The following is a 144,179-nucleotide window of genomic DNA, read 5'->3' as shown; positions in this document are numbered from 1 at the left end:
TATTTAACTATTTACTATCCTCAGTTAACACTTTTTTTTTAGCCTCTCTCCTTATTCTTTCAAGCAGAACGAGATGATATAAATATTGTCCCAGTCTTACAATAAAGTATTTAAGTTTGCTTTCTTCTTTCTTCCTTTTGGAACATATCTAATCCTCCTGCAGTTCACAAAGTCTGATGAAATGCTAATTGAAATCAACAAAAGACACTTATTTTACCACTTTAGGGAAACAAGATTTTGGCTTGTGCTCAGGTTTTGAATAAATCTTTACAGGAAACTAAACTGTCTTTAAACACATTGCAAAAGTTGTCTGCATTTGCAGGTATGTTCACTCAGCCTATTGAAAATGTTTATTAATTACACAATAGATTTGAACATTTCTGAAGGTTAGTGTTTCACCAAAAGTTATATTCAAAATAGACCCTATCTTCTCGAGTTTCACTTTAACATTACCCAACCAAAGAATGACTCAGCCAGATCAGATGGTTTCTAATCAGTTCTGCAACAAAGCAAAACAGTGGAGGAGTTCTGAAAAGCTCCATACCCTAAAGTGTGCTCGTATTCAGAATTACTCAGATAGCTAGCACACTTGCTAAAATGAAAATCTGGTTGTAAATAACGTAACCCAGGGATAAATCACTGCTACTCTTCTATGAAGGATGAACAGAGTACAGTTAGATCCAGATGGATGAATTTATGACAAACAACAAACTCGACCATCTGAGGGGTGGAGGCATTTCATTTGCTCTTGCAGCTTATTATTTAATTGGCTGAGATTTCATGTGCCAAACCTTATCAAGGTGAAAAGTAGAAAAAGAATTATGATAGGAATTAATCTTAATAAAATGTGTGGATTGTGTCACCCTTTGTAAACGGGCATTGGTCTTGAAGCCACTTCCGTCTGAGCTGATAAACAAATCTCCTAGAAACAAATCTACAAGAAGAAAAACTAGTTCCCTATATCAGCATTCACTAAGGACACTATAAAAGAGAAAGCACTCTCTGCTGCTTAGCCTAATAACTATTAGGCGAGTAATAGAAAATTTGGCTTAATTGTATGTGCAAAGGATGTGACACACTGGAAGCTGATAAATCTTCTCCTGGCTAACGCCAGGATTAAACGCCAGTTTAATCACCAACAGTATTTTGTGTGCTTACATGTAGCTTATTTCCACACTTCACTTGCACTGTACTTTCTTTACAAATATTTTGCTGCTGAGAGTTTTGAGAACAAATCCTTAAGAACAAATCCTTTGTCAAAACAAACAAGCAAAAAGAAAACTTTTTTTTCTCCTGGAAAGACTTGTTTTTAATCCTCTGTTTTTACATTAAAATCGTATTCATATGAATATTGGGAAGCTCCGTGATGAGTTATAGAATTCTCCACGGGGAAGAAGCAATTATATAAGAAAAGTCAAGAGAATGCCTCAGCAAAGAGTGATCGGTCTTTTTATTTCACTATGTAGTTTAGATGCAATTACACTTCACAGAATAGGAATCTTTAAAAGGCAACAAGCCAATGCTAGGAAGTCTCACAGCAAGAATATGCAGTACATTTGTGCTCAGAATGAGATACAGTAATAATTTCTTATTATCATTATTCATATTATATCAAGAATGTGGATTTTAGTGAATATACATTTTAATGGCCACATATTTTATTGCATTTTACCTATTAAAGAAGAATTAATAGATGCTAACATATCTATGGCTATTCACTAGTTTTGAAAGAAGCTAATCCAATCACAAAGTTATCTCTGTATTTGCTTCCTGTAAACATAGGAATGATTGAGTTCTACGGGCTGTAAAGGGCTGTAAAAAGGCAATATTATAAACTTGCAAACTTGAATAAAACATTTATTTCTAATCACTTGCTAAATCAATGTAATGGGATTTTGGAATTTCTCAAAATTCAAGTTGTAAAGGCCATATTCAGTAACCCAAGAAAAAAAGTCAGTATATGTTTGAATAAATCCACTCTAGTAAATAAAAGTGCCCATAAAAGCCAGAAATCATGATCAACTTTAAGTTTCCTGCTAGCAAAAGAATAAGCTTACTTTTGAATTAGTAATAATTAATTAAATCTTGCACTCTGTCCAGTTTTAGACTTGTCATCAATGTACCTTAAAGAGAGCTTCATGAATCATAGAACATAAGATATAATTAAACAACAGGTAAGTTTTATAGATTGTCTTCATTGGTAGTTTGATATAATGCTTATTACAAAATACATTCCTGCTGAAAACAAAAATATACAGTGGTTAGACTCACCTTAGATAACCTCCTTAAGCTTTCAGCAAGTTATTATTATGTGTATGTAAACAACTTAACAACCAGTAGGACTCTCAAGGGCTTTGCTTGTATCCTATGTGCAGGACTGTGACAATCTCATTTATTGATGGGGGAGTGGCAGAAAGAAATTAGGTGGCTGCAACGCCAGATTAGCAAAATTCTTAATTACACAATTAGTCTTTCCCATTTAAGTAGTTCTACTGAATGACATTGACATGGTTGCACACTCTGAGCAAGCAACTGCTCAAAGAGCTTGCTGAAACAGGGTCTTGAGGCTGAAACTCTGATTTTTAAGAAGGATTAAAATTGCATGCTGTTTCTGTACTAGTGCACATAAATACATTGTTTTCTTTAGATTTTTTATATGCTCCCATATTAAACAAAAATGTGTACAAGCTTCTATGATCCTTTTCTGATAGGGTTTTTATGTACACACAGCCATAAATTTTCATGCTGCAAGTAAAAAAATGCAACAACCAAGTTCTGATTATTCTTTGGACCTGGGCAAAGACACGCATATCAATGTGGCACTTGTAAATAGGGAACCTGAACTACATGGAGATTTGTATGGAAGCAGCAGCCCAGAAGATGAAGTCTTCAGTCCCTGCAAAATTCAGGAAATACCAGTTTGCATGGATGTCACCATGCCCCCAGATGACTCCATCCACAGAAGAAGTTACACTGAATCTTCGCTTTTGCTGAAGCTTCCCAAAGAGGAGCATACTGGGAACTACCTTGCACCTTTCCAATTTGACCGGCATGCTCTGGGCAGAATTTCCACCTCTCCCACTTTAAGGCGCCTAAGGATGGCATCTGCATCACAAGCACTGTCACTTCAGGACAGAGCTCTCAGGAGCTCTGACACAGCTCATCTGGGGAATCAAAAGGAATACACCAGCTCGCTCCGCCATATTTGTAAAAGTCTACCACAATGCACTAAATCTTCCTCATTGTCATCGCCTTCATGTGTCCATGGAAAATTACTCTCTCCCGAAGGAAAGACCAAAACCACCATAGCAGATTGGGAGTCTGCTGGCCCTAAATCAAGGCTGTCAAGCCAAAAAGACCCTCTCAGCAACGAGAGTCCAGAGGCAGTGATCCAATACTCATGGAAAGCCAGCTCTGATGCTCTGCCTGAGAGACTTCTACATTCCAGCCCTAGGAAGGGGGAAGGCTTCCAGGTAAGGAGGTCAGGATGATGTGGCCTCTTTTTCAGCCTTGCATGTTCATGCATGGTCCGCTGCACAAAAAATATCCCCAGTTCTTAAACTGAACAGCAACCTGACCTGTGCTCCATTCCCATAATAGACAAATTTCTGCTCTTTTCAGGAAGGCAAATTTGTCCTTCCAGTTCAACACGAAGCCATGGCTCAGCCATGCCTCTTGGTGTGGTCACCAAGCTTAGTCCTATGCTTGGCCATGCTTTTCCCACTTTTCTGCAGTGGCAAATCTCTACCTAGTCATCCTACAAAACTTCTGTCCAATGACACAGCAAAAGCAACTGCATAATCCATCTTTGCTGCTCACAAAAATGTCCATAGACCTGCTCTCTTGGCTTTGCGTTACTTTCCCAAGAAGTTAGATTCAGACATATAGCTTGACTCTAACCTCATGCGGAGCACTTAGCACATTTGTTGGAAAATGGGTGGTCTCAAATAGGTTTTTAGCACTTTACCAACTGGTTAATTTTGTGTCCAGAAGTTATTTTTTCCCAATCAAATATAGAAAACATTCTGAATAACAAATGAGTCTATTCCTTTTTCCACAGCAGAAAAATAACTAGCCAATGCCTAAATCTATGTATGATATTATATTCCTTTTAACAAATCAGCACTTCTTTCACGTCAGATGATTGTTTGTTTTCTGAACAAATAATGAATGTATCTTTCTTACTTTCAGAAGAGCAGCCTGCCTATAAAAAGGTATGTAAATATTTGCTTTATCTTATTCTAACTGATCTTCTTTACATGAATTTGCTCTGGTCTAAGACAAAGTGAACAATGAGACATGTATGCTTTACTCATCTTTACTTTATAGATTTGCATTGAGAGGTACCCATCAACAGCTTGCTAAAATGAACTTCTTAATGAGATTTTCCTTCAAAAGTATGTTTAGCTATATTTCACACAATATTTCAGTAGGACCTTCTGAGAGCTCTGCAAAGGGAAATAATTGCCAGAAGGTCTTGCTGTTGGGATTAACAGTGTCAAATTTCAGCAACTGAAGAATGTGAAACATCTCATAATCTTGAGTGACATTCTTCAAAACTTTCTGGGAGGAAAAAAGCTAGAAGAACAGCTCGATATTGTTCTCATGCATGAGAAAAGCAGACCCAGGATTGCTGCTGGATGAAGGGATTGTTAAACCCATAAACTAAGAAGAATATATGATTTTTACAAGATGTTAGCGCATGCCCTTTCCACTGTAGTAAAGTGATCTATACCACAGAAATGTGCACTGAGTTGTATTAAGCTCTTACAAGCATTTTTCAGAAAGTAAAATTCCGATTAAAAGTGAGTTTGATTCAGCCATATTTGTTTCCTTAAGATTTTCAAATATTTACAGAAACAAAGCAAAATGAAATTTGTTTGCTCCCCAAACAACAAGGAAGTAGCAACTAGTACCTCCCATAATAGCAACATCTCTCACTGGTAATGCAATGTTCATTTTATTGCCTAAGTCCACTTCAAGACTTGAGGTGGGGCACACAGGTGACTCAGGCATGTTAAAACACTAGAACTGGTGAGCAAGTCTTAGGGAATGTAAGACAGAGGTAGCTTCACACCCAACAGTAATACAATGCTTGTATGACCATGTCATATAATATTTCACTGCCTAAGGCAGTAGATCTCATTAGCTGAGCTGCATCCCTGGCTCTTCCCAACATTCACTTTTTTGTTAGATAAAAGATTTATTATAAGCAGCAGGTTGCCAACAGGTCTGTATTTCAAGCAGGCTTGGGCCTTTGGCAGGTGGGAGTAGCACGATGCAGTACACGAGTCAACATGCAATGCAATTCCTTACACAAGTCTTAACAGACGTGTGTCTAACATGATGTGCTCACTGCACAAAAGCTCTCCCAGATTTTCTGAATTGCTACGGTTTCCAACTCACCCTTTAGCCTTTTCAACTTACAGTTGAAAGAGGGAGGAAGCAAGGGAGAGCTCTGTGTTTCACTGTGAAAACAGTCCACACCTAGTGCAGGAGTAGCCTGCTCTGGTCCAACTGAAAACGGAAATACATAAGCAGAAGTCATTGATAGGGTGAATACTTGTGCAATCTCTAGCTTAGTTCAGGTGAGAAAGTGAAGAAGCCTGAATACAAATGTTTAATGCCCTCCTGTTGAGTTATTTAACGCACACGCCTTCTCTTGGTGTAACTCGTCTGGCAGCTTTAGAGGGAACCCAGTATATGCCAGCTAGGACATTGGCTTTGGACTTCTAGTCAGATGCATTTTAAAAACAAGAAACATGCAAGGAACACCACAAACTTTGTTCCTTGATCACTACCAGGACTGAGAAAAGGGGGTTGGGAAGACATTACAATTTCCATTTCTTGTCCTGATCAATATTAAAATGTTCAGAAACATTAAGACAAAAATCGTTGGTTTCTGTTTTAAACTTTTTTGTCAAGTTGAATAGCTTAATTTGGTCCAAGATCTGCGCAAGGAATGTATCCAGCTCCTCATTTATCTAAGTCATTAATCTAACTCCTTAACAGCTAATGCCTTATTATCATGGCCAGAGAAAACTGCTGAAATGTCAGATTACTCTTTCCAATTAGAAGTACATGGGCACAGCTGGCAACCTTCCTCCAGCACTGCCTCATATATCATCCAAAAGGCCTTACAGGATGAAGACACACTTCAATTTTAAGTCCTTCAATTTTAAAAAGAAACTCTTCTTCCTTCTCTCAGGCTGCACTTTCAAAAGCCTTTCCTTAAGCAAGAATTGTTGTTTTAAACAGGCCTCCTCTACACAATCCTCAATCTGCTACGCCAGGGCATCTCTACTAGTGTGACAATGTGCTGAGTTGATGCTGATTAAAAATAATGAACCAAATGATGAACAAAAATCTTCTTCCCATTCTAATATCTCACATACCAGCAAAATTCTATGCTCACTCTTGGAAGCAGGGATCAATGTCATCAGCCAGCAGCCATTTCGGCTTAATACTGTGACTATCCGATCATGTCAAGCCTTGTGACGTCTCCAGTTGTTTTTGCTCTTATATACAAAAAAAAGATTTTAAAAAGACATACCTATTACTTAATTAAGGTGATTGATATAGATATCTCTTCCCTGTAACATCTAAATGTGCAGTAAGAATAAGATTATGAATTTACCAGGAAACAGATCTTTCAAGGGCAACCAGCTGAAAGTTTCCCTGCCTAGAAACTGCTGCATTCCCAGGATTTATTTCTCCAGACCCTGAATTGTTTCAACATCTTTAGTAACTTTCAATAACTTTGTAGTACAAACCTAAGACATAAATTGTTTGGCAAAACAAGCAGATTCAAGGGAGGAATCATTGCACAGATGTTATCTCTTCCTGTGATCAAGCTGATTCCTAAAGTACAAAACACTCCTTTCACTCAGGTACTTCAGCATCCTGCTCCTTGTAAGAAAAGCAAACAAACTAAAGAAAAGGTAATGCAAGGATCTGTAGACATGAAAAAATGGGATAATTTTGTTGCATATAGACTCAAACACTAACAAATTTTATTGCACAGAACTCCAATAGTATTGTTTCTCCAGTAATAAACAGTAAAAACATCTAATCGATGCATGTCTACAAGCATCAGACCAGATGATCATAGATACCTGCATCTGTGCTTTCACCTACTAAGCATGAGTCCATAGTTCAGGCACATGAGCCATAATGAACATAGTCATTGTAAACTGCAAGGGTTTATTGTAGATATGCATCTAAGTGACCTTAGCATGCTCCCATATATCCTAGCCTTGCATACCTATGTGAAGAACTCATTTTGACATAAGTGTCTCCAAAGTTCAAGGCCTTTCTGGTTTAGAGAAATAACAGAATTTAACTCATTTACAATGAAACTGCACTCTCCATTATTTATTTTGGAGTGATTATCCTCCAGCTTCAAAACATATTTCAAAATTGAGGTAGGCTAGATACACAAATGATTGGTAATGCATTGAAAAAAGATATTGTGAATTGAAGCCGAAAGAAATCTCCTGAATTTCATAGCTTAGCAGTTACAACTTTTAGAATTGTCTGTATATTATACTGCAGCATTAAATTTGTATAACACTCCAACTATCCAAGACATTGCATAGAGGAATCACAGGTGGTTTCAGAACCATCTAAACAGTTATTAACAACACTTAACATTTGCGATGGGTAGCACGAAGAAACTGTTTGTCAGAAATCAGTCTCTGTTGCACTACAGTGCACTCTGTTGCACTTGCAGACAACCAAGAAACAGAGCTCATCCCAAGAAGCCTGCAGTCCATGTATTCATTTTAGCTTCAGGAGAAATCTCAGAGCTTTGTATAAATCTCTAAAGTTAAATAACTTATGTTCCCCATTCAGTGGGACTTTCAGAAAAGGAATGGCTGTTAGTTAAATTGCACATTGCACACTGTGACCTTATTTTTTACATATATATATATATATATATACATACACATATATGAATATGTATTTTTATATATATAAAGCCCCAGACTGCCTGTGTTTGGTGTTAAAGTCACAAACCTGTCCCTCTTAACAGCCTGCAGATCTCTCTGTGGTTAGGAACAAATTTCCCTTACATCAGATGGATTGGGTTACCTAAAGTAAGCATCATGGTCAGATCATATCAGAAAGCATGGTCTCCATTTCCCACTCCATATTTCAAAACCTAGCTCTCAGCCTTATCAGAATCCATCTGCCAGTCAACGAGCTGCCAGGTGACCAACCATTTGCACACTAAGGGAAAAAAATAACATTCAAAGTTTCACATCAAGCATTGGCAAGTGACTAAATAACCACAGCAAGGTTTCTGCCTAGAAAGAAAGCAATAAGAATTATACTTCACTGACCAAGAGTAACACACACAATAGATGGAAATCAAAATATCTATGCATATGTATTCATATATATGTACATGGATACGTGCATACCTGGTGCCTTCACTCACAACTTACTCTCTCCCACTAACAACAGGTACTTAATTACTGACACTTTAAAATTTGATACCTTCATTATGTGTCAGTAATGCCTGTTACCTTGCAATAGCAGGTTAACACCATTAATTAGGTATTGGTGTGAATTATTAGCATGACCCACAAAGGTTTTGACATGCACCACTAATTTCTGTATTTGAGTGCAAGCAGCCTGATGCATCTGCACTTCCAACACACCTGTGGATACTGAATGCCGGGATCACTTAACTTGATGGATCGACATTCTGGATAATGCACACCATTCACATCCGTAATAGTTAGAAAGAAGCATTTGTCTCCAAGGGGGCTGCTAAGCAATACTATGTTGAAAATACAAAATTACTTGGATTATCAGGCACTGCTCCTGAAAGTAGATAGAAAGAAAATTTCTAGAAAGGAAAGAAAAAGAATAAAAACTAGTCAAAAGGTAATTATAAAGAAAGTGCTTGAAATGTTTTCCTAACACACCGTCTTTTCTTGAAATCAGATTTCTTGAAATCATGTATCAGCTATGATCATGGTATTTAATTGCTCCTCTAGACAGCAATGCCAAATACGGATTTAGAAACTTTCACTCATTTTTTGACTAATCTTAGAAGCAGTCAGGAATTTCCTGCATTTAGATTCTCTGAGTTCCTACCTCCTGAGACAAGACAGACCTGTAAGCTCCTCTATCTCATAAGCAGTAGAAGATAGTTAGGTATGCGCTGTTGATCATGGAGGTTTTCTACCCACTGAAGTTGCTGACTGTGTTTAATACATTATTTGGTAGCCCTGTGATTAGTATTTTTTTCAAGCTAGCTTCCTCACATGTCGGTGAGGAATACTTCAGAAGGCTCCTCTGCCACAAGGAGGGGAAAATGGTTAAACGTGCTGGGATTGCATCACACAGATCAGCCCATCGCCGGCGCAGCTCTGTCGTGGTGAGCCTGCCCGGACTCGAGGTGTTCCCCGGAGACCTCCTCATCTCGGACGGTGCCATGGACTACCTTCCCCCCGCGGCCCTGCTGCCAAACGCAGGTCAGACACAGGCTGGGCTCTGCCCATCGAGCCACCACCAAGGCCCATGTGCCTGGCGGTTGGGGAGGGAAGATCAGTACAGTGGCAACATGGGGGGACCAGAGACCACCTTCATTCTCCACAGGGCTGGAGCAACAAGCCAAGATCTCCACCCAGGAATTGCAGGAATAGTGTGCCCCGTGCCAGCCTTCTAACTAATGCTCTGATCACGAAGTTCATAGACCCCAGCCCATGGCTACAGGTTGCCCACCAAACCTCCCAAGGTTCAAATAGAGGCCTGCAAGCAGTTTCCACGAATACGTATAGTGGAGCATAGCGTAGTGTGCAGTGGGATTGCCACTGACCAGATAATGCTGGAGACGGGAGATACAAGTTTTCCTCCCCCTGCACCTTGCAAAAAGTATATATATATATCAAGGGCACAACAAGCCATTTCAGCAAAGCAAACAAGCTAGCCCTTCCCAAAAGGATGGCCAATGCCCGAAAATCCCAGAGAGGAAAATGTGTACTGTGACACCCAGTCTCACACAGATCTGATGGTACGTACCATAAATTGAAGGGAAAAAAAACAGCATTTTTTTCCAAATTTCTTACTGAGAGAACGTATCCCCTTCTGCCCCATGAATTCCTGCACCCAGATTCCCAGCTATCCCCACACATCACTAAGGATGTTGAATTACACCCTGGACTGTGGTGCCAGACACTATTACAGATGTGAGATTTAGGTTATCCACGATTGCTCTTGCCTTACATTTGTGATCCCATGGATGTTACCTTTCACAAGAGACAACACTGAAAAAGTACTGTAAGTGCCCATATAGATCCAAGACATCACTAAGGAATACATATGGCCTAATTCTTCCTCCAAAATGCTGAATATCTTTAAAAACTGTGACCTGAGGTATGGCGCTTTTTCCCATGCTAAGAACTGGCAGTCATATGAGGATCATCTGCAGCAAGTGGGAGAGTTTGGTATCAGCCAAGATCCCCATCACAGACAGACATCACATTTGCTGGGAAAATCCCAGTCCAATAGCCTTAATGATTTTTAAGTCTGGGGCACAAACAGCCTAAATAGATCTGTGGAACTTGAGCTAAATAGTGGATAGTGTGTCAAGCTTCACCTCAGGAGAAAATAAAAGGAAAAATAATAATAATAATAAAATATATTTTCTGCTATCTGTTTCTTTACTGATAACACATTTGTTTTACCCATTAGAGTCCAAAAAGCCAAGGTGGCCATTTGTCAAAAGAGGAATTGTGAGTATTACACCATATGGGTTTTTTTTTTCTTTTTTCCCCTTGCCCTGACTTTGCAAACTAAATGAGTAAGCGAAGTTTCCTCACTTTCCTACCCTGGGGTAATAACAGGAGAACCCGACCTGGCGGCCTCCACACCACCTGGTACCGAGCGCCCACTCGGTTTTTAATTTGAGACGAAAGTTGGATGGATTGGACAGGGCCAGCCCTCATGTCGTGCACATGACTAGCATTAGGGACCACTGCATTGGCCACTCAGTCATGTCCTTGCTTTGATCATTCCAGCAAAAAATTTAGCTTATGAACATGCATTTGCTGGTGCGTTGGTTAAACATACATGCATGTGCATACACACACATTATTACGATATTGTTTCCATTTCCAGCCATTTCACAGAACTGCAAATTCAGCTTAAGCAGAGAGTATCAAATATACATATTTGAATATATATGTATATATTCAGAACTGACTTGAGTCCATTGCCTACTATTCAGTCAGAATGAATTCATGAAGTGCAACTATATGGATCCAAAAAGCAGACAAAACACAGTCAAAAACCTTATAAGGTTAGCACTAAAGTTGGGTTTGCAAACATTCATTAAACTTTGCTCATGGCATTACTGGTCTGGAAAACAAAACAAAAACAAATGGTTTTCTTTCAGGATTCCTCACATGCGCAAAGACTGCCTGCTCTTCAAACTTTATCCAAGCTCATTTTACAGAGACTATTCCACAGCAGACCACGGCAACTTTCTGAATATTTGAATATTTTGCTCAAATCAAAAAAAAAAAAAAAAAAAAAAGAGAAAGAAAGAAAAGAAAAGAAAAGAACAGAAAAGAAAAGAAAAGAAAAATTCCAAGATCTGCATACATAAGATGACATGGGTAGGAAGATATAGATTATAAATTTTGTAGTCCCAGAGTTCTGACATAAAACACATTACTTGTTTTGTAGTCTCAGAGTAGTCCACTGTCTGTTGCTATGTCAGTGACTAGCCCTGATGTGTTGTAAAAATAAGACCTTCCTTATATGCCCATACCTAAGCCACCTACTCACCTCATCCATAGCCACAAATAAGCTAGACATCCCCGTATCATCACTATCAGTATCAATTTGTCATCAATCAAATGCAATGACCTCCAAGTATAAGGACATCAGGGTGTCAGTGGTTCAGCCCATGAGTAATGCACTGAAGAAAACTTCTTACTTGTCTTTAAAATGATTCATAAGTTAAGGGGTTTTTTTTTATTTTATCTTGTCTTTTTTGTCAACAGGGCAAGGACAAGCAGAAGCAAGCATCTGATCTGGAAAACTGCCTTTCAACTGTTAAGATCATCGAATGCAGCACATACGATTTTTGCCTTTTTAAGGTATCAAAATGCTCAGTACCAAAGAAGCTGTCTCTTAAGCCCTTAAATATGGGGATAAAGCTTTGTGTGCTTTTTAATTACCATTTTTCAAAACATTAATCTGAATATGAAATCTATCTGCAAAATTAATGCATAAGCCTAGGGTACAAAATTTGGTGTTTGTAATGGAGGGTGGCACAAATGTGGTTGCAGACTTAGCCAGAGGCCTTGCAGTTCCAGAGGCTTTGCCAGGCTTATGGATCTCAGCTTGTCTTACATGCAAGCATCCCTGTTTGATCTTTACCAGATGCCCTGGGACCTATTAGACGATTTCTCTAGGATTAGAGCCCCCAGGTTACTCTAATAGCTAGAAAGGACAAGATCCATCATTCAGGTGCCACTTCTATTCTCCAAGCCATCTGTAAGCTGCAGCCTGATCCCACAGGCAACTAATTGCTCATTTTTCTAGCAAGGGAGGTGCACAAAGATAACGCCCTGCTGTGCAAGTGCTCAGAGACTCAGCTCAGGTACAACTCCTACAACAACAACAACAACAAAACTTTTCAACTAAGAGAGAAGGACAAGTATTTGAATATATGTGACCCCAGCAGCAAGTTCAGAGAAAAGCCAACTCATTAATGCACCCTTCAGGCATCTTGCTCAGAGACTAAGCACTCGTCTAGTGGATTAATAATAATAATAATAATAATAATAATAATAAGCCTTTAATTCACATTCTACCCATCTTGGATTAGGGATGAAGACCTGCATAATTTATATCCTGTGGCCAGCCCTAAACAACAGTCTGTTAAGCACCCAGGAACCGTTTTCTTCTCAAATAGGCAGATCAGCACCTAAACTAGATCTGCTGGACATTGCAGTCCCTGTCCACTGCAGGATGGAACAAAGCATAGCCAGGTACCTTTGAAGACCTGGTCTTTTGAAACCTTAATTTGACCTTTGGAAACCAGGAACCTATTACCCATCCTTGCTCTCCAGCAGCAACAGCATGACAGATTAAACTCTGGGCTTTTTGGTTTTTTTCATACAACATCCTACAAGCATAGACTATTATTCTGTGCCACTGACAAATGCAGTAATTTCATATAATGAGTATTTAGAAGTAAAAAGGCTGGCATTTTGCCTTTTTAAAGGAATCATGAAGCTTTCCAGAAGAAGAATCACTAATACTGTTAGGCAGGCTCTTGACGGGGCAAATAGATTGTAAAGTTTTTTGCACCAGCTACTTCAAATTTTGTGTATTAGGCAGTTATTCTTCTTTTCTTCCATAGAGTAAATCATGGCATGAGTTCATAAAGGCTCAAGAGACTAAGCAGAAAGATGCCGATAGACGATTAGAAGTGAAGAAAGAGGAAGCCGTGTGGGAATTGTTCACAAGTGAATGCACTTACTTCCTGGATCATTTGCTGGTTCTCAAGATGGTAACTTCAGATTTCCTTTCTCAAAAAAACATGAAGGCATTATTTGTCTGTCTGTCAGCAAAGCAGACAGAGCTGGCTGCAATCTTTCATTTACCATCTACATGGGAATGACTTGCTGCTTCTCCCACCTGATCATCCTATTTACACAAATCTCTTTGCATGTTTTTTTTTTTTAAATCTCTTGTTGTCATCTCTTCCTCTGGTATCATTTTCAGTGCTTTGCAAACATGTATGATTGCAGAATCTTCCAATAATATCAGCTGATATTCCACTACCAGTTCACTGACTCTCAACTTAAGCCATTCTCCAGCTGGGTATTTCTCTATACTGGATATTTCTCTACTTCTAGCCTATAACTTACTGTTGGCCTAATTTCTTACTGATAAGATGATAGAGACATGGTTAGATTATCCTCACTAGAGCATTGAAAATGCCAGAGCTGAGCAGATCTATAACTTTAATATTACAAGAAAACAAACAAGCAAGTAAGCAAACAACTTTCCTCACCCCAAAATGTCTGTATCTATGTAAATTTTAAGTGTTTTGATAGATAGATGAGATTATTACACAGTTGCCCCACTTATGGTGCACACATCAGAAGTTAGTGTACTTGTTTAAAAAGATGCAAGAGTCCCTATTATTTTTCCCCTATCCTGCATAAAGCAGCTTCCTTCTTACACAGAGGAAAAGTAGATAAAATTATTGAAATGCTTTCAGTGTTGCTGAAAGCAACAGAAAGTAGTTATACGGAACAGAAAGTACTGCAAAGTGAAGGGAAAGGAAGAGTTGGGATTCATTCCTTCTTGGTAGGGCAAAACCTGAAGGGACAAGAGAAGGAAGAGCAAGAAGCTCCAGTTCGGATGGAAATATCCATCCTTCTGGACTCTTTACTCAGTGATCTGAATCAAGAAAAGACAGGTGAAGCCCTAGGACACAGGAGGATAACAAAAGACATGTAGGTCCCCTTGGCAAGTTCGACATGGGAACCTACCTCAGCCAGCCCTGTATGACCCATGAGCAATGTGCTATCCTGTCAGCTTCACAAATCATCCTGCTGAAGAAAAACTCCAGTGAGCTCAGGCATTCACGTTTACACATACCTGCTACTCTAAGTGCTTCACATTATAGAAATATTCCACTCATTTTAACGAATCTCCATAACAAACTTTAAGACCTCTGCAAATCCCTTTTAAGCTCTCAGGTCCACTGTTCTTGGTAGCTGAGGAATTTTGCAAAGCTCAGCACACACTCGCACCAGCTCTCCAGTCTTAGCACCCGAATGATGGGACTTTTTTTTCAAGTAATGCCTTTCCACCAAAAAAAAAAAAAAAGAAAGAAAGAAAGAAAAAAGAATCTAGTCTGTAATCTACATTTTTCAAGCCTTTTTCAGATTTCAGTCAAATTTAGCACATCCCCGAGACCACAGTCAGGGTTTACGTAGCCCGTATCATAAGTATTCAATAAAAATACACGCAGTGGATACTCAGTATGGTTTAATGGGCCAAGCCAAAGAAAGACTTACATAAGCCCTCTACTGCCATTAATGATTTGCAGCTCCAACAAGTTTTCTCTCTGCCACACTAAGTCCAAACAATACATATATATCAGTAGATGAATGAGTTAGTGAGGAAAGCATTTACAAAAGACTTAGAAACTCATAGCTCCTGCAACTATGTTGCTAGATCTGGGGACCTCACTGGCCCCTGTTTAGGGGAGACAGTGTGGCCTCCGTGGTGGTGGCACGGAGATCCCAGGATCTTCACTCATATCTTCCCAATATTTAGCCTTCAGGCAATCCAGGGAATCTTTATCAAAGAATCATCGTCTTCATGCCACAAATGAAGTGACCATTGCAGGAGAATTGTGAGGGAAACAGGCACTTCTTAGGAAAATTACTGGATATATTTAATCAGAAGCAATTATAATAACATGGATTTGTTTTATTTTAAAGATATTTATGAACACACTAAAATGCCTTCAGAGTAATGAATTTCTCTTGGATGTGGATTTGTGGAGACTTTTCGCAAACTTAGAGGAGTTAAACAAGGTGAGAAAAAAAATACAAGTCTTATTGAGATCAAAAAGCCAACAGCACAACACAAGGAGACAAAAAACAAGAAACTGTCAGCTAAGTTTCTACTCAAATTCTCAAACAAGTGGCACCAAGACTGTTACATGTTACACTAGTGGGAAAAAAGGAAATTAGCACCCTCTCCAGCCAGGAGGAGGTGTGGAGGACTGTCTCAGATACAGACCTAAGGCTGTGTATTCATATGCTACTTCTCCTCCAGCTTCTATGAGGAGAGAGAAGATGAGGTTTGGCTGTGACATGCTGTGGCTCTTTGTTGCTTGGGGTCAATTACTGGGAAAGCATTTTCAGCTACAAAAAGTTAAAACAGCCCATACATCCAAAATAGGGTTTATATAGCTTTAGAAGGAAAGCAGAAGATTTTCTTATCTCTTGGAGTATTCAGTAAAAAAAAAAAAAAAAAAGTAATTTGCAGTACCAGTGTTTTACAGGATTACAAAGGTGAACACAACAAACACTTCCTCCAAAATAGAGAAGCAAATTGTTTACTTCGGGTACTTTCCCTCTTTATCTCAGGGCTATCAGGTATGTTTGAACTCTCCTCCAAATCCTCATAAACATGCCTTCAGTAGCTGAAGCCTGTCTAAAGCCTGTTTTGACCTTACTCAGACACAGTTCTTACAAAAAAGAATTTTCCTATTTTACTACGTCACGTTATCTGGAATCTCTTAGTATGAACATTTTTCTTTTAGTTTGACAAGGGTGCATGTTCTGCCTTTTACAGCATGCTTTGATGCTTTTGTTTGGGCTAAAAAGTGGGATAGTTAAAAACTGTTAAGGCAAGGGCGTACGATAGACTGGACTACCATATGGTCCGTGTGGGCACCCTTGGAATCAGCTGCAAACATTTCTATATTCACTTCTTAAGGGGAATAGATGGCTTATAAAGGCAGTTTTGCCATCTTACAACACTTAAGGGAAATTTCCCTTCCCTCACATAGCATGAATCAAAGTCACTCTATGAAAGATGGCCTCTTTTCCAATGTCTGTGAAGACTTCTGTGATTGTCACAGCTCTGTCACATACAATCAGCATTTCTCAGTATATACCACTCATTCACAGAATCACAGAACAGTTAAGGTTGGAAGGGACCTCTAGAAGTCATCTAGTCCAACCCTCCTGCTCCAGCAGAGACACCCAGAGCACGTGGCACAGGGTGGCATCCAGACAAGTTTTGAAGATCTCCAGAGAAGGAGACTCCACAACCTCTCTGGGCAGCCTGTTCCAGTGCTCTGTCACCCTCACCGGAAAGAAGTTCTTCCTCACATGGAGGTGGAACTTCCTCATTATAATTTTCTGTGATTTGTATTAAATACAGCTGCTAGCCTAAAATAAGTTTAAATTGAATAACTGTAATCTTGTTTCAAAGCTTCTGTCTTTTTTCATTTCCGTCACGTAACTGGTATTTTCATAGATTTACTTTAGCCTCTGGCTAACTAAAGCACTTTGGCTCTAATTTTGAAACTAATTCTGGCGAGAGAGAGAAAGTTGGAGAGAGAAACACTGGAGCCCCATTAGGTCTGTAGACTTTGGAGAGACCAGGGGTGGGAAATCATGTTGTTTTAAACTTAGCTTTAGAAAAATAGTCATGCTAGCTTCTTTTTCTTCCCCTTTACCCAGATGAGTCTCAGTTTTGTAAGCAATTTTTTTGAAATTGTGAAGGAGCATGTCAACAACTCAGAATCGTCTATGGATTTCATCTTCATACTCAAAAAGGTAAAACAATCAAAACTATTTCTGTTTAACCTCCGGTGGCTATTCCACGAGATCATTTATGATAACATGTAGGTGCCTTGCAGCAATTGAGTCACTCAAGGCCCTGCCATCTGTCGCAGGCTGTTTGGTCTCAGCCTCTGACATGGGGAGGAGGTATGTGCATAGGAGTATCCTTTGTCAGGAGGGATATTTTTATTTCTATTCCTTGAAATGTTTGAAGCGGTCATGGAAAGGTGCTTTTATGTAGACCAGAATGTGTCTTTTCCTTCCTGGGGAATCTTAGCTTAGACCTCAGAGAAATTTAGTCACCTACATGACTGAACTTCTCACTTCACAGTAGAGGGTTCCCTCACGCCAGACCCCACCCATATGGCTGATGTCCCCTGCCTCCTTCCACTCTACCAGGCAGATGCTCCTTCATGGCCGTGTTTTGTCCCTCCACCCTGTCTTATTCATACCAGACTTCCGTACCAGCTTTCCTGCTTTTTCATTGTTTCCTTTATAATAAGAAAATGATAGCAGTGTAGCAGGACTCTCCCATGTGCATAGTAACTCCTTCATAGCTTTCCAATGGCTGAAGGGTTGGTAGCATTAATGTAGATGGGAAGTCAGCAGGTTTATCACTGGGATAGCTACACCTGAAATTCCCCTAGCAGTAGACACCATTCAGAAATTTCTAGGAGAAAAAAAAAATGGAAAATGGGGTTAGGATTCTTAAATGGGAAAGGGGGCTAGATCTTGCCTTCTCACTCAGATTAGCTTTGACTCCAGGCTTTCATTTAACTAATGCTTGCATGAGACAGAGAAAATCCCAGACAAAACAGAGTATTATCTTTGTTTTCAATTAACAGCTCTTAGAGCTTTATGACTGACCTGGAAGTGAAATGAAAGTACATGAGGCTGTGTAAAGCTGTTCTATAGATCAGTGTTTTTTATCTTCAAATTTTACATCAATTCCACATCCTTTATTTCTAATGTAAACAAAAAATATCCTGTGGATCATAGGAGCACTTTTCTTTTTTCTGGTTTTACTACTTTTTATTTTGTCCCATTCTTCTTCTCCTTCCCCTGCTCCCCCTGTTTCCTAGATGTGATAAAAACTCATGTAAAATGCGTATTACAGAAACACAAGTATTTCTTCCGGCTTTGTCATGATATTTTTTCTTCCTTGTTAAGCTTCCAAACTCTCTTTTTTTTCTAGTATTTCCAGGGTGACCTTTGTCAGACACATCAGATTTATTGCCTTAATTACTCCTCTGCTGTCTTCTACTTGGAGAATCTGAGACAGAGAGAAGATTTTGGAATCTACCTGAAAGTAAAGTGTTGGTTTTGCTCATGTTGTTGCTGCTGTCTTCAGTCTTTCTGTCTTCTGGCAAGTTTTTAAAAGCAGACTTGGAAAGCTCAGTGGTAGCAAAACTGTACAGACAGTATTTTACACAGATTTTTGAACTACAGAGGATAGCATAAATGGTGGTTTTTGCTCTCTTGCACATGTGGAAGTCCACACTTGCAATTTAAAACAGGAAAAAATTGAAACCTAGGTGGGAACAACTGACCACATTTTTGCATATGCCAACATCAAGCATTCAAAACTCACATTTATTCTAGTAACATGGGTATTTTACCTCAGAAATTGTTATACATTGATAGCCTCTCCTTGCTCACATAGGCACATAATCAAAACTATAAGAGCATATTATGACTTCCTTCTCTGCTGGGATTCTTTCTGCCAAAGCAAGATGGTGTGTGATCAAGTCAAAAGAAGATGAAATATAAGGTCATATAGATGCTTTCACATGACCTGGGGACCTCTGCTGAGAGAATAGGTTGAGTTTTCATTGAGCCCTACAGAGAACTCTTGGCTACTTCCATCACTCTCAGATATTCAGCAGCCTGGGAAGCATTAGAGAGGAAGCAGTAGTTATCAGATATGTCTTCTTAAAGTTAAAAAAAAAAAAAAAGCCAAATTCTGCCTTTGCCTAAACTTCACCTGTCTGAAAGCAGTAACTCTGGCCAATGTAGCTGTTTGTTAGGCTCACAGGGAGAAGGCTCTGCTCTCCTTATCTTGAGCAAACCCAAGTGTCATGCATATGCTTAAGACTGTTCTTCAACATTACAGACTTAGAAAGAGAAACCTGAGGAAATGGGCTTTTCTTATGGGCAGTCCAAGTAAGGACATCTCTTTGTAACAGACGTTGCAGCCTTTACAGCCTGGGATTTTTCACAGTGTTCCTCTCTGTCAGGCACGTCTAGGAAAAAGGCTACCAGTGAAAAAGCTGAAACTTTAGGTGGTTCCCAAACATGACAATGTTTTATTGGTGAAATTAAAATGATGGATAAATAAAAGCAATACTTGATCCTCTAGTATGGCCACAGCATCTGAAACAGGAAGCAGCAATGCAGGACGTGTATCTGAAGGAGCAATGCAGTTCCTCCAGCTGCACACAGCACTCTCACTCTCACCACCTAAATTCATCCTTGCTTAGTCCCTGTGTCATTGCAGTCAGCTGATGATGCAGAAAGTCATTTACTAGTTCCTGCCAAGGAGCAAACTGAGGACTAAAACAGGCTTTCTTTGTTTTCAGCAGTGGTGCGAGCAGAACAAGTTGTGCAAAAGACTCCATCTGCCTGAGCTGCTGGTTGCTCCTCTACATCGACTGACTCGCTATCCCCTCCTCCTTAACAACATCTGGAAGAAGTGCACCGATGAAAGAGAAAAAGGCTTTATCTGGTCGGTTAAAGAAGAAGTGGAAAAATCCATCTGTAAGTACCTAAGGTTAGAAGTCAAGTACAGAATTAACAACAAGCAAGTTATGGGGCTTTTTTGTCCATGTATTTTTAGTGTAAATGGGTCTGTTCCCCTGCAGAGATGCAGTAAGGATGTGCTGGTCTTTTTGCAGTCCTTTTGAGTCCTTCCTCGTTTTGTGGGAATTGACTAGTTTTGACAGCCCTGTGCTGTCAAAACCTCTCTGAGCATGGTCACAGTACTCCCAAATCAATCAAACCCCTGTGTTTACAAGAATCATCTGCGGCGACATGCAAACAATTAAGAGCAGATCATAAACTGGAACAAATAAAGAAAAATCTCAAACAAAAAAGACTTTGAGCTGGCTTTATATCTAGGGAGATTTATTGGACCTAACCTTTAATAGGATAAAATTCCCCTCACAAGGGGCATATTATGCCAGTGACCTTTCACTAAATGACAGGGTCCTGCCACATAGAAAAGCAAAGAGCTACCTCAGCTACAGAAAATTCTTTATAGCTATTTTAGAAAAAGAAGGGGCTAATGAAGACACATATTTTTTTTTCCTGGATTTTATTTTAAGTAAATAATTTATTAATTCAGTCATTTTCAGGCAGTTATAGCTGCAGCTGCAAATGTCCTATGGTCACATAGCTCATCAGAAGACGAGGGAAGACTCAAGGAGCGTCCTGCGATCACAGCCATAGCCTCTCCCAGAGGCCTGTCCTTCATCACAAAGCACAGCAATGTCTCTCAGCAGGAGAGCCCTAAACTCAGGGCCTCCCTCCCAGTTTCTGAAGCCTAGATTCAGTCCTTTTCTGGGTGTGACTCTACCCAACGGTCTCCTTAGTGTATGTTCTCAATCCTATATGCCAAGCATAGTATGATAAGATGCTCTACTGTTAAAAAATGTTCACTTTGTATGAAATAACTAAATATGCACTATGCTGTAAAGGACACATTCTACAGCTAGCGTGACTACCCAAGGGACGGATGTCTGCTCCAGGTGTTGCTCCAGTACTCACTGAATATTGGATAATGAGACAGTCATTGGAGCGAGGAGTTGGGCTTTGGTCTTCCTCTTTGCCAACGGGGGTCCCATCCAACAAACAAGCAATGACTGCTCATGGATGGAGTAGCTTCTCAGCGAGGACTGAACGCCACCACCCTTCTCTCCATCCTAGAGGATAAAGGGTGGAACATCTCCTGGAAGACGAGATGGGGCTCTTGGTTCCTAGCTAAATACTGCAATGACAGTATTTGCTAATTTCTTAAAAAACAGGCTCAGGTTCTTCCTCTTCTTGTTAAGTTATGTGAGGATGCTGATCTAACTAATCGCCATGTGAGGAAGACATACCCAAAACTTTGCTCAAATACTTCTCAGCTTCTTTGTAGGAAAATGAGACTTTATGTGGCTAGTCTGTGGATTCTGACTTCTGCTGAGAAGCAGGCAGTTTTGGGCATGGCCCAAGAAGACCTTGTGATAAGAAGGTTCTTCCAAAGTTTGCATACCTCTGGGGTTAGGTAACTGAACACTTAGACTTTGGAGATAGTGGGCGTAGGCGAACAAGTTTTCTTTATTCACAATGACCAGACAATAAATCAGAGACATAAGAAATAGTAACAATTCCAGTATATTCTTCCTGGCATAAATATGCATGTGTGTTAAAAAAAATGCAAAATCACTCTACATAAAAATTTAGAAATTGAACTGCAGGTCAGTTAAGAGTTTTGCCCATAAATGTCTTGATTCAGCAAAGACTTTTCCAATTTTCACATTCAAAGAAGCCCCAACCCTAGCTAAATATATCAATATGTTCTTGCACCACTTTCCCTTAAAAGACGCTCGTTAATTTCAATAGCCTTTTAATCAAACTGTAAACAATACAAGTTATTCTTCTCTCACTATCACAGAATAGTTTAGAAAGTCAGGATTTTTAAGACCTCTTATAAACAACATTTTAAGTGAATTTTGCATGATCCCTCCCTACTCCCCAGTCAAATAAATAGATACAGCCTGTGCATTCAGCAGTGAATTTGTGCCTGTTTGAACGCCTGGCTTGAAGTCCTGTCTCAGCTGAGCTTAAGAATAGTTTAATCATCACCTTCAGTGAGGCCAGTATCTCATCTAGGGTTTCATGTGTGAGGCCAAGAGCCCTTTGGCTTCGTCTGGAGATGATTAGTATTCAGCATCTTCTAGAAATAGGTCTATTTTCTGCTAGCCATGGCAGTAACTGGTATTTTAAATGTTTCAGGGGATCTGGAAGGTAAAGTCAAATGGCTGGACAACTTTCAGAAGTTCAGGCAACTGCATGAAGTCATAATTTGGCCTCAAGTCTGGGATCGCGACAAGAGATTCTTTGTCCCAGAGGTAAGCAGTTTTTCAAAACAATGTTTTTCCTCTAGGAAAGTTTGGTTTACTATCTATCCTTCTAACATGGTCTAATATTGGTCTGTTGTTTATATTCTAGCTACTGTAGATAGCTCTGCTCTAATAGGAGGAGCTTCAGTCCAACTACTGCAAGCTCTGCACGTGACCCATCAGGTTGTGTTCCCCATCCCTCAGGAACGGTCCTTTGGATGGCAGCATGGGTTGCTCTTTGCCAGTGTCCAAGAGAACACTTTCATAGGATCCAGGAAGACTCTCCAGTGTTTGCTTTAGGGTGCAAAATAAGATGAGTTGGGTAGAAATACTACTACATTTAGAAATACTACTACATTTTTATAAGCAGGATGCAAAAAGAAATGTTTTTTCTTCTTCCGTTCTTCAAGCTGAGCCAAATAAAAAAATCCCTATTTACGTCTGAATACTGTTAAAACAATATACAGCAGCCCTGGGAATGTGTGCAGCTTCTGGCTGAGATAAACCCTTACCCACATAGGCAGACACTAAGCAGCACTATGGTAACATCATCCAGTGGGTCTTGCCTCAGGGCTTACGTCTATCACATGCAGTGATGCTAAAATCATTAAATGCATTGCAGAGAAGAGCCCAGCCTGACATTTCAAAAACTTAAGCACTTTTAAGCAATAGCATTGCCATGCCTGGCTGATAGCTGTGTGAAGTATTTAGCTGGAGATAGCAACACCCACATCCTCAGTTTGTTTAACTGTTGATTGCTTCCCAATTCATGATCAAAAATGCAAGATTTTCTGTTTTCTCTCTCTTTCTGTCTCTTTTGGGTCAAGTGCTTAAAGCAAAGTCTGAGAGAAAACATCAGTGAAAACATTCTGTCTTCAACGAACAGACTTCTTCACGAAGGGAGATTAACACTAGCAGGTAATGGCCCTAAATGCATCTGTACTAGCAACTAGCCTAAAAGAATTATGTTCTGGCATGGTGGTCCAGAAGGAACCTCTGTCCCAGGATTTGGGCAGGTGCAGGAAAGAGGAAGCAATCATAAGGCTTGTCAAAGTGAGACTGAGGAAAAGCCAAACTGCCAAAAGAATGAGTAATCTGTACAATCACTAATTGTCACGTCTGGATGTTCAAGATGATACTCTTCATTGGCTGAAGAAATCAACTTGACTGGCCAATACCTCTTTTCTTTTGAAGGCAATGTTTTGTTGTCATAGTCAAGCCTGTGGCAAAAGGACAGAGGAAGTTCAGATGACTTTAGGCAAAGTATCTTATGTGCACCTTGACTGATGTTAACACACCTCCCATATCTGTCATTGTGTCCTTTGCATGCATGTACTTTTTTAACTACTGAAAAGTCCAAACTTTGTGGGTTATTTTTTTTTTTTCGTACTTCACATTTGAACAGCTTTGCTAAGGGAGTTATTTTGATATATAGCTTGGAAAAAGAAGGTGGTGTCACACGGAGTGTCTTCCCTATTATTAATAGGGCTCTCACATAGCAGAGGACTTGCTTGTGCCATTAACCTGCGGGATCGCTGTGCTATGTTGACTTCTCCAGCGCTGCCAGCAGCAGCCTCTCACCCTGGCACAGGTTTCCACCTCCAGACACTCAGGCACCACTCTAACAAGACACGGGTTTCTTGCTGCAAACCTGCTGAAGAATCACTGCGCAAGCAGAGGAGGAAGATTTTGTTCTTTCCCGAGCAGGAAGCAGAGTCTGGGCAATTTGGTCACTTGTTGTGCTTGAAGATGATGCACATTTGAGAGGATGTTGAAAGCCAAGGTGGCTGAAGGGTTGCATGGTGCCTTGGCACAAAGGGACACAGTCTCTACCTTAAAATTCCCTGACCATTTGGTGGAAGGGCAGAGATGAAGAGAGTAAATGTCCAACACATGACTTCTCTGTCTCTCACCATTACCATCATTGTTGTAAAGGGAGCTGCAAAGGGATAAGGTCTGTTTTACCTTTTTTTTTTTTTTTTTCCTCCCTCTCCCTACATGGGGCAAGATTAGGAGAGGCAAAATTATAGTAGCAGAGGAGAAGTCAATGCAAGGGACATGGAGATCAGAAGAAAATATTGCTGCTGATGTTCAGGGCAAGGTGGGAAAAGGAGGAAGAAAACCTATCAAGCATGGTCCTTCCTCTCCTGCTAACACTTCCCTCTGCAGACATTGCCCTCTTAGCGCAACCCTGAAGCAGTGAGGTAAGGGTGCCCAGCGGCCAACTACATTTCTTTCTGGGACATTAAATTTTTACATGTAATAAGAAATTGGAGAAGGAGGCATGAGCATAACTCACCAGGACAGCCAGCTGCCTGCGGTCTCCAGCATAATAGCGTCTGGCATTTGGCCATCTGTCTGGATGAGGTGTCTTCCAATACACACACACACACACACACAGAATAAATCATAATTCAAATAGGATGCTGCACACCAGAAAGAAGCACATCCTAAAGCCACAGCTCTGATCTGATCAGGCTCACACAAGTTTGATATTAAGGTGCACTCTGCTTCTATGAAGGAAACTGAAATCAGTGAGACTACCCTTACGTGTGATTTTTTTGGTAATCCTAGAACTGAGATGATACAGGAAATGCTAGCAATAGCTTCCATCTGAAGAAATGAAGATGCTTTGTCAGAATTTTCAGGGATCAAATGTCTCCTCCTTCTGCCATCAGCTACTAATCAAAAATAGCACAATTTAAAAATTATGTAGATTGGTAGTGGGAGTCAGAGACAGAGAAGAGTCAGAAAGCTCTGAATTAGCACTTTGCAAGGTCTATATATAAAAAAGAAAATTTCTGAAAGAAAAACTTAAAATTCAAGAATTAAAGGCAGTTGAAGACCATAAGATTTCCGTGAATGTGGAATTCATCATGAAAAATCTTTGAGAATGACACTTTATCACCCTTAAAACAAAAATGTTAAATCCATCAAGGAAATGGAGACAACTTATAATTTCCACATTTTTAAAGTGCTTTGGATGTTTGCTGAACCTGACAATAACTTATTCACAAGAGAGCAAAATTAATTAGTAAAGGCTGTAGAACTACAAAAATCATGTGTATGATAAGACCATAATGTTTGAAGAGAGGCTGAGAAAACTGGGTTTGTTCATTTTTAAGAAGAGAAGACTCAGGGGGGATCTTGCTGCTGCCTTCAACTGCCTAATGGCTGCTATAGGGACGACGGAGCCAAAGTCAGCTTGGATGTACACAGTGAAAGGAAGAGAGGTGGAGATGCAAGTCGCAACATGGGCTATTTCAACTGGGTATTTGGAAGACCTTGATCAAATATTGGGAAAGGGGCCCAGAGTGGTTGCAGAGCGTCCATCATTGAACACTTTAAAACTTGACAAGGACCAGGCCCTGAGTAACCAGCTTTACCTTGGTCTGGTTTGCACAGTCGGTTGGACCTCCAGAGGCTGCTTCCAACCAATGCCATTTTGTGATTTTATGAACACTTGCAGTAGTTACTGACGGTGCCTTGTCAGCAATCTTAATGAGACATTTTTAAACCACAGCCTTTCAGAATCAAACACCCAAGACATTATTTTAGCTCCCTGCAAACTGTCTGGAAGCAACAGCTTTAAGTGCTCCCTGTTTGTTAGGTAGTTTAGGCATGCATTTGAGAGCACTTTTCATGACTGCAGTACAATGGGTATGGAATAGTCAGAGGACAGATTATAATGGATAAAGACAGCAGAAAAAAAGAAGTGATTCTGGAAGTGAAATAAAGTAGCCTGCTGGGACCAGATAGGGAAATATAAAAGAAAGGGTCATGGAAAGGGAGAGTAGAAGCCGTAATAGGGACCAAGGTTGAATGACCAAACTCTGCAAAGTCGGTTCAAGAGAGAGCTTCCTGGGGACTCTGAAGTCTAGATTTCTTGCAGTTAATTACTTAAAAATTATTCTTCCTTCTTATAAATAGTTCCTGTTATTTCTATGATAGCAATACCTGGACTTTTAACAACGTTATAAGCCTAACCTTAAAGGCTTTCGGGTTAAAATTTTAAAATCAGATTTTAAAGATCACAGAAATCTACCATACTTGTTATCCCTTTGTGATCTCCAAGCTAGGAATAAAAGACAAACCTACTATTTTGTGTAGCTCTTGAAAGTTCTTTGTAATGCTGTCAGTTGCCTTTTGATCGAGGTGAATTCTCTCTGCAGATTTTAGAAGGTGTTCTGTTAATCTCATTAGGTTTGGAGCGTGCTGGCCATTGTATTCACAGGTACTCCAAGGGATCCAGGTCATTTTTAGTGACAAGAAACTAGTTATTTGTAATAAGGCAGCTGCTACAAGCTACAAATATTAATAGCCACAATCATGCACAGGCAAATGCTTTTTATGTACTGTATCGAGAGTGCAGACTAGGGAATGAGTGTTGTCTTGGAACTCACACTTCTTTGTTAAAATGATTTTGCGAGGTGAAGTGATTTATTGATGTGCCTCAACACAGATGTGTTCCCTAAAATAATCATTCCATTAAATTGATAATTTTTTTTTCTCCTTAGAAAGTACAAGACTCCTTGATGTCTACCTCTTCCTATTTGACGATTTCCTATTAATTACCAAAATTAAACGTAACAAAAAGGTAACAATGAATAGAGGTATTTGTGGTTACAGATGATAATTGTGTTCTGCAGCTTGGCAAGTATTTTGAATGTACCTTGAAAGACTGATCTTTAAAAGAGAAAAATAAAAGAAGACTAATAAACGTGAAAGGTAGCACTTGCTATAAAAATAGCGAACAGACACACTGATTCAAAATCCTGTTTCTAGATTCTGAATGTTGCAGGAGCACCATGATAAGCAGTTTACTTCACTAGACCTTAGCATTTTCTGATGCTGTTTGGTTGTGCTGTATTCCTACAGCTCAGGAGAGTTTTGAGAACGCAAGTAGTTTCCTAATGCTCCCTTCATCACTCAGACCAGTGATCTGAGAAATTTTTATTCCAAAAATGTCAGAATTGTTGAAAAGAAGTGGAAAATGGAGGGAAAAAAAAAAAAAAAAAAACAGATGGAAGCCTGGCTTTATTCTCATCTCTGACACAGTCCTATTTTATGTTGCCTCTTCATGCCTTGAATTCTTAAGAAAATACATTTGAATCTATTGATGAAAGAGGCTATGAAGAGAGGTCTATGTGAGATCAAACTCAATATCTAGCCACCAAAAAAAAAGCACCGGACAGCTAGGAATTCCTCAAGCTCCAGTGTCAAAGGATATCTAGCTAATTAAGCTTATGAAGTTGCTGGAAAAGAAGGCAAAGAAGACCTAGCAGACCTGCTCTAATTTTCAAGAAGTTACTGCCTGATTTCAAAAGAGATTTTTTTTTTAAGGCAGCTGTTTTGCTTTTATATGAGATATTGAGAGGCTCCAGACCAGCAACACCCTTCCCTAGCCCTTGCTAAGAGGGAGGGAGGACCCAGGGCCCCCAGAGGAGGTTTTCAGAGGGCTGATCCCTGCGCGTCCTCCTCTGCGAGGGCTGCTACCCATCCAGAGCCCCAGGAGCTCAACATCCTGGACACTCTGCAGGGGAGATGGGGCAAATGTTCCTCCCAAGAGGGGAGAATATCTCTTCCTGCTACTTTTGGAAAAAATAAAATAAAAATGAGAAGGAGGAAAAAAGACCTCTGAGTGTCTTGGGTTCATTCTTTTCCTGCCTGTGTTTCCATTATGCTTTTTTAACAAGTGGTGGGATTTCAGCAGATCAGAGGAGCCTTTCAAAAAAGTTCTGCAGTTGCTCAGACATAGAAACTGTCCTAGTACCTTTGATAGGAAAAAGCAAGTAGTTTAGGACTATTTAGCGCCCAGGTTTTGGGATCAGAAGGCGGAGAGCCAGCTAATCAACTTCATTTCGTCCTAGAAACATGGGGCCTCGGACATGAGCTCCATCCCTGCCTGTCCTTCCCTCACTCCGGAGCTGCAGTTGCTCATGAGGGAGGGTGGGTTTTGCACAGTCCTCGAACAGCCCATCCCACTGGACCGGCTGTTCCTGAGAAACGTCGATCCCCTCCACGTAACAGGTACGTGCCATGTCTATTTGGATGCTTTTATAAACAGCAAGTTGATGCATTGCATATTTACCTGCTGCTGCTTCTCTCTGCTTGCTCACCTCCTTGCTGGCCCTTGAGCACATGGAAAACCATCACAAGTCATTTTTTCCTTGCTCATTGGGCTCCAGGACCTGCATCCTCATCCTAAGGGTGGGGAAGGAAAGTTCAAGGACATGGAATACTTGGTAGAAAAGCAATAGATGTGGAAAATAACCCTAAAGCCCATAAAATCCATTATAACCTTGAAATGCAGTCACCCGGGCTAATTGGCATTCAGCACCAACGCTGGCAGGAAATCATGGTAGGGCAAATGACTAAAGATGAGGTAAGGGCTGCAGCACAAGAAGAATAACCTCCTTTTTAAGCAGACTCCAGACACTGCCTGTCTGCCTAGCGTGCCTCCTCGCCAGCCCTGTGTAAATCAAGCAAACGAGCAGGCTGCTTTCCAGGGCAGCGCCGCTTTCTCTCCAGCGTCCAGAGCCGATGCGACGCCGGCAGCTCCGGGTGCTGCGAGAACCGGGCACGGGGGCTGCGGGTGTCGCTCCCGCCCCGCCGGGCACGGACGCTGTGGCAGGGATGAGCAGGAGGATGAGCCTGCTGAATTCTTCCCACCTGGCGTTTGCTGCGTTCGAAGGCTGTGGCCAAAGCACGCTCCAAAGGATGTTGACAAAGATGACTGTAGATTGCACTGACCTTCAGTTCAGATTTCCAGCTTTCTGCCTAAAACAGCGAGCAAAACTGCCCATGTCACTGGAAAATGTTGCTCTGAAGAAAATATTAAAAGATTAAATATCCTCGAAAAAATCTGTGAGCTTGGGGAAGGCTGCCGACATGGCCTCAAGGAGAGGCCATGGTGGTGGTAGAAAACTAGCTAGCGGGTAGAAAGCTGCTCATACAGGGTAGCACACAGTTTGCAGTGATCAATCATGTTAATCCACAGTGAAACCCTGATTTTTGATCTTACAAGTAGGTTGCATCCATCAATTTGCTGAAGGTTAATCCTGCTTTGGAAGGAAATCTTGCTCAATACAGCGTCTAGGAAAAAAAAAGTATATATATATATATATATATATATATATATATTTGTATATACGGCAGCAATGTAGAAGGACCCTTTTGGCAGCAGGCCAGGTTGAGAATTATACCATATAATTGTAGGCTAAAGTCTGTCACATATCAGTAGAAGGCTAAGAGTATCATGGTATGCCCATAATGCCAGGAAGCCTGCCCTCAAGGCAGCACTATCTGCAAATACCAGGTATTCGTACAAGAGATATAACTTTATACCCAAGTGTATTCGCAGGAATCCATCTCTGAAGAGAGTGAGCAGCAATACGTCTTCCAATTTGGAAGCTGCTTTACTTTAAACATTCTGCTTTGGATTTAATCTCTGCAATTTCTTATTATCAGTCCACTAAAAAACCTCCGCAGTAAAGTGGAATGAGGCAGACCCACTGATATGCCACTGTATCGAAGTCTGGTAATCTTTACTATTGCAGTTTTACTTCAAAAAAAAAAAACAACACTGCTGAGAGCTGGTTGCTGAGCATTGCCCAGAAAAAAATCCTTTTTAGGAATATTAGACTAGCTATATTTCCCACTGACAAGACATACACACGAGTTCTGAAATACAGCCCCGCTGCTGCTACAAATTTCCTCTGCAGACTGTTTGGCCACATGAATTTACATGGCCCACACTTCACTTTCCTTTTTTGTAAAATTGGGATCATATGGCACTTTATCTCATGGAAATATTTTTGAGATCTGACTGTAACGAAACATTGCAACAAAACATTGTACAGCAGCAAGAGAGTCTGTACGAGAACATGCCATAAGGGAAACCACAGGAACCAGAGAAGGGGTTGTCCCAAAGACCTTGTAGCTATAGCAGCCTTGAAAAGAGGCTGGCTTGCCTGGGCTGGACAGGGGAAGAGCAGGTCCAGGGCCACCCTGTATTTACAGCAACTGGTGCTCCTGCTTTAAAATAATCAATGTTGTGTGAATCTGGGGATTATACCAGAAGGATGTCCTCTTGGCCTGAGAGGCTGGTGAACTTCCCAATAGCATAGTTATTTAAAAATTAAAAATAAAAAAAAAGAATACAAACAGAATTAATATTTTGAAATGAAATAGGGCTTTGCACACACACACACACACCAAAAAAAAAAAAAAAAAGACCCTCCACGAGGGTGCATTGCTCAGTTTAAAATCAGAAAGTATGATTAAATATATCACTTTTACAATCAATGTGGTGGAAAACTGGAGTGACAGTTACATGAAGTAATTTATATTATTTCTCTGAATTTTTCCATAGTCTTCAGCCTGCGAAACGCTTTCCTAATACAGCATGAAAACAGGTATAGGCAGTGCATAGCAGTTTTCTTGCTACAAGCACAAACTGAGACTGCCAAGGTAAGTACCCCTTTCTTTTTGCTTTTTAGTGACCCAAAGATGTTTTTTTTTCCAAAGAAAGCCTTCAGCCTGGGCAATATTGTACTAGTGATGTAGCCAGGTAGTTACACTTGACCCAAACAACACGAAACAAAGCCCCCCACCTCAGTTTGCTGGCTCACATTTTCTATTTTTTATAGAAATTTTCCCGTTGAAATTGTGTCAATTTTATACCAAGGCTGATAGCAGGTCCTGCTCTCACTTCAGAAGATTTTCACTCCTGATTGCTAAAAAATTCCCAGTTTTGGAATGTTGTACAGCATAAGAGGAACAAGGCCAGTCAGCCCTGCAGAGAAGTGAAAGCCTCCCCCGGACACAGTCATGCCTGGCCCAGAAGACTTCACTAGGCTCCTCGAAACACAAAAAGCATCTCCCACTTTAAATTTTATTCTTAGGAATAAAGCACAGTAGATGGATTTTTTTCAGGGCGAAGCAATGAGTGTTTCTCGTTTGTGTTTCCAAGTCACTGGTTCGTACTTGAAGCAGGTAACTGCTCGGGGAGTAGTCTCCTCCTCTCCTGTTACTGAATCATTACCTGGCCCTTCCAAAGCTGTCTTCACCCTAAGGCGCTTCCAACTTTCCAACGTCTCACCATTTCAGCCTGCTGGGCAGCAAAACCCTCTCATTAAGGCTGTTTTCCCATGAATGTGGTAACATTACTGCATTCTCTTGTCATCAGGCTCTCTCCGATCCCCTCAGAAAGGCTGACTTGTCCTGCTCCCAAACCCAATGCTGTCAGTATAATGCTAGAAACTGAAATTCAGTGCTTGTTTCCACAGACCATCCAATTTAAACAACTAACAGGAGGAGTAAATTACACCTTGTGTGACAGCGCGTCACAGATATGTCAGGGAGAAACACAGCTCGTGGTGTTGACAGCACTTGAGCTGCCCTAATCAGCACAACAGGGAGCCTAAACTGCAAGAATAGATATTATTAAATTAATGTTTGTTGCACAGAATTAGGGTGAAGCCTGTAGCAAACATCAAAGTTTCAAGAAATCTCCACTTGCAAACTCTGGCACAAGACAGAAACTTTCACACAAGTGGCATTAGGAAATGGGAGAACTGAGGTTCTGGGATCATTCATGTTTTCTTTGAGAATTATGAGCATGAGCCTAAAGAAACATAGAGTAGGATTCAAGGCTATGATGTTTATGTATCTGAATTAGCAGATGTTTTCAGTTTCTCTAGGATTACAAAAGATTTCCTTCTTGTTACAGAAAATGTGGATGTCACAGATAGAAACTGCAATCTCCAATAGCACTAAACAACATGAAACCAAGAAAAGAACCATTTTCTGCTTCCCAGATGAATCCTCTGGAATTTAATGTCAGCACAATACTGACAGATCCAGTGGGAGACTACTGTGAAGATAACACAGTTACTCCTTCTGACATTCCTTAAGTTTCTGAAAGCTATGGACTTCTGACTTGACTAGACAGGTGGTGAATTTTAATCAAAGGATCTAAGAATAAATCGGAGAGGGGCAAATGAGGTGCACAACAAATGAATCCCTCTTGAATGCTCTTTTGCGTCAGCCAGAAGAAGGCTCTAGCCACCCAGGTAAGTTTTAAGACAGCTCATTGTTTCCTAGAAAGCAGGACAGGGAAAAACTATGTTAGCCAGGAAAACACATTCACTAGAAAGACCTAGAAGAGTTTTTCAGAGCTTCTTCAGACTGTATTAATAAATTTCACAAAATCCAAGCTGTAGGAATCTCTCTGACCATAGCTTGCCATAGTTATCCCCATTTATCTACTGAACTGTAACATTATAAGATGATATGCACATTAACAAGGTGCCTGCTAAGGTAGATTTGTAAAGGCAAATATTGTGTTGGTTCTTATTAACTTCCAAAATGAGAAGATAATTTGAGTGTCTCCAGTTCCTTTGAAAATTTTCTGTTCCTGTAGACACGCTAAAAAATATATATGTGTGTATGTGTATACACAGAAAATAAAGTCCAAAGGTGTCTGGCTTTCACTAAGCTGAATATAAGAGATTTTTTTACCTGAAGTTTTTTCATCACTTAATCATCAACAAATTTGTCAGATTATAGATTGTGTATTCTCAGTCCATCATTAGGCTTTGGAGTTCAATTTGTTCTTTCTTGTCTTTTCAACTTTACTTCAACAAGTTAAGCATCATCTTTTGCACTAAACCATTCAATATTCCCCTGCTACCCCACGTTTGCAGTCCACATCACAAGAGCATGCCCTTTCTAAACACTTTTTTTGAGACATACTAAGAGATACTAATAGAGCATCCCTTCCCCTAGAGAAACTCTTCCCCTTCAGAGACCCCTGCTCTGCAACTCCCTGCTGCAACATTCATGCAAGTTACTACTAAGAGAACGGGAGACATGTGGCCACTCTAACTGACTCTCTCCTCCTCCATCCCTAACATTAAAGAAAATGTAGTCTCTACTTCTTTGATGTTGGAAATTATCTCACACTGAACTAAACAGAGAAGCCACACAGCCGAGGACTGCCCCGAAGAAGCTGGGTATCCACTCCCACCATGGGAAGTCAGCAAGCCTCCTTAGCACTCGCCTTTGCTGAAGAAGCAAACGAGTCACAAGTCCAGGTGTGGCACCTAAACCAGCTCCTCAGCAGTAACCCGCTGGGATGTGGTGGTGCCTCCTACCCCCTCGAGCTGGCTCACCTTAGCATGTGGGCCAAGGATGCCCCATGAGTCAGTAACCTCTTTGTCATGGGGCTGATTGCGCACAGCTAAGTCACCAGGTTGCACCCTTAAAGAGACTTTCCTCCTAATGTTCTTCCATCAGTCTTAAGAACAAAAACAAGCATTTCTGAGTCTGTCAGTTATACAAACTGTCAGACTACCTCAAATGTCATATGTCTGAAGACAAATTTTAATTGAACCTGGATACCCAGCAGCCATAAGCAGTTACCTGGAATGGAAAAAGCATCCCAAATTAAACTTGTGAAAACGAAATTTGAACAGCAGCTTCTACCACTGTGCCTCGTAACAGGGAAAGCTTTTGTCGCAGCCCCCACCTGACCAAGAAATTGGAAAGTTTAGCCTGTTCTCAAGTGTGTGGCTTTGCAGCAGTTCATCAATGCATTCACCATCTTAAAATAATAATGCTGCTTGCAGCGGGGCAAGAGAGTTTTGAATGACAGAACTGGTCTATTAGAAAGGTCTAACTTTTTTATTGTCATTCATCATTCCTTTAACAGATTAGAAAACAAAAATTACATTTCAATAACATTTCGTTGTTCTTTATACAGAGCTGGTAGATGCATGGTGTCATTTTCTTGTCCAAACCCACAGCCACCTTCCAAACTGCAGAGTTTTGGATTTACAGTGCACACTGGACTAAACTCTTTCACAACGTAAGGCACAACTACATGATCACGAGCAGTAAACACAAACATTGAAAATGGGACATAAAGAAGCAAACTTCATTTAAAAAAAACCACACACACTCATGCAGAAATCTATCTACCCCTACGAAGATGGTTTGATCCAGTTTAAAAGTAGTGCAGTATTCTGTAGGTAAAACCGCATCATAAGGCTATTATAATACATTACCTCTAAATATTGGGTAAGACCTTAAAACTTTTTCCATTCATATATTTATACAATTATACAGAAAATAAGTCATATGCGCAATATTCACATCTGCAATAAGAAACTGATCATTAAAATTCAGAAAGGAGGCAAAAAAAGAGAACGCAACTTGTGGCACGCATCCATCACAGCCTACCATTCATCAAGTTCACATCTTGAGTACTGAAGAAATTTTTTAAAAAAAGACAGACAAAATTATTGGTTCATTTGGTGAATGAGACTTTCTATAGCCAAATGACAAAGTTGTATCCAGAATTCTTGTTACCCATGTTATTACCCAGCAAACCATGATTATGAAAGCTTGTGGTTATGATTTATTTATTGTTCAGCAGATAGTTTCAATCCTGCAAACTGTAGAGGTTAAACAATATGGAGTTTACGATAACTTGAAACCATTGCATACTTGCAAACACATACACAGAGACTTTTTTTTTTTTTCCTTTTTGGTGATAAACTTTTGCAATTTGGCATTCACTACACTCTTACATAACATGACAGTGAGCAGACCATTTAAACTAACCTAATGGTTGAATTTCACACTAAGAGGTAGTTTAAATAAAATTGTATGTAACGGCATCAAATGGTGGGCTTGTATTTTTTTTTCTTTTTTCTTTTCTTACAAAAGTGACAAATCCTATACAAGCAGCATTTTGAAAACACATTACTACAAAAAGTTCTGGTATCTGCTATCATGCCAGTGAGACATTCTCTTAAACATCCCTTTCGCGGCAGGAGCTGGGATTTAGCGTGACAGAGCAGAGCCCTCTGCAGCAAACCCAACAGCAGGAGCCTGGACCCGCCGGTCTTAGTGACGTTGTACCAAAAGGGTTAGCAGGGTTTGGTAACCTTCAAACGCGTCTTCCCTAACCGAGTGAGCAGCTCCTCCTCACGGGTGCAGTGAGTGCACAGCGCGTGGTGCGCTGCACACGGGGGCAGAGCTAACCACGCTACACGAGGAGCTATCCGCTACTGTCATCTGAAGTGGCATCTATTTTTTTCTCTCTCCAGACACACACACACACACACATACCTTTATTCAGTGTTCCTTAAAATGAAAGCAATAACCCAAAAGAAGAGTTTCTGAAGAGGGATTTTACTACCTAATTATTGCTGTTTTTGAAATCATTTATTGTTTCTGGAGAAACACAGCGGATGGACATTGATTTTAAATTTATCCTAGAAGAAATGTTGAGGTCAAGACTTCGAAAATTTAAAACTGGACAGCAGGCAAGGGCTTTGAAAATACATTCTGTTCACATACTCTATTTCAAATCTTCAAATGAAGCTCCACAAAGACAACGTGTGCGTGACTACATGAATTCTGTTGTTACATATGCTCTCAGGTGACAATTTCATCCAAAGGAATTACGTGGGGACTGGTGTCATTCAGTGAAAAAGATAAACTTTCTGAGTAATGATTACAACTAACACACACCATTCCACTAGCTGTGGATCATATGCAGTTATGTTAGACAGCAAAAAGTGCACAGTGCAAGTGACAGTGTTGTTTCCTTGTCTTCCAGGGATATATGAGAGTGGGAGGAGTATTTTAGCAATCAGCTTCAAAATACTCAAACCACAGTATCGTTCCAGAGGTTTTTCTTCATCTTCTTGACGTAGTTTATGTTCTGTTTGAACTTCAGCTCCAGCAGTTTTCTGTCAGCAACCAAGTGCTGGTCATAAATTTTTAAGTTTTGCATAAAGCATTTGTTAACACTTAGTTTTTAACCGACATCTAAATCTAGAAAAGTGCCTGAGTTTTCCAGTTCCCCTCTTCTACAGGAAGGCCACTTCTCTTACTTAAATCTAGTACATGAGACTTGATCCTTCTTGCGAATGTAATACAAACATGGCAAGGCTACTTCACTCTTCCGCTCACAAACCTCTACCTACTTCACTCAGAAAGGTTTTCCAGTAAGGATCCATAAATAATCCTAGTCACCCCCAAAAGCAACAAAAATTGTTATTCATTGTTCTTGTGGACCCAGCGCTCTGCAATCCATGACAACTCGGTTACTCCTTGCCTCCAAAACCAGGAAAAAAATCACACCGTGCTCTCCAGTCAGACTTTGCAGAGTCTGAGTTCCAGAGAGTGCAGCCAGCTGAGAAATGAGCTCCCTCCAAACCCACAGCCTCTTGCCTCTGCTGGAAGCTGCAGAACGACATTTCTTTTGGCTCTTCATGGGCAGCAGTTTTTCCTATTGCGACACATGAATTTCATCCTCTTTCTTCAGCCCTTGCAGCAAGGGGATGATTTTGGGAAGGGAAGGTGTATGAGGGCAGAAGCAGGGAAGCATATCCAGCTGCGATCAGAAGCCCACCACTCAGCCCTGCAATGCTCTGTGCCTCCGTAAGAATTGCAGTATAGAAGGAGAACAGAAGGATTTAGCATTTTGAAAGTGACAAGAAAGGACATCACACCTCTGACTGGGGAAAGATCCAGCATCTCCAAGAAGACTCCCTCAACAAGAACATCCTCACACTGCTCAGACGGCCTCCGCAGTTCGCCTTGGTCCACACAGCAGGCAGTTTCTTGCATTCAGTTTCTTCAGCCATTCCAATGGTCCCTTCTGTGGGACACCGAATCCAAAGTTGGAAAAACAAATCCCACACTTCATTGTCCCATTCCTGATGGGACAGTAAATTATAAAGCAGCACAAGAAGCCTACATACTCACTGGTTTGAGCTGTGGTTTTTACCATTTTTCTCCATCTCTTTCTCTACAATCACTGTTTCCTCGGTGAATCACCACAATCTGGTTCTTGCTGCTGAGACTGTTAAAACACATCCTCAAACTTTCTCTCATCTCTTCTGCCATTTTATTAGTTTTTTCCTCTGTTTCTGGTTTTTCAATCTGCAGATCAGTATTTAAAACTATTTTGCCTGGAATCTTTTAAATCAGTGCAGTAAAATCAACCAGACCTTTTACTAGTTTTCTCTCTTATTTATTTTTTAAAGCAATGCAACAAGCAACCGCATATCCACTGACAACCTATCTATGCCAACAGCCCATCAAAACATTCAGAAGCTGCAGGGAAAATTGTAACAGAGCTTTTCTCCTTCCAGTTTCCCTTCTTATGCATCTCATGGGTCATTTTACTGAGCTTTTGCACAACTTCTAACCTGGCAGAAAGACTGAGAGCATGATTTGGCCTATTATGCCACTAACTCGTTAATGAATACAGAGCAGCATGGAGAATCATAAGCACAAAGGAAAGAGCAAAAAAATAGCAATGGAGCCATAAATTTACTCCAGTGAAAAGCTGCAGAACTCTGAAACTATTGCAGATTCAAACTTCAAGGATGAAAGCTTCTACCCAGCACTCTGTTCCTCATTTTAAAAACCCAACAACCCTTCTTTCTATAAACATGCTTTTTAAAACATTTTCATTCCCTCAAAAAACTGATCATATAAACCAGCCAGCAAAATAAAAAGAACAACCTTCAGAAATCACCTTGTCACTGAAGGTGGAAGCTCCAGACTGAAGGTTGTTCTGCTGCCAAACAACCCTGCTGCTTCGGCCACCAGCCGAGGGGACCTTGCCTGCCACCACACAGGCTTCATAAGCATCTCAAAAGGCAGAACTGAGAACAACTCTGCTTGAGCTTCTACCATTTCCTCTTTAGGACAGAGCTCTCTCCTCGAGTGCAAATGCACCAGATCAGAGGTACATTGCTTTAATACAGGCAGTCTCTGAGCCATTTCCCTTAGTCTCCTTGAGAGGCTTCCAGCTTCCTCTGCTTCATGCACTTTACCTCTCACACAATCATGCAGGTGGTTTTCTCCTCCCTCTTAAAGTCTCTTTTGCTCCACGTGATCATCCTTCGCCCACCAGGCAGCACTAGCATCTCTGCTGCACAACAGGACGTAGCAGTACCCGCAGCAGGAGTGTGGCATCTGCACCTTGCTCAGCGTCCCAAAGTCAGGGGGGAAGACGAGGGAAGGCTTGAAACCCATCTCTCCAGAGGAAAGGATTACACCGACCAAGAGAAATAATGAGTCCAAGGGCTCTGTTAATCCGGATTTCTTGAAGCAATTATTTCTGTAGAGGAGGCAATTTTCAAGTATATACCTGCGCCAGAAATGCTGGTAAATACTTTAGATAAACCTTGCTTGTGTTACAAGCCTTTCCACGGCCAGAAGAACCAGCTATGCACTTTGCACATCAGCAGCCTTTTCAAATGTACAAAAATGTACAACAAACTTCTCTGTAAGGAGGAAAAAATGGGTGAAAATTATATAAGGAAACTAGGAAGGGATATGAAGCAGAGATCACTAAATCTGGGGAAGAGGAGTTAAGCCATCTTTTCGCTTAAGAATTAGGCAGGCCTAGATATTTTTTATAACAGAGACTCTCTATTCACAGAGTGCTACCAATAGATAAAAGCAAACTAACGTGCCTAAAGAAGGCTAAGCTGCCATCACTGTAACAGAATTTGTTTTCTTAACTTGCGCAAGAAATAGAGGATTTCAGGCTGCAGTTCTTCTCTTGGAACACTCAGCACAATATTCTAAGATAGAAAAGGTCCTGGACAAGTGGATGATTTAACTGGATTTTCAAGACAAAAGATTCCTTAATATTTGAAAGAGTAACCTCATCTCAAAAGAAATATCCCTAATGGTTTTGTGGTACCAGATACCTATTTTGGAAGGGGAAAAAGTTAGAGACAGATAGGCAATGAAAAATGGGTGCATATAAATCAGGAAAAAAAAAGAGGTTTGGGTGAACTCTGTCAAAAAAGTCTGTTGCAAGAACAGAGAAAAAAATATGAACAAATGTCTAAAAACATATATTTACAGAGAGAGAGACCAGAGACCCCTCTTAATTGGAGCTGTTTGGCTTATAACTAAGCCAGCAGCAGGAGATTCACACTACTCCTCTGAGCAGACTAAATCACAGAACTAACATACCAGTTATAACCTGCTAAGAAAAGTTCAGCAACACAAGTTCAGATGCAGCAGCAGAAAAATCAGGTTTGTTAGGGGTAGTATGAATTCAACTTCTTCCAGCAAAAGATGGAGGAAGGGATGGAAGTAGAGATCAGAACAACTGCACCAGTCTCAGAATGTTTTAGCATGCTGGCTACCTAGCATGGAATTTCTACGTGTCTCAGAAAAATAAGGTCTTCCTTTGGCTTCCAGAGTATGGGCAATGGTTCAGATGGGGTACAGGATACTATAAATAAAGTTTCTTTGCTTTTTAAGATGTGTATATGAGGGTTTTTGGACTATTAAATTCCATTAATCAAATATGCAGAAGTGAAATCAATTAACATGGGAGAGCTTCATATAATATTCCTATAACGGCAGCTAAACTCTCAGCATTTGTTCACACCAATTCTCTCAAACACACAAAGAAACGATGCAGCACAGTATGTGCACAGATATTCCAACATCCAGGTGCTGTACTTGGGTAAGGACATAGGTGCTGGTACTGCAACGAGTTCTGCGCTCGCAGACCAAACTCTGAGTTGGAGGCGAGTCCTGCTGTTCACCCTCATTGTGGAGCTGAACTTTACAGAAATCCCAAGAACAAGAGAAAAAAAAGAAAACAAAAATCACAAGGGATTGTAAGGAACATCAGCTATGCAATCAGATGCAACAATTAGTTATGCCATTACAGCAACACTTGATACACAAAATCCTCACAGATTTTTGCATCTTCCTTTTTCTTTGAAGGAAAAAAGAATAAACTGCAATATCACATAAACGCTGTTTCTCTTGAACAAAAGAAAAGATAAAAAAATACATTGTTACTCCTCTGTTTAAACTTTATTTACAAATAACTGGGTATTTCTTTCTAGACATAGAAGCTCTTTCCAGGATAAATGGCAATAAGCTATGGATGATCTGAGCCCATGTCTCACAAAAAATACAATAGTTTTACTTGGTATCAATAAACATTTCAAAATATACTAAATTTTGCCAAGTGTTACAATCATTGTCCGAACTGAATAGTAGTCTGAGTGCGGAACGAAGTGCATCGACAGAAATTCTAAACTTTACTGTAACTTATCCTTGTTGCTCAAGGTAAGCCAGTTATCCTTGCAAGTCATTAAAGCAAGTATCACAGACCCGGACAGGCTTCTTGGAAGAGGGAGTTAAGGCATTCTTTGCTGAGCACTCAGCACAAAAGATATTTCCACATTTTCTACAGTGATGCTGTGAAAGAGAAAAAAAAATATACATGCTGAACATCAACTACACTGTAATGGGAACAGACCATTAATAGAGAACATTATCACATCAAGTCAACTCTCTTTCAAAAGTTAGTTCAAATTTTTAAATGTAAGTAAGAGTAACATAACCCTTTGGGCTTTTCCACGCACAGAAGGGCACAGAAAAAAACCCTTTCCTAAGGGCAAAGAAGTAAAATATTCAGGAGCACCTCACAGATTCAGGAGACTCTGTGCCACTTTCAGGAATGAGCTGGGTCGCTTGCGAACATCACTAGCTTAGGCACTTCTTAAAGCTGTCCTCTTGAACTTATTTTGGTCCCCTAAAACATAATCTTCCTATGGTTTATCAGCTGCTTCAAACTGGAAAGTACTCTTGAACCAGAGGAACCAACTGTTTTTGTTCAAAGGTTCCCGATGGACAGCGCTACAAAAGATGCAGGACAGGCTGAGCCACCTAAGCCTGAGCCAGGGAGCACTGCAAAAATGAACCTCATGAACACCCCTCATCTGCTTCACTGCCAGAGCAGTTGTTGGAGGGACGCAAACCTTCACTGACCACAGAGGTTTTTGCAAAGAATATGTGACTCCACACTAAAACCTAGCCAGCTGGTCTGTTCCCTGTCTAACTTGCATTTAGTAAGATTTAGTCACAGAGAACCAGACTACACTGATGCCTCATATACTCACATGCATCTGGTTTCAACAGATTTACATTTCTTTATAGCTGTATATTCACTCCAGACATAAACCTTATTTTTAATATTTAAAGCACTATAAAAAATTAGTGCTTTGAGATGCACTGAGTATCACAGCATTTTTAAATAACTTTTTAAAATTTGTATCTGAAGTAAAAGAGATTGAAAGCAACAGAAAAAAATCCCATAGAGACATAGTAAAATACACCTACCCTTCTCACTGTCACTGAAAAGCCTTTCCCACAGGCCATACAGTTCTGTACCTCATTGTCTTCTGCCCATTTCCTATTCAGAGCTTGGGTTTGCTTGATCTAAATACATATACACAGAAAAAAAAGGCAAAAATTTAAAACGCATGTTTAATTCATTAGCTTTCTTCTATTGCTTTGGACAAGCTACTCAAAACTGTATAAAAGGAGAAATTCACCCACATTACTGAGAGGTGCATTTGTTCAAGAAGAAAATCTTTCCAACTTTGAATCATGTTGCAGACAGCAACATGAACATAAGATCTCAATCACTCTTGAAAGATAACCCACCACTGATACAACACAAACTTGAAATTCTCATGAGTTCCGCACACACAGCATCAATAACTTACTGGCTTCAAATCAAACTCTACCTGTAACGATTGGTTTTCTCGGCCTAGCTCCTGCATTGCAGCCGTAGTGTTGTCCAGCTTCTTCTTCATTTCTACAAGTTTGGTTTGAAGCTTTTCAATTTCTCCCTCACTTTTTATACACCTGAGGATAGACAGTAAATATTTCAGAGCATATAAAGCAATCCACATTGCCTCCTTCAGGAAGGCTGTCGTAACAGAGAAAGAAATTCACTCTCAGAAAACTCACTAAAAATACCCTTGTTAGGAAAAGTTCCTGAATATCTCAGGAAAATACTCTGATGTAACAGTCAATTTGAGATTATCTGGAATTAGTCCCAAGTTTCTGAGAATTATTAATATCTGGTGTTACTTGCAAAACCAATCCATCAACAGCAGGCCCTGGTAAGCACCATTGCACAACAGGACAGAAAGCTGGTGAGGGAGAGGAGCAAGGAAGAAACCTTTTTACAAGGCCAGCCCCCACTCGCTGAAATTTGGTTAACTGGAAAAAGGCTAATTTCAAAAGGTATTCTTCTGTTATACTGTAAAAAGAAAAACAGCTAATAGATAAGTACAACATGACACACCAACATATTGCTGAAGAACAAGGATCTCAGATGAACTAATCTCAGCCTTACACAAAGTCTAGTGCTCAAAACCAATCAGAAGGCTTGACGGTAGAGAAAAAATATTCCATTCTACCTTCAAACATCTCAGGATACAAAAAAAAAAAAAATCAAGGATGTTTGCCTACCAGGTGTTTTTTTCCTACCCTCTCTCTGGTAACACTCACTACATTGCATTCGCGATGCTTAAAGAAAAGGAGTTCTACTTAAATGAATGTTCATAAATATAGTCCCGAGACAATTTAAAAATGACAGAAAGTAAGACTTTAGCTTTGCAAGAGGAAAAAGATACTTGACGTGAACCTTAAAAAGTCTGTCTAACCCAGTACATGTTCAACCTCCCAGCGCAGAGCAGTGGGCACACTTAGAAGTCCATAACTTCTTTACTATTAAAGTCACTAAACAGTTCCAGACTTCTGGAACAGACTAGTGCTTGTATTCCGATTCATTCAAGGCAGGGGAGTCTCTGAGCGACAGATAAGGGGAGTTTACTCAGGTAATGGCAGTCCCCTTCACCCCATTAGACCTAGTAAGGTGCACACAGTAGATGAGACGAGAAGCCACGGCCTACCCGCCTCAAAGCTCAGAGGTGTACCATGCATTTAGGAGGCTCCCAGGGATGGGCAAAACTCCCCGAGCACACAGGTACAGCTGTGGCTTTGGTGCTAAGTAAGGCCCTGCCTGACTTTGTGAGGACCTGACCAAGCCCACAAAGTGCAGATTGTTGAAACCGCAGTTTACTGGGCTCTGGCAGAGACACTTGAAGAAAGCTGCACCCTGGAAACCACAGCCCAGTTCTACGAACAGAAATGCATCTAAACAGAGCACGCACGCATAACCCTAAGTGAACTGAAAGACCGTTTCCAAGTGAGGCTAACCAGTTCCCAGCTACCCTTCCACGTCACCGTGGCCCCAGCCTACCTCTCCAGCAGCGCTCTTCTCTCATCCTGATTATTCTGGACCGTCGCTTCCAGGACAGCTATGTCCCCACGTAAATCATCCGTCTGCTTCTCCAGCTCGCTCACTCTCCGCTGACTGCTCTGCCACTCTTTCTTCATGGTAGCCAAGTTTTCATTCAGAGCTGTGACCTGCATGCTCAGCTTGGTCTCTTTTTCCTCATGTTTCCGGTTTTCTTCTTCTTTATCTTTTATCTCCGTGTTCTGAGAAAACAAGGAAATACTGAAAAACAACAACCTTCCGACTGTCAGAGGCCTTAGCTGTGCTGGGCAAAAACATTCTCTCTTCTTTATCGTCAATTCTGGCAGTTATTTAACTGGTATGTCTGCAAATTTCTTTAGACATTTTACAGCTAGTGACGATCCAGGAATACTTTAATAATGGAATATTTTTTTCTTAAAAATGAAAGATTCTTTCCCAATATACCACACTATAAACATCCATTTTAACTTACTAACCCTGCTATACATGACCATCATCCTCCTGAATTCCCCCTGTGCTATTTTATGTCTTACAAAAGATTTTTGAATGTATTTGATCTTCTCATCTAAAAATGAAAGCGATGTGAAACTAAAGTCAGCTCTTTGCTCCCTCTCTTCCCCTGAAAGAATACAGAGGCATATTTTTCAAAGGAACAGTCCTAAAAACTCTAAAATACTAACCAGTTTAGCTTCAATTTCAGCACATTCTTTCTTCAATTCTTCTTCTCTCTTTTTCAGATGATCTTTGATAGCTTGTTGGGCTTTTTTTTCCTGTTCTAGTGCTGAATTTATGTTATCTACTTTGCCCTGCAGTTCTAATTTCTGTTGAATCAATAATTGCTTTGCATCCTTGAGATTTGTCACCTCCTGTTAGGATACAGAGTTCAAAGTTAGAGTGGAATGTTAAGGGTTAGTAATTTACACCTATTGTTCATAAGCCTGTGTTATGAACAATAACTAATTTTTAAATAAACTTAATGTACTTTCCACTAAAGTAATGGAAGCTCTGTTAAATTGTTTTCTACATATCTTTCAAGCAGTCACACCATTTTCACTGTTTTTAAACATATTTCATACTCTCTCCACATGCAAAAATCAGATTAAAAGCATCATAGTGACAATATAAAAAACAAATACTGATTGAAAATCTCAACATGTTTATTTCTATTAGTCCTAAATGCATAAATATCTACTCTATGTTTTAAGCAAAGGATGATACTTTTGTTTTTAAATATTTGTTTTATTTATTTCTCTGCAATAAAAATAAGAAGCCCTAAATGGAATTATTCCAGCTAAGGAAAATGATTCTTACAAAATTTAAAATTTGATTGCCAAGCACGCAGGTACCAATCAACCAGTAAGAGCTGCCAGATTTTCCACAAATCAGAACTGCCAGCAGAAATGTAAAACAAGTCAAAAGCAGAGACTCTGTTAGGAGATTGGAAATAAAGAGTATAGGCCTGTAGAGATGATCTGTATTTTAGCCCAACTGCTTGTATAGACATCAAGAGATGAATATTAAGCTGCCATGAATGTGCACACACTTAATATACATCTTTGTAAATTGTTTCTTTTTTTTTTTTTTTTTTTTTTAGGAGAGAAATGTCAGGAAGTGATGAAAATTATAATTAGCTTTCCCTAAATCCAAGAAAAGAAAGACTGGGCAAAAATTGCTTGACAGAAAAAAAGTACTGACTTCTCTCTCCGAAAATAAGAGATCATTTTTTAAATACTGGAAAACAAAAGAACATCAGAAACTCATAAAATATTGTGTTACTTCCTTTTCTTTATTAGCACATAAGCTTAGAAGACAGGGACTGTACCTTCACTTATACTTGTGCAGCAACTTACACACTGCACTTAACAGATGCAAATATAATTACTAATACTATAGTATGGAAGAGACAACAACAGTCTTTTAGGACTGTTGTTTTCCACAGAGAGTAAAAAGGGAAATATGTAGAATGTAAAAAAGAAATTGTTCTACAGAAGACTAAAAATGACTTAATTAAAACCACCAAATTTCTCCTCTTCAGAGAGCTCATTTGATCATTATGGTTTTGGAAGAGTTCTGGGGTTTTGTTTTGTTTTTAATGAAATTCCTAGTATAACATTTTTTTCCCCAAGAGTGATTTTTTGTACACTTTAGAAACCATAGCTCATCAAGGGAATTTCAGTTCCAGCACACACAGTTGAGAAGTACCACATGTGCCTACAGTATCTAAGAAACTTCAGACTTCATAAGTGTCATAACTTCATGACACTTTTAGACATCTTTTCTGCACTGCAGAATGGCAATCAAGGGTATTCACAGTGAATCTACAATAAAACAGAGGGAAAAAACAGGACATACAGTGCACCCCTGAAGTTAAAACAAGTTATGTGGTCCACTTGCCCAAGAAAACTGGGCACCAGTGCTCCAGGATTATCACTAATCAAGTCAGCATTGCTCAGGAACCACAATGAAATCTGTGCTTTGGTTCCCTTACCTGTAATATTGATATTTACAGCAACCATCTTTGCAAAGCAAATCCAGATTACATCTACTGAGTAGGTACATATTTCTTATCAGACAACCAACCACCTGAAGATTCAGTTTGTCTCAATATACCTTCTCAAATTCTTGCTTGCAGGTTCTAAGCTCTTCACTCAGCTTGGTACTTTCTTTTTCAAGTCTACTCCTTATTTCCTGGAGCTCTGTTGTTTTACATTTTTCATTAGCCAAGTCTTTCTCTTTCAAAATCTTGAAGGGAAATCAGAAAACATATGAGGAAAAAAAAAAAAAAAAGCCATGCAGCACCAAAAATCCATGATTAAAAGTTCCAAGCAAGCAGACAACTGCCTTATATCACAATTCACAATTAATAGTGCAGACAACTGACAACACATTTACACATTAAAGTTTAAAACTCATAAAGCTTTTTCCCTATTTCTAGTGTTTCAGAACAAATTAACAAACTAATAGACAAATTAACAAATCAGACAAACTAATAGACTAATTACCAAAATAACAGACTAATTTAAACCTAATTCACTTCAACTATCTCTTAAAGTCTTTTGCAACAGAAACACTGCCTTTCCCTCAGGTATTCACAACATTAGTGCTGTATGTCAAAATCACTTGTTAAAGATGTACCAGGGGTTAACTACAAGAGGTGCAGGTGTGGGTGAAGATTTCAAAAGACACGTTTACCTTGTCATTCTGAAGATCCTGTAACATTTTGGTCTTCTCACCCAGCTGCTGCTCCTTCTTTGATAAATCCTGTTCTAGCATAGACTTCACTTTCTTAAGTTCCTGGATCTGCTGGTTACTGCTAGCAATTCGATTTCTGTTTGAAACTAATTCTTCCTGAGCCAGAGCAAGTTTTTCTTCTGTAGACTAATCATAAAGACAACTCTGCAAATAATCTGTCAGCAGAAGAGCTTCAAGCACTCTATAGCCATTTAAATATTTTCTATGTATCCACAGAGAAAAACATTATCTAATATGTAAAACAGCCTCAAGTTTTGTCAGTCAAATCAGAGAAATGTCTAGTTTAAAAAGACCTCCCCAGTAACAACACCAAGATCAATAGTTTAATGTACATTATCCAGTTTTGCCTCCCTTCACAGACAAAATATATAGATATACACAAGAGCAGAGCAAGGAGAGAAAGCAAGCAAGCTGTCTAAGGAAAAGAGAATAGATAAGTATAATATATATCTAATATATAAATATACACTTATATATATATATATATAAAATATATATAACATATATAAAAGTATATTTTATTTTCTGGGCAAATCAACTGTGTTATAGTTCCAGAGAATGAAGCAGTGAAGCTAGAGCATGAAGATTTCAGAAGTCACTCAGTGACATTTTATTTATCAGTTACTTAATGGAGGAAGAACTAGGACAATCATGGAATTTTTGAAAATCCTAAAGTAAATTATACAACCTAAGAAATGTACTATGCGGACAAAAGGTTTCACAATCTCATCTCATTTTAAATACACTGTTTAAACTTTCATTCAAAATCCTCTATATACTATTTTAATTGACATCTAATGTCACCATTACTTAGAATATGGAAGTACCTCTGCACAACAGACAGGAAACCCCAGGTAATAACATGAAGCTTGCACCCACAACTCTTTTCTATTTACTTAGAGTCAAACTTTGTGATTCTCTTTAATTTATATAGTTCTGGAAGTTCGTTTGTTTATTTTTAAGCCTACAGCAAGCGCTATTCTACTTAGAAGCATCTTCTTTCAAAAGCATGAAAGAGAGGGGAAAATGCCAACCTCACCCTCCAGCCCTCCACAATCTTGAATTTTTATGGCAATATTTCATGCTAGAATACAGAATTCAAGTCTTATTAGTGAGAAAATAGTAGTGCACTAAAGATATCCTGATGGTGCATTGTTAAAGTTTTTTTTTTTTTTTTTTTTTTAAAGACAAACTAATGCCTTCTCTGAAAACTGTCACTCCTCTCATTTTCTGAGTGTAATTCTGAAATTCTTAAAAGCAACATAGAAGGTGCTTTGCTGTTCCAAGCTTGAAACAGCATGAAATAGGGTGGATTTTCCAGAAAACAAAATGAAGAAACCCTCTCCAACACGCTATGGGCAGCGCAGTACCGTTATTTTCTTAGCAATGAGAAGGACTGAGAAGAGCAACATCACCATAAGCTATCTTCACGGGAAGCCCCAGCTTTGCAGTTTTAGAAAGGTGGCTGATGAAGAAACAGCCTTCATTCAAATAAGATTCATGCAGAAACAATGTAGTTACATCAAGTTTATTAGCACAGGATGATAAAAACTTATCTGTGAAGTGGACAGTGGGACTCAAGCTAAAAACTTTAGCTACAGGATATTCCATCACCCTCCCCAAAGTGTCTTCACTGAACTTTATGGCTAATGTGCCTATGCTCAGACTTAATGCAACACATTCATAGAAGGACAGTCAAATACATATCATATTATGCACAAATATAATAAACATTCAATAGTTTACAATATATGGAATTTGAAATTTTTGTGATATGGTTAATAATGCTGCTTCCTACCTTAATTGGGAAACAATTCAATACAATTTAAAGTGGCAAATCCACCTTTTATTTCTTTCTGCTTAGCCCAAAGGTGAATGAGCAAAACTCCTGTAGCTAAACATTCAAGTTATTCTTGTTGCTAGCTGTCTCCAGAGTGATTTGTCTAGACTACTAAGAATTCTTACCCTGACATAAAATCACCTGTCTTAACATCTGATGCCATTTATTTGGCTTAATTATTAATAGAGTTTTACTATTGTTCCCAGAACATGATAGGTGTTTGCCCACTGAGATACACCTAGTCATCACATTGGTCTTTAAGATGACAGACAAGCAGGATGTAAGGAAAATAAAACAAAAATGGCCTATCTACAGTTGCTTTTGTATATGAGAACAGATATTAGTTTGACTGGTACAGCACTAAAAAAAATAACTCCAATCAGATTAAATACAGCTTGGACTGCTGCAGCATAAACAACAGGCACCAACAGTAGGACTAACTAGGTGCTAATATGTGGATTTATTCCACCCATCTGGGATGCATAAATGAGTATTTTAGCCTGCTTGCCCCACCAAGTCCACAAGGAGAGACATGAAAGTACTCAGAGACAGTACCCTGACTGCCCTCCCTTCAAGGACTAGACTGCGGGGAATCTAAGCTCCTGGGTAAAGAGGCCTGAGGTTTGGAAGCACGACCATCCTCCCAGAAGGTCCACTGAGGATGCGAAGCCAATGTCAGAGCAGGGAAATATTACACAGAATCACAGAACCACAAAACGGTTGAGGTTGGAAGGGAGCTCTAGAGAGATCCCTTCCAAGCAGACTCCACAACCTCTCTGGGCAGCCTGTTCCAGGGCTCTGGAACCCTCACAGTAAAGAAGTTCTTCCTCATATGCGGAACAAACTTTCAATTTGTACCCATTCTTTAGAGAACACAGAGCAAGCTAGACTGACTATAAAGACAACAAATGCAAAGGAGAGCAGCATGCCCATGAAGTACATATGCACTCACTCAAAATCAAGGGAAAAAGTAACAGTTCTGTATTTTTGTCAACACTTTTATACAAAAGGGGACTTCTCACAAATCAACTAATCCCAAGACTCCACATTTTACAAGCACTAAAATCCTTCCTAACTACTGCTCCAAGGCCAGCTCTTGCGGAAGGCTGTATCTCCACCGTAGCATTAGTGACATTTTAATCACACGTCCATCTCGTCTCCCATGGCCTGAGCAGGTCAGACCGCCAACCTGCCTAGCAGAGATCTTCCAACCACGGGCCAGCAGATGGTGCTGTCAGTACAGCCCGACTCGCGCTACCCGGTCCCAAAACGGTACCTACCACCCCATTCACACCACCCGTACGCTCACAGATGTTGATAATCTCTCCCCATGCCTGAAAACTGACCTAATACCACGGTGCTACACTGTGTGAGAATATGTTTATGTTTTCCCTTGTAGTTTGTATTCTTAAAGAAAACCTAGCATTGATAACATCTCACATTATTGTCTAGCCAGGCCTGTCCTGGGCAGCACTCGGCTTGACACCACACAGCCTCCATGTGGCTTTGTAGGGACCTCACACTTATACTGAATATCCTGACAACAGAAGACAACCAAGATCATGTACAGGTTTCAGAAACTTCTGCTACTGCCTACTAACACCATTAAGGCCAACCTGAATTTCCTTACGTGCCCACCCACCAGGTTTCGTTCCAAACTTGATCCAGAATTTGTAGCTTTGGCTCAAATCTACCTGTACTTGCTAAGTCCCCAAAGATTTCACTTATATGAAATTTATATCAAAAAGTCCAATTACTGAGCAAATCTAATGCTTTTACAGGTTATTCTATTACCAAGTGTTGATCTAAGTGCACTAAGGGAAATAAACTCACAAAAGAGGTTAGTATGTTTTAGTAGCAAACTGTAAGAAAGTATTTTTAAATCCCCTTTGCTTATTAAGCATGCCAAGGGTCTGCCTGTCTGCTGCACAGGGATTCAGCTGCAAATAAAGTTTTTGTTACCTGCCACATTTTGCTGCAAGCTCTCTGAGCCTATAAAGGAGGAGTTTTATTAATAAAGCTCCCATCCTATGACTATATGTAAAGGAGCTATTCCTCTTTGGTGTAAAATAACCCCAAATCTGGAGTTTGGCCAGGACTCCACAGTTCAGAAGGATCTATCTGAAAGGGCTGCAAAACCTGTAATGATTTCAAGGGGGAGACTGAAATGCCTACACTAGGACAGGTGAAAGTGAGCTATTAAATGTAAGCAGTCACCAAAGGCTCCCTTTGGAGTTAACAAAAGGAAAAGAAGCCAACATCTCAAACAGATTAGATGACCCGTCCTCTGGAAGTATCTGTTTCTCTCCACAAACTTCAGAAGAGTCTAAAGAAATGGGGTCAGATAGGCATGGACAAAGCTGCAGTAGGATTCACCTAAGTGAAAAGAGTCAAAACTGCCCATCTTGCGAGGCTTGCCTCTCTGCAGAGCTGTATGTCCTGGGAGTAAGTGGAGCATCGGGTCAGGCAGGTAATTGAAAGAGGACAAAAAGCCTTTAATTGACTGACTCCACTCCCAGCAATACCTAGACTTTTGAAGGCACTGCATCCTAACACCAAATCAGATAAGTTCTGCTTATAAATGGCAAAAACTCCAAAGACTGCATTCAGACAGTCTGTATTCCAGCCATGTTCCTAAACCAACTGTTTCTATTAGCCTGGCATCTCTGATGTTCTAGAAAGTCAGAAAGAAGAAGAGACAGAGATGGGAAGAAACTGACGGTCAAAATTCTAGTTAAATCATCTAGAAGAAAGTGATTACTCACAGGCTGGCAGACACCTTGCCCTAATTAACTATGCTATTTCAATGGGTTGAGAGCTAAGGAACATAGCAAGAAAAGGTAACAATAAAAATTGCACTTTTAAAAGAATATGAAAATAAATCAGCTTTCATTTTGCTCCCACAGTTGGATCACCGATAAATAAGTGGAAGGGTAGCTTAGGTACACTGATAAATACAATTGTCATTTCAATTCATTTCAGTGTGTCCTTTGTCCTAGGGGAAGGGATGGGACAACACAAAATTCTATATATAGCAGAAGAGCTTCTTCTTCATACAGTGCTTGCACTGTTTCTTTGTCTTCAAAATGGATATAAACAGATCCATTAAGTTACATATGACATTAAAATGATTAAGTACCTTAAGGTCTTGTCTGGTTGCCAGCAGCTCAGACTCTTTCCCATAAAGGTCCAGCTGAAGTTTTTCCATGTTTTCCTGATGTTTTTCATGGGTCTTCTGTAAGTCTGCTAGTTTTCCTTTCTCTGCTTTAAGCTCCTGTGCTGACAATATTGTCTGCTGCTGCAGTTTATTCTCCAGTTCTGCCTGATGGCAGAGGAAGCATCAGTTAAAATTACAGAGAGTAAAGTAAGCAGAGTCATTTCAGTAAACTGCATTTCTACTAAAAAATGAAATGAGAAGTGAGTTTTGCCACATATTGAAATAGCAAGTAGGTAATCTGATCTTTTACAAATTTTATTATAATAGTTGGTAACTTATTTAACAGCAAATAATTTAATTCATGTCAAAAGATTAACTGAAACACATCAAAAATCTAAATAATGTTTCAAGCCTCGCATTTTCTATAAACTGAGTACAGTTACATTATTATTGTTGCTGTTGTTTTTCAACCTTTAGCATCATCTTAAAACCTTTATTCCACATCCTGACATTATTATTTCCCCTCAAAAGCAACAGTAAACAGCTATTTATGCTACAGATATTGACAGAAAAGCAGAAGCTTTAATGAGAGAAAATCACAGTAATTTTCTTAAAGAAGGAAAGCCTGATTTACCTTTTCTAAAAGGGCAGTTTTTAAATCAGCTTGCAGTGTTTCACTGTGCCTTTTCTTCTGTTCAAAGGACTCCTTCAGTTCTCTCAGCTTTCCCTGGAGATGCTGCTCATTTTTTTCTTTCTCTTTTAGAAGACCCTGAACTTCCAGTACTTGCGCCCGTGCTGAATCAAGTTCTATTGACAACTGCTTAGAAATCTATATTCAAAAGTATTAAATAACTGCATATAATTTTAACTTAAGTCATATTTGTATACTCTTGTAGTACATGAAACTACATATTGAACTGCATGGACTTACAGAGTGCAAAAAGCAAGCAGACAAATTCACAGGGAAAAAAATACAACAACAACAAAAAAAACACAAAACAAGTGAGTGAGGAGTGAAGTGCCCCAGCTCTGGCCATTAGATTTAGCTTTTTATTAGCTCCTACAGCACATTTCCACATGAAGATCATCCCTTATCCCCCATCTCCTGTCCTTACTGCAACTATCTATCATCTATCAAACAATGTGTACTGCACGTATCTTTTCCTGCTTCCTTTGGTGAAAAGGTGACGGTTTAGGTAAAGAAAATCATAAAGTGGATTTGGCCCTCAGGTTACCAGCTGGACCACATGATTTTGCTGACTGAAAGTTCGATCTTTAGGACAGAAGTTCATTTTGCCCACAATTGTAAGAAGAGAAGTTTGCAAAAACAACAAGGTCGTCTGCAGCTCTCTGGTCAATCACACAGAGATCACACTGATTAGATGGCAGAGCGATGCCTGAGCCTGAAACAGGTCTAAGGATATGAGGAAATGCCTACTATGTCCAACATCTAAGGAAATATCAACTTCTATTTCTCAAAGACCAAAGTATAAAACAAAATGATGACATGATAATGCAAAAATAACTATTTTACTAATGACAAAAGAACTGAGAAGTAGAATAGTATGCAGAGCACAGAAAGGCAGATATAAAATCTGGATTTTTAAATACCATATTAAAAAAGGTGAGAATCTTTAGTATTGACACATTTCAGTCGCCCAAGTGGGTTATAATTTGAGAACAGAACTACTTTCACCCTCATCAATCCCAGCATGTAAGACTAAAAATGAAATCTTTTAAAAAATATTTATCATTATTGGTTTCTAGATTTAGCCATGAAGACAGACAGCTTACCCCTTCCTTTTTTTCCAGTGAGTTTTTCAGTTCATTCCTTTCTTTAGCTACAGACTCCGTTTGTACCTGGAGCTGATGTTTTACTTCTTGGCAGGATTTTTCCTGAAGAACAAATGATATAAGCAAATATTTCTGCGAGCTTCTAAGACCAGGTATTTTCACAGGAGCTATAAAGCCTTGAAAAAGACCACATTTATTTTTTAGCAAAATTGAGTTTCTGCCATATTTTCAACCAAAAAAATTCCCAAAAGTTTAGCAGTGGGAAGTAGAAAGCCTCACTAACGAAGCCCCAGTTCTGAAAGGCATCGAGGCATAGCTGGTACCCTCTACTTAACCAATGTAACCAGGTACTAAAGTGTTCCTCTGATTAGGAACAATGTCCCCATTTGAAGCTGCTTGTGGCAGCCCTTCTTCTCAGGGGAAGCAATCTGCTCAGTCTTCTCCTCCGCATCCCAAATTTCTTGAAATTCTAAAACTCACGAGCAAATACATTTGCAGGACTTGAATGCAAGTCCAACAGCATTTTCAGCCCAAATCCCACACACTTCAGTCAATGGTGAGCCTCTAACAGACTACAGAATTAGAAGCAGAATCTGGACTCTTATCTTCAAGTCTAAATTGGGGAGAATATCCTTCAAGTTTTTAGGAGAAGCATAAATATTTGAACAGCACTAACTAACTAAAGCAAACAAAAAGTCTTATCTTAAAAGGGTGAAGGAGTAAAGGAAAAATAATATTTTTAACCAGGAACACTTTTTTTTTCTTTTAGAGCAGAATAAAAGAGCTATGCATGAGTTCTGGGAAACAGTCAGACAGGATGAGAATGAGAATTATACCCTGACATTGTCTGACAAAGAGGTATAAGAAAATGTTTATAGGAGATTTATAAAATGGAACTCACATTACTTCCATAGCAGAAGAGGAAGGAAAAAAAAAGGGGGTTATTTTATTTTATTTAAACGTCGTATGAGTTTGTTCTTCTTACTGTAACAGATGGCTCTAGTCAAGCATTCATTGCTATACTGCCACTGTGAGACCTCTCTGAAACTCAAGCAATTCTGTTTAAAATACTTTAAGCCAGTCATCTCCCCAAAGGAGAAATACTGTTATGCTAACTGCAGTAAGCAGTCTTCCATTATGTCTAGACAAGTGCACAAGAACATTGTACATAAATGATTCTAGCAAGGAAACTACTAAGGTCACAGAAAAACACCGCTTCCTTCAACATGGTGGCACTTCAATATGTTTTATGACTATATTTTGTTTTGCTTTACAAGGGTGATGTATTTTTAAAAGGGGACATTTCCCGTCAAACTGTTTCACTTCTCATCACTCTCTGGTTTTCTTTACCATACTAAAGGTATTCAGCGGAGAAAAGGAGATGCCATTGTCAGGTATAAACTGTTTGCTACTAAAAACATCCAGACAAAAATTGCAGTTAGAATGCCTGTATGAACAACAAAAGAAACACACAGATTGTTTTTCCTTAAGGCAACTAATTTCCATGCAAGTGTCATCATATGTACTGTGCTAGGAGTTTCCAGACAGAAAGTCAATCATCTTACCAGAGAGTAAATATCCTAAACATTTTGTTTAATGAAAAAGAAATAACTAACCATTTCTGACACAGCTGTTTTTCCCTTCTGTATTTCTTTTTCTAATTCTTCCTTTCTTTTTCTAAAGGATTCGGAACTTTTTGAAAGCTTTTCTTTGGTAACCGTAAGGTCCTTTAATAGAGTTTCCTTCTCTAATTTCATTTGTTGGAGCTCTGATGTTGCTGCTTGCATTTTACAATCCAATTCCTTGAGCTGTTTACTCGTATCTTGATTTGATTTCTCAAGATCTTGTTTGAGGCTGGTCTTCTCCTCCTCCTGCTTGGAAATTTGCTTTTTTGCTTGTTCAAGGGCCTCACATTTCTTCTGTAACTCCATTTTAGTATTAGACACACTAGAAATACAAAGTAAAACAGAGGAAAACAAAGTATATATATATTTTCTTCATAGGTTCTTTTCTTTGATTAAATACCTTTATTATTTAACATATTAACTGCACAAAAGAACATCTTAAGATTTTATCTCTCCAATGAACACGTACAATTTTGGGAAGCATTGATCTTTCTCAAATATTATGAACAGAAACTACCCCTTTGCTAAAAACTGAAGAGGAGTGGATTAAATCCCAGGAGTAAGTGATGCGTGTGAGAGGATGGGACAAATGTACCTATGTGACAAATCAAGTGCAAGAAAACAGATAGAATATAACTCAGTTCCCCTAAGATATGAAGGCATGACTTCTATCTATAGTTTTAAGACATAGTAAGGGTGAAGAACATTTCAGTTCTACTCCAAACATTCTAGTTTAGTTTTAAGAATGACTTTTTCTGAAAAATACTATCAGACAGGAAATGCATACACTTCTCGTTCCGCTTCAAGTTGTTTACTGAGCTCTGCTGTTCGGAGGCCTAGTTCTGTAGCCTGCTGTCGCTGCTGCTGTAACTCCTGGAGAGCTTGTTCTTTGCTTGCTTTAGCATCAAAAATGTCAGCTTCAAGTTTCTGAGAAAGGAAAATAAAAATCCAGAGCTATAACAACACAAACAACATTACAAAATCAATAAAAACAAAAGCCGCCCAGTCTATGAGGAGAAGCATTTATTTATAAGGCTGTGGAGGAAATCTTTGCTGTGGAAAGACGTAACAGTTTTGAAACATGTAGATCTATTTCAGTAAGTTTGCTATTTGCTCTTCGTTATTTAGTTTCTGCAGTTCTAGAAGTGAACTATTTTGGGATGGGATAAGCCCAAAGAATGGTGATGGCACTAAGTTTTTTACACAGAATAGCATTTCTGTTGACAGCACCTCTGACTGGTTTTCCAGTTCAGCTCCCAGTGACCCCACAAAAGTCTTGGGCAGGAAAACAGTGCAATGCTCCTAAGCACTCATGTTTTCTAACTTACTTACAAAACTCTCACAGAAAGCTGAAAATAATAAAAACGGGAATGAGGAGTGAACAGGAAATAACACTGGGAAATAAGAAAGAGATGAAAGCACAAAATAAATGCTAATAAGGCAAATATACAACTGCTTTATCTTTAATGGTGTTGGATTGGTTGGTGTTGGACCATTTTTGAATTGTCCTTCATATGGGAAAAAAAATTCATGTGGTTTTACGCACTGTGAATTCTGAAGACTAAGAATTCTGAACAAATATTAAACAAACATTACAGACCTAATTTTGAAAGACTGAAGCATTAATACAAACTTATATCCTTAACTGAGAATATTAGCAAATATCAGCACTTCAGAACATTAATAGATTCTGAAAAACTGCCATTATTATGTACACTGTCATAGAAAAACTAATTCCAGAAACAGAATGAAACAGAATGTCCAGCTGGACAAAGATTTTTTTCTCTTGCATATAAAAATGCTAAAAAAAATCTATAGAAAAGTCTATTGAAAGGTTTTAGAAATGAATTGACCTAATTGATGTAAACATATATTCTCTGCCACTAGCTGTAAAGTATGTAAGTTCAAACCACAGAGGCTCTGATTTCAGGGAATATTAATGTTTCCTCTTGTAATACTCATCAGGTAGCAAAGAGGTTGGTAGAAGTGCGCATAGAGGAAAACCATCTTATAGGGGCAATTTCCTAAGTCTATGCCCTTAGTATAACATGCTAGCATGGAAGAAGAGAAGAGGATTAAAGGGAAAGATTAGTGGAAAATTAAAAAAAAAAAAAAACTTGCCAAAGTGATATGGATATAATCCTTCCCCCTGTAGCTTGAGCACAGCCTTTATCAAATACCACCAAATGGTGGAGAGCATGAGCTTCAGATTCTGTTCTATACGAACCTTAAGCTGTCCCTCTAGCTCTTCAGTTTTCTGTTCTAAATTAAGATGTTGCTCTTTGTACTCTTTGATATTGGCTTCCAGCTGAGCACAGTATTCCTGCTTGTCATTCAGCTTAGCTGTAACCTGATCCAACTGAGCGCTGACCTTAGTTAACTCCTGGGATAGAACACAAATGAGATGGTTGTTAGTTTTTAAATAATCTCCAAAAATGACTAATAGCCTCAGAATAATATAGACTTTAAATGAACTAATGTGTTCAAATTGAAAGGAAAATAATGCTGCTTTTTTTAGCCTCCAAGGAAGGAAAGTGAGAGTGGAAAACAAGCACACCCACAAATAGAAGCTGACAGAACTTCCTTGAAAGCCTCAATGCTCCTCTCAAATTTCACACACTATGGGCTATATCTTAACAAATTCCTCTCAAGTTATAAATGGAAGATAAACCGGCTATAATGAACACATTAAATTCTGCAGTTAATACAGCAATAACTAGAAAATAACTCTATAAAACTTTAGGGAAAAAACTCCTGTCTTCATGAAATCAAGCACTACTAAACAGGAAAACCAATACCATGGGAACAGTCAAATCTCCACATACCAAAGACGATTTCAAAACATTTGGTTCATCACAAAATGATGCAACTTCCAAAAGAGAAATGAATACATTTAGCTAGCAACCACAAAGGTAACAGTTACAGTCTGCTGTACTCCAAGCAAGCTGGTTTAACTAATTACTAAACCATAAAATAGTTGCAAAAAAAGAAAAAAGAAAAAAGTAGTATTTTGCTATTTATAGCAGTTACCTTCCAACCTGAAAATGGTGCTAAGTTCAGACCCACGGGATATTTCCACTAAGATGACAGTGGTGCTGATTCTAACAAGGCAAATATTCAGCTCAGCCCCCAGTGGAATGTTTCACTGGGGTTAAAGCACACACAGACAGCTTTAACAAGACTCTGCTGGTTCTGTGTCAGTTTGCACACACAAAACTTTCAGAATGAAAGCATCTTATTTTGAATTTATCTAAGTCTGCAATTTAAATTAAGAGTTTTCCCTTAATACACAGTGCATTCTATAAACTTCCATTCATAACATACAGTTTAGGATAAATCATATCCTGCTATAACAGATTTGATTCTGAACCCTAATTCTGCAACAGGAAGTGGATTCAAAAACAAATTCTTTACACTGCAGAATGTATCTGATCCAGATTGCAGAAAAAAACACAGAGACAAATCATGTAGTCAAAATATGCTAAATGAACATTTTCAAATGCAAATTTTGGCATTTTTTTTAGTTTGTGAACAGACTAATCTTACGACTTTTAAGGGCTTTTGCTTGTTTTTTTGGTTTTTTTTTCAGGTAGTCTAGAAGCATTAAGCTTGCAATACCTGTTGCTTATCCTGCAGTGCGTGTTGGGCAGTGTCCAGATGATTCTGAAGATCTGCTCTCTGAGCAGCTTTTGATGCCTCTGCTGAAAGCAGCAATTCAGTCTTTGCTTTCACCTGAAAGAAAAATTACTTAGAAACTTAGAAGCTAAGAAACTTACCTAAAATATCTATTTTGCTGCAGTTGATTTTAATTCATTTGTATACTAATCAGTAAGTTTAATAGTAATTACCAGCAGTTCTCACATGCTAGATTATAAAAAAGAAGAAACAAATTGCTCAGGAAATAGGAAAAAAAATACCAAGATATGAAAGAGCACAGCTAGTTTTTATATTGAGCTATAAAACCTGGTCCCACTCATCTTCTAGTCCAGGAAAATATTTTCATTTACAAACACGGAAAAATGAGATAAACTCATTGCATTCACCAACAGGCACACCTAGACAATATCAAACATATACACTGGAGGCCCTCCAAAATTATCAAAAGCAGAAGATTAATAAAAAACAAAAATGTGCTTCCACATGTGTGCCATCTTTCTCCATTTCTATCCTGCAAGCCTCCTCCTCTCCCAAAAACCCAACCAGCAAAATTTAGAAGGCCATTATGAATAGTGTTGGTGAATACAGGCAATATTCAAAAGACATTTTGTCTGATATTGCAGTCTCTTATTTTTTTAATATTATTTTGCATATATTTGGTGTTTTTTGTGACCAGACAGTACAAAGTTCAGCTACCTGTATATCAAGTTGTGATACTTTCTCTTTGCTTTCATTTAGCTGGCTATTTAGTTCAGTGATGTTTGATTCCAGTGAGAGTACACGATCTTGAGCAGCTCTTAGGTGTGCCTTTTGCTCCTGCACTTGCTCATGCAAATTCTCCTGGGCTTGTTTGTGACTTTCTGACTGATTCTTCAACTTCTCTGTCAGCTGAGTTACCTGCAGATAAATATTAAAAAAAAGGTGATAATTAAAAGAGAAGATAGGAACTTGATATCCAGACAAGTCATATATCTTTCCAATTTTAGAGTGTCTTATCATAGCTTTGGAATCCTAACACTGCTCAACTCTTACATTTTTCTTTCTGACAATATCACAGTAAACCTTTGCTTTGCCCAACACCAAAGCTTAAATATGTTACCAGTTCACAATGAAAGCAAAAGGGATTGAACAATTTGGCTCTGCTGTAACAAAACCAAGGTATTAAAGAGGCATCAGATGTAGGCTGAACTGAAATTTGGTGTATCATATGAACATATCACAGGAAATATCTAGGATTTTTTTTTCTTTTCGCTGATAGCAAGTAAGTCATCAAAACACAAATCCTGTGAAATTTACAGCAAGATACTTTAGTAGTATCAAAGAAACAGAAAAGTACAGAAAAGATTAATGCCATATCTAATTAGACACAAGTTAAGGAAATAAGATGCAACAATGACAATAAGAGAAAGAAAGCTGGTCTCAGTTCTTACCTGTATTTGTAATGCATGATTTTTCTCCTGTAGCTGGTTAAGAACTGCAGTTTCTCCTTCACCAGCTTGAATTTTTGCATATAAGTCCTCTCTTTCCTTTTCTAGTAAGGAGATGTTTTCCTTGCTCTTTTGAAGCAAGGCCTCCAGATTTTGTATTTTTTGGTCCTTATCTCCGATTTGTCGTAGTACTTGCTCCAAATCATTCTAGAAAATCGCATAATAGCTTCCTTAATTATATGGACCTTAGAAGTTATTCCTAATGCATAAAATGTTGGATAAATTTATTAAACACAGTATATTCTGTTCTAGATTTATTTATCAATTTATTGAAACTACTATATCATGCAAGTCACTTCTACCAAGCAATGCACCAAAAATCGTGAGTTGAGAAGCACACATTTACACAAGAATACATAATCGCTAAGTTACCTGGGCTTCTCGTAGCTTTGCTGTAGTGTTTTGCTGATGTGTCTGCTGTTCCTGGTGCTGCTGTTTCGCTTTATCTAGCTGATGCTGTAATTCAGTAGAATTTGCCACTTTTTCCTTTAGCTTCAGAAGAAAAAAAAAATTAAAACCAAGCAATGAACAAGCACCATCTAACTTTCTATAGCATTCAATGTTTATCCTAGTGCTAAAAGATTCTAAACTAAGCATGAGTATTTGAAAGTTGGTATAAAAATGAGTGTGTGATGCCAGTTAAAGAATCAAAATCTATGCAAAGCATTCTTATACTATTAATAAGTAAGATTCTATATCACAAGTGAGATACTATAAAAGCAGTATCAGACATATGTATTTTTAGTTCTCAAAATCTAACAGGGAAGGAATTTTAGTATTTTGTTTCCAAGAGTTGTTAAGTTGTAATGTAACAGATAATATAGACATCCTTAAAATTATTATCATTAGAAGTTCTAGTAGCAACTTTGGATTAGCAATGTCTCCCCTTTTATTGCTTTTTGTGCAAGTAATATTGGTCAAAGCTTTGCAAATTAACTACAGAAAAGGTTTAAAACATACCACTCAGATATGTGGCCAATCCACTTAGAGGTAGCAATAAACCAGCAACATATACAAGACGCTCATTAAAATAAATAAAAACTTGACAATTAACAATTAGTAAAACAAGTGTTTGCTACCCTTCCATCCTACAATTTATTAACTATGAATGACCAACTGGCTGTCCTACATTCACTTTTTTTTCCCTGCACATGAGGCTTTATCTCACAAGAGTATCTACACACTAAATTTCACACACACTGGTTTAGGTGTACCTAAGCCTTTTTTTATTACAAGATACTTAGACAAAGTTCTTCAGTGCAAGGAATTTCAGTAGTACACCAAGAACTTACATGCATCAGATGAGCAAAGACTAAGTTCAAACAATTTTGCCAGATTTTAACAGCATTAGTCACATGAAATTCCTGTGGAGACGGAGAAGCTATAAACCTCAATATTACAATGAATGTATATAGAGGCTTCTATCAGAACCACTGAAAAGTAGAGTCTGCACAGACAGCCTACCTGCTCTTCAGCACGAGAAAGTTTTAATTGCAAATCAGCCACTTGCTGTTCTTTGTCCATTAGTTTTTCACTAGATAGCTGTCTCTGTTCCTTCAGCCGACCGTGTGCTTCCCCTAGCTGGCGCTCTGTTTCTAGAAGTTTATTGTGCAACTGCAAAAAGAAAATCATCTGGTTTATCAGTCATTCTTTAGCCAACAGCACTTTACCCAGCTGCCTTTTTCCACAAACACCTAATACTGAAGGACCTCAGGATGAAGTTTTTGACTTTCTGTTAAAATTGGCTGAAGTTAAGAAAGAATGCAAAAGTTGCAAGAGACAGGGAGAGGGAAACAAACATATCTCTGCCTTATTTGCTTAGGAAACCAGGCTGAATTATTCCTTTACATATCCACAACTCTCTGTATTCTGAATGAGTTGTTCTGCATGTGGCTGAGAAATTTTAACTGTGCAGTGGTAGAAAAAGGAGGGCAGAGAGTGGGAAGAAACGATACCATTAAGCAACATTGGCTGCTTTTCCCTTGCAGTAACCACTAAATTATTAGTATTTCTTCACTAAAAACATGAACAAGAGCTGAGAAAAAAATTGTAATGAAGAAAGGGTGCAACAGGAGATAACTACCAAATTCACGGTCTGTCTGAAATTGGGAGAGAATATTTGGGAAGATAGAAACAGCATTTTCAAAAGTCACTTTTATTACAGATACAGTAAGAAATATTTTGTAATGGGTCCATAAGTTATCAGCCATTCTAAGCAGGTTAAGTTATGGATACTATTATATGTTTCAGATTGTTATTGGCCATAATTATATGTAAAGTATAAACCTACAGCCTTCACAAAAAAAAACACAGCCCAGAGCCATTAATTAATAAGCTCAAACAGATTATTTATAAAAATTTATTAAGGTATCTGTCAAGTCTGACCATTTTATTTCCTGTGAAACACTCTTAAGTAAAATACTTATGTTTTACCATATCCTACTTTAGTCTCACAAAAAATTACATTTGCAAAAGCAAAGCACATACGGTGTGATCGCTGGCATTCATGGGGGTCTAAAGTTAAGTGTTTGTGAAGGACATTAAGATGGACATTAAGTCAACAAACCAGTAACATCTACTACAGACCACCAATATTAGAGTTTCTAGATATCCAGAAAAGTATAAATTTAGATGTTAAAAGTTGCAATCAAGCAGGTGTGAAGTTTCTCACTAGCAGTAACATTAGTTATTGGGAGCTGCTGTTTCCCCATGACTGAAGGCGGGGGTGTGCGTGTATGAGCGTGCGCATGTCACCCTCCTCCCTAGACTGTCGTGGAACCAACGTTAGTCACTGCAACTTCCTTCTAGAGCTCCACCAGCACTTCCTTGAGTCACCCTAAATTCCTATTTATACAAACTTAACCAGTCCACAAGAGGCACATCTATCCCGCCAAAAACTCTTCAGTCCTTTCAGAAGAGCCTTCATCTCACCTCTTTCTGGTCCTCAAGTGTGGAAGCAAAATACAAGTTTGCATCTATTAAAGCTACTGGATTGACTTTCTTATCATTGCTTAAGACAGTAAGCTTGCAAGCTTACTTGTAAGCTTTCTCTGCATCTACCTTCATAAAAAATGACAATTCATTATGTCAGCATGAGCTACAGAAATATATCCAGAGATAACATCGTTAGCGTACCAAATGACCAAGCATGAGAAATTTTGTCTTTTTAAGACAACAATACCTGAACACTTGGTTGGACAGAGAAACAGAAAGTGAATTTTTTGCCTGGTTTCACTTTTTAAAATTTTACTTCATAAGTGAAGGGTTTTATATTTTTATCCACTACTTTTTTTACAATACAACTCTAAAACGCAACCTGAGAACCAGCTTTGTGTAGGTTTTCTTGCTTAGACTTAATTCCTTCAAAAATTTTTGCATTTCCTTGCCTAAGAGCTCATGCAGCAATGAGTGACTCATACTCCTTCCTCTTCATCTTCCCACCCCAAAAATCCTTCCTGAAAACGCCCTCCAAATCTGAAGCCAGATTTCAGCTGAGCTTCTTGGCTGTGCTTCAGAAACCTGTATACTTGTTGCTTAGGCAGATTGAGGCAGTTTTATCAAATGAGGATTCCTAAGTGGATAACTAAAATACCTTTTTAAATTTTTCCTTTAGGAGACTGATGAGAGAGTGCAAGACATTATGGAGATGTAACACATACACACATAAAGTTCTGCCAAGCCTCAATTCTTCCAGTGCATAACTCATAATACAATTTATTTCAGGCTTTGACAAGGGGTTCAAAATTGAGACACGCTCACTTCCAAATAATAAACTTAGAGCAAAGGATTAGTAAAGTATGTCATTCTAACAGAAATCTTTTTTTTTCTATTTTAGGACTACAGACAATGCTCAAACACTTCTTCTGTCTCACATATTAGTCCCCAAGATGTCATAAAGAACAGAGTTCAAGAAGTCTTAAAGTTAATTTGATCAATGTTAAATGAAAATCCCACTTCTGTAACTCATTGTACTTAACAGGAGAACAACATGTAAACTGCTGGGGGACAGTATGCTCTCCATGTGCTAATAGCAATAAGTTGCATAAACAGAGTATGTTTCGGGAGAGAGAGGGAAGCAACATCAAGATGTCATGTCAATCCTTCTTTTCATACTCATAATTCCCTATTCACTACTCAGTTTTAAAGAAAGTGAAGCCTATTTAAATCTTAGGCAAAATGAAAGGGTTTCCACTTCTTTTAAATTTCCCATGGAGTAATAAGATAGTAATAAAATTACTGCTAGGAACGAGACTACTTCTCATACTCTGCTTGAACTTGCTTTTTCATATCCTCAATTCTTTAGGGCATCAGCTACCCTACTGAACCAGAAGAATGACCCTTGCCCACTTCTTGTTGGTGAAGGCCCTCCAAAAACTTTAAGCAGCTGAGGATGCATTGCCTGTTACCATACTTGTCACAGAAACTCAGCATTCTGGGTTAAAATGTCATCTGGCAACACCTGACTTATTTCACCTTACATCAGCAAGAGAAGGGGAGAGGAAAACTGCAAAGTGAGTGAAGAGTTAATTTAACAGGGCAGTTATGCATGAGAAGGAAGGTGGACAAGAAACAAGTCTCAGATCAGACAGAAAAAGGGGAGCGATACTACAGATAGAGATAGAGAGATAGATAGATTGATAGATAGATAGATGCAGATATAAAAGGGTATTAGCATTCCCAGATATGAAAATGTTGAAAGTTTGAAAGCGTTTGGAATTCTAGATCTTACTGAGTGTGATTGTGCAAAGTGGCTATGACTATTCCCATTTGCCCCTGATAAGTATTTGGGCCTACTAAAAGGATTCAGGTATAACAGTATACAGATCCCAATGAGCTTCCACACTCTTTTATCACAGCCTCTTCTCTCTAGCTTCTTTGGGGTTTTTTTTTTGTTTGTTTTTGGGGTTCTGTTTTTTTTTTTTTTTTTTTTTTTTTTTTACTTCAGTAACAAGATAATGTGATTATATTTCATTTTCTGTGGAGTTGGGAAGATTGCCTTACTTAATTTGTTTAAATACATTTATTTATTTAGATACCAATTACCTATTTGTATACTTCCCTTCAATAAGGAAGTGCTTGCACAAGGAAAAGCATAGAGAAAGAAAAAAAAGAAAGCTGGTGTAGAAGTGTGGAACCTTACCTGACTGAGCTCACTTTGGAGCTGCAGGCCATGCTGCTCTTTTTCCTCCCTCTGCTGCTGGAGCTGTTTGCTTTCTGCCTTGAGATGCTGGTACTTGGTCTCCACTTCTGACAATTCTTCTTTAAGTTTCTGGGTTGCTTCCGCCTTCTCCCCCAGCTCTGTCTGCAATCTCTGCATGGAGGCTTCAGACGCAGAGAGCCTGGCCTGGAGCTGCTGGCAGTCCAGGTCCTTCTGGTGAAAGCTTGCCTGCACGTTCTTTTTGCTCACAGACACTTCATTGTGCTTTTCTTCTAGCTGGGTGTAATCCAGCTCTTTCTTCAGCAGCTTCTCCGTCAGACTCTACAAGGGGAGTTACACAGTAATTTAACTGCAGGTCTGCTTATATCTGTTCAATGTATTATTCAAATTTCTTCTCTAGTGACGATGCAAAATAGTGAAGGACTCTCATGAGTAGTCTCTCCATAACTGCATTAAAAGAATTGTTTTTATTTCATGTTACAGATGCTAATTCTGGAGCCCAGATAATACAGCTTCAGCTGAAAATACTGTATTTCACAGTCTCAAAAGCCACTTGTTCTTAGTCAGAAAATTACATTCACTCTGTTCCCATATCTTGAAGACAATTTAATTTCCCTCAAAATTCAGATTCTAGGTTATTGCATGTGTGTTGGGGGAAAGGGGCAAATACTAATTTGAGTTTTAATACACAGAAAATGTTTTAGAGTATCACTGTGCTCCATAAAATTCCCTACACAACAACATGTGGTTTAATTCCCATCTAATTCCACGCAGCCATCCAGCAAGCTCATCTTCAAAAGTATCCTAATTTTGCCCTAGTTTGCCATATTTGCAGCCTGATCTGCTATCCAAATTATGGCAGAGAATTATGGAAGAGAATCTACAAAAATGAATATCTTAGGTGATATTGATAAATCACAGAATTAAAAACTTATGATTTAGCCTTCAATTTACAATAAAGTGCTTTTATACTTCACAGAGAAATTTCAGCTGTCACAGAATGCTGTTATCAAATTTCATTAACAAATCAAAATTATACTGATGTAGAAATAAAATATCTTAACGGAAAAAATATTGTTTAAGAACATGTATATTTTCCCCAAGGTTAGCTGAAGCATTAACCTGAATTTCAGAGACCTCCAAGCAGGATGAAGATGCTACAAGGACCATTTCAATTTTCCAGTGTGAGTTCTTCAAACACAGAAATATAGCTGCCAGGAGCACTCATCATTGTCCAACATAGGTCATTCTCTCTAGCTTTTTGAAATCAGGTCCCATTTCTTGCTTGATATCTTATTAATATCCATTTCAGGAGAGCACATCTTCTAAATTATCACATTTATCCTGCAGTGTCAGGGGCTACTCTATTCTCCAGTAACCCTTTCATTTCTATATACAGACATAGATATACAGATATATATAACACTTTCATATATGGCAGATTGAAAGATATGGATACTCAGTATCAAAACATATGTATCAAAACATCAGAGTTCTACAGGTTTGGAACAGGATTCCTACGGAAGACAGTCTGAGCTGCTACTCTAGCTGTGCTGGGTGACCTTAAAAGCATATTTCCTCATGGTATCCAGGGATGAAATCTATTTTGCTAGAAGAAAATTAATTCTCTAATCATTATCTTAAGCATCCATTAAAACATATACTTTCCAAAGCATACAAGTTGGACAAAAATTCCATCTCAAGAGTGAATTTTGGCGATTGATTTCTGACCCTAAAATAGTATATTTTAAAATGTTCCTTGAAAAACAAGGCACGTTTTAGCTGTTATAAGCATATAAAAATTTTTCATGTGTGTACATAAAATGCAGGAATAAATCACATAAAGAACAGACTGATGTCACATGTCACCCTAATCACCCTGAGGCTGAGGAGCAAGGCCACCACTGCTTTTACCTCACAATCTTACAGAAAGTTGTAATTTCAATTTCATTATAGAGAAGTGGATACGGAACTGCTATGAGCTTCTTTAAGAATAGCCAGTGGAGGAAACAAAATCTAAGGCTAGTTTAAATTTTGAATTAATGTAGGGGAAAAAATAAAAATAAAAGAGGGAAGAAAAAAAAAAGGCACAGTTAACATTGTCTTGAAACAGACTGGGACTCTGGGAGGCATTCAAGAATGTTACATAAAACAAAAAAGAAGCAAAGCCTCTTCGTCACCCCATTACGAGTTATTCAGAGGACAGCCAAAAGCAGCAGCTAGACATGCTGGGATTTGCTGATCTTGTTCTGCAGCTACTTTTCTTTTCCATGAGCAATGATAATGTGTAAAGCAGCCAGGTCTTGTTAACGGACTGCAGGCCAGAGCCACTGTCCCTAAAGGTGACGGTCCCCCACAACAGCCACAAATGGCTTGACTACTTTCCCAAGAGGAGAGCTGCGTTTGCCCAGCGGTGGTACTTGCACCATGTAGGACACGAGCAGAACCAGGGCCACAGAGCTGCCAGAGCTAAGGTCACTCGGGTTACATCGAAAACAGGGGATCCAGGAGCATCTCCTATCCGGAGTCATGTCCCAGCTGCATCCCAAACTTACACAGGGATATACCAGCATACATCAGCCATCTCTCTTCCCCAAGCCTTGACTTCCAAAGAAAAGAAACTGAGACAAGCAGACAAAAGGAAATGTTATTATGCTCCAGCACACACTGAAGTTTTCAAACATACACCTTGTTTTCAAAACAGGACAAGACACAGGCAGGAAACACAACCCTGATCCCTTTTCTTATGCTGTTCCATGGAATCATACAAGAACAACGTGATATGGTGGTCTAGTAGAGATTAAAAGAATTGTGGTGACTATTCTGAAATTCAGCAAGTTATATCAGTAGAAGGTTGGATCGAAACCTTTTCCCTGTAGATAAGATATCACACTTTTCCTAAAAGAAAACAAGCAAAAACCACATGTGCAGTGATTGGAATTACAGCCAGCCTCATGCCGAGGACACGCTTGTTTTCCCTGTGTTGGCCTCTTCTGGGCAACGAGCCATTCCTGGACTCTAAATTAACGCTTGGCTCTGCACAGCGAGCCAATCACTGTAAGGGCATTGCTTTTTAAAAGAAGAAAAGACAATTCTGCTCTAAGATAGCTATCTTACCTACTTGTCATCTGCTCTTTTAGTATATTTTTCTGAAAATATAAGAAACAGCTTGCTTGCTTGAGGTCGTACGTGATCTTTAAAAAATCTCAGTGTCAATGCACAGAAATACCTTTTTGCATTGCAATGGAGTTATAAATGGATGCACACAGCAAAATGCAGTGTATTCTGTCCTGCATTGGTGTCTCCTCCAAAGGTGGAGCTATTCCTGTTATTTGGGAAGCTAGTCCTGCCTTTTCCAAATCTAGGTCCAGTTCCCTCCAGGCCAGGATTCCTTGGCTAGCAAAGCATTCCTATGGATAGCTCCTTTTGAAAAGGCACATCAAGAGGTAGCTGTAAGCTGCCTTATGTCACTGAAACTGGAGGAGGAAAAGGAGCTCACTGCCACTTCTTGTCTTCTTCTTCCACAAGTGCTATTCAGCATTAAACTGACACAGTAGAGGACTCCTGTTAAAGTACATTTATCTTACTCAAACTGTTTCACTCCACATTTTAAGGGAAAAGCAATATATTCTGGCAAATATTCTATCCTGCGTATTAATAATTTTGCCAAAGCTTCATTCAGTGTTGCCTCTCCATGGGAAGGAATAGCATGCTAATTCTCACCAGCTTAGTTCTGAAACTGATTTTTATGACCTAAACAAAGAGCCATCCTACTAAAAGTAAACTATACTTTACTGAATTTATTGCACCTTATTATATTCCTTGCAAATGCTGTTTTGATATTGAATTACATTAAATATGCAGAGTTCAGTCCCTGTGCTTTCCCTTTTTTCAAGACTGAAAAGTTTGCTGCTAGATAAATTTGTGCAGTGTGAATAGCGTATACATTCAATATTACCTATACGAACACGACATCAGATGTATATATCTTTCTCCTTTTCTCCTTTCTTCCTTATCTCCATTTTTGTCTCACAACCCACATGCTTTCTTAATGCACGTATATAATGTGTAACTTGAAGGACATGCAGCAAGCTCAGAGGACTTTGATAAAAGCTCTCATAAAATATTTGTGGGCTGAGAAGGTTCTGGAGTCTAACTCAATTCTCTGCCTTTTATGACTGTGATAAAAGGCCAGATAATATGACACAAGCACAGTCTGTAAGCTAAGAAATTGGAAGAGAAATAAAGACAGTTCAGAATGTTTTTTGAAGTACGTTTTTTGTGAAAACATTGTCCTACTTTGGAGGATACCACTTTTTTTTACTTATTTTTTTAATGTGAAAAGGTGGCTAACAATATGTTAGCATAAGTCACAGCAATTAGACATGTGTAAGCATAGCGGCCTCAGGGATTTCAGTTGTAGTGTAATGACAATCACTAAAATACAGTGCTTCCTTGTGCATTACCATATGCCTCCCATTAAGCAAAATGGTTAAAAAAAATTCTCCACTTCTGCAACACCAAGGAAGTGCTTTGTCAGCCTCCTGTTAGCGCTTCCCAAGGCAGTGTGCTTCCATTTTAATGTGAGCTGACAAGCATAAGAAATAATAATGTTCTCACCTGGTTTTTCTGTTCTAGCTCTTTGACTGAACTTTGAAGTTTTTCCAGCTCCTGGACGTACACAGCTACCTCCTGAGGTCCTTTGGCAAGTTCAGCTCTTAACTGGTTAATGGTAGCCTGAATGGACAAACAGAATATCTATGTTTAATACTAAAAGATTTGCACGTATAACCTGAATAAAAATGAGACAGTTGGTAGCAAAATAAAAAGCATCTTTCATTCAAATAAATATCTTAAGAAAAAAAAAAAAAAACAAAAACATTCTGATACAGCCTCATCTTGGAGCACTGTCAACTGCAACATTACCAGAGAATAGAGTTTCCCAGACAAGATAAATTCGTACTCTGTCGAGGAGACAAACTTGCCCCAATCCAATGAGGAAAAAAGAAAAAAAATAGTTGAGCCCACAACTGATGAAAATCATAATAAATTATCCATTAATAATTATTAAAGCTGTAGGTCAAAGAGAACACCCCTCCAAGTCATTGCAGTTGTATTTCTGAAATCTTCCTGCAAAGCCCCCCCTACCAGGGCAAAATGGCCTGGAAAAATAAGCAGAAGGCAGTTAAGATACGCGGCCTCTATGCAGACTTGGTGGGTGACCTCTGAACAAGCCTGCAGGCCAGCATAAACCCATAAAAAACATTTCCACCGTTCAACGGGATAGGTACAAAAATGAAAGCACAGAAGAAAAGCACCTCACAGCGGTAACAGTGGCTGCCATAAAACATATTTGCTTGGGTTAACAGGAAATAATATCATGTTTGGTACAATGTGACCTCTGAGATCTTAGTGGAAGACGATAAAAGAGAAAAAGCATCTTCCACAAATGTAACCTCTACACCTAGAGTTGAAAAATGTGAAACATGATCCTTCTCTTAGATGGCAAAAGTAACTTTATAATAGAGTGTGAATGGAACACTGAATTCCCCAATTAAAATGTGTTTGCCATACACTACCCAAAAGCTAGCAACTGGCTTGTTCTCACTATTAATGCTTCTCTTTTTTGTAACAAATAGGCCAAAGAACAATTTTCTTGTATATTTGTAATACAGAAAATAAAATGCACTGTATAGATGCACTAGCTTGGAATACACTGTATAACAACAGCATTTCTAAATAAGTTTTCTTTCCCATGGTTCTCATATTCACAGATTTAAGCAGGAATGTATAAATACCAATTTCAAGAATGAACTAACTCCTGTTCAGAAAAAACGTGTGACAATTGCAGAAACAGTAACACTTCTATCTTTTACATACATAGATCCCACTTTCGTGCTGGTTTTAGAAACTATAGACATAAGTAGCAGACAATATACGTAATATTTTTGACCTTCCTACATAAACAGCAAGACCAAAAAGGAACATATTCATTATAGGACTACATGTTGTTGTTAATTCTGTGTTCTGTAACGTTGTTCTTTACAAGACCGTTTTATTATAGAGTAGCTAGTAGCTACTGGGATCTGTCTTTGGCAGACAACCTTTTCAGGATGTTCTCAGAAAACAAAGTATGGATGTTTTACTGCTGAAAGAATGTAATGCAGAAAGTGTGCAGAAGCTTCCTAAAGATATCCCTGCAGCTCTTCCAACTAGAAAGACAGAGAGAGAGAGAGAGAGGCAGACACATGGATGTATCATCACATAAACATTCAGAGATGAATAATCACTCCTGATAATGGGACATTGATGAGGTGTCTGTTTGGCTAATGAACCAATAAGCAAATCTGTTTAACAACTAATACAAGAATAAGAAGGTTTTAAAAAAAAATTACCTCGAGTTTAAGTTTCTCCATTAGAAGCAGAAAAAAAATAAAATGGATGGATGAAAGATGGAAAGAAGCAGTGACGAAAGCTGTTAGTAGATAACATTTCCTCAAATTTGTTGTCAAATATGGATTTTTTCTAATGCCTTTGCTTAGTGTTTTGGTTTTAGCAAGTTTACCCATAATTTAATCCACTCATTTTATTTAATACTGTATGCTCTCAGGATAACAATTTGCCAGGCCTATTCCCTGTCTTTTATGGCTTGTAGGAAGACTTATCAGAAAACTGAACCAGATCCCAATCTGCAGAGATACATAGAAATGTTTAGCCCTGGAGCAGTGCAGCTGCTCTCCTAACATGTTTACTATGTAGGATTCACTACAGGGAGAAGCTAAACATGGAAGGTGTATAGCAAAATGCACATTCATCTGCGACAGCCAGATACAACAGTTTTGGGTACAGATCTAAAATTAAGTATAAATTTCAACACAGAAAAGAGAGGGTGTAATATTGATTGCACTTAGGCGACAACTGTAGAGCCGGACAACTTCTTTGGTTCTCTCCCTCACACAGCTTTAAACATCTGTAACATCAATGTTTTAAGCGTTTAATTTACATAAAGATTCTCAATAATTTAATATCCCTTGATAATCACCCCAAAAAGTTAAAAAGAAATATTCAGCGGGATTGTGCTAGCACCGCTGTCACCACAAATACAAAAAGAGGTACAACTGCTTCAGCCCTTGAAGACACAGCGTAGCAATGACCAGCGCTCTCCCTTCACCCACGCTCTAAGTATAACTTCTTCACCAGTTCTGCTTCGAATAAGAGCACAAATGTGTGTATCCACATCCACCTCAGCAGAAACGGCCTAGGATGGCCTAAGAACTGTTTTACTCTTTCGGCCCTGAGGCAAGGTGGTTCCAAAGAGCAAAGCGGGGACAAAACATAGCCAAGCTTTTATGAGCAGAGCTATATCCATGCAGCGGGTAGAGGGCTTCCCAGGTCCTGTTTTCTTAAGGCTATTTTTAAAACATGCTGTGAAACAAAAGACGCAAAATGGAAAGTTTTCAGCACTACGAGTAATTTTGTTTTTTATAGAAGCATCTTTTCTCTTGTCTCTTTGCATTGACAGAAAAGCTTTGATTTTGAACTTGTCTTACTACCAAGGTCTTAGGCTAGCATTGCCATAAGTAAAAAAATAAGCAGAGAAGACAGTAAAATTTTGGAGAAGAATGTGCTGTCATTGTTTGCCATGTTTTACCATGTAGAAACTCAGCCTTGTCTGGTTCAGACTCCATACTGATGACACTAAACAGACACCTGATATTATGATCATTATTGTAGTGCAGTGTATAAACTTTCCATGCATTTAAGACTTCTTATATGAACACACAGGACATTACTTCCAGCAGAACTGAAGACTCTCTTTTTTCCCTTCCTGTTAAAGGTTGCACTTGAAACAGGCAGATAAGTCAAAGCTCTAGCATACCTAATTAGGGCCAACAGGAGCAACTGCTGCTTCTGCGTGTGTTGTAATATGAAAGATTTCAGTTATGCCAATGTCATTGTGCCATTTAATCTTCAAATGAAAACTAATATAATATCCAAAACTACAAAAGATGAGTGTGACAGTATTTTGTATTTCAATTTACATGCTGCAGCAGAGTTGTGAGTTCTCACAGTTAAAACCAAATTACAATTATGCAACAACTTACATGGCCACATAACAAACCACATTATATTCAGAACTCCAACTGTGATATTCTTTTTTTTCCCACATGTCTGATCAAGTTCTTGGCATACATAATTTTAACTTGAGAACAATAGTAGATTCATATTTAGCAAAATACTGTACTTTCATACAATTCCTGGGACTCCACATATCTATTAATGGGGGGAGGAAAAGAAGGAGAGAGGAACAGAGGGAGAGAGCCGTACTACAAGGCAGAGCTGCTGTGAAGTTCTGCATTGCAGATGAAGAAAGTTAAAACTGCAGTTCTGAAATCTAGGACACAAGAAACACCAGGAATCCTTCATGCCTACAAATCTCAGTGGGACAGAGGATACTAGAAGCAATTGTGCATCCTGCACATCTTCCAGTCTTTCCCTCACATATGCTGGCAGATTCTGCAAGGACCCCATTTCACTAGAGACTATAGCTCTGCACTTGCAAGTTTTGAAGGCATTGTCTGGCTAGAGAGAACAGAAAAGGACACAAAATTAAAAAGCCACAAGCTAAGTGTTACTAGACAGATGCCTAGTAATAACTGCTATATTGTTAACAACAACTGTCACTTAGGCCAATGGCAAAACTACACCAACCAACCCACTAGTGAGATGCTGCAACACACTCCAGCGAGAGAATTCATCTGCAGATCAGGACTTATCAATTCTCCAGTACAATAAAGTATGTTACACAAAAGCTTTTTTTGTGGATACCATGCTTTTTTAGGATTTTGTGCCAGTATCTCTGTCAGACACAGATTTCACTCTCAGATTTCACAATTCCACGCTATGGCAGTACAAGGAGTAAGTTTTCCCCTTAAAGACCCAAGCCAAAGTTTCTGCAATTCTGTTTCTCTCATTTGCACAGACAGCACAGAACTGCTCTCTGGCTGAAAAGGAAAGCAATGAAAAACAAGGAAAACAAACATTTGTTAAGGGAGAGGCAGTTAACATGTACAGCACTGAGACACAGTTTTAGCTTTGCTTCTTCAAATAAATATTTATCATCAAATTCTATATGCAAGAACAATGAAAACAGGAAAATGTTTTCAAATCGCCCATCAGCAATTCAAAATATCTTTCACTGACTCAGCCAAAACAGAAACAACCTTCTTAAACATCAGAATAGCTTTTATTTTTTATTTTAGACTGCAGCAATGACAAGACAAAAACTATGGTGCTGTTGCCCAAAAACAGATTGCATCTTGACCTTAAACCATGGTGAGATGTGGCAATCCCTTGCTTTCTAGTCTAGCAGGGAACAAGCAAGACCTGGAAAGCATTATGTAGTTGATTTGGGAGGAGGTAAGAAACACAGATTTGCATCTGGCATACAAAACACACACCTACAACAAATAATAGGTTTCCAATTTGACAGTAAAATCTCAATGAAGATATGGTATTAAAATGCAAATAAGCTTACAACCTGCATTCTGATTTTAAAGTGGCTTTTTTCATTAGGATGAATTAATATTTTCCATTTTCATAGGAAAATCATTGCAAAATTAATTCACACAACAGCTTTAGGTATGATTTACCTCTGAGTTAGCTTGTTCTGCCTGCAAGTGCTTGCACTCATCTTTCAGCTTGTCAGATTCCCTTTCACGCTCCAAAGTCATTTTGTCCATCAGGGTCTGAACTTGGACCAGCTCCTTTTTCAGGACAGCCACATCCTCCAGACCAGGCCTTTGCAGCTGAAAAGTGGTAAAGTGGCAATTAGCAACACGATGCTGGCAGACATGTTCCTAGAGTTAATTCTATCCCTAAAAATCTTACAAATCCTCAACGTAAAGACAAAGTGACATCTACAGTACGACAACGGAAAAAAAAAAGAGAAAAATACATGTGAGTTACCAAGGAAATAGGATTTAGTAGATCACGCTTTCTGTCAGTTCCTGCCTACTAAGCCTTGAACTTGTTGACTGATTTCAACCAAACCTGACAGAGATAAGGTCTAAAAGATTGAATTTCTGTAATTTTCATTTAGATAGGTGGCTAGGTAAGCAGGAAGACTTGCACTGTGAGAAAAGGCTGAAGTGAAAAGGAACCTACTTAAGAAGTGTACCTGAAGTCGTAATTCCTTGAAAAATAGACAATATTGGTTCCTCTAACAAGAAACTCAACAGGTACAGGGGGCTGGATAGCTTTAGTGACTAGGTAGGGACAGCTCTCTTCAGGGCATCTGACTACGGGAAGAAGAGGAGGCAAAAAAGACCTGCTTCCTCCAAAAGCAGTGGTAGAGAGGAGGAATGAAGATAGGCAGGAGGTCCAGGGGTCCCTCAGCTATTGCTGTCAAGCTACAAGGCTCCTGATTCACAGAGACTTTTCCCTGAAGCCACGGCTGTATTTAAAAACCACCAGGAGCCAAACTCTTGGATTAGACACACATCGGTATCACCAGCCAAGAGCAAGAGGGAAAACATGAACATAAGCAAGGTGATGACAGCTGCCAGCCTTTTAGCTACCAGTCACAAAACACCTCTCCAAGCATTTCTTTCAAATGCAGCTGTCCAGGGGCAGTCACAGCACAACATCTAATGGAAAACAGGTGATCTAAAGACAGCTGTTCAAATAAGTATAGGCCTACACAACTTACCTATAACAACTAATACTCTGCAAAACTCCTTAAATATAGACCACCAATATGCAGAATATAAAATAATGTAGTATAAATTTAAACATGCAAGTCTGAAACAATACATATTTATTGGAAAAAAATAAATTGGACTGGAAAAATACTGAAAATTTGAAGCAGGGAAACAGACAAAAAAACGATGTTTTGAATTTCTTTTCAATGCACAAGAAGATCCCTTTAAGTTCCACAGTATTTGAATGTTTAAAACTATACTTGCAAGTGGTTCACTATATCCCCTTTTAACTCCCTGGAACTGGCTGCTCAGAGAGGTTGTGGAGTCTCCCTCTTTGGAGATCTTCAAAACCCGCCTGGGAACAGGGATGTGACCCTGTTTCACGTGCTCTAGGTGCCCCTGCTTGAGCAGGGTGGGGTGGATTAGATGATCTCTAGAGGTCCCTTCCAACCTCAACCATTCTATGACTCACAAATGACATTAAGACATTAAGACTGTGGTGTCAATACCAGTTCGGTCTTTAAGTCTTCTACTGTATTTCTCTCTTTCTGCAGTTCTTGTGTCAGGTTTGCCACTTTCTGTTCTGCACCTTCCCGAAGGCTGGTTTCTTCATCATATTTTGCTTTAAGATCTAATTAAGAAGAAAGTTGAACAAAACATCACTTGCAAGAGTTGCATAAATAGAGAACAGAATTAGACTGCACATTAATACACTTACCCACAATTTCAGTGGCTAGCTGTGCTGCTTTCTGCTCAAATAAGTCTTTCATTTGCTTAATATTAAAATTTTCTACTTGGATCTCTTCTAGTTGACGTTCTAATGATTCTAGTTCCACAAAAAAGAACAGTATTATTTTCTAAGTTGCCTAGGACAAGGTTATATAGTTACTCACATCAATAATAAAACACAGTAGATAAAGGAGTAGTTAATCCAAGATCTCTTAACATTCAATTAGGAAAATAAATAACAGTGCTAGAAGATACGTATCTACATTCATGATGCTCGAATCTGTCACAAGTCGTGTCCTATGAAGGATTACGGACATAGTGGTTTCCACTAGTCAGTAAACATCCCTTCATATCATTTTAACGTGCTGAATTTTGAGACCAGAACTCTGATTAGAAACCACTTCATCATGATCAGTCAAATACTTTATGCGCACATAAGGAAATTATATTCCATAGATGCCTCAGGAAGACTTAACATGGAGCAAAAAATATTGACCTTAGAAACAAACAGCATTTCACTGTTTTCTCTTCTAGCAATAAGAACAGAAAAGCAATGAATAAAACCAGTGTTGACAAAAACTATAGTTTAAACGCCAATAGACACTGTCTTTCTCAGCACAGACTCATCCTAAATGCTTGAATATATGAAGTAATTAGAAATACGTTCAAAACTATGACTGAGAGGTGCTTTTACAGTTATGACAATTCCTCTCTCACTTCTAGAAATAACAAATACCAAATATCACCTAACAATTCCGCACACCATGGCTGCCAGGAGCTACCTTAAGCACCTGCAGTAAACTTCATTTCTCAGTATTCTAGCACTTGAACTTGCCAAAAGTGCATTTTCATCAACCCAAAGGCTACACTGAAACAAATTTCAAGAATTCCAAAACAGTGACAGAAATCAATATAATAAAACATTAGCCACCTGCAGATGTAGCTGCTGTCAATCCATCAGACTTAGAATCCTTAAAAAACAGAAGAATAAACATATCATTAGACAGTAGGAATAACTATTAATACTTTAACAGTTTACATAAGAAAAGGATTATGCTTTTGGAAAGACATAGAAATAGAGGCTTCTGCACTCAAAAATCAGAAAGCAATATAAAAACAACTGATTCAAAACAGCCATAGCAGGGAGACTGGAAAAGTCAAAATGTTTTGGCTTCCTGAATCTCTACATTATCAGACTCCTTTTAACATTCCAGTAACCAGGCCCCCTGCCCCTTTTTTTTTTAATATCGAAATCTGACCCTAAAAACACAAGTTACGGACATTGAGCAGAAAGGCAGCAATAAGCATTCTGAAAATACACAGTACCAGAAAGAATTTTCTGAAGTTTATAACAATTCAGTATTTAAGTAGCTTATAGCAAAAAAAATTGTTTTCAAAGTTTGTACAAGGTTTTGTGAAATCATACTATCATTCCGCACAGCTTCTTACAAGAAAAACCCCATTGCTATGTTTGTCATTAGAGATGAATCACTACATTTGATTTATGTTCTTTAATAAACTGAGTTTTAAATAAGCCCAAAAGAAAAAGTCTGAACTGTAGCTCGTATGGAAGAATCACTATCTATCACTTTGTCTTTCAGATATATACTTCATATATATATTTTGTTTTCAAGAACATGTCAAGAGTCAAGTTATGGAACTAACTAAATCAGGCCACGTGCCTTACAAAAAAAGGTATTAATCTTCAATGTCAATGTTGATGATAAACCTGCTTCAAGTATTTTAAAGGAATTACTTGCTGCTGCTGCCCCTGCAATTTTTCTAGTTCTTTCTTCAGCTCTTCTGAATACCATCTCTCCTCCTAGAAGAGAAAAAAGGAGATTGGGAAGAGCAAACCATAAGTATGGTTGCTTAAAATAGTAGAATACTTCGCAATTTGAAACAAAGAAGCATATGCAAGTAAAAAACATTTCCAACCTTCAGTGAAGCTTGCAAGTCCTGGACTTCTTGTCGGAGCAGTGATACTTCATCTCTGAATAAATATATCCATGAAGTGGAGAAAATGAACATGCAGTGGTTATGCTTTGTCATTTATACTTTCAGTGTAAGTTAGAATATATGTTAAGTAACTGGAAGATAGTTATAATCATGTATTATGTAACTATAATATATATACTTATATAGAGGAGATTATATTTTTTGAAAATTTGGAACAGAAAACTAATATTAGCTCACATTCATGTCATCACCTGAAAATTGCTAAAACATAAAGTGTCTTAAGTAAAGATATATACGTATACACAGGCCACAGGCGTGATCTTTTAAAGAAAGAATAATCACAGATTTCTTCTTTTAATATATGAAAAGAGTTGATGCATCAGCTTGACCACATGATTTCAGAACAGCCAAGCTTTGCACTGAGAGGTATAGTTGTTTTATACATCTTACAAGGAGGGCAGGTCTATTCTCCTTCACCTTCGTCTCAAGCAAAAGGCAGCGTGCTGCCCTCCTCCTCCAAAACATGCCGTTATATAAGTTTACCTCCACACAGCAATTCCCCAGCAAGTCCCACAGATACACTCACTTAACGCTATGAATGTTTAAAGCCTTGGGACTTTAAATTCTCAGATTTCATGCTCAAGCCTCCTGCCATGCACGAACACAAGATCCCAGGCTAAAACCGCTGCTGATCAGTTCAGACAGCACCCTTCTAAGTTTCAGGTCTCCTTACAGAATTACATAACTACAGATGCGAGGCGAGTGCTGCCTCACCGAGCCTCAGCTGTGCCAAGCTCGGGACGCAGGGGTCACTACAGCAGTGCCAACACCCTCATCCTCACCGCTCACACCGCAGCAGCGCTGCAGGGCCTGCTCCAGCAGACACGTGTGCGTGTGGACATCTCCACGCTCCCTCAGCTTCATACCACACAGAGCTGCTGCTGCAGTGCTGTGGCACTCCTTCCTCCAAAGCTGCTGCTGCTTTTATCTCATACTACTCGGGTGAGTACGAGGAGGGCGGGTTATTCCTCACTTAAACTGGAAAATCACAGATTCAACCTACACCTGAATATTACTGTCATGTTTGGGTCATCAAGAAGCAAGCGAAACGTACCGACACATGAACGAACAAAGTGATGTCAACAAGAACTCTGTCTGCAAACATCATTTTACTGAGCTATCTTACACATAGAGGCAATCCAGAGCACATCTATGGAGAGGGGAGAGGAAGCAGCTTTCTCGCACATATAGGTAAATTAGCTAAAATTCACATATTAAAAGTAAAATCTCAGGCAGGTGAAACACAGTTGACTATATTGAAGCTGGGCCAGAACACACACGGGCTGTGTAACACTGAATTATTGAAGATCCATTGGTCTTTGTAATAATTAGAAGTTTGTGTAACACTGAATTATTGAAGACACACCGGTCTTTGTAACAGTTAAAAAGTTTCTGGACTGTATGAAAATAGTTTGTAGCACAGAAGAGGTAGGCCAGGGACAGGTGAAGAGGGGGAGCTTGGAATGCAAACACCTTCAACAGGATTAGCCTTGATAATCCCAAGGCCATTTTGTTTGAGAGTGATCAGATGAAACCTAGGTTTGGATTAACTCGGCCAGTGAAAAATAAATAGGAAAGAAGAAGAAGAAGAAAAAAAAAAAAAGTATAAAGGATTACCCTCAAACTGTCATTTTGTTTTTCTTACTGCCATCCAAATCCTTACCAAATCACCCCTTCCCCTCTGAGCATGCTGCAATCCCTCCCTCCTCTCTGACACTCCTCTCAGCACATCCTCAGCTTTACCACCCAACAAATCCCTACTACCTTTTCCTTCTACTCCACACCATACCCACCACGTGTCTAATGCCACTACCTGAGCACAGCACTGAGCACTAATGGTCTAGCAAGATCACACTGGGTGTAGTTGCAGGATTTACTCTTGGCACCTAATTGTGGTAGTTCATGGCATGGAAGGGAAGAGGACACCATGTACTTAACAGCACCTGCATCTTTCTATTGACTAAATAAAGAAGTTCACCTCCTAACTTGGTCCCACAAATCACTTGTGGGTTCACTTGTAGGCAGCCAACCGGCTCAGTTCCCTGTTGTAGATCAGAATGTTTCCTTAATGTGGTAGTCTAAGTCTTGGAAAATAAATGTTTATGTTGAAAGAGAGGTTTCTCAAACAAACATACAACTGAGAAACATTAAAGAACGCCACACTGCATGGAAGAAATAGCTCAAGCGTTACACAACAGCTCTCACCAGACTCCCTCCGTACCATCCAAACTCCCTGACCTTGACCATTTTTTCAATTATACAAGAGAAAACAGAACCACTTGTCCTCAAACTGTTGAGAGTTAAGAGAAAAGTTTCACCAGCCAACATCTGGTTGGCATTGGAAATGTGTAGGCATAAAAATAAATATTTCATAAACTATATAAACAATATAGTTATGACCAATTATTCCCCCATGTGAATGCTATTATTCTGCTAGAAGTACCATTTCTGGTCAAGTTGTAACACTTGAAAAGGGCTTAAATCAGACAGAGAAGAAATATTCTGAAGTAAGCGTGCTCACAGAAAACCCAGTGCAACCCTTATGGTACCATACCATTTCTTCATGTATAGAGGCCTAATTTTGCTGTCTTACATTCTCCCCAAACTACCTGACTCCCCATTTTTCTTTCAAATTATCCTCCACATCCACTTTTTTTGGCTTCTCATACATTCGGTGAGCAAAGGCTTATGATAAAAACGATTGTAAAAATAGCACCATCTCAAAAAATCCACCATCCTTGAACAGGCAGGTCACAGGATGCTCACTTTAAAAAGCAGTATCAATTTACTTTGCTTACTACTTTTCTTTCCCTGCGCAGTTAAGAAAACGGAGGACACACAGGCTGTGGGTTTAGTGCATCCTCCAGGCACACTCCCTCCTGCTCACCTGCTGTGCATGTGAACCAAACCCCAGGGCCTTCTCTAGAGGCAGGATTTGCCCTATAAAATCACCCTTAAATATAAGTGGAAAATAATTTGGCTCCTTTTGGAGATCATACTTACATCTCATGGCTGTTATCTAAGTGTTATGTCTGCAGCATTACTGCTACCTGTGAGCCAAGCACATCTGACAGATAAAAGACACTATGCAATACCATACGGCTTTGTCAAAGCAGACACACATGTTAAAATGAGATTATATTTGGGAAGAACAATGCTTATGTTCCAGAAGCCTTAATGATAGACTACTGATGAAAAATCAGTGCTACAAATTCTGCAACTATTCTAAGTTCATTTTAAAATTTTGCCATTAGCTATGTGCCTTGAAAATGTCTTTTAAGACTGGCATTTTGTTTTATCCACATAAAACGCGGTGAGTTACTTGCAGCCCCTCCCTCCATTGCCCTGTGCTTATCTGCCTCAGAGCCTCCTCTCAGCAGCCTCGACACTGGCAATGCAAAATGTGTGTTCAGAGATCGCAGCCAGAAACCCACCATGGTTGGAAGAGCGTGGAAACACCCATGAAGAGGGGCCTCTAGACCAGTGCATGAAGACAAGACCTCCCCTGACAGTGGTTTTTGCTAGCTAGTGGCTCTTCTAGCTCTGCAGAATATTGGGGAGATGGGTACCTTCATTCAGATATCATCTCAAAAAGTTGCCTTTCACATCCTTTTCTTACCAAAAAAAAAAAAAAAAAAAGGAAAAAAGAAGTAAGAGGGTAAGTTTCACTTATCAGCTCCCACAATATACTGCTGGTCTCGGAAATGAAACTGCCTGATAGGCTGCCTGATAGGCAAACCTTACAGGTTTGACCAAAGAGTTTGATAAAATAAACCAGAGAAGATTTCTATAGATCAGCAAGGATTTTCTGGGATGTGGAAGCATTAGAAGGAATGTTAGTGACACAAAGTTCTCAGATTTGAAAGTAATTAGGCAAAATGGGAACCTAGCAAAGCAAACAGTGATGATATAATTATCCAGCACCATAACCACTAAGTGACAAAATCAAGTCGCTTTTCATTCTCAAAGGCTGCCCACCCTTCACCCCTGCTCAAAAAATGCAATTTCCCTTCTACGCTGGAAAGAACGTGGAAACTGATCTTTCTCCCCGATCCTAAAAATTATCCTGGTTTGGAACACAGCATTGCCAGCTGCATGAGAAATAGGTGATATAATTAAAAATATAAACATACAGACCTGCTAAATAATAGATGATAATCTATTATTTATCAATATCAGCCAATATAAGTTTCAAGTTGCTTTTTAATTGCATTTAGAAATGGGGCATGAACATGTAAATACTTTACTACATAATTAAGTGCTCAAATTAATACAGCCTGCATTGTAATTAGAAGCAGTTCAATACTGACACAAAAGCACATGCACAAAGGAATACTGTTCCACCTGTTCGGTGACAGATGACTTTCCCCTCCATGAGTTGAATCAATGCCAGAATCATGAACTGCTTCATAGTGCTTGAACAGCTCCTCAGCTGATCCATGAGACTTCATACACTGAGGACAAATAAAGCCCTATTAAAAAAAGAAAAAAAAAAAAAAAAGAAGTGAGAAGCGAGATCTGTCTTTTTGAATTATTTTTCCTCCACCACTTAAAAAAATTATTTTATAATTAAAAGGAAGAAAATACTTTTTAAGAAAAAGATTTATACTAAGTATACAGTGCTCTGGTAACAGTTTTGTCAACTGTTAAGTAAGGCTTACAAAAGTCTTTTTATTATTCATTGTGTTTTTCACAAGAGCATCACACACTAGTAATGAAATCTTTATCTAGAAAAATAACAACAGTCATTTTCAAAGGACTGCAAGAAACTTCCATACAACTTTTCACAAAATCTGATTCTTCTTCCAAAGAGGAAATAAGGTTTGGGGGCTTGTTTTCAGAAAAGGCGATATAAAAATACACGTGAAGGATACAAAATAAAGCCCTCTAAAGCACAGCTTTTTATACACCTATTATGACCATGTTCAGATTTTAATATGAACCAAGGGACAGTGAAAAACAGTGTTCATCTTGCATATAACTCATACATACAATTCAGAAGCAAAGAACTGAAATCATCCCTCTGCAGTCAACAGAATCAGAAAACACCCATTCACATTCCAGAATATTTAATACAAGCTTGATAACAGCAAAAACTTAACAGGGCAATACCAGGGCAATATTCTACCCACAAAGCCAAGTGAAAACAGTCACTCTGATGTACCTTCAAACATGTGTGGCCAAACTGGCATTTACCAGAAGTGTTATATATCTCACTTTATTTAACAACCTATTCAATCCACTTTTAACTGATAGGGTTTCATTGGTTATCATGCTCACCAAGCCAAATTCTCATTTACACTGTAGCCAATATGCATCAAAATGCATGTAGTGAAACAAAATTTCAGAGTGGAAGTAAACAACTTAAAAGCACTTTATAATTCTGAACTGAATAGAGATCCTCATGCAAGTGAAATTAAGGTCCTATTTTTTTTAGTTTACTTGAAAAATGCATTTACATTTTTAAACATTTCCCTTCCGTAATGATTTGTATCCCATTCCAGCACTAATTGTATCACGTGAATTGTGTTAATTGTATCACATCTAAACCCTAAAACAAAGATCTTTGCAATCCAAAATCAGAGCACTTACATTTCACATAGCATATGCTCCTGCAAGATATCCAACAGACAGACAGGGTGTTTTGACACTCAGTTTACGTTCTTATCTGTGTATTTGCTCACTCCTAGATAAGCCACGGATCTTTAAACATAATTACAATGTGAGCATACCGAATGTATATGTTGTCACTCACAAGAGCACTCACTTTCTACCTTGACGTTGATAGAATTTTATTTCAGAAGTCATTATAAACTAAATAACCAAACAGTAATATGGATTTAATCCAAGAGAATTGTCAAGTTAGGCTATTCAAACACAGCTGAATCTCCGGAGCATCAAACAGAAACTTTATTGCTTCTATTTTTATTCTTTTATCCTTATTTGCTTTATTTTTCAGAAAATTTAAGAAATTAAATATACTTGTTTGTCAAATCCACTACATCATCATACCGAAGACCGACTGCAGCAAAACTGGATCAAACAAAACAGTATCTTCCCTCCACAGCAGAGCATAGACATTTACCTGTAACTACAATTCATTTATTTCCAAAATTCATTTAGCATTAAACTAAGTCCTAAGCACCCATGCCATAAGGGATACAGGAAAGTTGGTCCCCTACTATGCTCCCAGTAACACCTGCCCCATATAACTAGCATGGGACAGCAATGAAAGTTACCCTGAGCAAAGGCAGCAGAGGGAGAATCTAGAAAATTCCTGGCAAAGAGCAACGACAACAAAGGATAGGACAGGTCAAAAAGCGAGGAATTTGCTTTGTGGATGACACGGGAGCAGACGCCCTCATGCAGTCACTGTTGACGATCCCTTCGGGATGAAAGACACGCACGCAATTCCCGCTGCGCCGCTGGGCTTCCCGCCGAGAGCAGGGGCTGCTCTGCAGCGAGACAAGCGCGCGACCCTGCCCGGCATCAGCGAGCACGGAAAACTGCTCCGTCCTGCCCTTCCTTTCGCCCTTTATTCCTCTCCTTTTAAGCAGCAGCATCTGCTCCATTACTTCGGGCTGCTCGGTTGGGTTTTATTGTGTGGAAAGAGGGTCCTGGAGAAAAGGAAAGCACAGATTATGTTTCCAATTAGCCCAAGGGGACAGCAATCAATCACTTGTCCCAATTGCTACCAGACAAAGGCAGACCGAGATTTTTTCCAAAATCTCAGTCAAAACTGAATGCAGTTCCCCCACAGACAAGAAAGCTGCAGAGCCAGCGGGATGCCTTGGATCCCAGCGGGTGGATGGGATCAAGAGTCAAACCCACCGCTCCTGGGAGGCGAGGGGAAGCATGCACAGAATTTCCTTTCTAATAACAGGAACCACCTTGCCTTTGCTGGGCTGGAGTAAGGAGCATGTCAGCCAAATACAGCCATAAGAAACTCTCTCTCTCCTAGCATCACCCTGAGATGCATTTTGAAAATGCATATTAAAGTACAATTTAGTCATCTGTAGCTGAACGTGTGGGGAGGAGAAGGAAGAGAAGAAAACTCCCCGTGTGAAATGCTCATAGTATTTTGTCTGTTTGGAAGAATTTGGATCAAGTGCAAAATAATCACATGCTGGGCAGACATGGTCCTGATATAAAGGGCAGATCACACAGCCACAGGCACTAAGGGGCTGGAACACTGGCTCCCACAGCTGTGGTGCGGGAGGAAGGGAGATCTCCGCTCCTGTAAGTCTACGCTCGTCTTCCTTAACTGCACAGACCTTCACAGAACAGGCAAGCACCAGCGTTCTTGCAGCTGAAGAAGCAGGTCACCATATACAGAATGCATCATTCTGTTTTTCCAAAGGCTGTATTAACCAAAATTACCCAACTGGGTAGATCTCATTTAAAAACTCATTTAGGAGTTGCAGTGCATGAAGCACAGCCAGGGAGAACTGAAAGGGATTTAATATTCCCCAGTTAATAAAGGCAAAGATAGCACTTCCAGCACCTGCAGTGCTGCACACACACGCACAATTCCTAACTCCCTGACTGACATTTCCAACGGAGCTTTCTCTCTCGCTTTATGCAGAGGAAAAAAAAAGTGCCCCAAAAAAGTTAAAGAGGATTAGAGGATTTCTGTTTTCTGTTTTGTTTGTTTGTTTTCTTCCACTAGGGAGTATTTCCATCACATTTCGAATCCTGTTTCTCGATTCATGGGTTAGTGGCTGGATCTCTCCCAGCAGGCCTGGCACCAGGCATCCCCACCGCACCACACCGGGCTCTGCGAGACAGCTCTCTGCTGCTGCAACGACTTCCAAGCACACCGGCTTTATTGAGGGCACAACAGAAACTACCAGCTAGAAATTTTGGAGACAAATGTCCTGCCTCGTGTCAACTTCTAATGCCAAATTTCACCACCCAGCTCAGCTACCTACATGGAAGCACGATAGGATTGTTTAACTGAGTTTGTCCTATGACTAGACCTGTACAAACATTCCTGCATAGATATTTTCCCCCTCTATTAGGTAAGATTTACTTTCAGCCCTGATAAAGTTAAGCTTCTCTGTGCTCTCTCTTAAAAGGCATCTGAGGAAAATGATGCCTTCTGGGTAGCACATTTTTACATATTATTTTACATAAGATAAATAGCATAAAGTATTACACTTTATGCTTATATAGAGTATACTTTATATGTAGTATAAAGTATTAAATATAATATATAACTCTTTATTTATATATAAAATACAAATAGAGCACATAGCACTCTTCACTAATACAGACAGAATTTCTGCACCATCATAAATTTTTATCCCAGCTCTTATGTCATGAGTCAAGCTTAAACAACTAGAGAACTTTGCTATTTTCCACTGAGAAGTCAATTTTGTTCCACAAACATACTTCTTGGAAAACATTCAAGTGCTGCAGCAAAAGACAAAGAGCAGAACTGCAATGTAACTGACACTTCTACTATATGGAAATGATAAATCAATATTCTACATGGAGAGCTTAGCTCAATCTAACACCTACTTTAACATGCTTGAACTCCTCATGTCCGGGCTCTAGTTTATGAATTTTAGTTTCTGTGCTTCATGTTTGACTGTTCAGAAGTACTGGGCTGGCACTCAAGGCTCTAAGCAGCGTGCACACCAGGCAATAGCACTGATCCAGATCCAAAGCCATAACATCCTCTAACCATGATCCACTCTCGTCAAAGCCTCAGAATTCAAACTTACATTAACAGTTAGTTCACAAACCTTTATAACAATATACAGCTTGTCTTGCTGATATAGCTCAACATGTTCAAAAACTGGAAGCAAGTTTAACAGCTGTAGGGCACATGCATTCACGCAGAAGCAGACACCTTTCTGGAGCTGGTTTTAATTTTTAAGCATGACAAATTCTTGGAAAATCTCAAGTTCACTATTCATGGTTTTGCCCTACAGTCAAACATTCACAATCCTTCTATCAGTAAGGTATCCATTTTCATCACCATTTAAACAGTAACTCTAAACTAAAAGTTGGATATTCTCCAGTTACACTGTGATTTAGATGCTGAAACATTTTACAAGACCAAAGGTTAAGAACAGCATATACTTAAGGTCAGAGGAAAAAAAAAATGTATTCATATTTCAGAGCTGAAAGATACATCAAGTAGTTTCTACATTTTATTTCCTGATCACCTATCAAAACAATTAGCTGAGCCCTCAAGAAGTTCTCAGACATCAAGGACAAGGCCATGTTCAGAATTTATTTCAGAAGTCTTACATACTGACATCCCTAAGTTAAAGAATACATAAAGAAGGTCACTCCTTTCATATCGTTAACAGGAAAATACATTTTGTTCCATGCCTTCTATCAGAAAAAGCATTTTCCTCTAGCTTTACACATACAATAAAATGATAATGTCTTCACTGGATAACACCTCTATCTAATCATATGAAAGATGACCTTTTTGCCTTTTCTCTAATAATTAAACTCTGCAGCCCATTTCAATTTTACATGCTAGTATTTAACCTTCAAATCAGAAAGAAAAAAACATGTCTGCCTACAGTTCGTTTATAATAGACTGCAGACTCAACATCCTTCAAGAAAAGAAGCTGGTTTTACTAGGCAAGAATAGAACCAAAATAATTTCTAGTTCATTTTTTTCCCTTTTTATTACTATTGATGAGTCTGTCACAATCAAGATAGGTTTGTGACAAATTAGAATTTCTAATTCAGTGCACGCTCTTTCTTAAAAAAAAAAAAAAAAAGTCATTCGCATGGCCAAGTCAAATCAGATCAGGATCTCTAATTTGCTACAGCATTTAAGCAATACTAAGAGAATGGAGAATTCATGTAGCAATACAGTTCAACCAATGACTTCTGTTTTTAAGCAAAACAGGCAAGTACCACTGAGGTGAAACCAGTTACTGTGGCCTAATTTGATAATATGAGAAGGAACTGAAAGAGTAACCCAAGAACTCAATACCAGCGTTAAAGCAAGGATACAACGGCCTGTGCAGAAAAAGCAATCTGCAATTGCCTTTGGTAGTTACAACATGGTTATCTACGAAAGAAGAGGGAACAAAGTCCCTGTTTGGGAATGAGGTGATGCACGGGTCCTCTGTACTATATTTGCTGGCTGGGTTGGCTTTACAAAGTAATTGGCACCAACACCATGGTGCTGCTTCTTGCAGTAGAATAGGCCCCTGTCCTTTAACGTAAGACTTAATCTGTGCTTCCAGGGGAAAAAGAAGGTATTTCAATGTCACTTGAACGAGTTACATGCTAAAATCCCTGGTATGAAGCATGAAGACTCTACTGAGAGCCATTTAAGTGAAATATCATGAGTAAAGCTGAAGGTGAATTGTGAGGATATGTTCCAGCAGTCCATCAGGCACAGTCAGATGTTCCAGCAGTAAAAGGCAGTAATTTCTGAGCACCAGCTCTCATTGCCCAGAGCAAGGAATGCAGAAAAGAGCAACAAGAACACACAGTGGCAAATCAAATTCTGATCAGCAGACAAGGTTTTACCAATGGAAAGTGGTTCAGTGAAGAAAGAAATAGGCAAACTTAAAAGGGTGGTACTAATGCTTTGGTTAAACGATTAACAATTTTTCAGGCCACACATAAGGTAGTTTTGAACCAAACATTGACTTTACAACATTTAATATTCTGGATCCTACTCTATTGCTGAGGAGAACGTGCTGGCAAAAATTGAGTCCTACCTTTTTTCAACAAAATGTATTTAAGTTTTCACAGTAGTAACAAGTATCAGAAAGCCAAACTCAGCAATGCTGCATATGTCTGCTAGAGAAAACAACACTAATCACATCATTTTTTTTCTTACCATGTTGTCTCACAAACTGCCAGGATGGAAGGGAAAGCGACAACCTCACTGCATCGCTCTTTCAAAAGCAAGACGTGCTCATTACAAATGCGATCCTCCTTTTCCATTAACAAGGGCAAACCAATTTCTCAGTGATCAAACATTTTAAGATTTTCCATATTAGTACAGATAGCAATTATTAATAGATATCCCACTGTTTCAATCCTTCTATGTATGCTGATATAATGAAAGATCAAACTGAAAAAAAATCATATATTAGTTTTCTTTGCATCTTACCTCTTCCAGTTCTTCTCTGCATCACTGTACCAAAACCCACAACTAGTAATAGAGCTTGAGTTAGAAATAACTTGAACTTCACATGCCATATTCAATGCTCACACTTTGTTAAGTTAAAAAATCATAATTACTGGCAGGAGTAACTGCTTGTGGTAAAACAACAACGAAACCACAAAGTAGGCAAGAACCCTCAGTCAACTCCATGAGGTTTACTAAGCGGAATCCAATTTAAATAAGAATAATTTCTTCAGGTAACCGAACCATCTGACATCCCAGTATGCACAATACCTCCACATGACAGCAATCTGTCACTGGTAGGTCACAGTTCACTTAAGAAAGGCACTGGCCAGTCCTATTGATCAAGGCAGTTCCCTGGTGCAGCTGCACAGCAGCAACTGCCGGTCTCACCCAGATCGTACAGAAGTATTGACTGCTCCTTTTAGCAGCTCTCACTTCATCCTCGAGAAGAGATCTCAAGTAACCTAAGGATAATCACTCTACTACTGACAACTTTCCTCATCTTTGGGTACAATGGCCCACGCACTTTTAAGTTTTCCTTTGAAAATAATTATAAAGTGCAACTACACATCGACTTCCAAGTAGGAGAGAAATTACTACTTAGCAAATACGTATAGCAATATGCACAATAAAATCATATAGTTCATACAGCTAAGAATAAACATTTTGATTCCAGAAATAAAAACTACCTCCTTTCCATCAAGCCCAGCTAGCGCATTGGAAGCTGCCTACCCCCAAGAGTCAAAAATTCACTCTCAGAAGATTCACAGAGGAACAAATCAGATAGCCCTGGCCAGCTGAAGGCTCTTTTTTTCGTTTTTTACACTGCACCTTTGGAAGAAGTTAGAAACACTGTTTTTCACAACATCTTCCTGAAACAGCATTTGCATTTTGTTGGGGTACATAAATCAATTCCAATAAGATTTTGAGCTGTGGCTTAACAACAGTGTCTTACACTTTTGCTACAGTCCTGAAGGCTCTTTTAAAAACGTTCAAAACAAGAAGCTTCTGAACTACTTTTGAATATCCCATCTTTGGTTTTTATCTCGCACCCAGCGTATCTATCTCTCATTATACATCTGCTTTAAAGGTAAATAGCTAACAAAAGCTCAAAACATTTAATTTCACAAAGGTTGTACCAGAGCTGATATCATATTTATCACGACACTGACCTTGAGTCTATTAATGTAGAGACTATTCAATACTGTGACTATCTCATTTACAGGAAAATCGAGCAGAAGCCGTACAAAAAGATTGTATCAGTGAAAAAAAGCCAGCCAACGCGGCACGTATTTTAGGTGAGAACTGCAAACCAGAGAGCAAGTCATGGAAGAGCCCTTTTACTGAATGAAAACTTTCCACGCATGCATAAAAGATCGATTATGTTCCAGCAAGAAATCACAAGAAATACAAATAAGAAAAGTGACACCCAAGCCATAAGAAAAGATCTACGTCCATTTAAAGCAGCCCATTACCAAAGCTATCGAAACAATATAAACAAGACCCACAGCAACGGTTGGAAGGTCACGAAGCTCCTGTCTTCTCCTTTCTGTCCCAGAGTGCTCATTCTGGTAATGTTCACACAGATCAGTAGGAGTTACACACACTTTCATACATAGTGGACAGATGAAGCCCTGTGAAATGTATATTCATTTTTAAGAAACTGACAAAGGCAAAGAAGAAAAAAAAAGAAAACAACAGGCTCGGAAACATATGATGTTCAAATTTTTATGCTGAAACTTCTCTACAATCACTCAAAGCAATGTTTGCAGCTCCTCTCATTTGCAAAAATCTATTTATTTTCAAAACAAATAAACCTATGCTGCATTCTACTACTTGTTTTCCACAGCCCCTCCATGCGACAAAGGAACATGCTACACAATCAACCATGAAGGGACCATCATAAGGCATCATATCAGACCCATCCTGCGGTTTCTCATAAAGGCTTTGAGATGTTTCAAAGACAAAGATGGTGTGGTGACATTGCAGAAATACCTCTCTACATTAATACACAGATTCATAAGTCAGCTTTCACAGGAGAGCAAGGATATTTTAATTTTCGTAAGAGAGCAAACTGATGGTAGAAGGCATGGCTCAGGCACTCGTGCAGCTGTATGCCTGGCATTCTCATTTAAGGCAAAAGATGCATCTTTCTTTGTAGAATTTCAAAAAGAAAATAAATAAATAAACCCTCAGCACGCTCACCTGAGATTTACCAAATAAAAAAGTTCAACCAGTTCCCGAAGACTTGCAGCTTCATATTTTGAAGATACATCCTACATGCCCAAACACATGGAAAAAGCAGGGCAGAGCCTAGGGGGCTCTGGGAGCTCTCTGCCTGCAGACCACTGCAGAGGCAGGCAGAGCAGAAATGTTAGTGGATTCACTGCACAAATGGATCATTCAGCAGCTCAGTGCTGCAGCTGGAGTTGCATTGGGACTGCAAAGGCAAAACAGTCTCAGACTTTTTCTTCTCAGTCAGATTGTGCATGAATAAAACAGGCACCTAGACTTGATTCCAGGTTCAGGTGTGACATGCAACACTGACTGCCACAGAAGGGACTTAAATAATAGCATTTCCCTCTCTCCTTAAACAAGGAAGAACTTGAAGTTTTAACTGAATCACCTTTCCCCCTCCTTTTATTTTACACTACAAATCTCAAATATCAGGAATGATTTCAATCAGGCCTGAAGGAGGTAGAAGACAAGAGAATCTGTGGAGATCTAATAACTTTTCTCCATTTGAATCTTGAAACAGCAAATTCCAAATTTCAAATACAAACTTGAAAATCTAGTTGCAAACTGGCCTGGAATTAAAGCAAGTCAGTTGGACTTCTGGTTTTATGTAACACTGGAGAAGCAGGTGGGACCATAACCATATAAAGAAAGCAAACCCTCTGCAAAGGCTGGATACTGTGCTTTGGGAGAGACAGTTCTCGGAAAGAGAACATCTTCGGCCAGCTGCAGAGGAAAAGGAAGGCCAGTTTAAAGGCTCAAGATACATGCTGTAATGTATGAACCTCCAGAGAGTAAGAAATCATCATCAGCTTCAGAACTAATTTTCAAACAGATTTTGAAAGTTATATTCTAAAGGAAGTATTTTTCTTGCAACCAGTGAGGCAGCTAGTGGAATTACTGACAACTAGAAGATATTTTTTAGCATGTACAAAAAGTGACACACTAGCCTTTGGTGTGAGTACCAACTCAGCGGTAAGAAAAAATCACAGTACAACAGTGCAGGCAGGCAGATCTGTGTTTTACAACTTCTTTTTATGTCAGGAAACAAATACTACATTAGTATTGCTGTACCTTGTGAGATCAGCTGTACAATCAGTGATATTATTGCCAAGTTAACAGGATCATGTACTTTTAGGCAAACTTTGGAAGGAAGCAATTATCTCTCATTGCATATTCTTTTGCACTAATTAACTACAGAAGTACTGAGATTTTATTCTGCAATTTAAGGATATTTGTTTGCTGCAAGGACAGTGTAAATATGCATACAAAACAGATTTTGCCTTACAAACACATGACGTGTGACATGCAGCTAGAAATTAAGGGAACGTTTGATTATACTGACTGTATTAAGGCTTCACTAGCTGAGAAATTAGCACAGATGTGCAGATGAAAGGCAATTATGACTTTAAACAACACAGTGAGAAGTTCTCTTATGATGTGTAACAGATGTATGAGTATGTGAACCATCATATACTTCATCCAAGGTAAGAAAGGGCACTTTGTTCCCTTTAATGCTGTAATAGGAGTAATTAACATTGCACTGCATTTGTATGTTAAACTGGAAACATTTGTAATCCAGGTAATCAGGCTACATTAGCACCAGACAGCTTAAATGGCCAGTGAAGTCAAGCTGCATTTTACAAAGTTAATATTTGACACACTGTAAATCCAAAGACATTGTAATACGGAATTTATGCAAGAGGAGAAAAACAACTTATGCTGTTGGTTAAGTTCACAGCAGATAAAAACCAGATATGATTAAAAAGTTAGACACAGACACAAAGAAAAAAAAAACAGCACATGAGCACATTTCATACTTGGGTGGAGAAGAAGGTTTCCATCGTACATTATGGCTTAACAGAAGGACTACAAGTGGAAGATACTGTGCTTTGTTTGCTGAAACTCTCATATCAGATTTAGTAAGGAGGAACATTAAGGTTTTGTCGCAAATTCTTGGAAGATAGCACTTCTGAGTATGTGCTTCCTACAATTATTTTTATATAGGGTATCAAAAGAAATTGCAGATAGTTTCACAGAAGAGGAAATAGCTCCCAAAGTTTAAGGCTATGGCTCCACATGCTGGTGTACAGTACCTCGGAGGAGCCTTCGTTGTTCACGTCCACGGCATTTCCTGGTGCAGCGGATGAATCTGAGTCAGAGCTCTGAGACCCGACTCTGCCCGGAGTCTGGAAGACAGAGGAGTGAAATGAATGCATGCAGACTGCATTTAACAAAGCACAGCATCTATCCTGTGCAAACATCTCTCTCATATTTGCTAAAATATGGAAGTCACTGCAGTCAGAAAAGCTGCCACACAATTTTGCAATTGTCACTACAACAGTTCAACTAAGGCTTGTATCCAAGAATCAATATATCCAACAATAAGCAGACGCCAGAAGCAAAGGCCAGGACTTTAGCTCACTTCCTCTTACGAACACTTAACGCAAAATGAAGAATTAAGAATTAAACTCTGTCCTTCTATCACTCACTCTGATGTTAAATTGGGTCTCTCTATCCAATAGAAAACACCAGAAATTACAATCTAAACACTTTCTGAGGCAGTAAACTGATATCATCATATTATTTTCTTGATACGTTGCCCGTATTTAAAAAAAAATAAATATTTACAACAAGCAACTAAGCAGGTACATTAGAGCTGCAATTTGAAAACTGAAATATGAAGACTGTAATTAACATTAATCAGTAAGACAACCTATAAAAGTAAATTCCTATGAATATGTTGGAAACAAAAACAATAGCATTGGCTGGAAATTATGTATTTAGAGAAAATAAGCAAATAAAGTTGAAATACTACTTAATTCAAAATGGATCCATGGATGGATGGATCCCAGTTGGTATTTTTTTTTATTTAACCTTTAATCAAGAAGTTAATTTTTCCTCCTCTTATTCATCTCCAGAACTCCACTTTTTGGCTGTTGTCAAAAAACTTAGCATTCCTAAGGTAAACATTAGTAAGGTAATTACATCAAATACTGGTACACCCTCCTAGTTTATGAAAATAAAAAGTTCATTATCCAAATCCATACCGACAATTAAAAGTGGGATTAAGTAATGTTACTGCATTAGTTAGCCTATCTGAAATATTTTATGAATATATTATGAAGGATTTAATATGGAGGATTAAAAGATATAGAATTTTAAATCTAGAGATTTAAATCAACAGAGAAACAGAATAAATAGTTTAGTTTCTAAATACTGGTATCTTCAAAATCTTGTTTTAGAATTTTCTTTCATGAGTAATATTTTTAAACGCAAATGCAAGCTTTTCCATATTTTCAAAAGAACATATATTTTCCTGATGTGTTTTGTAAAGATCTGTCTATTTTCAAGTTCCATGAAGTTTACAGCCTTTTATTATTGATCAAAACAAATAAATTTGTCATAAAGAGGTCAAGTTTAAAAAATAGGGCCTGAACTCCCATGAGAAACAGTTTGATTTTAAAAATGCTTCGAAGGGTGATAGGTAAGGGTGAGAGAAGCAAGCTGCCAAGAGTTGGCAACAGCAAGTATGATAGGGGAAAAGTCTTTTCTTAGACCAAGCCTTCCTTGGGGTCTTCACTCGAGTGATCAGCATGTGGAGGTTTTCCTTTTGCTGTATTTTTTTATTTTAGTTGTTTATGTTCCGTCTTTTTCTAGAGAAAGTATGAACACAATATAGCTTCCCTCTAGACAACATTACAGAAGCAATAGGCAAGATGATGCAAGCTCTCCAAGTTAACACGGTAAGAGGCTAAAAAGGTACAGGTCAAAAACACGACGTGCAAGCCAAGCATGCCAAGTGTGAAGGCATTAGTACTTCTTGCTGCTTTCTTGGTCAAGCTATCACTCACTGCCTGCTCCAGACATCTACGTGTTGGCTCTCTGGACTAGAGGCTGCCCAGACAGAGATGGTTGATGTCACCACACGGCTGCTCTCTACTAGCCTGGCAAAGCTGCGGAGATCTGGGTGGTCCCCCATAACTGAAGGAAGGCAAATGTTATACAGATCATACCCCTTCAGAAAGGCCAAAAACTGTGCAGCCTCTCTGTAGTCCCTGGAGAAATCATGAAGTGAGTCCTTTCAAATTATGTTTTTGGGTACATGACGGAGGAGGTGACAGCATGGATTTCCCTGTGCCCCTAGGTACTCCTGCTCTAGGTACCCCTGCTTGAGCAGGGGGGTTGGACTAGATGATCTCTAGAGGTCATGGTTCCAACCTCAACCATTCTGTGATTCTGTGATTTACCAGCGGTGACAGCATGGATTTAACAACAGCAGATCACACCTGACCCGTCTTGACTGCCTCCTTTGACAAAATGACTGTATTTGTGGATGAGAGAGAGCAGTGGGTGTCACTCCACTTGAATTCAGCAAGGTTTTAGGTTGGCTGTTATTGTTATAGGGTTTAAGTGTGAATAATTAGATGGATAAAAGAACTGTTTGGATAGTTGGACTTAGTGGCTAATGGGTTTTACTCTTCCTGGATACCAGTGGCATGAGAGGCACCACAGCATCTATCCTGAGACTTTTCTGTTTAGTATCTTTATCAGTGTCATTGAGGAGAAGACAAATTGCTTGCTCCTGAAGTTTACAAATGATGCCAAATTAGTGAAAGCAGTTGACACGTAACAGGGCAGGGCTGCCAGGCAGAGGGGCCTTGACTGGATGCAGAAATGGACTAGCTGAAAATTTATGAAATTCAACTAGGACAAATGCAAAGCTATGCTCCCTTGCACCTGGACAGGCCAGGGACTGACTGGCTGTGGAGGAGCTGTGCTGAGAAGGACCAAGGGGGCATGTTGGATACCAAGGGGAGCATGAGGCAGCAGCTTGCCCCATCAGCAAGGAAAACCAACAGGAACTTGGGCCATGCTAACAGCACCAGAGGGAGGGGATCACGGGAAGGGATTTTACCTGCCCACCCCACACTCCTGAGACCACATCTGGATACTGTGGCCAGTTTTGCCTGCCCTCCCTCACCTCGTGCTCCAGCACAGGAAAGACATGAGAGCATGATCAGAGCAAGATCAGCAAAGAGACACCACCATGGTCAGCGACTGAGCAGCCTGTCCTGTGAACCCTGAGAGGCTGAGGGACCAGGGCTGGTTCACCCTGGAGAGGAGATTGCTTTGGAAGGACCTAACAGCCACCCCTCCGGGCCTACAAGGAGGGTATTGAAAGGGAGTGGGATCTTCACACCAGTGTGCGGGGGCACAAGCGACAGCAGACATAAACTGAAACAAGAGGGATTTCTATTTGATGTCAGAAAAGCTTTTTCCCCTGTTGTGAAGGTCACCCGGAGAGACTCTGCCGTCTCTATCCTTGAAGGTTTCAAGAACCAACTGGATGAAGTCCTGAGCAACCTGTTGCAACTTCAGAGCTCAACCCACTTTGAGCAGAAGTTTGGACCAGCCTGAATGATTCTGCAGTGTCTGCACGCTCAGCTGCAGAAACACAAGATGTAAGAGCTCTGAAATACAAGCTTGGTAACTTCATTAATGAAGACGTGGATTGCCGGAAAAGCCTGTAGGAGGAATAATATCCAAATCTGTGGGGTGCAGCCATGCTTCACCATGAAACAGAAGCACAAAGAAGTTAGAACGCTCCACCTAACATTACAAATAGCTTTCTTCAGCTTATGTAGTTCAGAAGCACCTTCTCATGCAATCCATAAATTACGGTCAAACTACCCAGAAAGCAGTGATTTCATTTTGTGCAAGAACAAAGCATCCAAAGAAGAGGTACATACATATGGCTACACATCGGAACAGCTATAAGTCAGGTATCAAAACTTGTAAGATATAAGAATCAATTTCTTACTGGAAAAAAGAATTTCAAAAAAGGTTCCTGAAGTCTAAGCACACTGAGAAGGTTTTAGATTGGCATTTAGCTATGGAGACAGTTATGTTCAGGAAAAACTCAGAAGCCGGGTCCCTACCTGCCCCAGTGTCTACAGGCCGCAAGTACAAATGGAATTTTCCTGAACTGCAGAATGTGTCAGGATTAATGGATATGCATGTCTTTAACCCCTTAAATGAAGGAAGAATGAAGGAAAGCCTTTAGTTCGCTCCTTCAGTTCCAAAAATTGAAGAGTGCTCTTTCACATCTATAGCCTTAGAAAGATGCTAGAGCAGAAGGTAGAAGCCCAGTTAACAACAAAAAGAGATAGTCCAGCAGGCTGTTTGGACAGCAATAATGGAGCTCTACTTCAGCTTTAGTTCATATAACTCTACTTTAACAATAACCCAAGAGCAGGTTTTCAGCATAGTGCACACTTTCATCCCAAAACCAAGAATCTTCCATGACAATTAACAAAGGGCAATAGCATTTTCTTCACTTTCTACCCTAACTTCTCATCACGCTAACTACTGTGCGTTGGTAACCATCTATCACATCTCACCCCAGAGCTGACCGCAGTTCACCCTGAAAATTGCATATTAAGTTGTGCTAGTTTTAGCACTACAGTTTGTAGGTTATTACAACCTTCAGGATGAAAGGTGCTGTATTAATGTGCAGTGTTATTACACTGCGGTTAATTAAAGAAGTCTCTTTATGAAACATTTCAGACACAGTGTAATCACGCTAAAATACACTGCATGGCATGTCTTAGGATGCGTAATATGCAAATACAAGATAGGAATTATTAAATAAATATATTTTGGCAAATCTGGCCAAAAAATCTTTTAGCTTTTCAAAAACAATGTGCTCATTTTAAAACAGAGTGCGCAGTGCCAGGCTAGGTATAGAAAACTTACTATAAGGAGGTGACACTTTCTTCCCCTGGCATGTTACCCAACAGAGGGGTGGAAGGATAGAGGCCATTAGGTACCTTTCAAGATCAGGAGAAAAGTACCATAAAATCCATATCCAAATGGTACAAACTATCAAGAAAGAATTAATACATATTCAGAAGTGTGTTATGGAGACTGAAACCACGAATGAATTTTACTTATCTTTTAAAGCTGTACTGTAACATTCATATCCTTCACCAGTCAAACTGGAGGCTGGAGATCTTTTTTTTTTTTTAAAGCTAGGTTCCTAGACCACTGTTACACCATGTTCTATAAAAATCATAATCATAAAACATTGAACAACCATGAATAAGGCCCAGACTGTGTGAATTAAGGAAAGACTAAGAATGGTGCTTTTCATTTTCAATTGCCTTAGTTATTCTCTGCTGAATAAATGGACTATACTGGGAAGGAGACCTATGAATCACATATGAAAAGTGACTTTTCACACAGGCTTCTATAAATGTACTCTTACATAATTAACATTTGAAGCATACCTGGTATTGGAAGACTGATTATGCAGAATTAGTATCTTGCCCAGTATATTGGTTTCCTAGGTGTCTGACTTAAATGTGTTTACTTTGGTGAAAAGCATACATTTCTATTAGCACTACAGTTGTAGAAATAATGTGCTAAATTTCACAGCATTGTTCTTTGCGTGCTGTCAAAACTGTACGTTAAAATAATAAAAGAAACATAATTAACAACAAAAAGGAAGACAACGACTGCAGCTGCTTTATGAAAAGGAATAGAAAATTATATAATGAATGAGTTGAGCTAATACAGTGAAAGGAGGGAGTATAAATATGGACTCTACTGTGCCAGTTTTGCATAGTCATTTATCTATCTATAGCTCCTCTATGTCATTTATAATACAATTTTCAGCTGATTTAAAATGAGAATATACTAAAACTTTAAAAAACAAGTAAGCCTTGGGAATATGTGTTACAAATACAGACTTGGAGTTTTCCAAGCAGAGACTGCAATCCTACATAAAGGTACTATTGTGCAAATGAAGTTCCTAGGCAACAAAAAAGACGCAAGAACAAAAAACCAAAAAAGCCAAATCCCTTGCTGTCAATCAACTTTCTTCTGCTCTTGGGCATCTTTTAGAGACTCCTATGGACCCTTCAGAGTCCAGATATATTCAAAACAACTTTTCTCAGAAAGTTTCAGAAGCTGAGGAGGAAGGAACTAGTTTTCAGTTTAGATAAAAGATATTTCATGCTTCAAGCCAATGTTTCATACACAAAGTATTTTCAAGGCTTCTGTATAATATTCTGCGCTCTCAAAGCATTTTAATTAACTATATCAGACAACATTGTCACTTAGAGTAATCAACATGGATGCTAGAAACAGTGTAGTATGGTACAGAACATAAGTATTGTTTATTTCTTTAGAAGTGTGATGGCTTTCTGATGACTCCTTAATATGATGACTCCTCCCCTGACTTCAAGGGAACAAAATCTTTCTTTTACACAGTCAGCTCCACACAAGCAGATCCTGTAGGCATGGAGAGTCGTGTCTACTTCCTCGGACCCTACAGGGACAGCATAAACAGTGACCTGGTGTTCAACATCCACCTAAATAAACATACTGTCTAGCAACCCCAGCAATTACAAAGGCGAAAATAAATATAAAGGCAAGTTACGAGATGTAATACAGCCCTGATGAGTAAATGTTTTTATCTCAGTTTCTGAGCTGGAAGTAAGAGAAGAGACTACTATTTAAGCTACAGAACTATTAAAAGAAAAATTCTCATCCAGAAACCAACTATATGAAGTACCATTAAAACCATAAGAGCATGATACGAAGTATCATTAAAAAATCACATGGTAAGAGGGATCTTACCATGTAAATACACACAACAGCTATAAGTTATAGAGAGACTGTTAAATGCAAAGAAGACAAAAAATCATTGAAACAGCAGTCATGCTGGCCCAGCAGATGTGTTTCGTAGTGATGGCTACAAAATACCAGAGCTGAGGAAGTTTTCCAGTGACTGAAAAAAATGTGCCTCCTTCACACACAAAAACACTTTTTTTTTCCTCAAGTTTTGCTATCCTGCAAATTTTAAAGACGGCCAAAGGAAGCTGCTTTAACAGACCAGAGGCAACAGTCACTGCCCCACTAGTAAATGAGCAGCTGAGAGGGGGAATTTAGGCCACAGAGGGCATTGCAAGTTTGATGCAATAAGCAAAGGACAGCTCTGACAGCACACTAAGGAATCATATATGTAACGCTGGCAAAAATCAAAATATTTGGATAGGAAAGCTGCATCTCTGCAACATTCTGTTACAGATCTGTTTTGGGAAAGACCACCTTTTCCTTGGGCAGAAAAAGAACAACCCATAAAACTGAAAAGTAGTAAGGATATGAGCAAGAGATTTTTATGGTGCAAACACATGGATGCAAGCTTAGCAAAAACTCGCGGAGAAAGGGCCTAGGATAAGGCCCTAGCCGAAGGCAGCACAGGGACACTAAGGGAGCAGTGTTCAGCAGCTACTGGTATCTGACACTTTCTGTTTTGACAACAGGCCATACAAAGCTACGGGGAGGACACTTCGAAACAAAAAGCCACCCTGGATGAAATCAAAAGGTCATTAGAGAGTAGGAGGAGTATCATGAGAAGAGATATATCTCATGTTTGAAAACTTAAAGGGTAAGACTAAGTGAACGAAGTAACAAAGTGTATCTTTATTGCTTTCCTATTGCTCCTTTCTGGCTTGAGGGCTTGCTCTGCGAGTTACAGGAAGTGCAGTGTCATAAAGATTTCCCTTTTGCTACACACTTTCGGGATCCAAGTTATGGCATCAGCAACGACTCGTCATTGGGCTAGAAGGGAAGACATTACTTAGAATCTAATAATGCTCACAGTGAAAATAAACCAAATATATACATAAGAATGTCTCAGTGACAGCATAGTATTTCTTCGCGCGTGTTACGTACCAGCTGTGTTAATGACACACACAAAAACAGCAAGAGGAGATTTCTAGGCTTTGAAATTACAGCTTCAGACACATGAAAGGTTTTAACACTTGCACTCTGTGCATGCATCCCTACAAATTAGATGGGAAACTGCAGGTCAATTTTAGCCCCAAAGCACATGGTATATCTTTTCCATAGTCTGTCGACCACAGATTTCAGCGAGTAAAGACTCGTATGAGTTTGTTCATACAATCACCACTTCCACTAAGGAGGCATGAAGCTCTTGCATGGATCAGGATTTTTAAAAATAGTTATTTGTACCAAATAGGAGAGAGACGCCCAACAGCTTTAAGAGTACTGCCCCTTCCCTAATACTTGTCATTCCCCTCTATGTACTAAGTATTCTGCTTCCTCTTTGCTAGCAATTAGCTGTAACTGTGATTTTAAGTTTCAAAAACCACCGATTATTTGTTTAAAATTTTCAGTGTTATAAGCCTGACATTTCTAGCATGTGGAAACTTTAGGTTTTTTTACACAAAATGTTTAGGCGATTTATATTTAGGGCCAAATTTCTTGTGGTGCCGGCCTGTAAGCACTTGCCTGCCTCATGTAAGCTCTCCTTGAAGGCCTGTAATTCCTCAGTAGCAACAAACACCCGGTTAAGCGTTGACAATATTTAATTAGATCAGCCTGGAGAAAATTTCCCTGCGGGTTCCTGCCTCCCCATCCATTTCAGGAAGGAAGTTTCCCTCCTGTAGACACCAACTTCTGAACACACCAAGGACACGCTTTACCTGCTTAGGACCCAAAAGCAAAAAGCAACTGGAAACGGGGTGCACTTAGTGATACCACAATTTTAAAAAGCTATCGGTGTCCACGCTTGGTTGCTTGCTGCCTGTCCCAAAAAAAACGAGAAGCGATGCAATAAACTCTGGTTATTGCAACAAGTCTTCCATATCGGGCGGGTAAGGAGCGCGTGCCAGCGCCGGGAGCGCGGGGTGGACAGCGCGTTTCGAAACGCACATCAAACGGAGCGCGCGCCCGCGGGATGCCGGGGCACGAGGCCGCGGCCGGCATCGCCCGCGTGCTCGGATGGAGGCACGGGCGGGTGCCCGGGAAGGGCTTCGCCAGGCCGTGGCACACCCAGCTCCTCTCCACACGGAGCCGGAGCTTCTGGAAAAGCCAGTTCCCTCCACACGCGAGCGGGACGGGCTGCGCGGCGGCAGCGGCAGCGAGCGCGGGGCTCTGCCTCGCCACGCGCCCAGGCGCATCTGTCACCCGGCCGAACAGAGGGGCAAGAGGAAAAAATAAATCACAAAATTAAAGGAAAAAAAAATAGAATGGAATGAAAATAAACAAATAAGCAGATAAACTCCAGCGTGTTGGTTTCTCTCCGGCCCCGGCCGAGCCGCCCCGCGGGGAGGCGCCGCGCGGCCCAGCGCCGCGCACGGGGCCGTTACCGCAGGCCTCGGCCCCGCGGCGCCGCCGCGCCCGGAGCCGCCGGCGCCGCCCCAGCCCCGGCGGGGCCGCCGCTGCCGCCGGGGCGCTCCCTGCCCCCTGCCCCGCCGCGGGCCGCGCCGGGCGGCCCGGCCGGCTCCTTCCCGCCCGCCGCGGGGCCCTGCGCCGGGCGGCAGCAGGAAGCGGCGCCTCCCGCCGCGCCTCGCTTACCCGCTGCAGGATCCTCCGCAACATGGTGGCGCGGGGAAGGCGCCGCCCGCCCCGCCGCAGCCCGGCGCGGCCCCGCGGCCCCTCGCGGCGGCGGCGGCGGCGCAGGCGGGGCCGGGCGCGGGCAGGGCCGCCCCGCGCTCCGCTCCGCTCCGCTCCGCTCCGCCCCGGCGGGAGGCGGCGGCGCGGGCGGGCGGCCGGGCCCGCAGCGGGAGCGGCCGGAGCTGCGGGCGCGTCCCGGGGGAGCCGAGGGGCTCCGCTGGGAAACAGTCGTCACATGAAACAGAAAAAAAAAATCAGAAAAAAAGTCCTGTGCGCTTTTTCTCCACCATAATTATACCGGAATATATCTAATTTCTGTTTCTCCATAGAGAAATTTCTCCATATTGCCAGACTGCCTGAGCTCGGTGAGCCCAGGCCCCCGTTGCGCCCCGCTGTGCCCCCAGCGCTCGCTGCAAGCAACACCGAGCCGGGAGGGGACAGCCCTGCAGGGAAGAGCCGCCATGCGCCGAAAAACCCACCGGGCGGGAGCGTTGGCTAAAACAACCCCCTTTTCCAAAGCTACGATTTCATCAGCCCTTCTTTTGCATGCCAAATGTGAGGCAAAGGGCCTTAAAAGCAAATGATAAACCCGCTCGCTGGCCCTGCGTGCCAGCTATGACAAGTGCTGTTGTGGGACGGCAGCTGTGCTCTAACCATGGAGAGGTTTTTCCACCTCGAGTTGACATTTCTGAGAGCGCCAAAGCCCACCGATTTAGCGGGAAGCACAAGCACATGACCAGAATGATTCAGCAGCTTAAAAACTTTCTGCTTATTAGTGAGGGCACGGCAACATTGCATGTTTGTACTCAGATTACTCCAGCTACAAATCCCAGATCGTTTTGAGCTATTCATTTTCTCCATGAAAGGGGCAGATTAAGAGCATCCATGTAGAAATAGCTGCAGCCAAGCAGTTGTAGCTCTTTAGGTCATATCCTCCAGATTATTTTCACTTCTGTGGTGGCCCTCTGAAATAGCATTAAAATATGGTGCAGCCCATGGCAGTAGTTGGGTTTGCTCCCAAATTGGGAAAGCGCCGTCCCTGTACAGCTGCTGGGATGTGCTTTATGTCTAGGGGCATGGGCGTTCACAGCAAAGGTTTTCCCAGGCATTCCACCTGGAAATGGGTACTTCTCATCTAAACAGAAGTCAAACTCTGAACTACATTGGCCCCTTGCATGTGCTTAGCTACAGAGATTAGCATGCCTTTATCTCAGTAGACATCTGGAATCATTCTTTCGGCTGTACAACTAATAGACGGAATGGCCCAACAAATACCACTAAGTCATACAACACCTCCCAGACTTTCCTTCCTTCCTTCCTTCCTTCCTTCCTTCCTTCCTTCCTTCCTTCCTTCCTTCCTTCCTTCCTTCCTTCCTTCCTTCCTTCCTTCCTTCCTTCCTTCCTTCCTCCCTTCCTCCCTTCCTCCCTTCCTCCCTTCCTCCCTTCCTCCCTTCCTCCCTTCCTCCCTTCCTCCCTTCCTCCCTTCCTCCCTTCCTCCCTTCCTTCCTCCCTTCCTTCCTCCCTTCCTTCCTTCCTTCCCTCCCTCCCTCCCTTCTTTCCTTCCTTCCTTTTTTAAAAAAAACATTTATGGATATAGGCCAAGAAAGCAGTACTTCCCCGTCCATGTCTTACAGTGCCCATGCAACCCTCTGCTCTCACAGAATGCCACACGGAACCACCATCACTTAGCACAAAGTGACAGGGACAGCGTGTGCTATGACAGCACTCGTGCTCGATCACACTTGTGGCTGATAAACTTGTAAAGCTTCTGGGCTGCTCTCCTAATGATTGTGTAGAAGAAGCTGCTTTCCAGTTTTCTATTTATAAAAGGTGTCAGAAAGTCCCTATTTGTCTGGGTGTTTGGGGGGGTTTGTTTATTGGGTTTTTTTGTTGTTTTTTGTTTGTTTTGGTTTGGTTTTGCTAACCTTTTCTTTGTATATCAATGTATTTCTGAGTGTTCCTATATGCTGCTTGCATGTTTTAGCAAGCAGCTTTCAAATTTACCCATGTCTTTTTTTGAGGCTGTTTGTAAATTAAATTCCATGAATCTCAGTTAAACAGAGGAAGTCATTTGTTTAAAGGATTTGTGAATTAAAAGTGATAATAACTAGCAGATGAAAGTACTATCATGCTAAAAATCCACATCCCAAACCATAGAATAGACAGAGTAATGATAAGATAAGATTAAAGATTAAGGGTATTAAGAACTTGCCAGCCAACTGTTTCAAAGATTAAAATTTGCTATAACCTCCCCATTCTTCTTCTTCATGCAAATTCCTGCCACAAATCCATGTTTGAGGCACTGGAAAAAAACTGAATTCTTTACAATTTACACATTTTACAATTTAGATCTAAAAAAAAAAAGAAATAATACATTTTATTATATAGAAATTATTGATCAAAAGAAGACTTTGATCTCAAAATGCTTCACGCGAGAGAAGCACAGCGAATTTTTAGCTCTTGGAGATTCTTTATAGTCTTTATACAACAATTACTGTGGATGTTTATGAAATGGGAGAAAAGGAGTCAATATAAAGTTTTTGCCCATCACCCCCAGCTCAGTCCTCAACGATTTAGAAAACCTACTGTCTGGAGTCTGGATTCTAAAATGATGGATCATCCTAATGGAGTGGTTTGCCACACTCATTTGGAGCAGTGAAACTGATGAAGTGTTAGAGAGATATCACAACTTCCCTGCCTTCTCCCTTCCACCAACTGCATCTTCCGTGTCCGTAAGGTCACCTAGGGCCACCACTGCACAGGAGACAGTATACAGCTGTGGTCAGTCCAGATCTGTGCGGGATCTTCTGTACTCCAGCTCTCTGCTGACCTTTCCAGTAGCATAAATGTGGGTCTTTCTAGCCCATAATCAGGTTTGCTGGAACACGCGGATGTATAATGACCTTAGAGACACTTATGCGGCCCTCAGTATAGATTAAAACTGGCCAGTGAGTTCAAAAGATGTGTGATGGGGAGGGGAAGTAGTTGAAAAGACACAAGACAGGGTCACCTCTGCTTCTCTAAGGAGCTAGGCAAAACCTACAAGGCAGTTACGGTTTATGTTGGACCACTCATCCACTTTTCCTGGGTTTCTCCTCATCTCTCAGTATGGAGGAAAATAACAACTCTTCAGTTTTTCTGTTGTGATTCTGAAAGAGTTAGCCAGAGAATCAGAACTTCAGCCTGCATGTGTTAGGGTGAATGTGCATTAGGAGGACGTATTTTCTCAGCTGCTTTCAAACCAGGCAGAGGCTATGATGACATCTGTAACAGTGCGTGAGTAGAGGTCAGCCCCTCTTCTGCAGGACACCCTTTCAAGTCAGTGCTGCTGCCTTCATGCTTTACAAATGCGTGGCTAATAAAGACTTCATGGCTAGCATTTATATCAGCTTCAAAAGCTCCGGTCATGACTTCTCTCTAGTGTTACAGGGTCTGAACATTGTAGGATTTGGACAGCTTCCTCCAGGTACCCAGTGAAGATAGAAATAATAGAATTCTCTCTATCTGCAATAAAAAGTTTTTTCAGCAAATGATGTGTTTTGGCCAAGAACGAATCGCTGGGTGGACTGTGCCATGTATCTTTACTGGAATCGCTAGAAAGAGACGTGCACTGGAACCAGAGCTTTAATGATAAATACGTATGAGCTCATGTAAAAAATAAGCGTGATATTAATAAACCCAAAATCTGAGATGGAGAAGATCTGCTGCTGAGTCATGCAGAAGACACTTTGCTAGATGCTTAAGCTATGAAATTATTCTACATAAAGCTAAAAGCCTGCCACAAAGTCAACACTTTCAAATTCCACACGGAAGAGCTGCGGTGATACCATCATCATTCTAATCCCATTACTTTAAAGGTATGTTAGCTCTTGCAGGGCAATCTCCTAGGATCTTTCAAGTGAATGGCACAGAAAATCTGTAAATGAAAAAATAAAAGGTATTGGGGAATTCCACTGCCAAATAAAATGCAAGTAGTTTAAAATATATGTGTTTTGGGCTGTTTCTTGACTGCTGACTCCAACATTTGCTTAAATATATAACTTCTCTTGCTTCCGATCTTATAAGACTCTTGGTCTCTATCATTTTAGGCATTTTTGAGGCTATTTCAAAAAGACTGCTTATAATTCCAAAAGAAACAACATGGTTATGCAGAATACAGGGAATGTCAGTACTACAAATGTTTTAAATCACTCTTACAAGGACTCTGAGTTGCAGGCAACACATAAGTTAACATTTTCTATACAACATATGAAGATTTAGTGATAATCTATGGCAGAAGAATTACAACAGTTTTGACAAATCACCCTTCTGAATAATTGTTAAAAAAACTGAAGGTCTGTGGCTGTTTTCAGACACACGCAAATGCAAGAGCAAGCTATTTCTAAGTATATAAAGATCCATACTATGCTGATTCAAACAGTGTCCTCACTCTTGATGAATATTAATGCATTGTTTGTTCATGGCTTTGTATGTGAGCAGATACAATAAATGTTGGCTTTGTTGAGAGTCACTATGTCCATGTGCTGCATCAGCAATTCAATTAAATATTTTTCAATGGACAAAGTAGAGGTTGCTAAATAAAGAAGGCAATTTTTAACTATATTTTTTAACAGTAAATAAATACTTATGCAGCTTTATAATAATTGCACCATGTTTATTGGTGTATAGTGTTATAAATTTAACATAGAATCATAGAATCCTTAAAGTTGGAAGGGACCTCTAGAGGTCATCTAGTCCAACCCCCCTGCACACACAGGGTCACCCAGAGCACGTGGCACAGGACTGCGTCCAGGCGGGTTTGAAGATCTCCAGAGAAGGAGACTCCACAACCTCTCTGGGCAGCCTGTTCCAGTGCTCTGTCACCCTCACTGTTAAAATTTTTTTCCTTAAGCTCCTGTGGAACTTTTGGTGTTTCAGTTTGTGGCCATTACCTCTAGTTCTGTCAGTGGCCACCACTGAAAACAGACCAACACCATCCTCCTCACGCCTCTCTTAAGGTACTTACAGACACTGATCAGATCCCCTCTCAGCCTTCTCTTCTCCAGGCTGAACAGGCCCAGCTCCCTCAGCCTCTCCTCGTAGGGCAGATGTTCCAGGCCCCTGATCATCCTTGTGGCCCTGCGCTGGACTCTCTCCAGCAGCTCCACATCCCTCTTGTACTGTGGAGCCCAGCACTGGACACAATACTCCAGATGTGGCCTCACCAGGGCTGAGTAGAGGGGCAGGATCACCTCCCTCGACCTGCTAGAGATGCTCTTCTTAATGCACCCCAGGATCCCATTGGCCTTCTTGGCCACGAGGGCACACTGCTGCCTCATGGCAGCATCTCAAAGTCCATCATATTTGTATTTTAATGTTAGAAATCTACTAAATTCAGGAGTTTAATTGCAAAATGGAAATTTGAAGCTGTACATTATTACACTGTTAAATGTTCTGCTGACCATCCTTGTTTTTCTTGCAGTACTAGCCAAACCTGTCTATGTAGCAATTGTAGTAACGACTGAGACATGAGAAAGAATCATGGGAGCTGAGCAAAGGAGGATTAAAAAACTCTCTCTGTTAGCACTTTTTTTTAAAGTAAAAATGCTCACACTATAAGAATAAGGAAGAATAGGACCCTTCATCTGTAACCTTCCTTTCCTGGCCAGGTAAGTGCAAAGCAGGTAAGATTTATAATTTCATAAAACATTAAAACTTATTGAACCTCAGAAAAATTCTAATTTGAATGAACAATAAAATGTGTATGTCAAAGCCTATGGCAAATAGGCACTGTGAATCAATAAAGGGGGAAAACATAACAAATGCACTTCCTGTGGGATGATTTAATGCTACCTATTTCACAAGAATCATTCCTCCAGCTACTGAGCCTTTCCCTTTCATTCATGCCTGATATTTGCATTGAGTAATAGTACTGACACACTAATACTTGCAAAAGTGACAATACCCATTTAACCTGCATCAAGTGGAGGTGTAGGTGTACCACTGTACTTCTCTTTCTCGCAAATTAGCAAGAATATGTAAGCAGTTATTTACTTTCAGTTGTCTGTAAGTTGATTGAAGGAAAAATACTCATCACATTCACTATAAAGCTGGCAGAAGAAAGTTATTGCTTTACAACAGCATTAACGATTAGAAGGAATGAATTTGAACCATGCATGAACATGCATAGAAAATAAGTAAGTGTTCACCCCCTATTCACTGCTTGGTATAATGTTTCAGTAAAAGGATACCGAAATGGCTCTTACAAAACTTGGTGTATATGTATTGTAGAAGTCTATAGTATGAGGCAGTCCATTGCTCAGAAAGTTTACAAACCACATAGGCAAGAAAATGCATCATCCAAAAAAAAAAATCTTTTCAAGATTAAAGATTACAGCAAACCAATTAAAAACATCCAGTCCGCAAAATGTCTCTGTGATGTTTTAACTACTTGGTTAGAATACACTTTTAGTGCACCAAAATACCGCAATGACCTTGCCAGGAGATTTGGATGAGTAAGAAATGGACAATCAGGTGTATAGCTGGAAGCTGGTGGATTTTATTATATTAGAAGTTCTTGATCAAGTGTAGAGATTTCACACAAAGACTAATGAAGCCCTTTTTTTTTGGTATAAATTTTAAGCAGTTAGAAATTTCCTGGACAATTCTGATTTGCATAAAAAGGGAGCTTTTAAGTCTATATACTGTAATCACCTACTTCGACAGTGTAATTGCAAAAATATAAGGTTAAAACAGTCAATTTGTCTTTTGGATGAAGGTGAGGGTCGTCTACTGCTACATTGTGTCACGTCTACTCAACAACACAATGTCAATGGCCAATCTTTACAGAACATTTGTTTCATAGCCTGGCCCGCAGCAGAAAAGGAAACCATGCGGCATTCAGCATTTCATTTGAAAGCATTCAGAGAAATTGCTTTCAAAGAAACATAAGTATCAGATTTTGAAGGGCGCGCTCTTGGGTCTTTTGCAGCTAGAGGAGTTTATTGCTGACCTGAGGGAAGCCTTGAAATCGATATTCAATTTACACTAAGGAGAGAGGAGAACCATTAAGAATGATTCATGGCTGGACGTGGCGTTTCTGGTCATCCTGACTTTTGCTTCCCATCAAGAATCAGGGTCACCGAAGCAGGAACAGAGATTGGTGCTCTGTTCATTTGGGGAGGTGGATAGTGTGTACTTAGCACAGGGGCACATGAGGCAACTGCAGTAGGTCCCAGTCAGACCTGGCTGAGTGTGGGAGCTAGGGTGACCCACTGGGTGCACAGTGTAAGAGCCCAGCTCTGAGGTCTTCCAAGGAAACCCATGCCTGCCTGAGAGGTACATAGCATCTTAAGTTTAAATCTGTCTGGACACTGATAGGAGTCAGGATCCTGTATCCTAAATATCAGGATAGTAGACAGAGGCTCATCTTGGTTTCGTGGGGAGTTTGTAAGCAAGGGCCCTAAAACAGAAAGGGTTTTTGTGAAGTGGTGGCCAATCAGTTGCACAAGCAATCCATTGAAGGGATTCAAGAGTCTTGTGTTTATAAAGGACCTGTTTATGTTTAATTACTGTTCTTATGAATGCAACAAAAAGCAAACATTAAAATGTACTCTCGGATTTGAGAAGCAACTACCAACTTCAAATATATTTTAAGTGCTTTAAATAGATTGTAAACTGAGGTTGAAGTCAGGAATGCAAATATAAAATAGCACCTTGTTACTAAAGATGCTGGCTTTCTCATATCCTCTCCGCTACTTAGAAAGAACAAGTGTTGGCTACTACAACTGCTTCTGCAGACACAAAACTTTTACAGATGCATATAACAGAGCAATCCCTTTTTATTTGTTAAGGGGCCAGATCATTTCCTATCAAGAGAAAACTAGGTAAAAAGCTAGAGCTTTGTGCAGTTACTATTTGGTATTTCTTGCTGACCCCTCAGTGAAGAAGACAGCTGGGATTTGCAGCTCTGTTAGCTACTCTCCTCCCTATCCATAAGCCAGTAACACAGAGCTTAAAACACCTCTGATGATCTGGAGTCAACCGAGGCTAGTGTCTGGGACTGCTGTGTTTTGTTCAAGATATCCCTCCAGCATGACTCCTTCTTTATCTCTCCTCTCACTTAGTCACTTCAACGGACTAAGGATATTATGCCTTGCACTCCATTATGAAATATCAGCTTATTTGAATGGAATTCAAAAACTCATTCAGATGTCACATCACCAAGCTCATCTCAGCAGACAGCATAGGGTAGGACATATGACCTCTAGTATTCAGGCATCTCCTGACAAACAACTTTCCTCTCCCCACCCTGGCCACTCAGCATGTCAGCGTTGTTTTACATCACCCTTGTTCGAGACACATTCAAACATGAGGTCTTACAACATATAGGCACTTTTGGGTACACAAGAGATAGTTTGTTCATTGGTGTCGACACATTGGCTGTCTTTTTTTCCTTCACTTCCTTCTGCTTCCTAAGGGTCTCCTCTAGGCAGAAGCCACCTCCATCTTCTAGCAGTTAAGGAAGACAGTGGTGAGATGATGAGGGACCTGCTGAACAGCAGTATGTCAGAGCAGGAGGAGTATACGGTGACAGTCTCCTCACAGACTCAATAGGGATATTCAGGGCCAATAACAAAGAATTGATGACAAATACGTATCCACTCCTGACCCCTCTTCTGTGGAGGGCTCATAGCTTCCTATGTGGTTGTGGAACGATTAACAAGTTGGGAGCTTGATCCAACCAAATAACTTGGATATAATAACAGTGCTAATGAACCCTAGAAAGGTGAAACACCAAGAAGCATTTTTTTTTCAATTATAGACGTACTAAGAAGACACAAGGAATAAAAATGTGGGGGATCCTCTGAGTATTGAGGCCACTCTGGGCCTGCCACTGTACACAGGCTGTGAGTCAGAATTGCTGAGGCTTCCAATTAACAATATCACTAAAAGGGAGAAATGATAGCTACCATTTTTCTCCATGAGTGATTAAGACTAGTTTTAACAACGCAGTCATGCATGCTATGCACTAAAAGGGGTGATTCATTAGTTACTCCCAAGAGAAGCATCTTCTGTATTCTTTTGCTTTTCCTTCTTTTTAATTCAGAAGCCAGAAGGCTTAAGCAGTGCACCATTAGCATGGTTGATTAGCATGGAGAAAAAAGGAGGCGAGGATATACTGGCTACTCTTGTCCCTGTCCCCACATCTGCCGTGCTCATCTCCTTGAAGCAAGAAAGAATTGTGGGCATTTTTTATTCAGCAGTGACATTGTGCAGTTCATACATCACATAAGCCTGACACCAGTGCTGGCTGCCAGCGGTTATTGGCAGCTCCCTCCTCTGCGCCTGCAGTCCATCCTGGAGCACCATCCTCACAGCCCCACCAAACAACCCCAATAGCAATGCCATCTGCGCTGCACATCACCTTTGGATGTTGGCCCAGTGCAAAATTTGCCCACTCCAATTGATGTGGTGATTTGCCTCTTTTGAGATAAGAGAGAACAGTTGATAGGTAGAACTCACAAATTGAACTGTGATGGTAACATGTTTCTTCTTTGAACCATTGTCACTTACACAGGCTGCCCAGAGACGTTGTGGAGTCTCCTTCTCTGGAGATCTTCAAAACCTGCCTGGAGGCCACCCTTTACCACGTGCTCTAGGCATCCCTGCCTGAGCAGGAGGTTGGACTAGATGATCTCTAGAGGTCGCTTCCAACCTCAACCATTCTGTGATTCTGTGATTCCCAACTTTCCATCATGTTAAGTTTTCCCAGGTTTATCTTTTCCTTTTTTATTTTTTTTAAGATTATGTCATATGCACAGTTAAAGATAATTTCACTTCCAAGCCTTTCCAGGCTTTCCAGGTAAGGCTCTACACTGAGCGGCATTCTTTGCAATACCCTGATGGTGCAATGTAGTGGCATGATGGCATAAATCTTTCAAAAGCAATGCTGGGATTCTTTATATTCTTCTCCCTGTGAGGAGAGATCATATTGTCAAAGCCTCCTTCAAAACAACCCCAACAAGTGGAAATTGATGTTGCTCCCTCCTCGTTAAAACATATTTATGGTACCAGGTACAAAGCTTTTTTTTTTTTTTTTCTTCTGGAAAGACTGATTAGAATGTCACATAAGACTGTCACCATAAGACTTACATCTCTTTCCCCTTTCTTAGCCCAAACATCAGCTGCAAGCATGACTTGCATGCAATTCATTTTGCATGGATCTAACTGCAGCCTCATGTAATAATTATTTGGACACGCTGTGCTCAGAAAACTGGCAGCAATTTGGAGATGGACACAAGTGACAGATTTCTGGCATTAGCATAGAGACATTCAATACTATGCCATGCATACAGTGCTCTTGTACTCGAATACAACCACCTAACAGCGCACTTGCTCCTTTCCTGAACTCTACCAAATTCATAGAAAAGCAGCATTGTTCACCTCTGGCGTTGTTCACCTCCCTTGTCTCTGAGCTCTTCCCTATTTTCACAGTGTTTCTTTTGACCTAATCCTGGCTGCCCTCTTTGCCTTTCACCCTTCTCCTCTGTAACAGGTTGCCTCCCTGCGACCAGCTATTTATATAAAATGACTCGTCTTCTTTCCCCTTACCCATCTCTCTGTTTCCTTGAAGAAGTCTGTGTGGCCTGAAGGAGATATGGCCCTCCACAACTCCACAATCCTGATCCATGTGAAGCTATAGCAGTTCCGCGGATGAGCAGCCCCCATAAGGGCTAAGTAAATTCCACAATTTGAGGTATTAATAATCAAACAAGATGCTGTTTGAAAAAAAAAAGATTTTTTTTTTGCAATTCAAAAAGATGATTTGGTTAAAATAAGAATAATTTTTGAAGTTTTGAATGTTAAAAAACATGTTTCTTGAAAACCAGACAGTTGAATTGAAACCCAGCTAAGGTTCCTTTTAATTGAAAACTGGAATACATTGACCAAAAGAAGGCTCTTCTATGAAAGTAAGCTTTAATAAGAAAATTCTAATCTCCTGAATATATGCATAGTGCACATTGGATACCAAGTATAATCATCCTTATTATATGCATGTATATATAAGCATTGAAGAGCAATTTATTCCATATAAAAGCAAAGCATTATAAATTCTGTATGTGAGATATTCTGTAACTTACATTATTTTTTCTTTCACCATTAAGCTTAATTTTTCACCAGACACACTTCAAAACCAAATAAATCATTAGTCATTTAGCTGGTGATGTATAGCATTCATGTTTGTCTCCCCTGGCAAGGTGACAGTAATGTAAGCTGAAGCCATTTGGTTGTGTCTTACGTGACATAAGTACATAAACTTTACTGTAGCAGATCTCTGGTAGCACTGAACATGGATCAAGGTTAGGGCTTGCGAAGGAAAAGTGAGCACGGTGCTAATGATCCATTAAATACAGCAAAGGCTTTTTTCTTTAACTCAAGCAAGCATTTTAGCTGAAACATTTCCTGCCTTCTCCTGCCCACCCATGTCCCGAAGGCTGTTTCTTGGCATTGGGAACTTCTGACCAATATACCAAATTTTATCAAAGTAAGGAGGAACCGAAAAGGGTATCATTTCATGGAAAGAGTTGGGTAGTCTTTTCCTAGGTGCTAACATGTGCTCTGAATAATGGGAAAAAAAAATGCCTTTTTTATGTATCAGCCATCCAGTGAGATTGCTGCTCTGCCACCCCCCGAAAGGTCACCTGTGACTGTTAATGTATAACTCACACATGTGTTGGTTCTTCCCCAAAGAGTTATTTCAGGGACTGCGGGGGAACTCCCTCTGATATCCCTGCCAAGGCAAAGTGCACTGGCTGGGGCAGGCTCCGGGGAGCGGACGTCGGCTGCGGCACCGGCCGGGGCAAATCCCGCTGCCGTCCCCACCTCTCGGGCCGCTTCTCACCCTCGGGCTGCTGCTGGGGAGCTGGGCCACCACGCGGGTCGACGAGCCCATCCCAGGTACAAATAAACACCGTATTTTTTTATTTATGGGGCCGCTCTTAGTCTGCGTCGTCATCAGGGGGTGTCGTCCTAACACTGTTAACAAATGGAAAATGTACACATGGAAAGATAAAGTATCAGCTTAAATGAAGTCAGGACTAGATGGTAAAAAGCTCCATATGTGACTTTTTCAGGAAAAAGAAAAGTGGCTATATATATAGATATAGATATAGATATGTGACAATGCATGTGTTTATATATAGATGTGCACGCATAACCTATATACCTATATGCCTGTATAGCTATACCTGTAGCCGTAAGCGTGGCTCGGAGCTCCGTGTTGCGGTGGCTACGTCCCACAAAGCCTCCAGAGGGAGCAGGTCGCCTGCTCCAGCGGGGACAGGAGCTCCGGCCTCCCAGCCCCGAGGGAGGCAGCGGATGGAGCCCGGGGACGGTGCAGTGAGGGGACCTGCAGCCCATTGCTAGAACTCCTTAGCTCCTCTATCCATAAGGTTAGTAGCTGTTTGTAGGGCTGTAAAGCGCAGAAGGTGCGGCTTAGATAGACCCTAAGGGTCATTCAAATCTGCACCAAGGGCTTCTGCCTTATCTTGTGTGTGTTGTTTTCTCTCTCTGACAAAAGAGAGGATAAGACTTTTTTTTTTTTTAAACAGATGGGGATCTGTGTCCAAAAAAAGTTTAACAAAAAACAGATCTTGCCAAACAAACCTAGATTCAGCCTTTGAGATCAAAGGACAAGCAACTAAAAATGTATGTTTGGGGGTAATAACTTTCATTAAAGGTGCTCGCTTGAGTACATAGGAATTCTCAAAAACAGTCATGGGCAAAACTAATATGTGCATAATATGATGCAAATTCACATGCCATTTTCTGTGTCATATTTAATTGCAACTCCCTCTGCAGAAAGACTGGCCACCAGAGTGTGCACCAGCTAACTTAACATTACTGCGAAATGACATAAAGCATACAATATTTATATGTCAAAATTACACTAAGAGCTCACCTCCCCCCAAAGCAGGAGGCAGTATTTTTAGCATTTGTCTCTTGGGGAGCAAGAGCCGGTCTTCAGACTGCGACATAAATAGTTAAAGACAGGTCATTCAGCAGGAAAAGAGGAGGAACACTCCAAGCCCTTTGACTCTCAGGCACTGCAGCACGAGGCATTAAAAAAGCCTTGCTGTTCCTCAGTTAACCCATATAATGTGCTTCATCTTTCAATATACACTTGCCTTTTCTTTTCTTGCCTCCCTAAAGAGAGACCAGCTGAGGAATGCATGCTCCACAGTGATGTGATTCAGCAACTTTCTGGAAAACATGAACACAGCTTTTTTCTGCAGTGCACTAATGAAACACAACTGGCAATAATTTTCTTCGAATTGAGCCTAATTGAAAGCAGACTATGCACCATGTAACCTGAAGCGTGGCAGTCTTGGATAACAATGTCATTTTTCAGGTTCTTTTATGTGACTGAAAATGAGCTGCACATATCCTGCTGTTCAAACCAGGCCAATGATAACAAACGCATTACTGTACGAGCAGTCATGTTACCAAAGAATTTCTCAGCAAAAATATTTTCATCTTTATCTTATAATAGGTAGTTTTTGTCCATGTCAACATGTGAGACCATTGGATCAGGCTGCCTCCCACAGGCATACCCATGGAAAGGCTATCTGGCCATTCCGGGGGGATAATCATCCCTGCCACGGCATTGCCATGCCATGAACGTGTTTGCACAAGGACACAGAACTGAATAGAAAACAGATCAGCACGAAAAAAAGTTTTGCCTTAAAGGAACAGAACCTGTGCCCAGAGCTGCAGCAGAGCCAGCGCCGCTCGTGCGGCCCGGCCCCACGCGCTCCGTGGGGCAGCCGGAGGTGACGGAAAACGCAGGCAGGCCCGAGCGGGGACGTCCGCGTCGGCTCTGCGAGCGCCCGCCGCTGCGCACCCGTGACCAAAGAAACACCCGTTTCAGCAACAAATCCCTCCAGCCACCAAGTGATCAGTGTGCTGCTGGCATCAAGGAGAGGGCAGGATTTCCATCTTTAACACTGTTATCAGACTGCTGTAGCTCAGCTGTGAAAACTCGCTACAGGATGATATTTGGCAAGCAAGACCCAGCTTGATAACCCTTTTTTTTTTTTTTTTTTTAAACACATTATCCTATTTGAGTAGTCTCCAGGCATGCAAATCAAGGCATCTACAAAGGTGGACCTCTTGATTTCACCAACAGCTTTGCTGATTCTGCTCTGCTGCTGATATGGGGCAAAAAAGAGAAGTGACCACCTGGCCATCCCAAAGCTCTTACTCCAGGGGTTTCCTCTCTCCTCCAAATGCTATGAAGTGAACCCTAGAATTCCATTAAAAAACAGAAAAATGACAGTGCTTCAGATAAAAATGTCATGGAGTCACAGGACATATGAACTGTAGGCAACAAGAAGACCCAGGAGAAAAATCCACCTCCCAGAGGTGCACCTATACTGGGACTCTGATCACCTTTGTACAGAGGCAGAGAAGCAGCAGCTGATGGAAAACCAGAGTACTTCAAACTCACGTACACGTCTCCTTCCAGGTCTGTGGTGACCAACCTTTCCACAGAAACAAAAGAAAAACTGCACCTATTTATAACAGAACAGAGGAAATGTCTGCTGTTACTTCAAAATAAAAACAGCTTCTTGGTCATAATACCATGATCCTACACTGGCTACACTGTCCCCTTTTGTTTTAAAGGATTTCCTGTAAAATCTACCACATCTGACAAACGCTTTGGTGGAAAATATGCCATCCATTGGCCCGTCCAAACAGAGTTTTCCAGATCTGCTCAGAGAATCCTCAGGACCCCTCAGGATATGTGGTTAAATGGAACAAGGCTGGGAAACTCAGCATTAAGCAAATGGTAACAGCTCTTCATGTAGCCATGCCAAACTATCCAGGATTTATAGTCCAAAATACTTCTTTCATTGATTTCATTATTGGAAGTCTACTACAGCTACAGGGTTTTTGTTGTTGTTGTTTGTTTGTTTTCTTTTCTTTTTTTTAATGCTGAATCTCCTTTCCAAATGTCCTGAGGGAGCAGCAGCCAGAACAATAAAATTAGAAACCCATTAATGAAAATAAAATTAGAATAACTAAGACCAACACTACACTGGGAAAATGCAGTCTTAAAATGTATGAGGTAAAATGCTTTCTAGCTAACCTAATGTTAAACTTAATTTTGTCCTTGGAATAGTCAAGGGCAGAAAATTGTGACAAGCTACCCCATTATTAAACACAGCTATCCTTTGTGTGATTTATTTGCTAGTTCATGATATTTTCCCAGTACAGTTAAGGCCTAAGGCTCTTAATAAGATATTTTAAAACTAGTTTTTAATTAATAAGATTTTTTAAAACATTTTTAAACCTCCCTTCTCCCAGTACTGGGATTCAGGGAAGTGTGGAGAATAGAGATGATTTACTTTTCACTCCCATTTACACAGGAGAGAAACCTCATAGGTAAAAGATTCTTTGGTAACAGTGGAGAAAACTCATAACTATTATTTCAGTGGTAAATGTGGCAGAAGATGCCAGATACTCGCCTCTCCATAGATTGATACTTTGGGGGGAAGTTTCCTAATTTAGCTAGAATAATATTTTAGAGCACAAACTACTATGCTCTGCATTAGAGTTAGTAGGAGAAGCACCTTCATGAAACAGTGCCTGTGCACAGAGTACTTACAGGTAGAGCTGGCTGGAGAATGACAGCTCCTCTTGACTATTATGCAGAAAGCTGAAATTGAGCGTTTTTTCAGCAGCTGAAAAAGAAACTGCTTGATTTTTTTTCCAAAACCAGAACTGTTATAATAACCAAAACAGAATAAGAGAGGTCGGGGCTTTGTTCCAGGTCTCTCTTTCTTCTTACATCTGTAGTAACTCTAATTCCCTCCTCCACTTCTTCCAGCCTCAAGCACATGGCTGTCATAAATGCTTTGTAAGCATGTTGTCGAATTTTGAGCAAATAGATCATTAACGAAAAACTAATCTTTTATTCTTGGGTGTTAGATTCAGGTTCAATCCTTTCATAACAGATTTTTTAAATAAGGTTTGTTTCATATAGTGTACTTGTAGAATCAGAAAAACACCCTCTTTTCATAGCACTGGACTTTCTACGGGCCTTAAAACCAGCAGACAGACCAAATACATGTGGCTTTCACAAACAGCTCTCTGGCAAAAGATCTGCATATATGAGCTGGGTCCTTATCTGCACATCAATCAAATTAGCTTATTGTTAAAGTTTTACAGAGCAACCCAACAGCAAGGTGAAAGATGAAGAGATTATTGAATAATAGATAAGAATATTTTTAGTCAGCCCAGACGTATTTGTGTGTCTGAGAGCACCCCAGGAAAAACACCCTGGTCCAGCACCCCCTGCACGGCCGGGCAGGGCAGGGGAGGCCCAGGAGGTGGGCAGGGACAGGGAGGACCGGCCGTACCCTTGGGCCCTGGCACTGATAGGCACATGTGCAGCGTGGCTAAGGAAAAAGCCTGGTTTTTGCTCCTGGTTTTGATGAAGGTATCTTTGCTTTCCTGTCATTTGCAGCTTTGCAAGCCAAGCAACGTGGTCTTGTATCTGGTGGAGCTGTAATCTCAAACCCAAGGTTGCTCCTTCTCATCAGGTTTCCTACAATGCTGTTAAACACCGGGGCACCAAAGAATCGTTAACACTCTGGAAAAGACCTTGCCCAAGTGCAAAAGAAGAAGGAAAAAAAAATAGCTTGCAAACCACCTGACTCTAGTGCTGGCCTGTTCCTTACCCTGTGTCCTTTCACTGAGCTGGGATCCTGCTCAGTTACGATGGTTTGAAGAGACAAAGATTTCTAAAAGGTCTTTTCACTGCATGAGCAAGCCCACCCCCGTTGCCATTTCCTTTTGATGAAGATCACAGAGCAGCAAAATCTTTGATCTCACAACAAATCCTCAGAGCCTCTGAAGAAGGGGAAGTATAATTACAGCATTTGCTTAAAATATAGGGAGATACTGACTGAAACGGCATCTACTGAAATAACGCAGCATTGAATAATGAAAAGCCACTTGGATATTCAGGACTTCATTCATTAAAAATATCTCCAAAAGAAAGTGGTTCATGCGCCCCAGGAACATTTCTATGAGAGCTGCCATGCTAAAGGAGACTTGGCGTTCAGTGTGGAGCCATGTAGTCCAGCCTCCTGTGACTCTGACTGGAGAGTGGCCTTGTCTCAGCTCGTGAAGAACTACAAGACTATACACAACAGCGAGGTAAGGCGGAAAATCTTTTAAAAGACAGGGAAAAGCAGGGAAAGCTCATCTAAGTGGCATCTAAGAAATATAATTCATTACAGCACAAAGGTCTGATGGACTACCTAGCAGATACATGTGGTGTGAAAAGATACAGACTAAGTGCAAACTGTCTACTTTGGGTAGAGACAGCCAGCAGCCTGCAGCACCATGCGGTTCAGTCACCATGCGAATTCTGCTGCTGGGACAGGAGATTTTTGCTGAACTCCCTGCTCCCCTAGCCAGACTGTTGTGGGCAAGTGAGTTATACCAAGTTCAAAATTAGCTCAGTTGTGTTGAAGCTACATGTATTTTTGGCCCTGAAGAGAAAGATCAGATATGAATGCATGCTTGGGACTGCAGTAGAGACAGAGGCCATTTTTACCCCCATCCAACAAAGTGTTTCAGCACACATGTAGCTGTAAGCCTCTGAATATACCTGACAACTTAATTGGTTTAATAAATGAAACATGCTTTGAGGTGCCTTCTGGACTGGGATTTACCTCCTAAGTATTTAGAAAATGTAGTAGAGCCTGAAAAAGCAGAAAATAATGATTATTCATTCAGTCTCGCTCCTCTCCATTTGAGATGCACTGGAATTAAGACGTTTTGGCATAAAACATCCTATGTATTGTTTATTAAACACAATTGCTGGATGCCATCCTGATGCCCAGCAGAGTCAGCTTTGGGGCTTATGGACAGGGTACCTAACCCAAGTCCGAATGCCAGGTGACAAAACTCAGGGTGAACATTGGCAATGGGTAGGGCAGACACCTCCATGTCATCCTCCTATGAGGACTTGGCCATGTTATGTTTTGCCATTGCAGGGCCTGGGTGGTTCTTCCTGGTAGCACGGCTTGATAAGAAAACAGCAGTAAATGAATGGCATGAGCTAGAGTCTCCTTCTGGGGACAACCCTTTTCAAAAGAAATCCACAGCAAGAAGCCCCAAGAGAAGAAAAATATGTAAGAAGCATTCGTAGGTGTCCAATCTGTACATACACACACACATATATGCATAGCTGGAGACCAGTAGTTTTATCCAAAAGAATCTCCCATAAGATCTAAATTCAAATCCTGCAGATCACAAGAGATTGTAGGGACATGTGCATGCAAATCCACTAATTTTGCAGCTGTTTTGGTTCACCATCTGCACATTCTCCTTCCCAACTCCCTCAAGGTGAAGTTTCAGGATGCCTGAAATACTGAAAATCTCTTTGCCTGCAAACTGTATTCATTCAAACTGGCAATATTAACTGAACTTCCCCTCCTGCAGCTGCACCATTTGGCATTTGAAGCTGTATTTTCGTTTCTGGGGTATAATGCACATGCCTCAACCTCCTTCTCGATGTGTCATCCCACTGCTATTCCTTTCTTCTTTAGGCTACAGTTTGGTATTCTTTGAAGTCAGCAACTGTTGCCAATAAAGTTCCCTGCTTTCTTCTATTTCCCCATCCTCTCCCAGATCCTCTGCTGTATTGTGCCATTATAAATATTTGTGTGGCCACATGCTGAACCAAACTAGGGAACCGATCCATCTCAAAGCAACCCTGGGGAAAAAAAAGGCAGTTTTTCAGTATAGTTCCCCACAAGGTCAACGCTTGTGCTACTATTGTGGAGAGGTTTCTGGAAGAACAGAGGTAAATAGCTGAGAGAAGAAAGCAGGGGCACTCTATTATTCAAGCATCTCTAATTAAATAATGTGTACCACATGGGCATTTGCTTTTACAAGAATCTGTCCCCAGAAAGCACAGAGCAAACCTGTTCTTGGGATATTTCTCAGGATAGATGTAGCAGTCTTCTTTGTGAGACATTTGAAAATTGGAGTTAAATCCAAATTGACTGTTGAATAAAGCTGTATAGAATAACATCTTTGTCTTCCCTCCTCCACTTCAAAAACGAGTCAAGAATGACTGTTTTCTCCCCATTGGTTTGTGGTGTGAGATAGCAAGGATATGAAGCTGGCTGATCCCATGAGTGGGTGGACTGACTACAAAGAGAAAACATCTCTTCTTTTACCATTCCCAGAAACTGCAATTAACTTCAATTGTGGCTATCTTTTCAGCAGTGAGCTTAATCTATTCAGACTAAGGATACTGTCTAAGTGAACACTACAATTTCCTGAAGAGATTTCAAATCCACAGTCTTCTCTGAAATCATATACTCTTCAGTAAGAGGGAAATACAAAGATAGTATGTTATCATATGCTAGAAGACTTCCTTTATGCAGTGTCTGTATCGTGGCAAGCTTTGGTCATATTTAGCTTGAGATGGCTTATTTAATAAAGATCAGTAAAAATTATGCATGAAGAAATGGACTGATAGCTCTCCTCATGTGAAATGAATTATGGAGAAAGCTGAGCAGGATTTGGCTATGCAAAAACAGGCAAATATTTTAGGCATTAAGCTGGTTTTGTTCTCTAGGAACTCTTGAGAATATAAGACCTATTGTTGAATAGAGACTGCATAAGGCAGTTAGGGGCCTGTTTTTAATATATCTCTGTGAAAGCAGGCAAGCCTTTGAATTTTCCTCCAATTCTGCCACTGCTGGTGCTCCAAATGTAATTTGATCACTACTTCTGGCTGTAATGGTGTTGCTGTTGGAGCTGTGATGGTCTCAAAACATAAGTAAGGCAATATTTGTAAGAAGTTCTATTCTTTACTAGTTCGATGGTATATTTGGAAAAAAATAAAAATAAAAAAGATGGATTTTCAGGCACACAAGCCCATCACTAGGTCACCAAAGAGTTGGTGTGTCTCCTAGCTTGTCTGCAATTTTCTAGCCATTGCAGTCTCACGCACACTTGGAGAGGCAGGGCTGAGTGCATAGTGTAGGGATGGGAATGAAAGGCCAAGTGTGGGACAAAGGAGGAAAGTAGAGGGTTGAAGCTGAGAACCACTTGTCGTATCTGCATCCTGAGAAGAGAGTCACTAGGTCAGGACACAGCTTTCTGTAGCAGTAAGGAGCAGCCAGCACACAACACGCAATATTCTTTCCTGCAGCACATATTAACACGGCGCTTTGTAAGCTTTGTCCTCAGCCACTGTATAGAAAATGTGGGAACATTCTGCAATAGTTTTATGGTTGTTGTGTCATGGTGTTCCTGAATTCTTGTATGAGTAGTTAAAAGGGATAAGAACAGGTTAGAACCCTGTTAAAGAAGTAGAAAGGAAAGACAAGGAAGGGAAAATTTCCAAGTATTTATCTCAACGGGCCATCAAAACATGAATGGGGTGATACACCTGCAGTTGTGCACAGTTTGCCAGGACAAGGACAACCCCTCAGACTGTATGTTTGGAAAGAAGATCTAAGAAAGCCCCTGAGGAAAGACTACTGAGCTGACAAGGGAGGATGTCTAGCAATGCCCTGCAGAATGCTGGATCTCCCCTTACTCAGACACAGCTAAGGGCTCTGCTAACAACTGGGAATGTCGTAAATGGAACTCCTGGTGAAAAAAAAAATGCCTCAACTTTCTGCCTAGTCCATCTTACTGCTGCCTAGTCCATCTTACTGTATGGACATCCAAGCTGCTGATAAATCAGCATGAATCAGCCCTGCTCACATCACAGACTGTTGCCATGATGTAAAGTGAGGTGATTCAGAAGATGATTCAGAGGCACCTTGCACACCCAGGGTGAAGCGCAGCACCAGGAACAGCAGTCAGCCATCTCCAGACAAAGCCACAAAACCTGGACAATAAGCCCAAGAGCTTTTGCCTTCTCTAGATCAAATAACAAACCCATATCATGCCAACCAGTAATTTGCAATGACAGACTTCCCTTAAAGAGCAAGTCCACCTTCCTTGGACTGGTCTCAGTCTCCTCAGCGAGGATAATGATGATAAGCAAACTACTGCTGCAACTACAGCCCAGCTCACAAAGCTCAAAGGAAACAGTGGCTTGCAAGGAGTGCTGTATGAACTTCACCACGGGTGGACATCTGGCAGCAGAAATACTTAGGAGCACAGTAAAATAATAAACAGCACATTATATTTCATTGGTATCAGTTTCCCTGCCCAGTTTCCCACATGGTGATATGTGCAACTGTGTTGACAAGGGGAAGGGGGCCACCTGGCGTGGGATCCTGGCTGGGATCAAGTCTGCCACCAGGGAATTCCCCTGCAGACTGCATCCTAGAGCTGCCCAAGGAGGTTCTGTCCGTCCGCGACGCTTCTCCAAAGCACGGTTCCTTCAAAATATCCCTGACGTGCTGCGGATAGCAACCTGCTGTCGGCTTGTAAGCAATGCAACTTGCCGCCTGTGAGCAGTGCTTGCTGACACGCAAGAAATGCAGGCTGAGCTGCCACAGGAAATTTTAGGCACATCTCTCCCCGGATCCTCCAACTGCGGTGCTTCTCCCTGTTACATGCTCCTGTCAGCTGCCACCAGACACCTCCAGGCCCTGTGTCTGGGCAGCAACAGCTACTGGCATCCCCTTACATGTCCTTGTACTTATGTTCCTCAAGCTGCAACACCCTTCAGGAGGCATCTGTGAGCTGATGTCCCTCTTGCCCCAGCTTTGCTCTGCCTCTGCCTGCCCTGGCCACAAGACCACTCTTCAGCATGAGTCAGCATGCTCATGTTGGTCTGTCTGTAAAGGCATGAGGTTCTCACATCCCCATGTCAAACCTTGGAAAAGTTAGATGTATAGTAAACCAAGGGTAAGATTTACCTCGCCAAAACTTTGGACATATTTAATGTAAACATGTAAAACTGAGCTAGTTGTCTAGACAACCTTTTTAGCGTAGTGGAGAGAATCAGGCACTTTTGGAGTACAACAACTTGTCTGACAATTTCTATGTCTACCTTCCAGTGGGGTGACTCATGCCTTACAAAGTACTTATTTCTCTCCCTTGACTTAGTCAATGAATCCTCCTCTAGATGTCAAGCAAATAGAGCTGTATTTGCCTGCACCATTTCTTACAAATACTTGCTTGGATATATTTATATCAGTTTGGAATCAGTTTATTTGCATATTTATATTAATTGAAATCAATGGTGATTTAAAACAGCTTCTCTACATTCTTATAAATACTTGCATATCTATTAAAAATAAATAATTCTCCAGAAAAGCAAAACTATGCAGACTGCGGAACAAATAAGGCACAGCACCTTGAGCATTGCTCACAGAACACCTCTTTGGCCCTGGATCTCCTTGGTTTTGTTGAATATTACCCCATTGGAAAGGACCTGAGCTAAAACACCCACTGGTAAGAGCTTGGACTGGGGGGAAGGTTGTGCTTCAGCACTTTCTCTGAGAGCTGAAATAAAGCAGATAGAGCAAGAGCTGCGCTGTCTTTAGTTCCCTGTACCTCGCCCAGGAAGCCAGATATATGAAGATTAACATCACTCTGTGCACCAGCATCACAGCAGGGAAGAAGGAAACTGAGATATTTCACATAGTTGTGCAATCTACCACCTCACATTTCGGGCCTGATCCTGAGAGACAAGAGATGCTTTCAGGGATAGTCCTGCACCTCTGGAGGCACTGCCAGCTTTGCCTCTGGCCATGGAAGAACAGGAATGGTAGCATGGCTATCACGGAGAATTTAACAGTAGTACAAGTAAAGAGTTGTCTCGTGTTTCTATTCAGAGAGCTTCAGGTTGGAAGAAACCTCTGGAGATGCCTAGTCCAATCCCCTACTCAGAGCATCGGCAGTGCTGTATCAGGTCACTTGATAAGGCTTCCTTCACTCTTCAAGCACTTTCCTAGAACTGAAGCTATAACCAGACATTTTGCAGACATGATAATTTTGCCATCTGAAGCTATTCCTGCTTTAGCACCAGTCCTGGTCCTAGGACAGCCCTCCCACCATAAGCATTTCTGTAGCCTCATGAGGAAGTGATGCTGCCAAAACATAACCTGGGCATCCAACATAGCAATTATTTTTTTAGCTGGAACAATGCCCCACTCTGCATTATTTATTCTGCAGTCTTACTCACAACTGTGCTAGCATGGTGGAGAGAGAGACAGACAAAAACAAGCAGCCAAGAGGAGGGAAGGACAGGAGGAGGAGGAGGAAAATGTCTGTTTGTGCCAGTGCTGATTAACCAACTGTGTGCCAAGCCCAGGCCTCAGAAGATTCATTCAATTCCCCTTCACAACTACAATTTCCTTTTCTATGAGGAGGATAAGGGTGCAAGGGTGAGGTGACTGACTTTCAAGCTTGTAGATAAAATTAAAAAGCACAAAAACTATCACATAGTGTCTATTTTCACACCCTCTGAACTCAGTTGGGAAACACTACCAAATGCATCAGAGCCAGGTGAATCTGCTAGAAAGGAGAAGCTAGACTGAACAAATCATAAAAGAACAGAATTTTCCAGCTGAAATAACCAGACTGGCTGAGCTACAGAACTCATGGTGTCCCCACCCAACATTTTGTGGAAAGACACGTTCTTCATCATCACATCAATCCCAAACAAAGCTGGAATGAACCCACCTACCTTGGGTCCAGATTTCCTGTTTTCACAAAATTTCCATATTTGTCAGAAAGTTTCAAAATATTATTCAGTATAACTGACATGGAGAGCTACCTCTGATCAAATTCAATCTGAGCAAATTTCATAGCAGTACTAGATTGCTGCTGATATACTGAAAAAATCAGACTACTGAGCTTTATTAGTGCTGCTGCTATCATGCAGAAAAGGCCAGATCTACCCTATCCAGCAATAGAGATTAAACATCTGGATGAATTATCTTCAGAAGTTGCTTATCGCTCTTCATGTACTACACAGAGAGGCTGGTATGATTTGACTTCTAATTAAAGCATCTACATTAAATCATCATCTCATTCATCATTAAATCATCTTCTCATTTCTGCAGGAGCCCAGCTGAGGTCAAGGCCACCCCGAGAGCACTGCTCAGGTGCTCGTATTCATCGAGACCAGTGAGAAGCCCCATGCATTGCTCTGTCGTTTTAGAGACAAATCTCAGTCTCTCAATCTGGCCAGAATTCAAAACACAGTTGAAAGCTGAATATGGACTGAACCAAAGCTTGAGGTGTCTGAAACTGATTATTAAGACCAACCCAATACTGAACCTTTAACAGATATTTAAAACGACATGACTGACCACTGATCAGGACCAGATTTAAGTACAGTACTCCTAAAAGGAGTTCTCAGTGTTCCCATATAGACTCAGCAAGAGTTGAGGTCTGCTATTAGACCTGACTCTCAACGTAACCCTAACTTTAACATTAAATCTATCCTAGAAAGACTTCCAGTCCTACCAAATGTGGAGGAAGGAATAAAAATCCTTCAACTAATGGTAAAAATCCGCAGTATATTCCAGTAGTTCCATATAAATAGTACAGAAATCAGCATTGAGAGCAAGGAGTGGCATTAACCAAAACTCTGATCCAAACCTTTGGTCTCAGTCCACAGATATATTAGATTAGAAGTTTAAACTTACAGGTGGCTGGGAGAGCCACAGCCCACAGATCAAAGATGTCTGGATACGTAACAGACACGTCATACACATGTTGTAGACTGACTTAAATAAATAAAACTCTGTCCTGACGGTACTTGTCATAGTTAATATCATGAGCATAGTTGCATTTCTTCTGTAGAAACATTAGAGTTAAAAATTAGTCTTCTCAAAGTTTTAAGAGCAACTTAGTTTTCTAGAATTGATTCTATGGACAAGACCTGTATAATTTAGAAGAGTGAAAATATCCCAATTCTATTTCACTGCTAAATCATATCCCACAAATCACTGCCTTTTTCAGAAAGTCAGACTAACCCTGCTAATTATAAATTGTCCTTCCCCAATTAGGTAATGAAAATAAAAACAAATGACTTAAGTAACTGATCACAGCTAAATATCACAACTTGTACTGTGGATACCATGCTGTAAATATACTTAAAGAATATGAACACAGAAAGAACAGTCTCTTTGAATGTCCTGCCCAAGTGGAAGAAGCTATATACACTGAGCAAAATATGGCCTACAAAAAATCATTTGGGTCTAATGTAAAATGTAATTGACATGACAGATTTCAGGAACTTTCAGCTCCAATATGTTTTTATTTTCAAGACCTCACAGGAGCTGGGTTTTTACTACTGGAAGATTTTACAAGTGAGTAATTAAAGAGCTATGAGTAGGACCAAGCAGAATACTTCTGTGACTGACTTATTCTGAACACATGAAGACTGAAAGACCAAACTGAAAGCTGGTAACTCTGCTTCTGAGCATGTCACTGAGTATCATCTACAGACTGCATAGTGACTTTCAGGTGTATTACCTGAGTATTAGTAGGAACAAATCAATCTTTGGTGAACGCCATCTTCAGACTTTAAAAGGCTTGAGGTGTTTTCATGTTACCAATGCTGACTGCAAAAAAAACTTTAAGAAAAACTCTAATTAGAACCTGAACAAGGTTTTAATGCTTTGAAATCCAAATCCTAGCACAGTTAGCTTATGAACTACAAGGTTCTGGCAGCTAAACAAAAGCACAGAAGACAGTGGATGCTCACTATCCAGGTTACAAGGGAACTTCCATTTTGCTCCCTAGCTGTCAGATTATTTGCAACAGCTCCATGCATACAAGGACAGAAGATACCAAATTTCTAGTCTTTGCATCTGAGAATTAAAACAATCCTGTATGTTCATAAGTGCCATGGTGCAACACCACGAGACTTGCTGATTCTCTCTGTGTGGCTTCCCTCCTGCACAACGACAGTAGTAGACCACCATTACTCCGCAGACATGGCACAAGAAAGCAAAGCTATAGAGAATGAGGGGCTGAAATGATGACAGTATATCTAGATGCCACTGCTGAGGATATTTAGCAGCTCATTGCCTTACAAAGCAAAGCTCTTCCGCTTTCCTTCTTCATGCTCTTCTTTGCCTGTATCCCTGCTCCCATCCACATGGCCTCAACTGCACTCTCATGTTACTTCTGATACTCTGACTGCACAGGAAAGCAAATTCAACTTGCTAAGGAGCAAACAGCTGCTCTTTGTTCTAGTTTTAAGAGTTAGGTTAGTGAAGGGCTACTAAGATTTGTCAGTTCACTGTTCAGTCAGACAAGTCTAGAGAAAGTGCAGAGGAAGGACAAAACTACCCAGCTAGAAGGAGAAGGAAAAGAGCAGGTAGCTGGCAGGATTTCTCCTCTGTAACATCAGTAATTAATTAGACTGGAGCATATAATTGCCCGTGACTGTTGGTAGTCACCTTCAATAGCAGCACACAACTATACAGAGAAAAGTGGCTGCTCAACTCCAGAAGTGGTGAGCAAGACCTAATCATAGAATCATAGAATGCTTAAGGTTGGAAGGGACCTCTAGAGATCATCTAGTCCAACCCCCCTGCATACGCAGGGACACCTAGAGCATGTGGCACAGGACTGCATCCAAGCGGGTTTGGAAGATCTCCAGAGAAGGAGACTCCACAACCTCTCTGGGCAGCCTGTTCCAGTGCTCTGTCACCCTCACTGTTAAGAAATTTTTCCTTAAGTTCCTATGGAATTTTTGGTGTTTCGGTTTCCGGCCATTTCCTCTAGTCCTATCAGTGGCCAGCACTGAAAAGAGACCATCCCCGTCCTCTGCACTCTCTCCCTTGAGGTACTTATAGACACTGATTAGATCCCCTCTCAGCCTTCTCTTCTCCAGGCTGAACAGGCCCAGCTCCCTCAGCCTCTCCTCATAGGGCAGATGTTCCAGGCCCCTGATCATCCTTGTGGCCCTGCACTGGAGGCTGGAAAAAAAGTTGTCGCCTCAAGTGCACGGAGGCCCTGGATTGAAGCACAATCAAGCATAAGATGTTGGAGCTCCAAGAGGCAGATAGACAGAGAAGCCACAAGCTGTATAATGCTAGAGCCTGACAGTTCATATTTAAGGAAGAGATTGAAACTGGAGCAGCTGCATTTTGGCCAGTGAGGTTTATTGCCAGCTAAGGAGAATATATCCTGTCTCTCTCCTAACACAGAAGCTGAGCAATTTGTTTTGGTTGGCTACACCAACCAAAGGCCATCCTATCAGATTTAATATTAGTATTTATTCCTATTGCAAATAGTACGATTTTCCTAAACCTTTCTTGCAAGTAGTATCATTTTTCTAATCCTAATTTTTGCTCTCATAACAGGTTTCAAGGACAGTCTGTATGTCTAGGTAAGAGGGTAGCAAGTGGCAATTCTTAGCAAGATTAAGCTTTGGGTCTGTGCAGTAAAACACAGTGAAGATATTTGGTGACTGTCTTCACTTACATCCAATAGGGTGCAAGAGAAAATCGTAAGGGATATTAAGAACAGTCAGTTTTGGACCACTGTGTCATAATAAATATGTAGCCATTGTGTGACTTAAATTGTATCTGCTCCCCTTCCATAATACCAGAGCGCTTATATCTTGCTCCTGTGAAAGCTAAGGCTGCTACCATTTCATCTGCAAAAGCTTTTTAGGTCTAAAGCACACCCTGAACCTTGCTGAAGCAGAATGATATAATGCTGATCACTGCTGACTCCATCCGTAAGAAGGCACCGATGAGCATATCCTACAAACACATCCAGCACCCACCTGACCCCGGGGATGGTCCCAGGACTGGCACTACTAATGTGTGCCCACTCTACAGGCGGCAGCACGGATGGCATGAGGCTGTCAGCATTAGCCCAGGCACCTTCCACTCCAGCCCAAAGGACTGGAACCCCATTTAAAGCAGGAACAACCATTAGCACACACACGGAGCTCTGGCTCTGCGGCCAGGTGCCCTAATTGCTCTGCCATCAGGTCCCTAGGGACTCAAATACATTACATTATTAATGGCTGACAATAGTTGTTGGCAGCCATGAAGGAGGTTTATTAAACAGATAAATGCACTACCTTGAAGAAGAATGTATACTTTTCCTTTCAAAATAGCTTTACTGCAGCAATTATCCCCATCTGTGGTGGTGGATTACATTATGTGAAGAAGGCAATCAGATAATAAAATATGTAAGTATTCCTACCCAGTGTGATTAGCAGAAGAAGAGAATTGAAATTGTTCGCATCTGCTATACACGTTTTTTTGGATTCTTGGAGAGAAGGGTGATCAGATTTTGTTTTCTTATTTTAAAAAGATAAATAAGAATATAGTCTGTCAAGCTCCAAAAGTAAATCAACCAGCCTTTCATTCTCAGGAGAATTCCAAAATACCAGCATTCAAAGGGTGGACAGCATGTCTAGCAATATGTGTTGCAAAGCTCCCCGTACACTAGAGGCACAATGAATAAATGATCACAACAATAAAGTCGTCTTGTATACAGATAACAGCTTGCCTTGATGTTTAAATTTAGTAAGCACTATTTCCTACTGCAAATCAATTTGGTTCTCCTACGACAAGCCAAATAATGAAGTGCTGCTCCAGTGATCATAAGGTAGCAGCACAAGGAATGGAACATGAAAAACAGCTAAGGACAGTTCAGGAAAATGAAAGGAATAAAATGATACCCTTGGGAAATGAAAGAAACAGAAATTAAGTGTCTCCACTTAATTAGGTGCCAATTAAGTGCCACTCCACTTTCATAGAGGAGTTTATTAGTCCTTTAAAAATATATACAGAGTGGATAATGGCATCATGCAACTGTAGGCATCTCCTTAACCAAGCAAGTCTCTCAATACCCAGGAGAGAGGGAAGGGTTCCTTCACCAGGAGTCTCTTAAGTCAAGTGTCCCGAATCACCTCAGGGCCTCCCTTTCTGCTAGCTGTAGAGGAAGGCTAGACAACCTCGCTGGCAATTTTAGTGACTTAGGCCATAGTATTTTCAACAGCTATATTGATATGAACACATATCTCAAGCACACAATGTTAGGAAATGTGGCTTACTTTGTCCTGCCCCTCATATGATACTGCATTAGTCTGAAAGTATTTTATTCATTCATTACCTCTCAAATGAAAAGTTTTGAAATTGCCTCTGACAATACCCAATGCAGAAAACTTCCAGGAAGTATAAAGAGCAGGATAAGGTAATTTTTTAAAGGATACTCACATATTTACTTCACTTAGCAGTATACATAACGTAAACATTTCATCTCCCCCTTCATTGCTGTTTTATCTATCACATTGCAAAATCCTGGTGCAGACAGGACAAACTAAACTTTTATTCTATTATAACTGGTTGCACAGGGTGCCCCAGGCTTCCAAATCTACTGGGGTTGAATCCAGAGCTCTCAGTACAACATAAATATCACCACCTAAAACTCAGAAAGTGGGTTCCTCTAATCTTTAGAAGTATATGGAACCAATTACACAGAATAATACCCTGCTTTGTAGCTCAAATTATCATGCATAGACAGTTAAAGAAACAAACTGGGCTGCCATGAGATAAATCCAGCTGCAGAGAAAAAAAAAGAAAAAAAAAAAAAAGAAGAAGAAAACTGGAGAGGTCTAGATGAACAGGACAGACAGCATATTGCACAGGAGGAATAAAAGTACAGCTTCCCTCCCATTCTTCTCCAGATCAGCTAAATCTTCTCTATGTCGCCTTTGGTCAGACCTCACTTAGAGTTAGATAGCTTTACTTCTTTCTCTTTTACTCTTCATGTTCATTTGCATAAGGTTCTCAGTATTTTGCACTGATTATCCATAACAATAGATTCTGAAAAAGGCTTTATTTTTATTTGCTTTGACCAATTCTGTGTCATTCCTGTGCTGCTAATAATTACTCCAGGGAACATTATTCAGTAAATAGATTTCACCCAGTGTGTAGCCAGCAAAGCTGCTGTGTAATGTTGTTAAAGAGACAGTGTCTGTTCCACTGCAGTGAAGACTCCTAGGCATAATCTTAGGTAACTAAAACACAGGTTTCCATTACCAGTTTCCAGCTGGCTACTGCTAGGGCAAAACAGCCTAATTACTTTTGGAGGCTTCCAACCAATATCAGCTTGATAAATACTTTATCTGTATCTCACACAAACATAGAATCACAGAATCATAGAATGCTTAAGGTTGGAAGGGACCTCTAGAGATCATCTAGTCCAACCCCCCTGCACACGCAGGGTCACCTAGAGCACGTGGCACAGGACTGCGTCCAAGCGGCTTTTGAAGATTTCCAGAGAAGGAGACTCCACAACCTCTCTTGGCAACCTGTTCCAGCGCTCTGTCACCCTCACTGTTAAGAAATTTTTCCCTAAGTTCATGCGGAACTTTTGGTGTTTCAGTTTGTGGCCATCACCTCTAGTTCTGTCGGTGGCCACCACTGAAAAGAGACCAGCACCATCCTCTGCACTCCCTCCCTTGAGGTATTTATATACACTGATTAGATCCCCTCTCAGCCCTCTCTTCTCCAGGCTGAACAGGCCCAGCTCCCTCAGCCTCTCCTGATCATCCTTGTGGCCCTGCGCTGGACTCTCTCCAGCAGCTCCACATCCCTCTTGTACTGTGGGGCCCAGAACTGGACACAATACTCCAGATGTGGCCTCACCAGGGCTGAGTAGAGGGGCAGGATCACCTCCCTCGACCTGCTGAGACGCTCTTCTTAATGCACCCCAGGATCCCATTGGCCTTCTTGGCCACGAGGGCACACTGCTGCCTCATGGTCAGCTTGTCCACCATGACACCCAGGTCCCTCTCTGCAGAGCTGTTGGTTTATTTCTCTATTTTAGCTTCTCTTTATTTTATCTACCCTCTTCAATATTTTCCTTTCTCTTTCTTCTGGGACAACCTATTTTATGTGCTTTTCAATATGTTTTGCACTATTAGGAATTCTTTTTCTTGATTCTGTGCTTTCACTATTGTATCTATATACAAAAAATAAGAAGCCTGTAAGCCTGAAAAAAAACACACTGGCAATGAATTAAAACTGCAGTAGAAAGCTTCTTAAAACACTTTTCAAACATTGTTTTAAGCTGGAAGCATGACTACGATGTTTTTCTTGGCACAGATTGTTGCCTCTGAAATACACAGCCACTATTCTTCATATACTCTTGTTTTCCTTGTATTTTTTAATAGGATATGTCCCTTGGGAATGCATAGTGAGTCCGTTTTCACACAGCAGCTCTGTCATCTAACTGTGGCATCTCTCCTCTGCCAAGTTTATAATGTATATTTTTTGCAAAGCGAGATTCAGAGATTTTCATAGGCATAAGCAAGTGCCACAGACTTTGACGCCAGATGTAACCTTTAGTCACAGCCCCAGATAACACTAAAATCAAGAGTTTTGTTCCAGGAAAGCAGAATAAGTCAGTTTTAGACCTGTTCAGATAATGTAAAAACCTGCTTGAAACAGCCTCACAGAATTCAAGCCAAGTTTCAACTGGCCTTTCCATGCTTACTTCTCCTTTATGAGCTGTTCAGAAAGATTCCAAGAGCTGACATTCTGTTCTAGCAAAATTCTGGGGGAAAAAAAATGCATTTTCAGTATTACAGACAAAATTGTTTGACAGGAGATATAGGGAACCTGGGAAAGAGAGAAGAACAGAGAGGGAATAAGGTAGTTGATAAAGAGGACAGCTTTTGATCAAAAGACCAAGCAACATAATATGACTTATAAAATTCAACTTTAAATGCTGTCTTGTAAGTGTTCCAGTCTCATGATCTTTAAGCCAGTGTCAGGATTTTTTGGAGGGGCAGACTGCTAACTTTGCAATGATTGGGCTGACTATACTGAAAAAAAATCTTCTCCTTTACAAATGGTGTGCAGTTCCTGCAATCCATTGGTCAAATATAGCTGTAAAGATTACTTCAAGGCTCTCTCAAACTGAAATGCATTCAAGGATAATTTCCAAAAGAAGAAAAAAGGGCTATTTAGGTCGTTTGGAACAAATAGTTGCATTAGTTCTCCCAGATTCCTCCCATTCCTGATACAACCTAGTGGATAAAAGTTTTCTATTACCTCAAAAATTTCCAAAATAAAATCAGTCTGCACTGGCAGAAAATTACAATTTTCTCATGACAGCTCCAGAATATTCAGTGGACGTGACAGCCACACCTTTCAGCCAACTTGTTGACAGCTCAGGTTCAAACTTTCTGTTGACACCCTTCTCTTATTCCACAGTCCTTTTGAATCTCCACCAGGGGAGGGGAAAAAAAACTGTGAGGAAGTTAAAAAAAAAAAAAAAAAAAAAACAGTTTCTTATTATAACAGGGCCTCTTGTTATTTGGCAGTCCACTTGTACTCCCCGCAAATTCAGCTTCTCTTTTCACCACTCTTTTCTTGACTCGCATATACAGCACAGTTAGCACACTATTATACAAAATATATTCCTAATTTCATTTTGATTCAGTCTTCTTGGCCTTGGAGAGCCACACCATAGGCAGGCTTGCGTGTTTGACCCAACCTCCAGGCTCTCTTGGAATTTTATAGCATTTACTAGAGGATACTGTGTGCTGCAATGTGTCCCAAACTTAGGCTACATTTTTTCTTTTTTTTTTTTTTTCCTTCTTCTCTAAATAAATGGAAATTAGTCGTTAATGTTGCTGATCATGAAGCAAACAGATTCCAGCATTTTACGCTATGACACAAATCAGACAAACTGTCCTGCTTCTTGCATAAGCTTTACATACATTATGTTAAATTTGGTACAGTGCACACAACCCTCCCAGGTTCTTGGCAACCTAATTCCATCACTACACACAGACGAAATGAGACGACTGGTGGCAGTGAGGGCAGGGAAGAGGAGTGGGTTTTATATTACATACACTTGGTAATTCAGAGCAGAAATTAAGCCTAATAGGTACAGCTGCTTCATGGACATGGAGACGTTTCAAATGGCCAGCACTGCCCTTGACAGCAGGTGGTGTTTTGGATAAACAGCATCAGGAAGTAGCAAGCAAAAGGCAAAAGAAACACACTTGGAAAAACTGTGTTGGAATTTGATCAAAACGTTTTCCAGACAGTTCATCTCCTAAGAGACCTGCAGGTTATTTCAGTTCAAAAGCAATATCCAATTGGGGAAAAAGCTTAAAAATAAAGACCCCAGCAGCTGTAATGCTTAGTCAGAAGGGCTTGGGATACCCTCATAATTACTTAAGGGATACCTACCAAATGCTGCTTCAGCTTTAACTACCAAATTTGAAGCCCCACTGTTATATGTCAACCTAGAAAAGCTGGAATGGATAAAGTAAGGGACAGGAGGAAGGTCCCACAACAGCACTTTCTCCATGCGTTGTGTCCTCTCAGGGGCACCTAATCTGGGTCCTGCCTACGTCCTCATCACATTAAAAAGGCATTATAAACGTGCAAGGACAAGACGCAGTCGCTGTGGCGGATAGCCCTGAAGGGGTGCACGTGTAAGAACGGTATTCAATTTGCAGTGTTACTTTTGGTGTTGCATCCATATTCCTAAGCCTTTCAGAGTGTTGGGACCCTGGACACTTACATGAAATGTCACCTAGAGATTGAGACAGGATGAGGGAGACTAGGCAGCAGCTTCATTGCTCAATAGCAGTGGAATTATCCATCTCCCAAGGAAAGCTATGCAGGAAACAGCTTTCTCAGAGGCCTGTCCAAGACTTTTGGATGCGTTCCCATTGGACTCAATCCCCACCACAAAGCTCACTATCTTCTAAACTGAATGGAAATCATATAAGCATGTAGCGCACAGAGTATACAGATAATGTTCTACACTCTTTTAAAAGACACTGGAAATGGAAAGTGCACAAAAGTCATCTTTGGAGAGGAAGGGAGAGAGAAAACCATATGTAGCAGATGACAACCCTTACTTAATGCACTTCTGGAAGACATTCAGACACTGTGACGTGCATTATATAAGAACCTAAACAAAACCTTACATGACATTGCATTACATTGACATAGTTTTCTAGGTAGAGGTACTGGCGGCAATTCATATAAACATACCCATGGAAAAATAATATCTCATCCACACATACAAGATTTACCAAATAAGAAGAAGTACCACAGCACTTGACAGTTATCATAACATGTGCTTCATAAAGAACAGTTATGGAAAACAATATCCAGTATTTCCTAACAGGAAATAGCTAATGTGGATTGATGTGTGTTTTATTAAATTGTTGTCTGCCTTGCAAAGTAATCAACCATCTTACTGCAGGGATGCTACTCTCCACTTCTGTGGTGCCCTGCACAAGTCTAGGTTTGGTAATGTTCTGTGTTTTCACTCTGATACAACACCAGAATATATTTCACACTATCCTCATTCTTTCTTTGCTCTATACACAGCTGTATCAGTGGCATTTAAATCTCAACATCCCCAAAGAAACTCCAATTAACATTTAAACTATGAAGAATATTTATGAAAGAATTATGGTGCAGCACTCAACCTGTTAAGCAAAAATTCAAAGCATTGAGACTGCATGTCAAACATTACCAGATGGAAAGTAGAGGTCACCAGCAGCCTGATCTGTAAACATATTTAGGCCTTTTGTTCTTGACAAGTAAGAACTAAACATTCATTAAAAATCTAGCCCACATTGGTAACTGTCAGTAAGTTGTGTATTTGCACAACACCTTAGAAAAAAGATAAAGAAGCCTTTTGCTGAGAATTTAGAAGCAGAGCTTCCACTACTTTTCAGGGTCTACAAGCTCCAGAAAGACTAGTACATCAGATCCTAGTGAGTTCAACATGATCTCAATGAGCAGGAGTTGAATACAGCATTCTTCTATTCTTTTTCCTCATATGCTGCAATAAAAGACATGAAACACTCTCAGACAGCTTGGGCAGAGTGCATACAGAGAAGGAACTGAGGCAGTTTCTGCTACTACAATACACTCACCATAAAACAATTTTTATTCCTCCAGCCCTTGATCACGACTCTCCAGCCCAGGTATGTATGTTAGGTTTGGCTCTCATGTACCTTTGCAATCTGCTCAGACAGCTCTTTCTTCCTCTGCCTGTACTGTGGGAACCAGCAGGGTTTTGCAAATCTCAGGCGCCTACCAGGCATGTCTTATCTTGACATGTGGCACATCAAGACTTGGGGCATGTGTTAGGCACTTGTTGGCACTCTGATTTATAAGGAAAATACATGAATAGAGATAATTTTCTCTCCATCTTTTCCCTCACAAACTCTAGTTTCTATAGGAAGAAAATGTAGATAAGCAGAGTGGGAGGCCATTGCAATGTGGTCCAGTAGATGGACCACAAATCTAGACCTTTCAAGAAATGTAAGAAAAAATGGAAGATTCAGCTCTCATAATAGTGCTTATCCATGCTATTGCTTATCTTTAAAGGAATAGTCACTTGACAAAGTTGTAGGCAACAACTATTTCATTTTTGCCCACATTTCTGTCATCTCAGCAACAGCCAGGACTCCCTCCTGCCTAACCATTTTGTAGCAGGACTCCCTGGCAGGCTCTCCATGCTGTCAAGGCTGAGAGCAGAGCTCTCACAGGACACAATCATGTGGACTGTCACATACACAGGACAGAGTGTGCTATGATGACCGCACACGCACATCCAGGAATGAAAAGGCTCAGAAATACTGAATATGCACCCAGGGATACCCTTTGCAGTTCAGAACAAGGGTACACTGACCCCATCTCAAAGGCTACTAGGTGTCAATCTAGGCCTATGGCAGGCCAAACATTTTGGTCTCTGTCATACGATCTAATCGTGGCAGCTTAACAAGTTATTGCCTGTCAGATTAACCATGCCAACTATCCATGTGCATGCCTTCAGTTCACCCCTAATATGAAGTAAGGTGATTCACTTTTATGTCTTTCACTGAGACTTAAGCTAAGTCACATCACTGCACCACTAGGGTGGACTAAGTGTGCACATATGGACAATTCCTAAAAGCAAAGCTCTTCCCTACAGCATCGTTTCAGGCAGCTGCAATCCAGTCATCACCTTAGTAACTGAGTGTACACACAAATAATGTTCATACTGAGCCATGCAAATCACTATTTATGAACTGGATGACGATGAAAAAGGTTGGCAATACCACTAACTTTGGGAGAGCATAATTTAATTTAGGCTTAAAACTGCCCTTCGCCTTTCACCAACAGAGTTATAGAGCTCATTTAAAAATTGCTGATGGCGCAAAGAATCCTGAGGACATATTCAAGATATGTATCTCAAACAGTATTTATAATTATTACCATCAAAAGTCAAGAGCCCATTGACTGAGTTCATCTCAGACAGCACAGACCCTCTGTAGTTTCTGCCTAGTGCAAGGCTGAGTAGGACCAGTAGCAGTCCTCCCAGCAAGCGCCTTGCGCTGCCATACACCCCTGCCTCAGCACAGCTCACCACTGCTCAGTGTCATGCCTGCACTGCAGACAATAGCCATGCAATCCACACTGCTCTTGTGCTACCAGCTGAAGGTCATCTCCAAAGTTCAACTGCATTACAAAGAGTTTTGTACTAGAAAGCTCCTCCAAAACCCATACGAGTGGGCATACCTTCCACCACACAAAGGCTTTTCCCAAAGGCACAAGAAGTTAATTGATATTCTACTGAATGAGCTCTTCACTATTTGGAGTGGAGATGGAGATGGATTCTCTTGGAAAATCATATATTTTTGTCTAAATGCACTATTCTTCATTTCACAAAAATCAGAAATATTTTCACTGAAGTCAAAATTCAACTGCATTACACAGTGAAAAAACACATGGCTTGTTTTACAAAGAACATGGTTCTCAAATTATCTGGGCGGCAGCATTATCTGGGCAGCTTCTAATTGCATATCACTAACTCAAAACACGTTATCAACTGTTGTATTCTGGGTGTGTACTAAAAAGTGACCAGATATTTATCACAGTAATATTTCTATCACAGAGTTAGCAGACCCACTTACACAAGTACTCAGCCTGCTGTTCCTACAGTGTGACATTGTCCCTTCCCACAGTGTCTCTGTCATTTGCCTTCTTAGGTCTAAACTTTGGTTTACATTAGGAAAGAAATCCAGCTCTTTTGGATGAATTCATGATTTTGCACCAAGGTGATTGCAATGATTTAAGTCCTAGTGTGGATGATTGTATTTATTTCATTCAGTTGTAGACACCTGAAAACTGTATGTCTAAATCTGATTTGTGTTAAGAACCTTGCACAGTCAACAGAGGGTGATTTCTCTGATTTGTTTCAGATATCTTACACATATATATTGAAATACTGCTAGTTCTACCACTGACTAAAAGGAAGCCCAAGAGAACTGACAAATTCATTCGCACCTAAATTTGTGCAGAAGGGTCACATGTATAGCATCAATGAGCTTTATACAGGGAGAGTTTATTTTTCTTCTCTGACCAGAATAAGGTATGCCAGTATAAGCATTCCCATTTAAGTATAGCTGCATCCCACTGGGATTTAGGCTGCTTGGAACTGCTCTGAAAAAAAATGCCAGTGCAAAAAAGTCCTGTGGTATTTCAAAGTGTCTGCCTGCCTCTGCCACCAGAGAAGGAAGCAAATACCATACCCCAGACTTTCAAAACCCCCATCCTGAAGAATAATTTATTATTTGAAAGAAAGAATTTACATGGCCCCAGACTATAGTAACTCAGTTGACAGATATAGCTTGCACATAGTAAGTTTCTTCTGGCATCTAACAGAAAACAAAAAGGACACACAGTCTCCCTGTGGCAACTCTCTAGAGCTAGCTCCTTTTCCTCATATTCTCCACACTGCAACATATTACATTGAGATACTTCAGCCTTTTCTACAAGCACTTCACCAGATCACATTACAGGGCTCTTTCCTGCTCCTTCTCATTCCCATTCCTGGCCTAGAAGGACCACCTCTGATCCCTGCCATCTGCAAGAGACCGTGATCCACCTCTCCTCTGGGGCTGCTGCTCTTTCTCTTTTGTGGCCCCACAGTGCTCTCCGCAGAAGCACTAACCGCTCAGAGAACCAAGAGACCTTTCACAGTCCTGTCACCCTCAAGGCCAGCAGGCCTCCAGCTGCCAGCTGGGATGTATTTTCCTTGTTAGGGTCTCAGAGGCAAGAGTAACTGATGGTCTTAGGTTACTAAACAGGAAATCAGATGGTTTCTAGTGTAATGACAGGTCTGGAATGGGCTGGTCTCCCCTCACTGTACTGACTGCACACTGCTCCACAAGGACTGAGATGAGCAGTATGCGAGCTAGGTATTTGCCTCAGAGATCTTCAGGTGTTTCATTTCTCTAGTCCTATGCCATTCCAAACTAAGCATAGCTCAAAAAAAAAATAGAAGTATTTTCAAAATGTTGAAACCAATTAACAAATGGCTAAAAAAGAAAAATCCCACATTACCAGCAGTAAATAGATCAACTTCTGTTGTTGTCATATTGGACTCTGTGCTCCACTGCCTCCTCCAGAAACTAAGTAACTCTTTATATGCACATTTGTGAGATACCTTACCCATCATAACTTAATGTTTTCTTAGAGCATAACTTTGTGAAACATAGTCACCCTTTCTTTTCATCCTCACTGAATTATTTCTCATGTTTCAATTAGTCTGAGAAGGGGGATGGAGAACGTCAGTTATACAAATAAACAGTTGTCATATATGTATTACATTTAACCAAATGAAGAGATGGAACTTTCTTGAAAGGTACATTTTCTCCCTGGAAAATAACAAATATGAGAAAAATCAAGACATTTGTGTCATGACAAAAGAACACAAAAGATTCCTACAGGAAGGGTAGAATTCATCTAATCTATGAGTCTAGAAAACAGATGTCTAAGTGTAAGGGGGTCATTTTCAATTCTGTGTTTGTGAAGACTGGCAAGTCACCTTGCATCTTGCCATAGGATGAGACTATGGTCAGATTAATTGCTTTCTGCATGGCAAGCTCTTTCTCTTTTGCCTGAAAATAAAACCAAGAAAGATGAGCTTAGATTTGGATGTTTAATTTTTGGACATCAAAACTGAGTGAGTTTTGATTCGATTAGCTTTGCAAGCAGCTAAATAATTCTAAAGCTTCAAAATGACTAAAAAGGAGCCCAAGAGCCAGAAGAACCCAGAAATCCAGTTACCTGAAATGAGATAATACAAATCGCGTCTTTTACGCCCGCAACGTATGGTGAGCAAATGTAATCACATTAGTAAGAATCTATTATTCTATCTAATCTGAGACAGAGCAACTGTTAGAAACAATGGTCTGTTGGTGGCTCCAAGACAACAGCTTTAGCGTGCAAAATAACAGTTAGACTGCAACAGGAGAAACCATGATAGACACAGACTCACTGACCTCGGAGTCATTTATCATACCAACATACTCTTCAGTATTACATGATCCTAAATGAAACTTTAAAAGTGTTGTGCAGAAATCATAAAATTGATTAGAACATGCATTAAAAAATAAAAAAGATTATGTATTTATTTTAAAACATAAAAGATGAAGCAGTAAGTATGCCACAAAGCACCTTTGTTCTTTGTTAAATCGGAGAAATGCTTCGCAGAAAAGGCACGTGCTTTGTTTTCTAAGAAATGCCCTAGGTTGTGTATCTGAAGTTGGGAAGGAAGTAATGAAATTTCCTTATATAAGAGTTTAAACTGGGAAAAAAAAGTCATAAGTCCCCTAAACATAGTAGGCAATCTGTCCAAAAATCTGAAAAAATCAAATATTTTAGGAACAGAAGGCTCATCTCTTCAAAATGACAATTCATTTCAGTGAATCCATTGGGACGAAAGCTACAACATACTGTGGGAGCAAGATCATCAGTAAAATTTACAGCTGGGGATGCCTGACATGCCTGAGAAGAACAGTTCCCAAGAAAATGCAAAAAGGTCTGGCAAAGGCAGCTTTCCACATTTGCTAATGTAATACTATCAGTACATCTCTTACTGCATAATGGATTTTATGAGTTTTTAACCATTTTTAATCAGGAGGGCTACAGAATTGTTTACCTTCTTATGATATTTCCACATGTGGAAGTGAATTAAACAGCATGTTTCAGATGTATGGTTCTGATTTCAGTCATGATTGCCTAATTACTCAGCTTTATCTGTTGAAAGCCAACTGTTATCTTACAGAAAGATATTCAAGCCAATTTAAAAATATTTCCATTTGCTCAGCTAATCTAAATATCAGATATTTTCCAGAATCATAAAAGTTGATTTAAATGATTTTGCTGGGACTGAAAAACAACGCGGTTAGTAAGCATGATACCGTGTATTAAATGTGGTTTAAGTTCACAGTAGGGGAATTATACCTCAAATATTATAATGCCTTTGGAACATAACAGCAAAACTGATTGAGTCTTGTTCCAAAATACTGCAGAAAAATTCTCTTCAAGATTTCCACTACTTTTTTCAGATTTATAAAC

At 40.1% G+C, this 144,179-nt stretch overlaps 2 protein-coding genes across 5 annotated transcripts; one reads left to right on the top strand and one right to left on the bottom strand.

The window, feature by feature from the left end:
• Positions 1-2,759: 2,759 nt before the first annotated feature.
• Positions 2,760-32,294, top strand: PLEKHG7 (pleckstrin homology and RhoGEF domain containing G7). The gene is made up of 16 exons (XM_088532921.1): positions 2,760-3,473; positions 4,192-4,214; positions 9,361-9,488; positions 10,708-10,748; positions 12,024-12,119; positions 13,391-13,540; positions 15,492-15,587; positions 17,250-17,345; positions 18,547-18,660; positions 19,934-20,108; positions 22,347-22,462; positions 23,281-23,371; positions 26,971-27,050; positions 28,324-28,483; positions 30,828-30,925; positions 32,187-32,294. Exons 1-16 carry the CDS (start codon positions 2,760-2,762, stop codon positions 32,292-32,294), a joined length of 2,286 nt encoding a protein of 761 aa, XP_088389047.1.
• A 7,611-nt stretch (positions 32,295-39,905) lies between these two features.
• Positions 39,906-103,798, bottom strand: EEA1 (early endosome antigen 1). 4 transcript variants are annotated; one of them, XM_088532901.1, is made up of 30 exons: positions 103,774-103,798; positions 94,479-94,571; positions 91,656-91,781; positions 83,370-83,497; positions 78,945-78,999; positions 78,763-78,828; positions 77,938-77,977; positions 76,996-77,103; positions 76,787-76,908; positions 75,228-75,383; positions 70,195-70,311; positions 65,557-65,895; positions 61,881-62,030; positions 60,789-60,908; positions 60,360-60,563; positions 59,626-59,826; positions 58,891-59,004; positions 57,500-57,655; positions 56,060-56,199; positions 55,264-55,594; positions 53,648-53,749; positions 52,488-52,682; positions 51,836-52,018; positions 46,797-46,982; positions 46,215-46,346; positions 44,285-44,470; positions 43,587-43,825; positions 42,061-42,181; positions 41,651-41,749; positions 39,906-40,726 (listed from the first exon to the last, which is right to left on the bottom strand). In XM_088532901.1, exons 1-30 carry the CDS (start codon positions 103,795-103,797, stop codon positions 40,604-40,606), a joined length of 4,356 nt encoding a protein of 1,451 aa, XP_088389027.1. In that variant the 5' UTR covers position 103,798; the 3' UTR covers positions 39,906-40,603. The 4 variants fall into 4 exon arrangements, with proteins under 4 accessions (XP_088389027.1, XP_088389024.1, XP_088389026.1 ...); XM_088532898.1 differs by lacking the exon at positions 91,656-91,781; XM_088532900.1 differs by lacking the exons at positions 91,656-91,781; positions 94,479-94,571; positions 103,774-103,798 and having other exon boundaries at positions 78,689-78,828; positions 83,370-83,436.
• Positions 103,799-144,179: the final 40,381 nt, after the last annotated feature.

This window comes from Tinamus guttatus, unplaced genomic scaffold (genome assembly GCF_059628265.1).
Source record: "Tinamus guttatus ecotype Peru unplaced genomic scaffold, ASM5962826v1 Tinamus_guttatus_pri_ptg000472l, whole genome shotgun sequence".
Taxonomy (NCBI): Eukaryota; Metazoa; Chordata; class Aves; order Tinamiformes; family Tinamidae; genus Tinamus; species Tinamus guttatus.
This window is presented reverse-complemented; position numbering and strand designations above follow the sequence as displayed.

Excerpts from the sequence above, each read along its gene's own strand:
- EEA1 (XM_088532901.1), bottom strand. The coding sequence starts at position 103,797 with ATGTTGCGGAGGATCCTGCAGCGG. Across the intron at positions 59,827-60,359 it reads ATCATGCATTACAAATACAG|GTAACTCAGCTGACAGAGAA; the intron begins GTAAGAACTGAG and ends ATTTATCTGCAG. Across the intron at positions 43,826-44,284 it reads CTGAAATTGAAGCTAAACTG|AACACGGAGATAAAAGATAA; the intron begins GTTAGTATTTTA and ends TTGTTTTCTCAG.
- PLEKHG7 (XM_088532921.1), top strand. The coding sequence starts at position 2,760 with ATGCAACAACCAAGTTCTGATTATTCTTTGGACCTGGGCAAAGACACG. Across the intron at positions 9,489-10,707 it reads GGCCCTGCTGCCAAACGCAG|AGTCCAAAAAGCCAAGGTGG; the intron begins GTCAGACACAGG and ends TTTACCCATTAG. Across the intron at positions 13,541-15,491 it reads ATTTGCTGGTTCTCAAGATG|ATATTTATGAACACACTAAA; the intron begins GTAACTTCAGAT and ends TTTATTTTAAAG.